Below are 144,179 nucleotides of genomic sequence, written 5' to 3' on the forward strand. Positions count from 1 at the left end.
AATCAGCTGGAAAGCAGCACTGATCCTGGTGCTTCCGCTGAGCCCTGACAGCCCTGCAGCTCCAGCCATCTCTCATTCAGGCTTGTGCGGTGCTACCACCAATTCAGCTCATTTCCCTCCCCCGCTACCACTTTTCTAGAATGGTCGCGTACTACCAGCCAGGTGCCAATGTACCACCGGTGGTACCCGTACCACTGGTTGAAAAGCCCTGCTATAAAATACTTCTAGTGTCATAAAATGTCTCACAGTCACGCACACCTGCAATCCCATGACTGCATTTGGGCACTTGATAATTGGCTTTGCATTTGCAACCGTCCCACAGCCTGCAATTTTGATGCATTTTGCCAGTTTTCATTTTAAAAAGTGCCCATTTGGAAGAATGGATTTGTATGACTGCATGATTCACTTAACAAATGATTTATAACCACAACAATTTATGACCAAAATTCTGGTCCCAATTGTGGTTGTAAGTTGAGAACTACCTGTATTTTGTTCTCCTTCTTCTGGAAGTGTGAATGTATATGTATGTATATAAATATACATATAAACCCACCTACTTTCTTGCCTTAGTCAATGTATCTTAAATCTTAAACCACACATTAAAAACAATAGTCTATTAAAGCAGATATTTTTAAGCCTGGATTGAATAAATAATATTGAAGAATCATTGCAGAGTAAAGGATAAAAAGAAGCTTGTTAAAACATTATTTCATTTTTAATTCCACTGAAAATAAATGTAAAATGTGTAATTTATTTTTATTCTTTCATTCGATTTATATAACCATTCATCTCACCTTACAACAATTTAAAACACACACACACACACCCAAACAAGTTGAAAACAAATATACAATTGCATAAAAGCATTGAAAAACCCACATTAAAACAAAAATTAACCATAATCAACAGCAAAATCCATTACTAGGTCACATTCAATGCAATTGTTATATAAACTATCCATTACTACCAGACTCATCAGCCTGATAGCAAAGTCATGTCTTCAGGCCTTTCCTGAAGGTCAGGAGGGCTGAGGCAAATCTAAGATCCAGGAGAATGTTTCAAAGAATGGGTGCCAAGGCAGAAAGGCTCTCTCATTCCCACCAGATGCTACTCTTTTGTAGGTGGGACTGGTAATGTGCCTCACGGCCCCAGCTACTACCTGCTGTTTGAGCAGGATTCATAAGTCTAGGAGAACCCCCATGTTGGACATTGCACATGGGTCTGTTTGGGCAATGCCATCCAGAACCAAGGATAATAAGTCCCTGGAACTTGTAGGCCTTCAAACCCAGAGCTGTTCAGTCTTGCTAGGCTTGATCTGAAACCTGTTGTTCTCAGTCCAAACCCCTACAGCCTGCAGAAATCAGAACAATTGATTTGTTGTTGTAGTATTGCTTAGTTCGGTTGGGACACTGCTTAGCTCATCCAGCAATTTCATGTAGATGTTAAACAGGAGTGGAGAAGTACCAGAGTCTGGAAGATCAGAGAGGGGCCAAGGGCAGGATTCCTCTTCCCAATCAACACCAACTTGAAGTGACTCTGGTGGAAGGACAAAAACTGGGCAGCACAGGGCCGCCCACCCCCAACCCCTGGAATTGGTCCAAAAGAATACCATGGTATTGAATTTCCTTCATTTGTCTTTTGAGACATTAAATTACTAGGATTTGTGATAAACAGAGTTAGATGTTGTTTTGTCCAATTCTATTCTTTTTCAACAAATCACTGTAACCAATATGATCACCTCATGCAAAAATATTTCAAAGAAGCTGTCTAAAGCTAGCATAGTAATTTAGTACGGTATTTTTTAGGTGGCATTGTCAAGTAACAACTAAACAAGTAAAAGGGCATACACTCATGTTCAAATGCACAATGATTTGAATATCATTATAACCTTGAAAAAGGCCAAAATAAATTATTCTTCAAAATTATCTGAACTTTCCTATCACTACTATAAGGCAACCGCTGGACTACAAGAAATAACATATGATTCAAACAATATTTGGTAGTAGTAGCTTTATTGAAAGCCTGGGTGGATGATATTTGGAAGCTGAGGATTATCATTTGCTTTGTGGTTTTTTCTTCTTCTTTTTTTAGTGGCAGGATAAAGTCATATTGGAAAAGTGGTAGTTGCCACTTCATATTCATCTTTTTCTAAGAATTTGAAAGGAAAACCTATTTTAGGGTTTTCACTAGTCCTTCTCCATGTGCACATGATATTAAACAGATGATTGACCCAGATCATTAAAATGAGATAGAAAAACAGAAAAGGGACTTTTTTTAAGAGTAAAAAGTTTATACAGGAGAGGAAAAATGAAGCCTCCCTTCCAGCCATTTGCCTTTCCAATTATGCCTTCGTCTCAAATTGTCTTCTGCCCACCATGATTGCCTCCAGTGCTGTGAGTTCATCAGAGTTCATCCATGGAACTTTGAGACAAAGCTCAGGTTGCCTTAGTTATACAATATATTATATGTGATTTTATTCACACATATATATCAGAGGTGGCAGAAATTTAATTAGCAACTTCTAGTATCTTAAGAGATGATTTGCACATTTTGTTTTCTTTAACCCATAACTGAAATTGAATATTACTTTGTAAAAAAAACCAAGATATATAGTTTTAAGAAAATAAAACAAATTTAGAAAGATTTCTGAATCCTTACTAGGGACAGCTAACATCTTCTAGAGACAACCAACCACAGGGGAAATGTATCATCCTAGACATCACTGCTTTAAAGAACAGCAGACAAAACATCTTTATGAACTAAATTCAAAAGTGCTGAGCATACTACATTTTTAAAAAATAATTAAACTTCTTATAGCCTTAAAAAAATATCTTATAGCCTACTAAATTTGGACAAGATACTGTAGATAGGAGCAGACTGTTCATTATGACCTCGAATACAATGAATTTCAGAAAGGAAAAGTACCAAAGCAAAGATTTTAAAGAAATGGCTTAGCGCAGTCCATAAACCAAAATATCCATAGGCCTAAGACAGTGCTGTGGGAGTTATTCAGCAGAGTGATGGCATGGGGAAAAAACTAACTTTGTGTCTAGTTGTTTTGGCATGCAATGCCCTGTAGTGCCATCATGAGGGAACAAGTTGAAATACTTTATGTCCAGGGCGTGAGGGGTCTGAGATATTTACTTAGCCCTTTTTCTGGTCCGTGAAGTATACATGTTCTCAATGGAAGGCAGGCTGGTTGCAATTGTTTTTTCTGCAGTCCTAACAATCCATTGAAGTCTGTATCTGTCCTGTTTGGTTGCTGTGCCAATTCTTATTATAAGATTACAGTAAAAGATTACAGTATAATAATTTTGCTACTCCCTTCCTCACTTTCTTTTCATGTGAACTAGGGAGGGACAAGTCTGAGATGCTTTCTCAAATTACACTTCTGCCCCAGACATTTCATTTATCTGATGGTTGTCTTGGTCCTGAGTCTTCCTCCTGGTGATTCCACTCTGCCCCTTAACATCACCTGCTAAAAACAGCAGAAGCAGGTGAGAGAGGCCAGGGTTACTAGCAACCACCCAATCTAGTGACCTTGCTGCTGCTACATTCACTTCTCAGTTTTGAGGAGGAACTTCTACTTGGGCCCAGGCCTAGTCATGTTTTTCTCCTCCTTGTTAATCATGCAACAGACATGGCAAAGACACTTTCTCTCCTTCCTTCATCAGGCATTTTCTCTGCCTGTTCAACTTTCAACCCTGTGGCCACTCCAAGAATTTTAATTCTCTCCCTCAGATTTGCTTATGACCCTTCATAGAGTTGTGCTCCAAAGATGGGATATCCTGCATTGTAGCTCACATAACATTTCTTTTGATCCATAAATTCACGAGAAACAACCCTGAGGCTATGAACAAGTAGCATAGAATAGAGATAGTTTTTCTCAGAAACAGACAGAATTGCAGCTAACATTACAATAATAAGCTGAAGAAGTACGATGACCCACATTTATCATACAAATATATTCCATGTCATCTGTGAATAATTGTATAAGGATTCAGTTTGCACAATCTCTTCTTCATTTTGACTATTTTGTAGCCTGCTGGGCTGTAAAGAGACCAGTTGTAAATCAGGAAATCTCGTTGGTTATATTTTTTCATAATGTCATAAATCAGATTTCAGATTTCTTCTAGAGTGGAATTTCTCAACCTTGGCAACTTTAAGACTTCAATTCCCAGAATTCCCCAGCTAATATAATGATCTTCATATCTTAAAGTTGCTAAATTTTAGAAACAGCGCTATAGACAGAAAGCTGAAAAGGAACAGGCAAACACCATGCCTCAGTGAACCAGTCTGAGAGTTAAATTCCATTTCACAGTCCAAGGACAATTGTCAAGTTTCAAGAGAGAGTAGGCTCTAGTTTGGGCTCAGGAATGTATGCAAAGCTTCAAAGTAACCATTACAGAACTTGCCTCAGCAGAGAACTTGTCTCAGCAGAGGCCCTATTGTCCCTACCCTGATGCAGGTGAACCTGAGCAATTTGGATTTAATAGGATCAGATTTTGTCTTCTCTTGCAGCAGGCACCCCATCACACAATACCTGAGGTCTGGGGGGCATCAGTGGAGAGGAATGTCAGGGCAAAATCTTCTATATTCAAGTTTGAAGCAATCAAGCTTTCATCTATCCTGCTTTCACTGACCCAAGGTTGCATTTCTTGGTTTCTGAGTGTTTATTAGCTTGTTCTAAGTAAGAGGATATGCCCAACAAAGGTCTGATTTTTCTGTCTCTGTACCTGGTCCATGAAATGTTTCTGAAGATGTCTGCACAATTATTTACAATTGCATGAAAGATGTAACTCATTCAGAAAATAATATGCATGAAGCAATGATTCCTAATAAACTAGTGAATTTTCAACTTCAGACTTCCATGCACTTCCACTGCATTTTCTTGCATTTATTGACATTCCTACATATACAAGGATGTAATAATAAAACTATTTCAGTTATTTCTGCAAAAGTAGGCATGTTGATAGCTCTGCAATCTTTCCAAGCATTGCAGAGAGTTTGTGATCCATACCCTAATAATATATCTTTTTGACACAGCATACCTGTAAAGCTGCTTTAAAAAACACCATAAAACTGATATGTTATACCAATGTACTGCACTTGGGAGAAAGTTTCACAGAAAATGATATAACAAGTATTAGTTTCATACAAATAAAACACCTTCTGAATAATCGACAAGAAAACTTTGTTATTATTATGGGTTGTATTGGCAGTTCTTTATAAAAGCAGATTGTTCTTTCATGAGAAATAGAACAGGCAGAAAAAGATTACGAGGCCCGGCCCATTAGATCCTGTTGGTGTCTGTGAATATGCCTCTGTGTGGCAAATCACAGAATTGCAGATAGCCCTTTCATGCTGGCTCAGGAATTCTGGGAATTGAAGTCCACAAGCTATAAAGGGGCCATAGTTCCACGCCTCTGCTCTAGAACATAGTTATTAAATATTATGGTGTGCATAATATTACATTATATCATAGGTTACATGCCGTTCCTTCTTTTATTCTGGCCATCATAAAGTAATCAGATTAAAATATTATTAAGGCTTATAGCAGTGGTTCTCAACCTGTGGGTTGGGACCCCATTTGGGGTCGAACGACCATTTCACGGGGGTCGCCAAACAACACAGTCCGCCATTGTTCCCCCTTTTCCTTAGCTGTGCTACTCCCTTTTATTCTATTGGCTTTGAAAGCCAATAGAATAGACTCTCTTGAATAGAGTCTAATTCTATTGGCTTTCAAAAGCCAATAGGAATTGTCCAGGCTGTCTCTGCCCTGCTGAGCCCGCCAAAAGTCCCATTCTGCAAACGGTGCTGCACGTTGTCTGCAGCGAAGGCGAGCTGTCTGGAAGCTTCCACCCCTCCCTGCTGAGCAACTACTAAAAATGTAAGTAAAAGAGGGCCAGGGGTGGGAGGTGGGAGGCCGGCGGGCACAGAGAGGGTTGCTGGTGCACGTGGGGCCCGGCGGGTGCCTTACCTCCCTTGGGCTGGCCCAGCTGGTGGCCCAGCCGGTGGTCGGCCTGTGCCATCTCTGCTGCTTGCCAGCTATGCCTCGGCCGGCGCAGGGGGCAGCACCATGCATGCGTGGCACTCCCAGGCAGGGAAAGTCCTCAATTTACGAACCAGTTGGGTAGTCCTCGACTTACAACCGGTTGGGTAGTCCTTGACTTACGATTGGTTGGGGGTTGCGGCATTAAAAAAGTTGAGAACCACTGGCTTACAGTTCCTAAGAAACTGTAATGTTTACAAGCAAGAGAAAACCACTCAAAAACACAAAGCATTTAATTTTGGCCACATCTACTTTTTGAAAATATACTACTCAGTTCAACACCCAGATGGTAAATCAGCCCTTAGTGTCTCAAAGTTGTATACACTTTCCAAACAGTGTTGGCAGTTCACTGCATCCATGCCCAGGAAAAGGGGTTCTGGCATCATCCCAAAGGTTACTTATTGCTGCAAAAATAAAATATTGCTTCATATAGGGATAGGCAATGGGCAGCCTTTTTGCAATCCTGGGAGCCTGACTCAGACTATTATTGCTGAAAGTTAATATGCAGATTACCCCCTCCCCAGTTTTATTGTAAGCCCTGAAATGGGTTTAACCTACTTTTGAAAGCAAAGCGTTCCCCTCCCCAATTCTGCCTCACACACCCCCGCCAAAAAAAGAGGAAAATAAGATGCAACCTATGCTTATGCTTATGCCCCAATTTTCTCATCCTTGGTCCACCAAATCATGTTAAGTATTACTTGCAGCTATCGAAATTCTGTCCATCCCTGCCCTTGTAGTTTTAAGATTTATGGCAGGAAGAGGAAGTTTAGATCAAAGTATGTGTATCACTTTTTATCTGATTCTTGACAAATGCAAAACAAATGTTGAACCACTTGTTTCTTTTTAGATTAATGGCCATCTGGTAGGCGAAGGGTCTCTATTTGTCTTCTGTCCATGTGTTGTCTGGCTTTTATGATGCTAATTTAGTTTGTTGTTTTTAATGGGGAGAAATCTCCTTTTTTAATTTGCTATTTTAGGATAGTTTTATTTGTCCTTTTAATTTTTTTCCACCCCAATAAATTTACAACTTTTATAAATGCATTTTAATACTGCAATTTTAAACAGGAAGAGACATGTTTGAAAATCAGATTCCTCTAAGAATGAATTTAATTTCCATTTCCATTCAGCAGGTGGTGCTATGTCATTGCTGATTTAAAGGCCGCCCCCCCCCCTTTTTCAGTAGGATTATAAAATGTTAGATTATCTGCTCTAGATCTTTACAAAAACCTACTGAAAAATAGCAAAATTGTATTTTTATCATTTGTAAAAATGTGTTTCTCCCTTATGTTTTAATGTTTAATGTTCTAAACTGCAATGAATTAATTTCTCTGATCTATGCCCCTCTCAAAGGTTGTAGGAAAAGGTCCTGCTGTATTGCAACCAAATCAACCACAATTCGCTGCTCGTATATCATGGCTTAAAATCAAAAAGTTGCAGTTACAAAAATTTCTAAATATAATGTATTTTTGTTTATTGTACTATGCAAAACCAGTAAGAGTGGCAGAAAATATTATTTTACGGTTTAGAAATATTTAATGTTAATATATTTTTCCACTTAAATAACAAGCTTTCTATATCTTGATAACTCCATAAAATATTGTTTGAAAATTAATCTGACAGACAGACTGGTATAGTGTAATCCCAGTGAGAAGACCTGAAAAATTTATTAGCAGAATAATCTTCTTTTCTAACAATTGGACATTCTAGTTCATTTTGCCTAAAAGAACCAGATCAGAAGTTTAGGATGATTCCTGATCAGGCTTTTTTTTTGCAGAATTATTATACTTCATAAATACAATTATGAAGTTGGCAGACATAAACCTCTTCCCGGTGTGTTTTCTTATCAACACACATCAAGAAGGCACTTTGACAAATTTTAGATTATGGACAGAATACCAGATATTATTAAAAACATTAACTGTGGAATTTGTTGCATGGAAATAGCATTTGTAATTTTCTTAAAATCGTTTTAGGGATGCAGAGCTTGAACGTAGCCAGATCAATTGTTGTGTATATGTGAAATAAACAGATATCAGTTTTCTAAGCTGCACATAAGTTGGACAGTGGTTGCTATAATGCAAAGCTGACCTTTTTGTGTTCTACTTCACACTTGTAAATACAGTAGTGAACAGAGAAGTAGGAAACATGGATTATATTATATGGATTGTTTGTTTATTGCAAATACTTCAATCATGCAACTCTGAGCACCTTTATTCATTACATACAGGTTTTACCAAATAAGGTTTGTGGAAATCTACAGTTCCACAAGAAATTGAATGGGTTCTGCAGGACAGATGAAAAATTACACCTGCATGAGATAAAGAGGAAAAAACATCTTTGCAGGTGACTGAAGAAGGAAAAAAATTAAGCATATTCATCCAACTACTCCACTTCAAGTCTGCTTTACAAAGGCTTCCATTGCCATTTTTCTATATAGTGAAAAGATTTATCAGCTAATATTCAGAAGCCCAAACACCTTTTCATGCAAGCTCCAGGATTTTTTTTTTATGAACTTTGCAGCCTGAAAAAGTTTGACAGCAATAATGTTTCTCTAAAATAAATCAAAAATTGTCAATATTATCAAATCAATCAAACAGGAACCATAATTATCATAAATTCAATATAGACTTGTTTTATAAAACCATAACAGCTTATTAATCTCCTTCTTTGGCATCTTATTACTGTTATAACCACATTCCTCCCAACTCAGTTTCTTCCACATTCTTTCCTTAGTCCCAGGTACCACAGTACAATCCACATGTTTAAAAACTTCCTGAAACCTTGGAGTAGGAATGCAATTCTTATGTCTGGTGTCTGGTCTACATCTCCTGAAGAGAATGTTTGCTCCCAAAGATCCTGTCACTGCACTTCTCAAAGCTTTCAGTTGAAATGGTCAGCATTGTGCCTTGGATATGGACATTATAAAGGGAGAACCTGACCTCGAAGATAGACAGGCCTCAAAACACTTAAGATTTTAAAGGCGATATGTTCCCACACATTTTGGCCAAAGGGAAAAAAGGAACCTTTTTTTATCTAATGCCAAATTTTAGATTACATTTATAATTTGCTATTGGTTTTTTTTATCATAAATAAAGCATATTTATTTTTAGGAAGTTACAATGTGCACGGCAACACTGGGAAAAATAGAGAAAGAGTGTTGAATATAAGTTAACATGTTTAAATATATTTCATTACAGATAAGTATTAGGACTGAAATGTTAAATTAACATTCTGGGAAATGTGGCATTAATTTTTGCCACAAAAACTAAATTACTTGGGTAAGATGAACATATTGCCTACTATTCTGACAATGAGAAGGACAAAATTTAGATGGGAGAAAAAAAACAAACTGTCAAAATAAGGTTTATTAATAGAAGATAATGTGGCTGAAGATTGAACTGTGGAGACTTTAGTGATGTCTGAAATACCTAGTTGAGTAATAAAACATTTGCAAGAAAACAACCAAGCTCAGTTTGTTTATTGCTGTGCTTGTTTTGATATAGCTATTTCTGAGAGAATGTAATTTTAATGGCAAATTAGTATTGGATGGATGAAAATGTGGAGAAAGATCTGGAACAAAGATCTTGACAGCAGCATAATTTTGTTTTTTTCAAAATGAAAAGGTGAAGATAACCATTTATCAAATAAAATCACCACAAATTGAAAATAGAAATTGTACGTATTTGTAGGAAAAGCCCTTAAGGAATCAAAACCCAATTTTCTTGCTGGGATAAAATTAATAAATATCAGACATTGAACGAAAAGCCTCTTAGGGAAGAAGAATAATGTGGTGTGTTTTTTAGGAATCACAAAAAGCCAGTTATTCTCAGTAAAGCTGTTTATTAAAGTCCTAATGAAAAGCTCAATTCTTGTTATTTGTTGTAGTAACTTGGACTCCATACAATGACAGATGGTCACAAGAGCAACCTATAAAAGCTGACTTTGGCTTCTGATAAAGCTGTATAGTAGCTGGTTATTAGAATGTGTAAAACAATATCAAAAGGAGTGCAAAGAATCTATCTAGTCTTATTAATCCTGCAATCCAGACTGTTTCAGATTGCAGCCAATCATATTTACATTTTAAAATACTGAATATAGACATCATGATTTCACCTATTTCCTATTTGCAGATTAGAATATTTACACCAACATTTATTATAATTTACACACATTAATTCTATCTCTCTCTGACTATAGGGATTCCTCTATTGAGAGGGTATTTCTGATCTTATTTCTTTCCTTTCTGTTCCTTTTTATTGTTTCCTTTTCCATCATGTAACCGAACCATTTCTTGTTCTTCCACATCTAAATTCAGCATAATCAAGGAACAAGTATGAAAATAGCTGTGGCAGATGAAACCACCTTACTTTAATAAGTACATAGCATTTCCATAAATCAACTAGCACATTTGTAGATAAATGTGTGCTATTAAGTGTTTTCCTTAAAAAGGCATTAGACTGGAATCTGATAGTACTTTGCACTAATACAGAAGAAAAATTTCTATTAAGCATGTGGTGTGTTTTGCTCATTATTTTCTTCTTTCTTCTGGTAGACCAAACAATGACTTCATCCAAGTCCAAAGGATATCATTAGAGAAAGATGCTTTTCTGCTATTCTGTTTGCTTCCCATGCATTTAGTCCATATATACAGAAGACCTGGAGTAAAATAATAAAAATCTAACTACAAGTGGTTAAAGAAAGCTCTCTGTATCCTAATCTCTTTGACAAGCTAGACTTTCCTTAGCTGCCTTTGTCTAACCAGAAGCAGGTTAGATAGAAGCATCTATCCATGTGGAAGAAAGTGCAGTGCAAATATGGCAAGGTATATGGGCAGCAAATAAATTTAATAAATAAAATGAACATTCTAAACTTGCAAGATCTAGATGGTACAAGAGGCTGTGGTAGCAGTAACATTGAGTGATAATGGAGACATTAATGTGAACACAATGAAATCCAAACCTGTAACAAAGCACAGTGCACATTTATAACAGACCATAAAGATAGTACAGCAGTCACAATAGGAACAACAGATTGTCTGAATATTTTTGCAAAGATATGCTGTTGAGGTATGCTTTTTAGCTTATTGATTCCTAAAGTTGGATGTTAATCTAAAAGCAGCATGTATCTCTGCTTTAAAACCTAGAAACCCCAAATCCTGAGTATTTTGAGCATATGGAAAACCTGGAAAAGCCCAAATTGTCTCAGTGGTTGCATTCCTACTCAAGGAAGGAAAACATCTATGAATACTGTTCTAGTTCTCACTCTTGTTTCCAACTATACAATGCATATGTTTAATCAGCATAACACTAATAATATTCTGAAGGCAATGGACAGGTTAAATATGCAGTCAAACACTGAAAGTTTCTGGTTTTATGTACATCACATCATGCTATTCCTGTTTAGATGTGAATCTAGCCAAGCAGTACTCATTCTGGATCTATGAACAATCTGATCAAATTACTGAAGGATCAAAAGGCAAACACTCTATTTTTATGGTGCCTCTCTTAAAATTAATTTTAAAAGCAGATTTTCATACATGAATTTGTTACGTCTGAGGATGAGGTTAACTCCAAAAAGAAATATTCATTGTTTACAACTGATAGAGAAGTATAGATTTTTAAATTTAAGAAATATCTTCTTTTTAACCTCACTCTTCATTTATCATTTTTTGTAAAATTACAAAATTATTTTTATTACTGCATGTTTTGGGTAAACAAAAATGTTAGGGAAAGCCCTGTGTTTTCAGATACACACTTTTTTGTATACTATAAAGATGTTTATTTGAAACTTTTTGACATATATGCTTGAAGCACAGCATTCATATCCATGCTATATTAGCAAAGGTTACTACTCTGAATTTGGACTAAAAAACAATTTGACAGTACAGTTCATATGATAAGGGACTCCAATAAGAAAATGAATTCTGTCCTTCAAGTGACTAAGTTTCTTAACAACTTTAATAACAACATTTAGCTTAACAAATTCAGCAGAAATTATTTTAAATGCCTCATTTGCTCACTTTTTTTAAAAAAAGAAAGAAGTGATAGGGAAACAAATTATCCCAAGAAGCAAATGAATTTCTCAAACCTTCTCATGACCCAAATAACCTCATGAATCAAAAGTATGGGGAAAGGAATTTCAACTTACTTCCATTTTTTTTCTTTAATGTTAATAGCAATTGTTCACATAGCAAAAATTCAAAACTTATCAATAACATGAAATGTATTTAACTCACTATAGTTATTACCTTTTTCATAATTTACATTCAACAGAATTTTTTTAGTCAAAAAAAGCTCTACTTATTTTAGCCCATCTGACTATAAATCACTGAAACGTGAAGATGTACAATTTCAAATATTTCATTTCTATTATTTAAATTGTTTGGAAACAAATGTATTTCAGATGAACAAGATATGGAATACAATTCCTAACAGAACTGCAAGACAATCATATTACTGCTCCTGAAAGACAAGAAACAAGTCAAACAAAGGAACAGTTATTTTAAGTAACCATAAGCAACACTCTTGTGCCAACAAACGGAGATAGGATATGAACAGATAAAGATTAGCAAACAGCAATACATTTGCTTTATATAATGTAATCCGGCTTATTGCTGTAACTATTTATGAAACAAATGTGAAAGATAAAGGTACAGAATTAATAACCAAGGATGCACAAATGCTTTTCATGTATATATTATGGTAAAAATAGTTTTGTTTTTTCATTTAAAAATGCTGCCTTAGAAGAGCACACATAAACTTTATTTACTTAAGGAGCAAATATTCTGAAACACAGGCTGCCAGGGATTAAAGAAAGCATTCTTCTTCTTCTTCTTGTGCTATATCCATTATCGGACGTTGGCGATCATGTTGGCGATCCTGTTTTTATCAGCAGCTGCACGAAAAAGTGCTGCTCAGTTTTGTCCAAACCAGTCCTTTAGATTTTGAAGCCACGATGTTCTTCTTCTGCCTGGACCTCGTTTGCCTTCAATCTTTCCCTGGAGGATTAAATGGAGTATGCCGTATTTTTCTGGGTGTCGCATCACATGTCTGAAATATTCTAATTTTTATTTTTTAATAAAAATTTTTTAATTGTTTTGATGATTTCCCTTGGCTTTCCCGGGCAGCTTATCACCTCCTCATTTCTGATCTTGTCAACCCAGCTTATACAGCCGCCTGTAAATCCACATTTCAAATGCTTCTAGTCTCTTCAGATGGCCTTCTGTCTCAGAGTCCAACTCTCTACTCCATTGAGCAGGATAAAAAAAATATAGCATCTGACAAGCCTGATTTTCAGTCTTAGGCTTATGTTGTGACTGCAGAAGACCTTTTTCATTTTGGAGAATGCTATTCAAGCTTTCTCTATCCTTGTCTTTACTTCAGTGGTCATGTCCAGATTTCATGTAATTAGAACCGAGTTGCGTGATCCTTTCAACTTTTTCTAGTGGTATTTCTTCTGAATTTATTGGTGGTAAATTAATGGGTTGTTTGCTGACGACCATGATCTTGGTTTTTGAGGTGTTAAGCTTCAAGCTGTATTTATCAGATATTTCTGTGACTCTGTTGATGAGGAGCTGAAGGTCTTCATGCTTACTGGCAAGCAGAACTGTATCATCAGCAAATCTTAAGTTGTTGAGCCAAACACCATTTACTTTGATGCCAGGATCGATGTTCTCCAGTGCCTCGTAGAAGATTGACTCAGAGTAGATATTGAACAACAGTGGAGACAGAATACATCCCTGTCTGACCCCTCTTCTTATTTCTGCATCAGCTGAGTATTTTTGGCCTAGTCTCACATTGATGATGCCTGATGTCAATACAGATTCTTTATGATTTAGATGTCTTTGTCATCTAGTCCCCCTTGTTTCAGGATTTCTAATAGTTTGCTGTATCTTATTTTTTCAAAAGCTTTTTCAAAATCAATGAAGCACATGTAAACACTGTGAATGACATCTCTACAACGCTGTACAAGAACTTGAATAATGAATAGTGCATCTCATGTACCAAGATTGTTTCTGAAACCAAATTGTGTGTTACCTAGACACTCTTCAATTTTGTTGTATATTCTTATGTGAATTATTCTCAGGAATATTTTCAGGGCATGACTCATTAAGCTTATTGTTCTGTATTCAGTACACTTCTTTGCATTATAGAAGAATTGTTATAAAAGATATTAGACATAACTGTGATGTTAACTTTCATTTCAAATAATTTCAAAGGGGTTCTAAAGAATAATCTGCAAAGACACATCTGGAATAAGTTTAGTTAAAATCAAGAAGACATAAATAAGTATATGATGCCACAAAACTGATCATAAATAGTACTGATACAAGTGTGCTACTGTCATATGAAGATACATCTTTTTTTTCTGTACGCCATTAGATTGACCCAGACACAAAAGACACAAAAGCCCTTGACCCAGACAGGTGGTTTTTTTGTATCTCCTATAAGGATTGAGGAGATATTTTATTTTGTAAGAAAACAAAACAAAACAAAAAAAACAGAACTGAATATGGAATTGAAATCCATGCATCTTAAAGTTGCTGAGGTTGAGAAACATTGCTCTGTTACTTTTTTTTCTGTTGAATCTTATTCAGTTTTCGGCTTTTGTTAATCTTCGTGCACCACCTACACCACTTACCCATTTCTATGAGATGGGTAACTATATAAATGCTATATAAATGAAATGAAAAATATCAATATTAATAGCTATTATGGCTTTTCCAAAATAGATAATAAAATCATATCTTAACTGTGTTCCTTAAACTCAGAAGAATATGTTTCTTTTCAGTTTTGTAGAATCATTCTCTTTACTGTGACTCAGATTCAATAGAACCAAAGCTCTTTTCATGAGACATCAATATCCATGTTTTAAGAAAGTAGTTCAAACATCCACCTCTTGAATTGGATCCAGAAACAAACTGGTAACTAATGCAGCTCACACAACAGAGGTGTAACATATGCACTATCAGAGACAAACTTATTTGCTCTCATCAATGCATTTTGAAACCACAGAAGTTTCTGAATATTGTTCAAGGGCAGCCTCATATTGAGCACATTGCAATAGTCCTATTGGGAAGTGGCCAGGGCATGACCTACTTATGTAGGGCCCCTTGATCCAGGAATAGGTGTAACTGCCACACAACATGAGGTTATGCAAAGGTCCTCCTAGCCACAATTGCCACGTGCTCTTTGAGCAGGAATTGTGAGTCCACAACAACCCTCAGATTATGCAAAGGGCCTGTTTGGGCAGTGCAACCCCAGTATCTCAAAACCCAAAGCTGCTCAATCTTGCCAGGGTTCAGTTGAAGCCTGTTGTTCTCCATTCAGACCCTCACAGCCCATAATATTGGAATAAAATGTACACAGCATCGCTTAATTCACCAGGGATAGTGGTGATACACATACTGATGATACCTCAAACCTTGGTGACAGATATGCAGCACCCCACATAGCAGAGCGTCAATGGCAAGATCTATCCTCCCCAACTGGTCCCATAGAAAAAAGGTGAACCAGCCCAAAATGATGCCACCTATCCCCAATCCTTTGTCAGTCCAGAAGGATACCATGGTTGATGGTATTGAAAGCCACTTAGAGGTCATGTAAGGCAGGAGTCCCCAACCTGTGGGCCATAGCCCATTACTGGGCCTTCCAACCATAATGGGCAGGTTTCATTATGAGGATTACCTGTATCTAGTTTTAGGACTTGTGTAAAGAAGAACTTGTGTGATTACCTGTATCTAGTTTTAGGACTTGTGTGTGAAGAATTAGATCCTATTAATGCAGAAGTACTGAAAATTCAAAAGGCTTCACAAACTCTTAAGCACAATTGTATCTCATTAAAACTTCAACATAAATCTGCCAACTTATTTTTCTAAAAAAAAAAAAGTCATTTGAATTAACCTGTCTCATCAGTCTAGCTGCAGCTTGTTTTATTAGTAATACACTTTTACTGTCAAAAGCTAATCGTGTTTTCTTTCTCAGCAATTGGTAAAGTTCAAATGTCTATAATAAATTATATGAAATGAGTTACATCTCTGAGCATCTGTGACTTAAAATGCCTTAATTAAAAAATCCCAACAGGGCATGGTGGGGGGGCAGCAAAACAGGTCAAGATAGCAGCTGTGACTGCTGAACAAAGCCAACTTTTTTGTTTTAATTTGGGGGCTTTGTAAAAAGCAGAGCGCTGATCACACAATCATAGCCACAAAAATCTGTTATTTTAAAAACACACACAAACCCTGCTGACACCTTTGAATCTCAGTCCTTTTCAAAGCTAGTGTAATTATATTGATCTGTAACAGATTTTCAGTCTGTAGAAAATGTTAGGCTCCTCCCACACTAATAGGTCTTTACACTGTTATCCAACATACTGATGTTCTTCTGTCTCTCTTAAGACTTCTTATGGTGAAAAACTGTATCATAATTGGAAAACAACTGCTCTGCATAACATTATTGAGATGAAGAACGAATGCACACCACTGTAACAGCTTTGTCTAGAAGTGCCCCAATTACACCACATTAAAAGACGGTTTCCAATACTGCTCATAGGTTAGTAGCTGATATTGCTTCAAACTGAATAGTTTTTTTATTATTTGAAAGGTATACGGAAGAACCTTCTTCAGGATCATTGCTGGACAGCCTCGGGTTGTAAGTGATTATTCAATCGTTAAGCAGGACAACGCTGGTAGTTATAACCTGCCTGTCAGAAGGAAGGGGAGGAGTTGTTTTATTAAATAGATCATTTAAAATGCTGGAATCCATTCTATTCTACAGACTAATTTTAGATGAAAACAAGTTGCCCTGGAAGACACTGCTCAACAAACTTCGAGAGGGCTGTCGAACCAGACGTTAAGAAGCAAGAGTCTATCGCTCACCCTCACTCAATGGAAATAAGGATTTACAACTCCGCGTAAGGCGAAGCTGCTCGGGTGGACTAACACAGGCAGCATTTTGCGCATGAAAAGTTTTAACACTGCTGCTATTAGGAACAAAACTTGCACTAGAAACTTCCCGGAATCCCGGTTTCTCTCAGAATCGCCGGCTTCCTTCCCTGCACTCTCCTTTTAAAGCAATTCCAAGTTCCCTTCTCAGCCCGCCGGTCCTGACCTCCACCCACCCCTGGCAGCGGGAGGTCAGGGCTGACGGCTCCCAGAGGAAGGGGGCGCTGTTGGTCGTTGGCGAGATCCGCCAAACTGAAGCTACGAAAGTAGGAGCTGCCTCCGCTGCGCCGGGAGAGTCGGAGTTGCTTCTCAGCAACAGCTGCTGCCGCCACGACCGCCTCCCGCTCGTCTCTCTCTCTCTCTCTCCCCCCTCTCCTCTCCTCGGGTCTCCGGCGGCCGCCATGTTAGGTCGGAATGATGAACTGGGGCTGCATTGAAGGGGACCCAACGCCTCGTCGCCCGCCTCCTGGTGCGTGTGGAAAGGCGAGCATCCCGGCTCCTCCCTCTCCTCTCGGCCTGGGCTTGCGGTACGGCCTCTGGAAGCGACGGTTGGGCTCGCCGTTTCCCTGGGAGTCCCTGGCCGGAGGCTATGGGGCGGTTGTGGCAGGGCTGAGCACGTCGGACTGTACCTGAGCGGAGGAGGAGTAGCAGCGACGCGGGTCTCCCCAGCAGCGAGACTGCCGCCGGACCAGCTTCTCTCGTCCTGAAGCGGAAGCGAGAGCGCCCTCTCCCCTGCAAAGAGGAGGCAGGGGGGCTTGGCGGTTTCCCCCGGAGTGGCCCACGGGCAGCAGGTGAGGAGAGTTTCGTGTTCTTCCTCTTCCTCCTCCTCCCCTTATCCACTCTTGTGGCGCGGAGGCGGTGGCGCCTGGAGAGCGCTAGGCCCCGCAAGATCCTGCCACTTCCAGGAGCGGGGGAAGCTTCTTGGTCCGCTTCGTAGCAGCCCCGCGCCTGCAAATAGCAGGTTTGGGAGGCTATTTCTCCCGTCCGTTCCCCAAAAAAGTTTTTACTGGAAGTTCCTCCTCCTTGATACTCGGTAGGGTGCTTTTCGAGACGCGATTGCGTGTGCCGGCCTCGCGCGGTGTGAAAAGACTTCAAAGGGTCCCTTTCAGTGGTTCGTCCTAAAAAGCCCTGGAATCCTCTTTCTTCCCCCTTTCCCTTCCGGCAGCCCGTTTGTTTTCTGTTTGCTTAGCTTGTTCCTGCCAGTCTGATGCCAACTGGAAAGGAGGGGGGGGGGGTCGTTATGATCGATTTCCACAGCAAGTTGTTGCACTCGGGTTCCCCTCCCCCCCTTTTTTGTTTTCTTTGTAAAGGAAGAGGAGGAAATGGGATACGGGGAACTTCAGGTATCCATTTCAAACTGTTCATTGCTCTCCTTCATTTTCAGTTTCCTTAATACAGGAAAAGTTCATACCCGCAAGTGTACATAGAGAGTCTCAAATGTGTCTTTGCTGCTGAGAATACAAAGGTCGTTCCTTGTAGCATAAATCGTTTTAAGTAGAGTATGGCTGCAACAAAAGTAGCAAAGTAGTGTTGCAATCGAGATAACTGAGCATTGATTTCTTAATTTCGATGCCAATGTAGATGTAGCTTATTTGCCAACCTATTAAGTGAGAAATTTGAGCCAGGTTTTAAGAATCATTAAATTTTCATATGATTTAAAAAAAAAAAAGTTTGGTCCTTCAAGTCCTGGCCTTTTTTCTTCTGTTGTGGTAAAATGGTTTATATTGTATGATAATACAAAGAAAATAGTAAAATAGACAATTAGGAAAATACTGTACTTTAAGTTGGAAAGACAATCTACAATACAACATATACAGGATTTTCATAGATTTCTGTTAATTTCTAAGTATTTCTAATTGTACATTTTAATCAATTTCACCTAATTACAATTAAATCAATTTTGACAAACTTTATATTTTATTTAGAAAAAAGTAATAAACATTTGTCTACCTAGGAAAGTGAATGAACATCCCATTCCATATCATATGTATATTTAGATTTTAATTTATGGGATTTGGCTTTAGCCTCATTACAGTTAATATATGTATTGGGAATTCATGTATATTTTGTAAGAGAATCCCATTGCATATCTTAAAAGGCAGAACTTTTTGTTGGCATTACTTCCAAGTTATATCAAATAAGGCATACTATCTAATAAAATATTACAAGTTAAATTATTAGTTAAAGTAACTTGGAATGAATAGAATCAAAACACATTACGCTTTGTAAAGCAGTAGAGAAAATGATTCATTAATGTGATATAGAGCAGTCCTAAAATAAATTCAAGGAGGAGAGTTCTTTGTGCCTAACAAAACCATCAGTATTTTAGAAGCTCAAATTTGTTTAGAATATATGTATTCCTAAGACAGTGTTTTGCTACCTTGCTAGAGTTCACATTTGCATACACACAAAGTCCAGACCCTGGAGATGTTTCTGCTTGGTGTAGGAAATACTGAAATATAGAGGGTCCTTTTCTCTGACTTGATGTAAGGGGATTTCAAATTAAACCTGTAAACCTTTAACATTGTAAAGACATGTTAAAATATGTCTTTTAGTCCCACAGTTAACACAATAATCTGAAAAATCACTATTTAATATGCATTTGCATGTTTCTAAATGTTTCTAAAGAAAAAAAAGTCTAATCTACTGCCAAAATGCAACACAGGATCCTTTTTAAAATAGGTATGTATAAAAAAGATAGAATTGTTTACCAAGTGCTATAAATCATGCCATTTTTATAAATTCTTTCACAATTTAAAACTTTCTAATCAATTGTGAAGTTGGGTGTGATATTTTAAGCTGATTAAGCACTATACACATACTTCTGATTATAATAATCTTGTGAAATATCTAGTTAAAATTTCTTCAGTTAATGCATTGATTTGGACATACAGTATGAATTATTGAGAATTTCAGCCTGTTGAAGAACAAGAAAATCTTACACCTGCATTGCTACCAATGATAGCAGCTAACAAGCAAAATTTCCACTCTTAGCTTGTTTTGTGTTAAGGTTTGAATCAGAACTTCTGATTCTCCTTGAAAATCAGAATCATAAGCCAAGAATATGATTACTTGTTGTTGCTAAACCAGAATATAACTTACTGCAACAACCAATCCAGACCAGTTCTGTTATATAAATAAACTGAAAGTCAGAGAATCTACAAAGTATGTATTACGCCGCTTAGCATGATGTCAGGAAAACATGATCTAAAGGCAGGAGCAATTTGGCCTAAAACTAGTTCTGTTTTGGGCCACATTGAATTCCATTAAGATTCATTGTTTGGGATGCTAACCACTTTTCCAGTTCATGTGACCTGCTTACCTCCAGTGTGTGTCATGTGAACAAGGCCAGTGTGTTCCCAGTTGTTATAATAATTACAATTTTATATTGATAAAAGAACATCGTAATAAGAACAATGAATTTTAAGTATTCATTTCTTGCATAAATTCCAAACTTTTAGACATTTTGGGAAGTTTTCATTTTTTTATGTTCTATAATGACATAACACTTTAACAAAGTATGTTCATTTAAAAGCAAGGCAGAAGAAACAAACAGTACTTATGAAATTTGGTAAGCATCCTAGGCTGAGTTATTGCTTAAGAATCACTGACACAGCAGAATAATTTTAATACTGTTATAGATTGGAGAATCTATACTGACTAAGTGCATGTATTTAAAAGCATTTCCATTTATTTTAATGCAATATCTAATAAACTTCCCACCATAAAAAGATTAAATATCAGATTTTGTCTATTCATTTCTTTCATTTGTGCCTAAATCCATGCAAAATTTAACAATTTCATTGTTTTGTTTTAATGTAGGGGGTCTTTCGTTTAATCTGAGAAATATACTGTATTGACTAAAGTGCTTCAACCTTGCTGCATATTTCTGGCAATATGTTGTCTTGGAAACACAGCTCCTACCTACTCTCACTTTATCTGAGAATTTAGATGATTTGATACTTGCATTGATAATTCTAGATATGCAGTGACAAATATGCTCTGTTATGTTCCAAGCTAGCAACATTTAGTTAGCTACATTTAAATAATCTATATTTGAATCATCTACATATAAATCATCTATTGTCACCTGTAATTCATTCTCCATCCAATATTTGCCTTGGAGAATTATATTTTCCTTCTTCCTTTGGGCATTCCTATAGATTCTGAGATAGGACTACCACAATTTCTCCTACAGGTGAATCCATAATCAGAAATAGGTATCCTAGAAATATGCCTAATTTGTCAGTGTCTTAATAGTGTCAGTAGCCTGTTCTACTGTCAGGTTGCTTTTCAGCTTCTGGTTTATAACCGTAAAATACGTCTTGTAATGGGTGATTAATGGGTGATTAATTGATACGACAAAACAGAGTGTTTACTCATCTCAGTACTGGTGATAACTATGATATATTCATTTGATAAATAACTTGAAATTGCTCCATCATTATGATAGAATCTGCTACATTCTAATAATTTGCATGGCAGGAGTCCAGTTAAATACAAAGAATTTGTTCTTATTTCCTTTTTTCACTTGGAGGATCTTAGTTTGGTAGAGGAATTGGGCTCAGAGAAGACCATCTTTTCTTCAGCTAATTCTAAATAGTTAAAGAGCAATTCCCTTTCCCTTAAAAAATACTTTGTGAGAGAAATCAGCTTTGGAGTATGGATGATAGCATAATTTTTAGGCTTCGTTTTCTCTTTCTCAGAAGCTATGCTGACTTCCAAATCCAATCACGAAAACTTCACAGCTGTGCACTCTTCTTTGCTGCCAGTGTCCAAACAATGTAACAGTATCATTTAAGTCCAAGACAAGGAAATGGAAAAACCAAAGAACAGAACACTTCCGAAAAGCTAGAAATCTCCCAATAAGTATGGATTAGTCTTCTATGCTTCTGTCCGTATTTGGGAGCCCAACATGTCCCCATGTTTACATATAGAATTATATAATATATTTTTAATGGAGTTATTTATTTGTTTTTAATTACAGAATAAATTGTTTTATTGTATTACTTACCAAAATCAACTTTAAGAGCAATGAAATATTATTTCTTATCTAAAATAAATCACTTTAAGAAAATTACTTATTCTTGCATCATTCCAAAGACAAGCAGAAGGAGCATATTCCAAACCCCTTCTGACCCTGTACCAAGTGTTGTACAATATCTATTATCCTCTGCCAGCATAAGCTTCAATACACCTGGAGAATACGAGATTGTGAATGGTAGTACAGGTAATGCCCGACTTATAACCATTCAGTGACTGTTCGAAGTTACAACGCTGCTGAATGAAGTGACAATTGGTCCCCTAACTTAATTGCTCTTCCAGCACCCCTTTTTATGCTCGACTGAAGCTCAAGTGCTTCTTGCAGTTCCAGAATCCAAATATGCCAAGAAGCCTATTTGTGTTTCCTGCAGTCTGGCAGCTTTGCATCATATTGCACTGACGGGCAGCTGAGATTTCCAGGGGCACTGCATTACAGCTCAGAGGTTTCTTGAAGTCTTGGGGCTGTGGCACACCCTGAAGCCCTTGAGCCACAGCATATTCTTTTCCTGGCCTGAGCTTACACACATGCATGCACATACTTCACACCTTCTTTCTCTAGCCTCCCTGAGGTCGCACCAAATTGCAGCACCCTCAGAAATCAGGCACATCTTGTGCCAAGTTTCCCAGGGTCTCCCCCATTCCCCACAGCACACTTGCACTTCTTATCTGGGATTCCCTCCACTGCCCACTTAAGAACCCATGTGTCTGGAGTTAAGAGTGGCAACCAGAATTGCATCAATTATGTGGTTATGTGATACCATACTATACAACTACATCACTTAGTAATGAAAATTCTGGTTCCAATTGTGCTAATAAACCAAGAACTACCTGTTATCTTGATAGATGAAATTTCTGAAGATAGAATTATTTCACCTGAATTAAAAATACATAATCACTCCCCAATTAACAGGTCAAAGCAATAGACTAATAAATCTAATTAGTAATCCAATATGTCTGCCATACTGTGAGTCATAGCCAACATAAAAGCTGTTGCATAATTAAGTTTTAAGAAGAAAGTATAGCACAAGGTATAGAAGGCAATATTTATAATAGATAGAGCCATGGCAACAGTGCTGATCCTCTTAAGTCATAGTATGGCAAGTTAATAACACCCATGTCAGTTAAACATAGATTAAATCCATTGTGTGTAGTGGCAGGAAAAGATCTCATTCAGTTTTTTGCTTCACTGATGCATACAATAGTATCCTCTCTTGTATAGTATATCTTTTCATGGTACATAATAAAATCATCAAAGGGGGCAGTAATTTTTGCGCACAAATTTAAATCCTCTTATATTACTACACCCTACAACTTCTCATTTTATTTTATTTTTTACCTACACAGTGTAAAAGGGACAGGTACTCAGAGAACAGATAGGCTCCATCAGGAAATTAGTTGAGGAGAATAGGAACCTTCTGCTAACCAGTAACTCAGCAACTAGAGGAAACAATAAAGAAATAATAACTGCCCTTGCAGTTAGGTGGTAACTCCTATTAGCTCATAATACAAGTTTAGTGATCATGGAACAAGTCCCAAATCATTTTTGCATACCTGGCCAACTACAATTATGGCAGAATCAAAAGAGAGGGAATTGTTGGCAAAAGTCAAGCCTGTAGTATGGGGAGGCTCCCTATCTATTCACCCAAGTGGAAAAATGTCACTGGGCTTTTACTGTCCTTCTCATCATCACTGAAAATTCCCCACAATTTAATAGCAGGACCATTATTATACCTGTTAATTAAGATGCCCTGTCCTATGCAACAAAAGAGGACTTACATGCAGAAAAATATTATGCCAATTAGAGAGGTGAATCAACCACACAAACTCTCTAAAGAGATGATGTTCCAATCAACCAATAAGATGTTTATGGGATAACCTGTTTCCATAAAACTTAATGTAATTCCATCTCTGTGTTCTCTGACCATACCAGTGGTTTGAGAATTCAGAGTCCTGATAACAGAAGAGTTCATCAGAATTAAATTTAAGCCATCTAAAACCCAAATAGATTTTACTAAACTATATTACTGTGTTTCCCCGAAAATAAGACAGTGGGAAAATAAGCCCTAGCATAATTTTTCAGGACACTTGTAATATAAGCTCTACCAGCAAAATAAGCCCCAGTTAAGGTCATCAGCCAGACGGACACAATTAGTACCATATTTCCCTGAATATAAGCCCTAACCAGAAAATAAGCCCTAATGCGTCTTTTGGAGGAAAAATTAGTATAAAACCTGGTCTTATTTTGAGGGAAACACGGTAGAAATAGAAAATAAAAGCAGTATGCTCTTTGCCTGCACATTACTGTCATGAAATATCAAATGAAATACAGTGCCCCGTAGTTTGATGCTCCTATGTCATTGATTATTACAATTAACTCTGATGGAAAATATACATTGAAAGCCTCGTTGAAGAAACAGTTAAAAATGTTCTGGTTACTATTGCTGGTTATACAATGGACTTTGTGATTTACATGAAAAAAAAATTTGAGGAAAGTTGTAAGGACAGGATTAAGAGTGGTTTTGCTTAGTGCTCTTTTATACCTTAGGCCTTATGCAGCGATTGCCTCTTTTCCTCCAAAAAGTTGTCGTTTTTATGTGTATACATAGTGCAATGTTCTCAAATTGTGCCCATGCAAGAGAGATTAGATAATAATTATTCAGCCAGCTATAGAACAGATGGACTGAATTTCTTGGCATTTTCCTTTATTTTTCTGTTCCACATGACGCCCAGAATAACATTGTCAAGTAGCCATTCAAATGTTCATCTGGTCGTTTCACCTTCAGATCAGAAAGGTCTCACCCTTTTCCATCTCTATATAGAAGCATTTAAAATGCCAATCTCTTTTCAGGATTTTGCCAGTATAGGATTTTGAACTGATGAATATTCTAGAATCTAGGTACAATATGGCCTCTCACCTGGGTCAATTTGTTGAGTGCGTGTCTCAGAAATTATAAGCAGGACATTATTCTGGATCAGGAATAGGATGTGCATTCATTAGCTCCTGCTGAACAGAGATGATCCACCATGTCCTTGTTAAAAATGTTGCTCATGCGGTTACATTTTTTAAATATTTGCCAAATGTTTCTGTGAACCAATCCAGTGAATTTGCCCCACATGATCCACATTTCTTATCAATTAATAGCAACTTAGCCTTTCTTGAGCTTCAGTTTATTGGCACTACATATTCTAGAATATTTGTAATATCTCTCAATTTATTGAGAAGATTGGATGTCAATCTGTAGATTCATTATTAAATGTAAACTAACTAATGTTTTTGTATAATCTTAAAAGGTTTTTAGAATGTAGTAGTCATGTTAGCTGCAGCAAAAATAAAGAAATAAAACCCCACAAGAATTCTGGGGGAGTTTCAAAGTTTTATACATTTACTATTATATATGAATTTTGGTTTTCTGACTCTTTCATCAAAGATAACCTCAATGATAGAATGTAGTATCCTTCTCCTCTCATCATGATGTATAAATAGATATTCATGGTAATTCTTCATACAGTTAAAAAAAAGTTGCAGATCATACAAGAAATGTGATTAAGTTTAACTATCCCAGAAATGTATCTGTGGGCAAAACAGCAAATCTATTCCACTACAGGAAAAACTACAAGGCTGTTGTTTGGTGTTTAAAGCAGTACAAGACTATGTTGATTGAGCAACGTATGTTGTCTGAACCCTTTAGAAACTCAAATTAGTGATATAAGACATAAAAATGTCTAATATTGCTGTTTTCTTGAATCAGTGTATCAGTAAAAAGGCAAGCAAACAACCAAAGTTTAATTTACATGGTGCTACTGCTGCTGATATTATACATTCCGTTGGTCCGACACTTAGTGATTCTATGGGACAAGTCTCTCCGCATCTTCTCATCTTGCACTATTTCTTTGAGTTTTTCTATGCTCTATCTGTTTTCAGCTTTGATAGTGTCCAGCCACCTTGTTCTTTCGTGGCCTGGTTTCCTTTTACCACAAATTCTTCTAAACATAATTGTTTTCTTCAGTTGAATTCCCCTGCATGACATGGCCAAATTAAGTGAGATACAATTTCATGATTTTGCCTTCTGATGTTATGCGCTCCAGTACTTGCTAGTTAGTCACCTTTGCTATCCAATTTGGTAGGGATTATTAATACAAAAGATGCTACTTATTTAGTCATTACATTTATATCTCACTTTTTCTTTGGGAGCTCAAAGCAGTTTATGTGAGGATTGTTTTTCAATTTTTTATCATTGCAACAATCCAGTGAGTTATGTTTGGCTGAGAAAAAATATCAAAAATACCTGTGTTATGATATTTAAAATTGTTAGGGCAATTAAAATTCATTATGTTAGTCACTTTCCGTTCTAAAATTTGATTGAAAACCACATTAAAATGACTTAGTTCAGTGCAAGAGCATGTAATCATCTACACGTGTACTTGGCTTTTGAGTAAGTTATCAGGGATTACACTCTAATAACTAGGAATAGGACAAAAATTAAATTATTTAATTCAGTGTAGATTTATAATTAAAATTAATTCAAATAAAGCACTTAATAGGTTATTCCATGGAATAGTTTTCTATCACACTATATATAATTTGTCAGCAATTGTACAACTCAGGTCTCAATAAAATCAGTTTAATTCAGGGTTGACTGCAATGTAGAGTAACTTCTGTTAAACTCGTTATTCAGTAGGGGCAATACATTCTTACTCAATAATCACCAAGTTCTTTTGGATTGAAGATGTCTTTCCCAGAAATGGATATGCAAATAGTTCTTTCAATATATTAGATATATTTGCATAGTGCATATGGTGCCTGTGTGAAATGAAATGATTAATAAAGAGCTATCTAATTTGCCTGTATCTTATATAATACCTTGTGTGTGTTTATTTAATGTTGCATATTTCTGCAACACTGCACATGGTGATTAAATCATAAATTCTATAGGAATTAATCTATTTACATTGTGAGTAGCCCCATTTAATTCTGTGGGATTTATTTCTGAGTTGATGGGCATTGCACTATTGCTGAAGTATTTGAATCTTAACAATCCAAAAGTTTGTTTGTAAAGAGTTCTTTATAATTGGTAATATACAAAATATGTTTCATTTTTTTAAAAAAACAGGCAAAAGGGTAAGTGAAAATACAGTATTTAATTAGTATATACCTTTTTAATGAAATATACACACGTTTGGTTTTGCTTTCAAATATGGCTTAAGCCATAAGGCCACCGAACCTTTAATCTCTTCCGGAAACATTCTTTATTTGTATCTTATTCAGTTAGCTTCATTTAAATAGAGCCCAACTGTGTTTTTTAGAAAATCTTGCTGCAACTTCTTTGTGACTGAAGCACATTGTCAGTCGACTCAGTATTCCCCATGCCAACTAACAGTCCTTAATAGAGCAATTCAGTTCAGTGAATAGTTCTTAGACTTTATGGACACAATTGGTTAGCAGAAAGAGTGCCAAATTGATTTAACTTTGCATGAGTGTGAAAGAAGTTGTAAAAAGACACTGTCAGCTAGTGTTGGCATAATTTTGGGTTGTTCTAAATTGATAAATACCGCTATTCAACCAAATATGACTAGAATAATTTCATTATATTATGTTTACATCTTTTAAAATAGTGTTTTTTCTGTTTTTTTTTTAAAAATGTAATTTAATCCATTCTCCTTCAGAAACCATTTCTGCATTTAAGCCACTACATGCGTCTCACCAGTTGTTCATATGCAGAAAATGAATAGTACTGGGATGTGATTAGACATGGTAAATGAGCTAAACATTGAAGCTCTCCTGTCTTGCCTGCCCTTGCTTTGTCAAAAAGTAGTGCTGCTTTTTAATAGCATTAAAATAACAGACCATTACTAGAATTTTTTTTTATTACACCAAGCCAAGTGTAGCAGAGAAAGGATAATGTTTTATTAGACTGATGTAATTGTCTATACTGAACCCTAATTGTCTATACTGAACCCAGAATGGAAGGGAAAAAAACCACAAATCCAAGTCTGCATGTAATTGTCAATCAAAGATGAAAACATGATGTTTTGCTTTTCTTAATATGCATGAAGGAGTTTCTTTTACCTGCTTTTTAGCTGGGAAAGGGAAGTACAAACCATTAAAGGAAACTGCCTGTGTTCCTGTATATAAGTTACTGTGGTTTTTATTTGCTTTCCCACTACATGGGAGATAATGAAACAAGAGAAAAGGTCGAAATGCTGACATGCAGAAGGGAAGAATGAATGTACAGGATAGGAAGTGGGAATGTTATAAATGGAAGCATCCTTTTTTCTTTTTATGTTTCCTGTTCACATTCTTTGTAAATTCCCATTGCTTGTATTCTAATACTAATCCTTAAAATTAGTGAGCTTATTGTATTGTTTTCAGAAAAGTCATTTTCAAGGACAAAAGCAAAAAACAGTTCATTTTATACAATTTGGGCAAAAGTAAGCATTTGTGATTGAAAGCTTTTGCATTCACAGTATATTAATTCCCATTTAATTCAGTAGAATTTGCCTCCAAGGAAAAGTGCAGAAGGGTTACTTTATATTTCCATGAACTTTTAGTGAGAGGATTAAGCATGTGCTTTGTAACAAACAGTTCTTATACTAATATGATTCATGTCACTAACCTGTATCTACTTTCCAAATTGTTACTATGTACATTTTCAAAATGATTGCTGAAGGTTTATAGGGAGAAGTAACACTTGTGGTAGAAATGTTTAAACTATGGACTGAACTATGATTCAGAACAATTTTACATGTTTTAAAATAGTTGTGATTCACGATTTTTTTTCTTATTCGCATTCTTCCTAGTCAATTTTAAGTTTTAAAACATATTCTAAAAATAAATATGAATAAAATATTTTATGTGCCATGCAATTATGTACCTTTTCAATATTTAAAGACATCTTCATCTTTGTCTTGCTATTGCACTTATTGTCAAATAAAGTATTACATTATAACATGTCAATTTCTTCCAGAGAAAGAATAAGAATGTTGCCCAAAAAGTGTTGCCCAAAAAGATTTGGAAAAACTTAAAACAGAAAATAGCTAAACGTTCAAATCAATGTAATGTTGTGCAAATGTGGCTGAAATATTTGTTTGTACAGTTTTGATGATATCATAGATTAAATCCTTCTGCCAAATTCTAAAGTTCCTCAGGCTGACCAGTTCTGATTACAGAATTGTGTTGTATCTCTTGATAATTGTATTTATACTGCATAGCAACAGGCTATTATAAACAAAGGAGATACTTAACAATGTAATTGATACAGTTCTCTTTTGGGCTAAATAATTGTACTTGGATATCATAGATTGCTCATAATTAGATCAGAAAAAATTGAATGTCATGGCTGTTTTTAACAGAGGCCGCCTTTTGGATGGCCAAATAATCTGCTGAGTGGCTGACATTTATCGAGGCGTAAACAGGGTTATGTGGATATCTGAATTGTGTAGTGATTTAAAAGTGAAATGGCAGAGCTGAAGCACATGGTAATGGGGTACCACATTTGGTTGAGGAATATCTGGTAGCACTGCAGTGGTGATGGCTACAGAGCTGGTTGTGATGCTCACTCAGGTCTAATTTTCAATCTCCACTTGAACAGTGATGGTGATGGTGACCCAGGAGACAGTGCTTAGTGGGAGCAGGAGTGAATTGGCTGGAGGAGGGCTGGCTGCATTTAGCAGCTGTCATGAGACTTGCACCCTACAGTTAGATTCAGAGGAATCGCAGTGTGTGCTGTTGGTGTAAAATGAAATTAGAGATGACCTTGGGAAAGGTCTGAAAGAACAGTTAAGGAGTGATTTACAGCAATATTACACAGAGATTGAAGCAAATTTGAGAAAGAAACTCAAAATAACTCTGCCTTAATTTTATTTGATATAAGAGGGGACAGAGAGAAATGGGCAGGATTTCAGGGCAGTGTTTAATGCATCCTTGAGGGAATGGCGGTTTCTGTGGCTTTTTCAAGCAATGATCTATCCCCTCAAGAAATCATCCCTCAATTCAATAATGCTGGATTATGTTCATACAGCCCCCAACTTTTCTTTTAGGGAAAGCGATTGAGAAGATGGTTGCTTTGCTGATCCAGAAGATTCTGGAGAAAACATTAACTGGACCCTAGTACATGGATGGCATTGGTTATACTTGTAGATTGCATTTGTTGCAACTGGAAGGGAGTGATGCATCCATTCTGATCTTTCTTAATTGCTCAATAGGTTTTAATACCATCAATCATGGTATCATTTTTGATTGGCTTCTGAGTTAGGTGTGAAATATTTCTCTATCCTTTTGTGTTGGTTCCAGTTAGTGTAGAGGGGGAGAGAGGTGTCAAGCCATAGATCCCTCCTTCATGAATCTCCTTAAGAGTCCTACATCCTCTCCTTTTATGTTTAACATCTACACGAAGCCACTAGGTTAGGTCATTACCTTGGGATTAAAAATCATTAATTCACTGTTGATACTTAGAAATGCATCTCTATCCTGGGCCAACCAAGCTGTTAAGACAATTTCTCGGTGTCTGGAGGCTATAGTGGTTTGGATAGAGAGAAAAAACTTTTGGTTTAACCCTGTCAAGACTGAGTGGCTGAGGGATTTGGAGGTTCCTTGATCTGAAGATGTCCATCTTGACTTCTGCATTGGTTGCACTCCCCAGATAGAACTGGTATGCAGTTTGAGAAGTCCTCTTAAACTCTGTGCTGTTTAAAACCAGGTGGCAGTGGCGGCCAAGAGAGTTTGTACAAATCCATAGTGTGTACCAGTTGTGAATATTCTTGGATCAGGAAGACCTGTTCACACCCACTAATTTCTTGTAATATCCTGCTTGGACTATAGGTAGTTCTTGACTTATAACTATTCATTTAGAGACTTTTTAAAGTTACAACGGAGAAAAAATTTAGTTATGACCAGTTTTCACACTTACAATTATTGCAGAATCCTCATGGTCATGTGATCAAAATTCAAGCATTTGGCAACAGGCATATATTTACAACAGTTGCATTGTGCCAGAGTCATGGGATCACCATTTGCAATCTTCCCATTGCCTTCCAACAAGCATACAAGGCCAGGGAGGCTACAGTTATACACATGATAGACGTTTTGGCAGCCGACAGTCGCTAGTCCATTTGTTGCACCCCTGCACTACAAGAAGGCGAAGTAGCTTCATACCAATTGGCCTGCAGATTTCTCAGAGGAACGTGACTTATCCGGGGCTTTTCTCTACCACTCCTCGCTAATCGCATCTGGACAGATCCAGCGCCAAGTTGTAAGAATGCAGCCAGCAGTTTCTCACCATTGAAATGGCGTATCTATCTATCTATCTATCTATCTATCTATCTATCTATCTATCTATCTATCTATCTATCTGCAAATAAGGATTTTGAATTGCTAGGTGGGCAAGAGCTAAGGACAAGTGATGGGAGCTTACCTACCTCAGGGAGCTGGACTCAAACCACCAGAGTTCTGGCAATTGCTCAGCACATCCAGCATCATTAAGCCTCTGTACTGTGTCCCTTTGTACAAGCAAAGTCAATAGGGGAAGCCAGATTCACCTAATGACCACACGATTCATTAACAACTGCAGTGTGGTTGCCACTTAACTGTTGTAAAATAATATCATAAAATGGGCAAAACTCACTTAACAACTGTTTTACTTAGCAGTGGCAATTTTGGTCGCAATTGTGGTTGTAAGTAAGGACTACCTGTATTGCAATGGCCCTATATGAGTTGCCCTCGAAGACTACTTGAAGTTACACTTAGTCCAGATGCAGTATTATGTACCGTTATGAGTATACTACACTATCAACACCATTACTCTGCAAGCTGCACTGGCTCATTATAGGCCTTCGGGTACAATTCGGGGTGCTGATTACCATTGTATAGCTCTTCATTACATTAAGCAGAGTTATTTGCAGGACTACTCATTTCTTATCGTTCCTGCCTGTTTCTCGAGATACAACAGAGTGGTCATATGTCAAGTCTACTCTATGAATCAGGGTCATTGAGTGATGTACAGGAGACCTATCATTTTGATTTCAGCACCTACCCTTTGGAACAGTATGCCTCCTGTGGTTTAGTTTTATTCAATATTGTGGTTTTGTGGTTTTTATGTTCTTCAAAGGGTTTTTCAATGTTTTTAATCTTACGTTAGCTATCAGTCACAATTTATAAGTTGATGATCATGCAAATTGCACAAATGTACATACATCTGTATATATAAATTGTCCATATAGTTTGGGAGGGTTGAAGGCAACATTTCTTCTACTAAAAACTTTCAGTCTTTGATAGAATTCTAATGTGTATGTATCCCTTTGTTTTCTAAGAAAACTTACTTCTGATATATTCTTGTATTGAAAAGAAACATGTGTGGGAGTAAGAAACTTCCCCTTCTAAGGATTTGCATAGTGTATAAATTGTATTTGTTTTTAAAATTTTAAAATAATGAGAAAAATTCATAGGTGCTTAACAGAGTTCTAGCTGCTAAATAAAGATAACTCTTATAGGTTATCTTCTTGGAAATGCAGTGCTTTTAAAATATTATGTGTCTATTTATCTGTTGTATGTCAGTATACATATTGGTGATAATCCACAAAGGTATCCTTTTGTCAGTTTTTCTGCAAGCTATTTTTTTTTTAATTTTTATATATGAAATGTTTCGCCCATTGAAAAAAAAAACTATCGAATTATAAGAACTTGACTCAGAAATGCTAATTGGATTATAAGCATATAATTCTAATTTAGCATATAATTCATATGCTAAATTAGAATTAGCATATGAATTCAGTTTAATTACCATCAGGCATGTCATTTTCAGCATTAGTCTAGTGGGCCTGTGGCATTATCAAACCATATATCATTTCGTTGTTTAGAGAGCAAAAAGAAAAAAGAGGTCACCAAAAGTATTCTGATTTCAATTGATTAAAATATCAAATGGACTTTTGCAGCAAGGACAAAGTACAAGGATGTAATATACAGTAGAGAGAATTCCATTAAACAGGTTCATACCTTTAAATTCTTGGGGGTGGTTTTCAGTCCCAAGGGAATCTGGAGGGCCTACTAGGATCAAAATCTTCAACAGCTATAAAGCAGTTATTATTTATTATTATTAAAGGAACCATCTAGTATTGGAAGACTTATTTTTCCCCCAAACTGAAACCTTGCCCCAAGTATTGTGCAGAATTAAGGTGGGTCTCTATGTTGGGAAGAATTTTTTGAAATAGTGCAGACCAAATTTCTAAGATCCTTACTCGTTAGACCCAGAGTAACAGCTAATGCTTTTCTTTGATTAGAAGCATGAATGCCTAAAATTGAAAGTAAGGCATGGAGGCTGATGTTAAACTAAAAAAGCTTCAGTTTTTTTCTCTCAGGTTTACTTCTAATAATAATGGATGATGATTTTCCATTAGACTGGAATAATATTACTGTGTAGAACAAACTCTAATGGCATGTGGATTATCTAATTGTAGACAGAGATGTTTAAAATCTTTGTTTTAAAGAGTAAATATCTCTCAATCTAATATGTCTCCAAATTATTCTAAATATTTAGTGAACAGTTTCAATAATAATGAAATATTCACATGCAATACCATCCTTTGTTTTCTCTACAGAAAATACCATGGGGTGCATTAAGAGCAAGGAAGATAAAAGTCCTAGCATGAAATATAGAACTGAGAATACTCCGGAGACAATTACCTCCCCTGCCAGCAATTATGGATCTGATTCAACCCAAGCTAATCAGTCACCTGCAGTAAAAGGACCATCAGTTAATTTTAATAGCCATTCCATGACTCCTTTTGGTGGGTCATCTGGTATGACACCTTTCGGAGGAGCATCTTCTTCATTTTCTCCAGTGCCATGTCCATATCCTAGTAGTCTAACAGGTAAGCATAGTCTTAAAATTACCACTAGATCACAAAAAAAAAACCTTCAGTAGTACTGAAACAAGAGTTGTATGTGATTTAGTCTAAAATGTGTTATGTTATTAAAAAAAAACTATTGTAAGTTTGTACAAAAGTCAAGCAGTATTAGAGAAAAGCTTGATTTTGCTGCAAACAGGAATGAGTATCCTGTGCTCCAAGCAATGTGCAAATGATGATTAAAAAATAAATATATAAATTGTACAAAACAACTTTCTGCACCAACAGTAGTACTAATGGTTGACTTCTCTTTAGTACATTTATCAGCTACCCAGGTTTTATGTAAGACTGATGCTGATTAGTTACTTACATGAAACAGATTCTTCAGAATCATCCATGAATTCATACATACAGGTTTTACATTGGTGCAAACTTGAAAAGTCATAGAATTTTTTCAGTAGAACCATGTCCTTTGTGAATATCATGCATGTCTGGGTGTAGATTCCATTAATGATAATCTCCACTAAGATGAAACCAATGATTCCTTTAATCATAAGGAAAAAACAAGGTCACTTGACCATCTAAAGAACCTCAGTTATGAATAATTTTTATGATGTTCTATGTGATTCAAAGTGACGGTTGGCTAGCATCACTTGTTACGTTGTTATCTTGAGCAGGGGATGATATTCATGCAGTGACATAAGAAAGGATCACTCTACTACACGGGTGTCAAACTCACCACGTCATGTGACATGTTGCGACATATCGCAACTCTTTTTACATTGCCGGCAATGGGGTGGGTACAGCTTCAGTATGATGAAACCGGCCCATGGGCCGGCAGTTTGACACCCCTGCTCTACTAAATGTTGCAGCTTTCCGAGCCCAAAGGTAAAGGATAGCATTGAATAAAATATGTAGTGTTGGGCAATTTTTCAACAAACCTTTGGCATAGAAGGATTGTGATGAGAGACTGCCAATTTTGCCATCACTCACTGTTATATCCAGTAGGTATTGCATTTTTAATCAGTTTTTTTTTTTTACAAAATGCTATAGGAATCGACTTTATTCACAGAAGTTCCACACGTTTGGATGGAAAAGTCAAAAACAAGTGTTCAGACCTTTAAAATACCTCAGGTTTTTCTTTGTAAATAAAAGCCTAGTGTATTTTATCATTTTATTTTGTCAACAACATAATTTTCAGTAATATAGATACTGAAATTCATTTATTTCATCTTAAAATCATCAAAAGTCATTTAAAAAATATTAACAATAATCTTAAAATTTCCCTATTTTGAGTTGCATTCTTTCATTTAGTCTGCTGCTAATTTATTTTATACAAATGTATGTAAGAAATAATTTTTTTCTGAAAATGTATGAATACTGATAGACTTGACTATTTCTAGATCAGAGGCCCCCAACCTTTTGGGCACCAGGGACCGGTTCTGTGGAGAAAGATTTTTCCACGGACCAGAGGGGGAGTGGTTTCGTGTGCTGCCTGTATCCAGCGGATGGGGCTTCACTTGTTTGTGCGGCCCAGTAGCTGCTATGCCACGGCCTGATTGTACAAAAAAAAAAAAAAAATGCGTGGATTAAACATGCTAGTTACTGAGGAAAAAAATCTGAAAATGAAACATTTTGGTACCTAATAATCATGATTTATGTCATAATGAAGCTAGCATGCAGTAAACTAATCTCAAGCATGGAACAGAATGCAGGGAGCTCAGTGTTCTAGATCTCTTCAGACTTGAATTTGTAACAGCCTGAATATGCATTTGTGCTCAAGGAATTTCCTCATAATTTGAGAAACCTCTATCAGCCTCTAATTAATCTTTTTACTAAACTGCAAAGCTTCCAAAAGCTTTTCTGTAGCAAACTTCCCAACATCACAACTATTCTGCACACACACCAAACAACACACACACATACTCTCACACATTATATTTGGACCCTACGTTAGCTGGTTTGGAATTGTGCTATGGTAGCAGTAATAAGAAGTCCGTTTACAGAAATGATCATCTATAATCGACGTAAGTGTTTAGAAAAAAATACATATGGTGAAATGTTTTGTTTTTTGCAAACCCAAGCACTAAAAAATGCTTTAAGGAAAAGTCAGATTAGATAATTAACTCTTTCCATATGAATGTCTTGGTCTAAGTGCAGCCAAAAAGATTCCTAAATGGGAATGTTTGTAGTGTACATTGAATTTATAATAATTCAGAATCCAGTTTTCCATCAGGCCTTAGGGATGGAAATGCTATGAGCTATTCCATCTCTTTCAATTAGTGGAAGTACACTCCCTCAGGTCCTGCTTTGCTGCATAGGAAGTTCCTGGGTGGGGTGAATGAAGGATGCCATGCTTGTACACCAAGCATAAATTCTCCTAGCAAGGTCATCCTCAGCATGAAGATCATCCCAGCAACCTAACTAAAGCAAACAGGCACCTATATTGGACAGCAGCAATACAGTATAGGAAAATGCCTGAGGTAGATGATCATTTTAGTATCAAGAGCAAAAGCATCAATTCATATTATATTGAGGAAGCAGTAGTAAGCTGTTCCTTTTATTTTTCCAAGTAAGTCAGAAGGGTGGACAAGATAAAGTGATTATTGATTATAGTACCAGAAGATGGGTCTCTCAAGCATGCTACTGAGGAAGAATTGAGAATTTTTCATAGTACTAATGTCTAAAATATGCCAAATTCTTTAGGACATCTAGTTGCTAAGACCCAGTGTGGTGGAGTGGTTAACATGCTGACCTAGAAACCAAGAGACTTTAAATTCTAGTCCTGCATTAGGCTGGGTGACTTTGGGCCAGTTACACATTCTCAGCCCAACCCACCTCACAGAGTTGTTGTGGTGAAATTAAGAGGAAGAAGGAGCATTATGTATGTTCACTGCTTTGAGTTTATAAAGTAATTCAAAGTGATTTCCAACGTTCATCACAAGTATAAACACATGTTCTATTCTCTTCAAGGCAACAGCTAATTATCTCTTCATTCCCGTATCCCTTCCTTTATCTGTAAGCAAATCCATAAAACATCTTTTTAGTCCTGGTGTTAGCAGAAATCCACAAAGGATTGCCAGAAGTAACAACAGGCCTTTTTTAACATTGATAAAATAAACCAACTTAGATTCCTTAGTTTTACCAACAATTTTAATCTTCATTCACGTATTGTCATAGGATTTGATTTCTCTTCCATTTCTTCTTCATCCTTTCACACAGAGTTCTTCTTTAGCCAATATTTTTTTCTAAATTCAATCAGCAAAAATACCTAGGTGACTTTCCAAAAGATTCTAATAGCTTAAAAGTAGTTAATAAGCAATTTCCAAAAGTCACTAGAAAGGAAGAGGCTGAACATGGTTGCAAGCAAAATGGCTATTCCTGCCATTTCCAATACCCACACCTGCAGGAGACCATTGCCCTTTGATCTTCTAGCAAGGAACAGCATATGTGGGCAATCTCCTGTCCTCTCCTTATCTGGAGAGATTCCATGGAACCAGTCTACTTGTTCCTTGTGGTCAGGTCCACTTTTTCAGAGACAACCTCAGTCAAACCTGGACACTGAAGTTATTGAGTTTATACAATACAAATGTTGGGTATACTTTATAAATCAATAAAATCCAAGTTTATAAATTAGTTAATTTAAACATTTGTAGACTTTCTTTACTTTGAAAAATGCTTACACAATCAATAGTGTAAAATGTGTGCGAGGAATTAATGAACAGTAATGTATATTAATATATTATACATAGTATAGTAATACATTAGCATGTTGTTAGAAGCACATAATACTGTAATTATTTATTGTCTGCACAGTTTGCAAATTATATGGTTTTTTACAATGTTTTCTTCATGAAAGTATATGAGTTCAGTTGACATGTTAATAATCCATGAACAGGTTAAATCCTGTAGGAACTTCAGATGTGACGTTTACTCTGTTTTGGGTCTAGAATAAAGTCCATATCATATCACATGTATTCTCATGTTGGGTTAATATTCCTATTTGTATTGTTATAGAATAGAATATCTGTATTGCCATTGTGTAACTCACAATGAAATTAAGTTATTAAAAATTAAAATTATGTGAGGTTTTGTGTGTGTGTGTGTGTGCATGCGTTAATCTAAATAATAAATAGCAGTTGCAGCAGAAATATTTATTAATAAAAGATTTGTTAGTAGAAAGAGTACTATTGACCCCAAAATATATTTCAAATGCTTCAGGCTAGTTCATCTTCTCCAATTTATGTTTAGAGCCTCTATTGGCAAAAAACAGAATTAACATTGCAAAATATATCAAAGATGATTACTGCATTCTCCAGTACAGGAGATGGATAATCCACGGATGGGTTTTCTCTGTCTGCCTGCTCTTGAGACCAAGTAGCCAAAGTTTGACACGCCCCCACTTCCTGTGGAGTCCATTCTTAACTTGGTCTCTGCTCGAGAAGACTTGTTTTGGCGTAGCTCTCAGCTTATCAGGTTAGACAAGAAATCCATTGATTGATTATCCCTTGATAATTGGCTTCCCCTTCCCAAAAAATTGCCACCTATAGGAATTTAACCACAAAATTTTCTGGGGATCAGTCCTGATCTCAAACCTAAAATTAAAAAGGGATTGGTGGGGAGGGAAACTTCCCCACAGATATCAGCCAGCCCCAGGGCTCTGGGGGGTGGAAAGGGGGGGAAGAAGGCATCAGCAGAGACTACTTGCTGAACCTTTTCCCCAACCACTAAGTTTTCCTTGGGATCATCCCTGATCCTATATTAAAATTGAAAAAGGGGGTGTGGGGGGGGGAACTCCCCACGGATCCCAGCCAGCCCCAGGGCTCTGGAGGTGGAAAAGGGGGGGGGGAAGGCATCAGCAGAGACCACTTGCTGAGCTTTTCTCCCCAACCTTCCAAGGGATTTTTTCCTCAAATTGGGGGAAAAAATAACAATCTCCAGGTCCGGATTCAAACTTGAATTCGGATCATCGGAGATTCCCTAGCAGCCCAGGGCAACCGCGGGTGCCATTTTAGTTGCCGTTTTCAGGCAACAAAGGCAATCCCTGACTGGGATTCCCTTAAAACGTCACCAGCGCGCCAAATTTAAATCCCCGGGCACAAGCAGCTTCTAGGAGGCTGCGGAGCTTATTTTCAGAGGGAAACGAGCCGCGGCCACCCTCCTTTTTAAAAAGCCGAAGCACAGGAAGGGAGTAAGCCCCAACCAAGAAACGGAGGCTAGAGAACCCTCCTGGGATCCGCAAAGCCCGTTTTCAGGGAAAAACGAGCTGCGGCTGCCATCTCTTGCCAGAGGAAGGCAAACCGAGCTTAAGGAAGCTCCACATCATATCTGGAAGTACGGATAGAGGCGGAATAGGAGCGCACAGCCAGCGCTCCACCCCCGATACACACATATAATAATAGGACAAAATATAATGTAATAAACATAAATAAATAAATTTTAATAATAATAATAATAATAATTAAAAAAAAATTTTTTTTGAAGCTAAAAATTAAGCGACTGCAGGGCCAACAGGCCTAAAGGCAGAACACACAATATTATCATCATCACCATTATTGTTGTTGTTGTTATTATTATTATTATTTTATTATTATTGTTGTTCCTATTATTAGTATAATAGTAATAATATTAATAAGAATAAATTCCGCTCTAGGTGACCACCATTTGATACCTTGTTGTGTATTAAGTCAGGCCTACAGACCCTTTTGAGGTCGCCACTGATATTTTTTGCCTCCCTTTTCCTTTTTCTACTGGTGCACGTTGCCTGGTCACCTAAGGCCTCCGGGCGGAACCCAAAGAGTGGTTCCAAACGTGCCTTCGGTACCTCCCTCAGCTACCGTGACCTTAGCCCAGAGAGAATATTTTTGTTGTGGTCGGGTGATCAGGGGAACAGTCCTGGTACTTGTTCCAATTTCGCTCCCGCCAATACTTGCCTGCCTGAGCGTCTTCTCAGTTTTTCTGGGACTGCTCAAGCGGAATGGAGGGACCCTCGTTGCCTCAATCCATGAGCACGACCCCTCCATCTCCCAATTACGGCTGCAACACACCTTCTGACCAGAAGGCGGCAGGCAAGTGCAAAGCGAAGACAAAACACTCGCTCAAGAGGCCCTCCAAGTTGGCGGAAAAGCAAGCCAGCCGTAGGCACCAGGCCCTGGAGAAGGAGTTCTCCAGAGCGCAGAGGCAGGCCCAATTGGAATTGGTTCAAATAGCGGCCACCGAGATGGAATTACCATTGGGTCCATCCACATCAACCCAGAGCGCGTGGTCCATTCCAGGAACACCGCAACCACTGGATCCGCCATCTACATCAGCCCAACAAACAACCACGGCGGCAGGCACAACCACTGAGTCCACCTCTCCACCTGCGGTCACCACACCCAAAGGTAATGACATAGGGGACATCTGGGCAGATGGACGGCTAGAGGCCCTATTAACCAAAGTGGTGGACCGAGCCCTAGCACAGCGCTCCGCCCACCACGACCAGGGGCCCTCCATCTCAGCCATGCCACACTCGGAACTCCCCTCAGAGTCCTCAGGCATTCAGGAACCCGTCTCCCCGGCCCAGTCCTCCATGAGTGGTTATTCTTCACCACAAGAGGAGGATCAACCTGGGATCTCTATGTCAGAGGATGAGGAACTTCCCCCTGAGCCCCCCTCAGGGGGATTATTTAATCACAACCGCTTCCTCACGATACTACGCAAGGCCACAGCCATTGCGGACATGGGGACGGATCAGTTTTCTCAGCCGCAAGCGACACCGGCCACCACATCCAGACCCGTATTCGTAGAAAAGGTGACAACGCAACACCATATACCTTGCCCCGCCATTTTCCTGAAAGGGATCAAGAAGCCATGGGACTCTCCCGCTTCCTTCCCATCAGTGAGTGGTACGGACAAAAAATTATACAGCACTGCCACAGACCTCAATGAGGCCTTAGAAATTCCTAAAGTAGATGAAGCCTGGACCCCCTTGGTCTCCCAGACAGCCATGGCTGGGGACCTAGTGGAGGCCCTTAAGGCAGATGACAAAAAGTGGGAACAAACCTTTCGCAAAACCCACCAGACAGCGGCATGGGCCATCAAAGCAGCCACCTCGGCCTCCTTTTTTGTCCGGGCCACCCTCATCTGGTTGCAACAACTACAAACCATAGTTCCTATGGAGGACATACGAACACACCAGGACCTGGCTAAGATGGTAGCAGCCACGGAATACGCTGCAGACGCAACGTTCCAATCGGCCATTTTTTCATCCAGATCCATAGCATCCAACATAATTGCCAGGAGAATGCTATGGCTAAAACACTGGCAAGCTGACACCAAGGCTAAGTGGCGGCTAGCGACCGCCCCTTACTCAAGCAACGGTCTGTTTGGGGAGGCCTTGGACCCCTATCTTGTAGAGAACAAAGACAAGCGGAAGGTCATGGCACACTTGAACAAAAGGTCAGACAAACGTACCACACCTTACTTTCGTAGGCAGTCCTTTCGTCAACCGACAACCACGCCTATCAGTCAGGCACCCAAGCCATTCACTCCCAGGCAGAACAAACCGTACGGCCGCCCCTACGACAGACCGGGGTTCCAGCCCAGACAACAAAACCAGTCGAGACGACCCTTTCGTGGAAAGGGTCGTCCGTACCGGAAGACAAAATGACTCCTACATAGACCTACCCATTGGAGGAAGACTAGCTCACTTCTTCCACCAGTGGGAGCAGACCTCCACGGACAACTGGGTACTACAAACCATCCAGTCCGGGCTGTCCCTGGAGTTCCTGGTCACACCCCCAGACCGACTCATCAACTGCTCGGTCTCCAGGAACCCCACCAAACGCAAACTCATGCAGGAGGCCATCCAACACCTGTTGGACATTCAAGCCATAGAACCGGTCCCAGCGGAATACAGAGGCAGAGGATTTTACTCCATCCTCTTCGTGGTTCCAAAGACTTCAGGAGGATGGAGGGCAATCCTGGACCTAAAAAACCTCAACCGCTACATCACATACAAAAAATTCAAGATGCAATCCCTTCAGTCCATCCTGGGAAGCATCAGAGAAGGAGACTTCCTGGCATCGATAGACCTCACGGAAGCCTACCTTCACATCCCCATCCACCCAAACCACCGCCGGTTCCTACGTTTCTGTTACGGGGGAAAACACTTCCAATACAGAGCTCTCCCCTTCGGTCTATCTTCGGCACCCAGGGTATTTACCAAGATACTAGCAGCGGTAGCCGCCAAACTGAAAAATCCCAATACGCGTCCAATGTTACCTAGACGACATACTAATCCAAGCAACATCCCTACAGACAGCTCAGGCGGACGTAAGGACCGTCATTCGCGTCCTCCAATTACACGGATTCTCAGTAAACTTTCAGAAGAGCCAGACAGTTCCCTCGTCCAGGCTGCTGCATCTGGGGGCCACGATAGACACAACCAACTGTATGGTCTATCTCTCCCAAGACCGGGTGGCCGGCATCAGGGAACTGGCTCGCTGGGTTCACAGGCAACGCTCAGTTCTGATACTAACACTTTCCCAATTCTTGGGCAAGATGGTATCGGCCATAGCCATTGTACCCTGGGCCAGGCTCCACCTACGGGAACTACAGTGGTTTCTGCTCCCTTACCAACGGCAGAACACCAGCGCATCCAACCACCTAGTCAGGGTCACGGCACAAATCCGCAGGGCGCTACGCTGGTGGTGCTCTCGGGCCGTGACCAAGGGGTCACCCTTCAAGGAACCAGTCAGAGTTACCATCACTACAGACGCCAGTCTGTATGGTTGGGGAGCCCATCTGGACTCCCAGTTTGTACAGGGACGTTGGTCCGCCACGGATCTGAGAAACAACATCAACTGGCTAGAACTCAGGGCTATCCACCTAGCCTTGCAACAATTCAAAGACAGAATCAGAGGCCACCACGTTCTAGTCCTAACAGACAACGTAGCAGCCAAGGCGCACATCAATCGGCAGGGGGGGACCAGATCAAAAACCCTGATGACAGAGTCACGACTCCTATTCAGCTGGGTAGAGCCCAATCTGAAGTCACTAAAAGCGGAACACATATCGGGGGTCAACAACCAGCAAGCGGACTTCCTAAGCCGCACCACAGTGGACCCTTCGGAGTGGGGGCTACACCCGAACTTGTTCCTAGACATCTCCCGCAAGTTCGGGTACCCGATCCTCGATCTGTTCGCATCATCAGACAATGCCCAGCTCCCCAGATTTTACTCTCGTTACTTCAACCCGTGAGCAGAGGGGACGGACGCTCTGAGAACTCAGTGGCCTCAGGGTCTGCTTTATGCCTTTCCCCCACTATCACTCATACTGGCGGTCATCCACAAGCTGATTAAGGAGCGGGCAGAAGTGATCCTAGTAGCACCATATTGGCCACAGAGACCATGGTTCGCCGACCTGATGAACCTGTCTCAGTCGCCCCCATGGAACATTCCCCCTCATCAAGTGTCCCTACACCAGGGAACCATCAGTCACCCGGAACCCCAATGGTTACAACTGACCGCCTGGCACTTGAGCGCCAGATAATGGCACAGGAACTATTCTCTCCCGGGGCCATTACCATAATTCAAGCTTCACGCCGTCCGGCAACAAACCGCATTTATGACTCCACTTGGAAAAATTTTTGCCTTTGGTGCAGGGAACGGCAGTTTGACTTACACAAACTCTACATCCCTCAGATAGTAGATTACCTCTTGGAGGGACTAGACAGAGGCCTCGCCCCCGCGACCATCCGCAGGCAAGTGGCGGCCTTGTCCACCCTCCTCACCTGCACGGATTCGGTTCCCTTAGCTCACCACCCCAGGATCCGCGCCTTTATCAAGGGCGCCTATAACACCAGACCTCCAGTAATTCACAGGTACCCGTCCTGGGAACTACCGCGAGTCCTTCACGCACTCACTCGGTCACCATTTGAACCATTGGCGACCTTTTCCTTGCGACACCTGTCGCTAAAGGTGGCGTTCCTGATTGCCATCACATCGGCCAGACGAATTTCGGAACTGGCCGCACTGTCAGTCAGAAACGACCTATGCATTTTCCACAAGGACCGGGTGGTCCTTAGGTTAGATCCTGCCTTCATACCGAAGGTGAATTCACTCTTTCACAGGACACAGGAAGTAATTCTCCCAAACTTCTGTCCAAATCCAACACATGACCGGGAGTGGCAGTGGCATACATTGGACGTCCGCAGAGCCTTGCGGCGTTATATAAAGCTTACAGAACCCTTCCGCAAATCGGAGGCCCTATTTGTGTCCTTCCAAGCGGGCACCTTGGGGCGGAAAGTTTCCGCGGGCACCATTGGAAGGTGGATCCAAAGCTGTATCGCAGAAGCTTACAATTTATCATCCCTGCCGCCCCCAAGTCATCTCACGGCCCATTCCACCCGAAGCGCTGCAACTTCGGCGGCATGGGCTACCCAGGCGTCAATCGAGGAAGTTTGCAGGGCCGCGACATGGTCCTCGCCTTCCCCGTTTATACGACACTACAAGATAGACCGCTTTGCATCGGCGGACGCCTCCTTTGGTAGGAGGGTCCTCCAGCAAGTTGTCTCAGAGATCAATCTACCGGCCTTATCTGTTTCCCACCCCTTGGGACAGTGAGGCTTTGGTACGTCCCATCCGTGGATTATCCATCTCCTGTACTGGAGAAGGGGCTTTGGTCTTACCTGAACGCCTTTTCTCAGTACGGAGATGGATAATCCACACCCACCCCAAGGCCAGCAGGCCGCTAGTAGGGAGCTGAGAGCCAATACCTCGTCAATCATCAGCCACTTCGCCCTCGTTAAGAATGGACTCCACAGGAAGTGGGGGCGTGTCAAGCTTTGGCTACTTGGTCTCAAGAGCAGGCAGACAGAGAAAACCCATCTGTGGATTATCCATCTCCGTACTGAGAAAAGGCGTTCAGGTAAGACCAATGCCCCTTCCTACAAGTTTATGTTGCTATTTTCTCCCAGATGCTTGAAAGGCATTTTAGTATTTGAATATAAAATATTATTTTTAATAGAGATTTGTTTATTAGATTTTTAGACATAAAATCTATCAACATATAATTGTCATGGGCTAGCTTTGAAAAATAATCCATTATACAAATATCAATATTTATGGAAAAAGTACTGAAAAGGTGTACATGGAGATAAAATAGAAACCATGGATTTTATACTGGCTTTGATCCTCCATTCTTAACCACAACAAGAAAGATTTGCAGAATTTGATGGCAACTTTATGCATTGGTATTGAAGCACAATAAACTAGAATTTGCAGTCCCATTGAGGATTGTAGCTATGTTTAATACAGTGGTTCTCAACCTGTGGGTCGGGACCCCATTTGGGGTCAAACAACCATTTCATGGGGGTCACCAAACAATGCAGTCCGCCATTTTTTCCCCCTTTTCCTTAGCTGTGCTATTCCCTTTTATTCTATTGGCTTTTGAAAGCCAATAGAATAGACTCTCTTGAATAGAGTCTAATTCTATTGGCTTTCAAAAGCCAATAGGAATTGTCCAGGCTGTCTCTGCCCTGCTGAGCACGCCAAAAGTCCCATTCTGACCGGTTGGGTAATCCTTGATTTACGACCGGTTGGGGGTCGCGGCATTAAAAAGGTTGAGAACCACTGGTTTAATACCTGATATACCTTCACTTCAGACCAGTGTTTTTTCAAACTTTGGCAATTTTTGTATGTGTAGATTTCAACTCCCAGAATACTGGCTGGAGAATTTTGGAAATTGAAGTCCGCACATCTTAAAATTATTAAATTTGAAAAACACTGCTATACATCTTTCTGGTTAGCGTATAGTAGTTGGGGAGGGTCTATGATAAGAATGTGAACATATCCCAATATCTTATTCATATGTTTTCTACAAACTTACAGAGAAAGGCAGTCTGAAAACTTTAACATGAAAAGCAACTTTTGTAGTTTGAAATTGTTTTAACCATGAAAATATTAAATAAGTTTTTGTAGTAATATTAATGTATTTAATCAAATGAATAAATTGCCTTGACTGCTGTTGCAGACTTAGGCCATTATGAAATCAATGAATGAGTTCAGGTAATGTTTTTACTTATAACTATAAACATTGCTCATTTTTTATTAAGAATATCTATTTTCTTCAAAATAAAATTGGTGAAATGCTTTTGTATAGTACATGTGTAATCTGATTTGTATGTATTTCCTTTGTCTAGGAAAAAGTATTAATGCCATATTTTTGGGTTTTCCTAAGGGGGTGTTACTGTTTTTGTGGCTTTGTACGATTATGAAGCAAGAACTAGAGATGATCTTTCATTCAAGAAGGGGGAACGCTTTCAGATAATCAATAATACGTAAGTATTTAGTCAACTTATGGACTTAATTACACACTGTTAGCCATTCATATTCCTCTACCTATGTTAATAGTATTATTGCTGATAGGGAAAAGACTTCAGTCGTAAGAAAATAAAAGAGTAAGAAAAATGAACCCATAAGGAGGAAGAGGAGAAGGAAGAGATACAACACGATTGGACTTGCAAGATTCTATTATTATAGCCAATCTCAATAAAATAGTTCTAGCCTTTCAGTGGAGGTTTTTTTTTAAATCTCATATACCTAGTATGGCTGATATCAATCTTACAAGTCTTATTGTGTTGTATCTGTTCTATCTTCTTATAATTCAGTGAATTAGAGAAGTGTCTATATGAGCTACTGTCTCGACATTCTGGTCTTTAAAAATGTTTTACTCTTGTTGCTTTTGCTTTAGCAAGAATTTGAATATCTCTATCAAAGTCATCTTTATTTTCTACAGAACAGATCAGTATAGAAGCTATAATGATAAGTTGGATTATACTACATGCTTTTAATGTAATGTTTTTATCTTTATTTCTAAGACAAGTATATACAGGTTGATCTGGACTTATGATCATAATTGACCCCAAAATTGACAGCTGTTAAGTGAATTTTGCCCCATTTTATAACCTTTCTTGCCACAATTGTTAAGTGAATTGCTGCAGTTGTTACGTTAATAACAGAGCTGTTAAGTGAATTTGGCTTTCTCATTGACTTTGCTTGCCAGAAGATTGCAAAAAAAGGTGATCACATGATCCCGGGATGTCATCATAAATACATGACAGTTGTCAAATGTCCAAATTTTGATCACATGACCATGGGGATGTTGCAATGATCATATGTGAAAAACTGTTGTAAGTCCCTTTTTTCAGTGCTGTTGTAACTTCAAACTAAACAAATGACATGCAACCAAATACATGCAATCATAAATGTACTTTTTATATGGCAATTTGCAATAAGGCACTTTCAGAAGTAGATTTAATTAATTAATACCAATTAATTCTAATTTTAGTAGCAGAGATTCCAGTATATTAAAGATGGAACTGTATTCTCTGAATATGATCATTTTCATCTCCTCATTAAGAGAATGTTATTTTTTCAGTTATTCTTCTGTAAAATGTACATTTTTACTGACAATAGTGAGATTTGAAGAAGATTAGAAGTTTTGAGGTTTTTTTTTAAATCCCTGTTTATTTTGGTCACCATGGTATAAAAAACATGTTGAAACTCTAGAAAGAGTGCAAAGAAGAGCAACAAAAATGATTAGGGTACTGGAGGCTAAAACAAATGAAGAACAGTTGCAGGAATTGGATATGTCTAGTCTAGTGAAAAGAAGGACTAGAGGTGACATAATAGCAATGTTCCAATATTTGGGGGGCTGCCACAAAGAAGAGGGGGTAAATTATTCTCCAAAGCACTTTTAGGCAGAACTAGAAGCAACGGATGGAAACTAATCGAGGAGAAAACCAACCTAGAACTAAGGAGAAATCTCCTGACAGTTAGAACAATTAATGATTGGAACGACTTGCCTCCAGAAGTTGTAGGATCTCCAAGATCCCTTCCAACTCTGTCATTCTGTTTTTTATTTATCACATATTTATTAGAGGAAAAAACAAATGTTTCTTCCTACTGCATAGTATTTCCCTATATAGGAAAAAACATCATTTATAGTAAGGTCTAGCTGGTGTGCTATTTCATAGATGTAAATAGACATCTCAGCTAAGATGATGATGTATCCGTTCACAGTATTTCATAATTGAAAATGATTTTATTATTGTTGTTCATATATATTCACTTTAATTACATTTTTCCCTGTCCTCCCTAGGGAAGGAGATTGGTGGGAAGCAAGATCTATTGCAACAGGAAAGAGTGGCTACATTCCTAGCAATTATGTGGCTCCTGCAGATTCCATACAAGCAGAAGAGTAAGACTTTATAATGTCCTTAATCATTTTTATCTGTAATAATTCAGTGGCATTCAGTAGAATTTAATCACTCAGAAAACTTATTAGATACAAGTGGTCTTCCATTACAGCATTTGCATGAATTAAAATTAATCTCTTAAATATGTTTTGTATAGAGGAGACTGACTTTCTTAAAAAGTATTTTTAGATTATTTTTAGAATAAATGGTTCAATTTCACATGTGTTAATATGAGTTGATACAGGTACAATTATTGACACTTCACAATCTTTTCTTTTTTTAAAAAAATATGTTACATTTTATCAATGGGAATAAAATACAAAACATAAAAAATTAGGAAAAAAACATAGTACATCCAACAGTGACAATAACAAAAAAAAGTGTGTACAAAAAAGAAAAAAAAACATCCAACATTAAACATAAAAGAATTCCACCCTAGCTGAATGCTGAAAAAAAAAAACCTGATAAATTCTCCTCCCCTTACATAATAGGTCTGCAAATAGTTATCAACTTTCTCATTCTTATTTAACAAGAAAAAGATATAGATCCATATTTCAGATGATGAGGTCTCACCTCCTCATCATAGAGACTTCACAGTCTATTCTGATGGAACCGATTTCTGTTGAAAACATTCCAAATCTGTATTGTGTGTGTATGGTGTGTGTAAGATGGACAACCATCTTGGTTGGTATACTTTTTGCAAAGATGTAAGTATAATCTATGAACATCAGCATACTGGCTAGTTAAGTCCTTATGTTGAAACAAGCTCATCTGCTTCCTTAAATCTTCTGGCTAGTTTCTGAGCTTAGAAATACATGGAATTTCTAAGCATATTGTTAAAGTTCCCTTGACCCAGAATTGCTGATAAACTTTGCAAGTTTCTTTCTCCCTTGTCCTGGCATGCAGGAAAACCTAAAGTGGGAGTATTATCCTCGTGGGAATAATGGTTATAGTTATTTTTGGAATCCAGATGTCACCCACCTAGGATCCCTCAGAGCTTCAGCTCCAATGCATTATTAGCCAATACAATAGGAAACAAAAGAAAGTGGGGGAGGGATACACTTCTATTTTCTCTGCAGAGGAAGAAAAAGAATCACTTAACACCTAAGCCTGTTTTAAGTTTGTTTATAGTTCCATATAACAACAACAGAGAGAGAGAGGAGGAGGAAAGAGAAAAGAGTCACTTTGGTCTAGTGCAGAAGTCCCCAACATTTTGGGCACCAGGAACCGGTTCCGTGGAGTAAGGTTTTTCTGCAGACTGGAGAGTGCGTGGTTTCGTGTGCTGCCTGCATTCCCTGGCATGCCACAGCCCAGTACCGATCCACAGATCAGGAATTGGGGACCCCTAGTCTAGTGGTTGTGGTACCAATCTAGAAAGCAAGAGATCATGAGTTCAAATCCTTCCTTAGCTATGAAAGCTAGCTCGGCAACCTTGGGATAATCACTCTTTCTCAGCTCAACCCACACCACAGGGTTGTTGTTGTGGGGAAAATAGGAGGAGGAAGGTATATTTGTTGCCTTGAATTATTTGTAAAAATAATAAAGGCAGGAACTAGATAGACAGACAGATAAACCTCCTTTGTAAATCAGCAGGTTCGGCTATGCAGCTTTTTTTTATTGCTTGCTTATATGGGATTATTGTCACTGAAAAGTGATTTAGTACCTCCCTCTGAAACAATGCTTAACATGTTTGGTAATTTAAAAAAATTAACAAAACCACATTTAAAACAGAAAGCATACAGGAACAACAAAGTGACAAACAGTATTTTCTGGTTTCACCTGTACTGGTAATTGCTTTAGTCCAACTGACTTGTCTTGTTTTTTTTTTTCAAAAGTTTAAACTAGTATTCTGGAATATTTGCTTTTGAAACTCTCCATGTATTTAAAATTAGTTTGTTACTGAATATTGAATGGAAGAGATGAAACGTGGTTTTGTTTTGTTTTTTTGGATAAAAGTTCTAGATCATATTCTTGGCTTATATATTTGTGATCATATCACATTTAGAAACAACTTTGATTTCTAATCAGAGATGAAATTATACGGAAAGCCCCTGTTATAATGAATATTTTGCAGTCTCATCTTTGTAATGTAACATTGTTCCATTGCTATGTTAATCCAATATTACAACTAAATCTTTACTTGAACATATTTCTCTTTGAACTTTTTAGATGGTATTTTGGTAAAATGGGCAGGAAAGATGCAGAAAGATTACTTTTAAATCCTGGGAATCAGCGTGGTATCTTTTTAGTCAGAGAGAGTGAAACTACAAAAGGTATCTGTCTTTAACTTTATAACTGAATAAAATTAAATTATAATGAATTTGTAATTGTTTATAAGTGTGTTTACAGAAGCAAATATTAAATTGTTTTTTCTAGGTGCTTATTCCCTTTCTATACGTGACTGGGATGAGATTAGAGGTGATAATGTGAAACACTATAAAATTAGAAAACTTGACAATGGTGGATATTATATAACAACAAGAGCACAATTTGAATCTTTACAAAAGCTGGTCAAACACTATACAGGTAGGTTCTAAATGCTACAGCTGATTCTAGAAGTAAATCATAGCCTTATCAATATATTTCTGAAATATATGACTGCATACATGACTGCATAAGAAATATTTCTCTGATTGCTAGATCATGCTGATGGCCTGTGCCATAAATTAACAACTGTGTGTCCAACTGTGAAACCTCAGACACAGGGTTTAGCAAAGGACGCCTGGGAAATCCCTAGAGAATCCTTGCGGCTAGAAGTTAAGTTGGGCCAAGGATGCTTTGGTGAAGTTTGGATGGGTAAGTGTTACATGAGGAGAACCATAACTCTTATCATTAAATCTAAGGGTTATGTGCATAATAGGTTAGTTCCAGAACTTATTATCTCCCAATTTTAAAAAAGGATCTTAGATTGTTGAAATGGAAAACATCTTTATAATACTTAGAGAATCACTTTAAATCATTATATACAATACTGGACTTTTCAGACTTATTTCATAGACTAAAGGCACTGAAAAATTGTTTTTAACTTCTGTTCAACATTTTTTAAAATTGGTTATTTTACACATACCTGATCCTGCTGCAATATTTATATTACACTGAAAATCTTTGTATTGTAACTGATAGTATATTGCATTTATTACACAGGTACATGGAACGGAACAACAAAAGTTGCAATCAAAACTCTAAAACCTGGTACAATGATGCCAGAAGCTTTCTTACAAGAAGCTCAGATCATGAAGAAATTAAGGCATGATAAACTTGTTCCACTTTATGCTGTAGTGTCTGAGGAGCCTATCTACATTGTCACTGAATTCATGACAAAAGGTACATTTTACCTCTATATTGAAATCAAATAGGAAAGCAAGAGTATTATATGAATTTTGTTGTTGTTAATTGCGAAGTCGTGTCCGACCCATCGCGACCCCATGGACAATGTTCCTCCAGGTCTTCCTGTCCTCTACCATCTTCTGGAGTCCATTTAAGTTCACACCTACTGCTTCAGTGACTCCATCCAGCCATCTCATTCTCTGTCGTCCCCTTCTTCTATTGCCCTCAATCTTTCCCAGCATGAGGCCCTTCTCCAGTGAGTCCTTCCTTCTCATTAGGTGGCCAAAGTATTTGAGTTTCAACTTCAGGATCTGGCCTTCTAAAGAGTAGTCGGGGTTGATCTCTTCTAGGACTGACCGGTTTGAACGCCTTGCAGTCCAAGGGATTCGCAGGAGTCTTCTCCAGCACCATAGTTCAAAGCCTCAATTCTTTGGCGCTCAGCCTTTCTTATGGTCCAACTTTCACAGCCATACATTGCAACTGGGAAAACCATGGCCTGGACTATACGCACTTTTGTTGGCAGGGTGATGTCTCTGCTTTTTAGTATGCTGTCTAGATTTGCCATAGCTTTCCTCCCCAGGAGCAAGCGTCTTTAATTTCTTGGCTGCAGTCCCCATCTGAGGTGATCTTGGAGCCCAGGAAAATAAAATCTGTCACTACCTCCATTTCTTCCCCATCTATTTGCCAGGAATTGAGAGGCCGGATGCCATGATTTTGGTTTTCTTAATGTTGAGTTTCAAGCCAACTTTTGCACTCTCCTTCTTCATCCACATCAAGAGGCTCTTTAGTTCCTCTTCACTTTCTGCCATTAGCGTAGTATCATCTGCATATCTTAGGTTGTTGATATTTCTCCCGGCAATCTTAATTCCAACTTTTGATTCATCTAGCCCTGTCTTTCTCATGATGTGCTCTGCATATAAGTTAAATAGGCAGGGCGACAGTATACAGCCTTGCCGGACTCCTTTTCCAATTTTGAACCAATCAGTGGTTCCGTGTCCAGTTCTCACTGTTGCTTCTTGACCGCATATAGGTTTCTCAAGAGACAAATGAGATGGTCTGGTACTCCCATCTCCTTAAGAACTTGCCACAATTTGTTGTGATCCACACAATCAAAGGCTTTTGCATAGTCAATGAAGCAGAAGTAGGTGTTTTTCTGGAACTCCCTAGCTTTCTGCATGATCCAGCGTATGTTGGCAATTTGATCTCTAGGTCCTCTGCCTCTTCGAAATCCTGCCTGTACTTCTGGTAGTTCTCGATCCCCATACTGCTGGAGTCTAGCTTGTAGGATTTTAAGCATAACTTTACTAGCATGTGAAATGAGTGCAATGGTGCGATAGTTTGAACATTCTTTGGCATTGCCTTTCTTTGGAATTGGAATGTAAACTGACCTTTTCCAATCCTGTGGCCACTGTTGAGTTTTCCAAATTTGCTTGCAAATTGAGTGTAGCACTTTTACTGCATCGTCTTTTAAGATTTTGAATAGCTCAGCTGGAATACTGTCACCTCCACTAGCTTTGTTGTTGCTCAGATTTTCTAAGGCCCAGTTCACTTCACATTCTAGGATGTCTGGTTCGAGGTCAATGACCATCTCATTGTGGTTATCTGGGATGTTAAGCTCATTCTTGTATATTTCTTCTGTGTAGTTTTGCCATCTCTTCTTAATCTCTTCTGCCTCTGTTAGGTCTCTGCCATTTTGGTCCTTTATCATGCCCATCTTTGCATGAAACGTTCCCTTAATATCTCCAATTTTCTTGAAGAGATCTCTGGTCCTCCCTATTCTGTTGTTTTCTTCTATTTCTTTGCACTGTTCATTTAAGAAGGCATTTTTATATCTTCTAGCTATTCTCTGGAATTCTGCATTCAATTGGGTGCATCTTTCTCTTTCTCCTTTGCCTTTCGCTTCCCTTCTTTCTTCAGCTATTTGCAAAGCTTCCTCAGACAGTCATTTTGCTTTCTTGCATTTCTTTTTCTTTGGGATGGTTTTAGTTGCTATCTCTTGTACAATGTTGCGAACTTCCATCCATAGTTCTTCAGGCACTCTGTCTATCAGATCTAATTCCTTAAATCTACTTGTCACCTCTACTGTATATTCATTAGGAATATGATTTAGTTCATACCTGAGTGGCCTAGTGCTTTTCCCTACTTTTTTCAATTTAAGCCTAAATTTTGCAACGAGAATTTACTATGAATTTACTATGGAATTATTAGGGCAGAATAGACAGAAAAGTATTTTATCATGATAGATTCCTAGAAGTGTCTGCCAGGGCTTTCATTGCAGATTTTGGTTCTTCCCCACTGAAACAGGTAAGTTAGAGTTAGAAAACTGTGTGTGGACTGCATCAAGGAAGTTTAGTTATGGCACCAGGTTTCTTTCTTACTGTTTTTATTGGGGAGGGGGTTGTTTCATTTTTGTATAATATTGGTTTTATATAATTGTTGTGAGACACCCAGAATTATGGTTCTAAGATGGGTGGCAATCAGATTTTTTAATTAAATAAGTAAATAAATAAATTTGCCCCCTTAAAAAAAAGACAAAACTATCATTTCATATTATTTTTTTCTTAATAACGTTGCTGGCAGTCAGCAAGAAACATATTCAGGAAGCACTTGCCTGGTGTCAAGCACTCCAGGCTCGACATGAATAGGTGGGGGGGAGGATGAGGACGGCGCACAGGGAATCCAACCATTTCCGCAACCAAAGATGGCAGCAATCCAATCATTTCCAGCCAGCCAGAGCCTCAGCTGTGAACCAGCTGGCATGTGGGCACATGCCTGTCGTCCCCAGCGGCGTTTCCCAGCCCACAGAACAGCTGATGGGTTGCTGGGACGCCAGGCGGCCGGAGAACCAATTCTGGAGTCGCGCCAGCTCGCCGACGACCCACAGGACATCCGATAGTCGTGGACTCACCGGGGAAGCAGTCAAGGTGGTAGTGAGGAGTTTGTGGCTGGCTGGGACGAAGTGAACTGGGACGCGGCTGGGGCGTGGTCACAGACAACTGAGGCAAGAGGTTGATGGGTATTGCTGTCGGCCATTTAACACCTTCCGGCTGGATGCTGATTATTTGGGTGGGGGGTGGGGTTTGATGTGAGAGAGTGTAAATATAACACTGGGAGGTTACACCTGGTGTATATAAAAGACATTAATATTTGCAAGAATCAGATAGTTACATGAATTAATTATTAAATTAAAATTATGTGAAATAAAAATATTTGCTTAATTTTATTTTTTCTTAGTATTATTCTCATATTAAGAGTAATATAAGAATATTATTTCTCAGTATTTCTAATGAAGATCAGAATGTTTTGTGTGAGATTGTAGGATTTCTTATATGAATAAAAGGATATATAGCTCTGTGGATAAGGATTTTGCTTCTATAAAGAAAGGAGCTGTTTGTGGAAACAGCCATATGAAAGATTATTTCCTCTGTCCCAAAAAGAAAACTGATGTTTTTTTAAAGTATCTCAGATCAGATACCTAAATTATGCCCATGAACAAATGTAACACTATACTGTATTCTGAGCACTTCAGCAGTCACAATGGGAAACTGGAAATGTTTGCTTTTTGTTTTCAACTACCTGGAGTTTGTTATTGTCCAGGTAATAAACTATAGATGTTATGAAGCATTATTTAAGCAATTGCTGCATTATAACCTGTTTGAACAAAGTTCAATATAGTTAATATTACTTATAGTTCTCAGTTGTATTTTTATTATGTGAAAATGAAAGCAAATGCTTTTAGTCATCTTTTGTGGTAAACAAAAGAGAAGAGGAAAGAAACCACAAAAGCTCAATGATTCTGTGAGTCATTGGTTTTCAACCAGTGATACACATAGCACAAATATAATTCAGAAGTTACCTAGATGGCACTCAGAGTAAGTCATTGGAATTTTATTTATCATATCTTCAAAATTTATTCTAAACAAGAACTGTAAGAAATGAATGTCTGTTGACATATAAATGAAAAAGAGGGGTTTTTTGCCACGATAAGATCTAGGGTCTTTGACAGATTAATTGATGGGACTTAAGGTATGAAAGACTAAAAACACAGGTAATCCTCAATTTACAACAGTTTGTTTAGTGACTGTTCAAATCTATAATGGCACTGAAAAAAGTGACTTATTACCATTTTTCATACTTAATGATGGTTACAGCATCCCCTCGGCCACATTATCAAAATCCAGACACTTGGCAACTGATCGTGTTTATGACAGCTGCAGTGTCCCAGAGTCATGTGATACCCTTTTGTGACCTTCTAAGAAGTAAAATCAGTGGGGAAGCCAAGATTCGCTTAACAACCGTGACACTAATTTAACCACTATAGTTATTCACTTAACACCTGTAGATTGTAAAATGGAACAAAACTCAGTTAACACATGTCTCATTTAACAATAAACATTTTTGGCTGTAATTCAGGTTGTAAGTCAAGGACAACCCGCATTATTAAAAGCAATGCTGTAGTTGATATTTTGTAGATGTGAGCATATCCAATATTATTTAACTTTATGGAGCTTTTTACATTTGAATTATAAAGAAGTCAGTTTTATTGTATTTGGGAGAATGAAATTCCAGCTAGGAACATACATCATACCAAGTCATTTTGATTTAAGTTCACAATCATTGTGGTTTGCAAACTATGGTTTATAATTAGGTATATATGATTGCAGAGCCCTTTTATATAATTCCTAGACCCATTCAGTTAACAAATTAGAGGCACACTTTCCTGATACTTTGAAACAGCAAATATGTAAAACCATAGTGTAACCTCCAAAATATATTCCATAATATTTGTTCTTCTCCAAATCCAGGAAAATCAATCTAGTTGACATGACATTATCTAGTTCTTCATCATTCTAACTTTTCGAATCCTACACCAGTTAGAGAGGGCACTGTGAAGCAGTATATAAGTCTAAGTGCTATTGCTATCTTTTAAAAAATGTTAAGTGAAGCTTCTGGGCACCAAAAGTTTGCCTATTTTGATATTAACTGTGATAAAAATGCCATTGGTCTGTCTTTGCTCCAGTTCTTGCAGCATTAAGTGCTCTTACATATACAACAGATAACAAAGAATTATTGCCATTTTTTGCAGTTTCAGGAAATTGGTAGACATATATTTTAGTAAATCCAGACATCTTTTGCATTTGCTTATCCTTTCAAAGTTCTGACCTACAATGTTTCATGACTGGGGGAAAAACACTCAGAGGTAAAGCAGCAACACCTTCTAACTTCAGGCTTCCTTGAAGAGTCATTTAATTGAAATAATTAGGCAAGAAGCTAGAAAACAGCAAAGTCGGTCTCTAATGTTACCTTTGTTTACAAGGATGCTTCTGAGCTTTATATAGGCCCCAAAATTCTTAATAAAATAAAACAATGGGTATCTGCTGCCAGAAATAAAAAGAAAAGTGGGGCTGAAAACAGTATCCTGTCAGTGAGAAAGTAAAACAGAGACCATTCTCATCAGTTTTTTGTCACTGGCTAATTCCTTCCACTGCAGACTTATTGTGAATAGGCGATGCTCCTATGGCAGCCTTGTTGTGAAGACTGCTTACACATTCAGACAAATCTTAATATCCCCCTCCCAAGCCCTGAATAGATGTTTATCTCTAATCCAGGTACTATTTTATATGTCTTGAAGCAACATTACTTGACTTCTGCCCATGACATAGAAAATAAATCCAATATTGAATTCATATTTATTTGCATAGGTCACTTTTGAATAAATAAATGTGGGGTATAAATCAATAAATACAAACAAATAAACCATACAAATTATAATAAACTCCTAGCTCACAAAACTGCATATTTGCTTTTGGGGGATGGGGGGGCTCACGTATACAGCCATTAATATTTAAATTGTTGCAAATGTCTGTTAAAACTATGATATATCCAAAGGATTTGATTAAATATGTTTTATTTTATACATGCCCAAAATTACTACTCATTCCAAAATACTACATAGTAAGCTTTATCTGTTAGTTTTATATTGATATTAATAGAATTTTATTTTTAACTATGCCTGAAGTATATATAGAGTTTGAGACTAAAATGTAACTAAAGTATTGTAATACCATTACTACAATTGGATTAAAGGAAACTGCTGTTTTTGTATCTTTCTGTAGGAAGCTTACTAGATTTTCTCAAGGAAGGAGAAGGGAAATATTTAAAGCTTCCCCAACTGGTGGATATGGCTGCCCAGGTACTTATTAAAATATATTGTTTGATTATTAAAACATTCCAATATTACAGCCATTGAATATTATAGAAAACGCTAAAAGTAGTTGCCCATTCTGTCAACAGTCTGATAATAAATATAGATCTTCAGGCAGTCTCTGCATAGGTTTGTGCCTATATAGTAAGGCATTCTGGAACATTCTCAAGTTCAGTTTTTTGGGTGAGAAGATTCTCTAAAGCAGGAATTTCTAAACTTTTTGTCATTACACTTCCCCTTTAATATAAGTTTAACGTACACAACTTCCCTAAAAATCCAAACAGCAACATAAATACAAATGAAAAACTACAATGGAACTTTGGGAAAGGATAATTTATTCTAACAATATAACTAGAAAGTTCTTCACACCTCACCTGGACTTAGTCTGCACCTCCCCAAGAGAGCTACACCTTGGAAAAGCCTTTTCTAAAGTATCTGCCCACTGAACCTCTCAGACTGCTAGTATACTCAAAGAAAGTATCCTGCAGAGGGTAACATGGTGAATCAACATGACAGGTGACATGTAAGCAATCTTTTGTTATAATTTGTGGGTTTTTATGGATTATATCTGTTGGGCCTTTTTCAGAAACACTTATAAGTAGTGGCATAAGCAGAGAGCATTCAAGAATGTAGGTTTCCAATTAGTGTCTACTGCAAACCTAATAACGCCAATATGAACGAATTCCAGTGTCTACTATGTGTCAAATGCAAACCCTATTTATAGTGAAATCAACATTCAAAGTTTTGTGTCTTGTGTCCACATGTGCACAGTGCAATGGCCCTAAAATTCTCTCTTTTGGGCAAATAACATAGTTTCTAGTTATTCCTTATTATGATAATATAATAATCGCATTCATTTCATGCTATTTACTTCTAAACTTGTCAGAACTTACTATGAACAAAATATATGGGAGAAAAGCTATCTTATCACATCAAAATGGGGGAAATAATAGCAGGTTCAAAACTGATATCTGCTATAATTTAGGCTTCGCAAATGCAGATGGTATAGACATAACTGAGGTCCTAAATATGTGATTCAGACATTGCAGTAACTGCCCTGGGGGAATTGCCCACAAACAACAGATGGCACAGGCAGATGTTGTAGTTTGTCAAACAAAATCATTTCAATAGTGGGAAAATTTTTGTTAGGTAGCAAATGAAGAAAGTTTGAATCAAATGAAATGATTTCATGCTGTCAAGGTAAAAGACAAAACTCCTTTTCATATCGAAATGGTTATTTCAGTGTGGTTGGTAGGATAAGGGAAGAAAGTTGAAAAAAAATGATCGTTCCTAAACCATGAAAAATTCAGTCAAAGAAACAGGATAGCAATTTGAAGTCCTGTGCCACAGTCCAAATATAGCTGAGAATATCTGCTACAATAATTCATTTTTATTATTTATTAAATTATTAAATGTGAATTATTAAAAATGTGATTTGAAATATACCAGTGCTAGGGTAGGATGCACTCACGGAGTTTCTCTGGGCTAGGTTGGAATGCAACAGTAGATCCTTTGTGTTTATAGATCTGTGAAGGTTATAAATGTGAAGAATGATCATAAAGTTGCTTTTACCATCACTTTCATAACTGCAAAAGTCTCCAAATGAGGCAGTTGTTAAACAAAGACTACCTGTATATTTCTTATTCTATTCCTTTTAATTACAAACTGCCCAGAGTTGCTGAGGGATTCAGCTGTTTCAAAATCAAATAAATGAAATACAATATTCAAGTTTGACTAGTCAATAAGAAACATGGCAAGTTCCATGAATTAATGCACTTGATTGAATGCAAATAACCTCCAACTTGATTGAACCCAGGCTCACCCATCTATACCACACTATTTGCATCAGACAAAGGCAAGATTTTCCCTCAAAGACAAAAAGATTTAGATAGGTTGAAGTGGTGTGTGAGGTCACTTTACAAAGAATTGGCCAAGTAGAATTGAGCTCTATGTGCTATTCAGGCAGAAGGCTCAACATCTCTCTAAATAATTACTACAGGTAGTCCTCATTCAATGAGTATTCATTTCAGATTGAAGTAACATCTGGAAGAATATATTGCACTCTCCCAATCTCTAAAGAAGAAATGCAGATAAATAAGTTTCATATTCTGAGATGGAAGCCAGTGATGCAACATACATACACTTTTTAAAAGAGAATGAAGCTGAAGCATATGGATGACATCTACTTAAATGCCAAAGAAAGTTCCGGTTATCCAATAGGAGACTGTGGAGACCGAAATAAAAAGTAGAGCAGCAGAAGATGGGATAAATTTAGGGTGCAATTCTCTTTCACTTTGTTGTCTTCCCAAGTTTACTTCACTTTCTTATCTTCACCAAGATCAAGTGGCCTGGTGTCAAAATACATAGCTCTTAATTTCAAAATAGACATAGGAAAATCTGGTCTTAGAACTCAGAGAATCAAAGCCAGAGCAGGTATTAAAAAACAGTAGAGACTGACTGTAAATTTTGTCCTATGCACAGACTTTCATAGAAGGCAGATATTTACTCTCTGCATTTGGTTCATTTACAACACCTAGTCTCGGGAAAATCATCAAATAAGATGCATCTGTAGAATAAAACAGTGATGGCATATGGCAAGTAGTCCCTCGAACTAAAAACAAACATTTGGAATTAACTGCTAGTATTAGAATTTTATTTCTGAAACCAATGGTTTTCTTTAAGAAGGCCAAGGGACCATACATTAAGAAGTCAAGTCTTGGTAAAAAAAAACACTAAGCAAAAAGACCAAAAATAGAAAAGACAAAAGAAAAAATTAAAAGGGAAAATGTGAAAAATAGTGTAGGGAAAGTCTTAAACAGAAATTTTGGGTGGTTGCCTCTTTGATAGCCAGAAATAGAATTCTGGGCAATTCATTGTGAGCAGACACTTTAAGCATGAGCCTCCACCCAAAAAAGTCAGCTAGAGAATGTTCTAGAAAATTGCTTTGCACAAGTACAATGTCTTATGTAATACTCAGAGTACAAAAAGAATATAGACTTTTCTAATTTAAGATTATTTAATTCTGTTGCAAAATAATATTGCTACATATTATGGAATCTAAACATTGTAAATCTGCTATTGTGTTTGTAACATGTACCCGGTGAATCATTTTCATGATTTGTGTTAAGTATTTCATTGATTGAATACTGCTTGATAATAGGATACATTTTTTTTTATAAGATTGCTGATGGCATGGCATACATTGAAAGAATGAATTACATTCATAGAGATCTTCGAGCAGCTAATATCCTTGTAGGGGATAATCTGGTGTGCAAAATTGCTGATTTTGGATTAGCAAGATTAATAGAAGACAATGAGTACACTGCTAGACAAGGTATTTACAATATTCTTTATGTACTGTCTAATATGGTAAATATTGTTTTATTAATATGTATAATGTGTTATTGAATTCTTGATCAGTTCAAGTTAGTTTATGTCTGAAATATAGGGGTCTCCTGCTTAAGCAGGGGATTAGACTAGAACAGAGGTCCCCAACCTTTTGGGCACCAGGGACCGGTTCCGTGGAGAGAGGTTTTTCTGCGGATCATAGGGTGCATGGTTTTCTGCGCTGCATCTCGCGGATGGGTCTTTGCTTGTTTGTGCAGACCGATTACTGGCATGCCGCAGCCCGGTACTGGTCCACAGATCGGGGGTTGGGGACCCCTGGACTAGAAGACCTCAAGGTCTCCTCCAACCCTATGATTATATCTTCTGTGTTCTAGTTTGACTAAGTGCTTTACTAATATTTTAATACTTTCTGAGATAGAATGCATATTCTTTATTTTTTTCCCATTTACTATAGTCATTAGCAATAGAAACTGGACATTCTCTAAAGTGGATTGTTCAATATACTTCTATCTTTTCTAAAACAGTTTTCTGAATTTGTTGAATTATTTATCAACAATATAAATTGCCAAAATAAATCCTTATCTCTCCAAAAGTAAAATTGTTCTTGAATAGGGATTTGTTTTATTATTAAACTTTGCAACATACCATGATTCATATTCAAGGTTATTTGCCAAACAGTTTATAAAGGAACAGTACCATCTGAACTTCAGATTATAGTCAGGTTCTGAAAGCTGCAGTTGTTATGTACATGTTATGTATACCATGCAAGTCATTTGTATAATAGAAAGAATAATTATGTGCTAGTTTTCCACATACACAGATTTGGCAACTTTTTTACAGTAGTTACCAAACTGCATTCTAAAATGCATAGATTTTCTCCATTATCTGTGTAGAACAACCTCAGCCTTGACAGGAGTACCATTAACCATATGTTAATTTGACAGTATTACTCACTTTGTTGTCACCCACGTTCTACTCCCACATGTATTCTCAATTAGACTTTTCTCTTTGAGTACAAGAAAGATACCTTTGCAGTTCTTTTCCAGCAGAAAGAGATCCAATCTCTAGATTAGTTCTTATGTTTAATAGAATGGATGCTATTATAACAATAGAAGACATTATCAAATTATCCTTTCCCATAAGAATCATATATGTATATTGTACCACCAAAATAATTTTTAAAATAATTATAAATTATAATATTAAAAGGCATTATTTTCTATGTTTAGGGGCCAAATTCCCAATTAAATGGACAGCACCTGAGGCTGCACTATATGGTCGGTTTACAATTAAATCTGATGTCTGGTCATTTGGAATTTTGTTGACAGAGCTTGTAACAAAGGGACGTGTGCCATATCCAGGTAAAAGAAGAAATTATCATTACTAATGTGTTATATCATTGCATCATCTGTTATTTATGTTAGGGGTTTTTTTTATAATCAGCTATTCTAATGAAATAAATTGTGTTAGCTAGTACCATACTTGAGAAAATACTACAGTAAATGCAAACTAGCTATGATACGGAAGCTGCAATTCAATGTTTAAAAAATGTAGAGCCACACTATTTTAGAACATCAAATTCACTGTGTTCATAAATAACATACAGTATAGTATGCCAGATCATTTTTACCATAGGTTTTTAAAGAAGCCAAAGCTAACCTTTGATGAGCAAAATAATTGTGTTATTTATACAACCAGTTTCTTCCTAGTTTTTTTCTTTTCTTTTTTTTCTTTTTCTTTTTTTCTACTGTTCTCTTACATCTCTTTGGAGTGTCCCAGAGGCAGAAAAATACATTGGGGATAAACTGGGAAACAACATATGGACATATTACATTAAGCCACTATTGTGTTCAATAATCCAAATATAAACTCTAGTTTCAGGCCAGAGTTGGACTTTCCCCAAACAAGCTATAGTTTGGAATAGTTCAAAATTTAAAAAGTATTTAATGGTGTGAATACGATCTATAAATACCCATTCCAAGTAAACAGTGACAGATTTTTGAAACCCTCTTCCGACTTGATAAAATATAAATATTAAAACTATTCTTTTAATTTTAGGAATGGTCAATCGGGAAGTTTTAGAACAAGTGGAACGTGGATATAGAATGCCTTGTCCTCAGGGATGCCCAGAATCTCTTCATGAATTAATGAAACTCTGTTGGAAGAAAGATCCCGATGAAAGGCCAACATTTGAATATATTCAGTCTTTCTTAGAAGATTATTTTACTGCTACGGAACCACAGTACCAGCCTGGAGACAATTTATAAATTGATGGCTTACATCCCATGCACAAATATGCCAAATGTAGAGTACTTTTTTTTTAAAATTTCTTGCTAATTGGAAGAACTCAAAAGAAAGCAAATTGCAATTTGCATGCTCTTTTTAGCTGGCAAACTGGAATTCTGAAATATGGTTGCACAAAACCACTTTTTAAAGTGTTATACCTGTATATAAATGTATCAATGACACATTTTTCTCCCATATTATATCAGGGTCCAAAAAAAAAAATACACTGAAAAAATGGGTGGTAAAATTAGCATTGCTATAACAGTGGAGCTGCTGTTTCTTTTTCTTCTAACTTTTAGGTCATTATTAAAGGCAACATCAGCTATTTAAATAAACCTGTAAATGAAAATGGTCAAAGGATAACAAAATAGTTTATGGGACCAACAATTCTATGTTAGTATTAAGAGGGCTTTAAATACAAGGTTTTCTTCTAGGCGCAGGGGTCCTCAACCTTGGCGACTTTACAAGTCCACAAGCCTTAAAGTCGCCAAGGTTGAGGACCCCTGCGTCTAGAGGCTCATTTCCTATTGATCTAGCTAGGGTAGCTCTCAGCAGATGGTAGCACTTGACCAACCTTCTCTGAATTCAGAAGGTAGACGTGGTTAGTTCTTGGAAAAGTTTCAGGAACACTGTAGCTATAGACTAGGTTGGAAAACGGGAAAAATATGGATGAAGGAAATGGAAAGGAAAAAAAATTAACTCTGTATTGTTCCCCAAAAAACTACATGTATGCGAAGTCACCAGGAGTCAACTTCAAAGAAAATTTAATTTTAAAGCAAGTAATTTATGATACACTTGATTAAATACTAGACCTCAATAATGGAACTGAAAAGCATGTTGCACTGTGCTGAAACTTTATATTAATAAATCATAACTGGAAAGTAGCATATTTTATTTCCTACATAGTACAATTAAGAATGAAGTTAACTTCATAAACCATTAACTCATTTTGTAATTAAGTTACTAGAGTACAATGTTAAACCTGAAACTGCAGAATGCAATAGAGGTTAAAGATAACATCTTAACCTTCAAGATGTAGTGTTTCAAAGTTCCAATTTCCAGTGAAACATATCCCAGTTTTTTATATATATTTAGAAGACACATCTGAAAAAGGAAGTAAAGTGGCAAATGCTTATGAAGACTCATCAATTAAAATGTTCAGGGATTCACTAGATTGCACAGCTTCTCTGTCAAAGCATTTATGAAAAACACTGTTTAAGATCTGAGAGCCCATCAATGGATCAGATCTAGATATGAACCTCAATGAATGAAATGAACTTCTATGTGGGGAGACATAGCCCCTCATACTATTCTGGAACATCTTCCAACCCCCACAGCATACTTTGACAGAGGTAAAGAATGGAGGGATTGATGTGAATTGTTTTCCCATTTCTGCAGTTCACAGAGTTGTCAGAATTCTGGATTTAGCCCAACATTGTAAGTGTTGGGATAATGATACTGGACAGTAGCCCAACTTTCTAATAATACAGAGTGATTCCCAGTCAACTAGACAATAAATGGTTGCATAACGATTCCTAAAACTCTTTACAAAACCATCAGATCAAAAATAAGAGTGGGCTGAATCCATCTTCTTGTGAAGAGTTAGATTTTTCGTAACCATTATGTATAGCTTTAAGCTATACCAATAGACTGAGCACCTAAGCCAAATTCAACTAATGATATTAAAACTGCACATATACACTACTTGCAAGTATACTGGGGAGTAGGAGCTATCATAACCTCTTATCATATCAAGCAATAAAATCCTCTTGGCATTTTAGAATTTTCCACTCGAAACAAATGTTGCACTTCAAAGCTTTTCTGTGAAAATGATAATTACTGCTATCAAAAAAACCGCCCAGATTTTATATAAACTTATAAAATTGTGCAATCAAGTGGCATTTTCTTTTCTCGTTTATACATCCCAAAACTATGAAATTTTGAAAGGGCTATGTAGCAAATAATACAGGATTGTAATTTCTTTTATATTCTGAAATGGGTAGTGCAGTTGTGTTTATTTAATAATGCATATGCCAGAAAACTAGTCTGGTGTTATTTGGATTTTAATTAAAATGCAACAAATCATTGTAACAAATGTATAATACTGAAATTAAAAAACAGAAATTTAATGAGTTTATTGAAGAAAAATATGTATTTTAAGCGTTATACCTTCCATGTTTGTTTTTCCTTATTTTATAGTGTATTACCTCAAGATTTTAATGTGAGCAAATAATTCAACAAACACTTTTCTATATATAGTAATACATGTAAAAGTGTGATTATTTTTATAAAATATGATGTTGAATTTGTTTCACAAGATTGCTTTTAAAGTTCTAATTACAAAATTATTTTTTAAGAAAATAACCTGATAAGTTCCAAGTTGCTTTGAAATGAAACAATCCTATCTATACTACGTTTAATTGACTAAATGTAATTAATTCAGTGAGGCTTACAAGTTGACATGCATAGCACTGCTCTATTTCTTTTTATATTTCTTGATCTTTATAGAATAATCTGAAGTATGTTATTTTATTTGTATTTGTTAGTAGATTTCAACAGAATACATCATCTTGAAGAGCCATGATTCACTTATAAGATTTTTTTTCTTGCCCTAAAAATATTAGAATTTTTTTTAGTCCTTTCTCTGGATAGGTTTGCATATCAAAATAAGCCAAAGCAAGCATACATTATTATTAAATGATACTTATGCTTCTTCTGTGAGTATAAGCTAAGCAAATCAAGAAACTTCTATTATTGATACAAGCGCGGGATCCCAAATCAAGAAATTGAACTCAGACATTATTCCTGATTTGCATTTTTAAATTTTAATTTTTCTTGATTTGTTTAACTGGTATCTAATAGCAGAAGGAGCTAAGCCAGACAGTGTGCACGAGCACACTTGTTCTTTCACAGGAAGTCTCTTTCCACTGTATGAAACTGGAATGCTACTTCTTTAAAATGCACTGTCATCTTCCATTAAATATTGGAAAACACTAACCATTACATGTGCATAAGGCACTTTCTTATATTTGCTAACATTGTAAATGTGTGCATAAGGCACTTTGTTACTTTATAAACACAATAGATATGCATACATCTCATGGTCTCTGGGATGAAGTATCTCTGTTTAGAAATTTTGGTGGATACTGTACGATGGGCCCTCATAAAAAAAATCATGAAGTATGTTTCCACAATCTTGAAGACAAGTGAAGGCTAGGGATGGGAAGGAGCTACTTATAACAATGTAAAGATCTTGGAATTTCTTCTTCCTGCGCTATGTGATTTGGTGGTTAACTGTTAAGAAAGTACTGTATCCCCTTTTGTCTAAGTGGTAACTTTCCTACTAAATTAATTGTCCTTCGTTGGACAGGGAGCAATAAGCACAATTTCTACACATTTTCAGTTAGAAACAAAGGGTGCCACGATTTTCTGATAGGGCTCCTAGTTTCATTGGATCTTTCAATGGGAAAGTCCAGTATAACCTCAAACTATTTTTTGTGAATTTTATTCCATGCCTCCTGCACAATCTTATTCTTTTGTCAATACTGTACAGCATGACCCAGCATCTCCAGTAACACTATTTTTAAAAAAGTAGAATTACTAGAACAATTTTCAGAATAACAAATGCAAATTTATTACATTTTCAATTCCTATGTTTATTGCATTTTCAGCACTTCCTGTACTGTAATCATTGTTAATCAGTTAAGAATGATTTTTATATTGTATTGAAAACTATTGTATAACATTTCTGATAGAAACTGTATTGCAAGCCTTGTGTATCAGTTTTGTTGAAGCTACCTTGTGTGGTAACCTTTTATTTTGTTTGGTTTTCCTATCATACTATATTGACAAGCTTAAATATTTTTAATATTTTATTACTTTTGCATAATTAAACTTCCCAAAGCTTAATTAGTGCATCTTCTGTTACTAAAGTAGAAAAATGGATTAATATTGTATGGAAATTTAAACAGATTAACTTTTCTTAAGCGACTCTTTTTGTGTAAGTGCATCCCCAACATTGTTTTTAGCATGATACATGTTAAAATTCTAACATTCCTCTAAATTTGTTATGGAGCACAAAATAGTATTTATCGCAGTGGTTCTCAACCTTTTTAATGTTGCGACCCCCAACCAGTTGTAAGTCGAGGACTACTCAACCGGTCGTAAGTCGAGGACTACTCAACTGGTGCAGCACCGTTTGCAGAATGGGACTTTTGGCGGCTCAGCAGGGCAGAGACAGCCTGGACAATTCCTATTGGCTTTTGAAAGCCAATAGAATTAGACTCTATTCAAGAGAGTCTATTCTATTGGCTTTCAAAAGCCAATAGAATAAAAGGGAGTAGCACAGCTAAGGAAAAGGAAGAAAAAAAATGGCAGACTGCATTGTTTGGCGAACCCCGTGAAATGGTCGTTCGACCCCAAATGGGGTCCCGACCCACAGGTTGAGAACCACTGATTTATCGGCTGTGGAATAGAAACTGGTATTGGGGACACTTGCCTTTCTACAAGTTTCAAAATTTAAAATTCTAAAATATAATTTACAACATTAATTGATAGAGTGATTATGCTAGCATGTATACTATTATTATGCAATAAAATTAAGCCTAAATTTGACCTAACTGAATAGACCAGGGGTGTCAAACTACCGGCCCACAGGCCGGTTTCATCACCCCGAAGCAGCGCCCAAACCATTGCCGGCAATGGAAAAAGAGTCGCGATACGTCACACGAGGTGGCAAGTTTGACATCCGTGGCATAGACAAAGTTAAGTCATATATAACTTATGAATTGAACCAGTTCTACAGTAACATTTTTAATTGACAAGAGTGGTCGTATGCCACTATGCATACTATTGTTATGCAATAAAATTAAACCAAAAACTAACTTAGAGTTAACATCCTGTAAGTTTGTATCAGCAAAATCCTCAGAAAAAGGATTAATAACAGTAAGAACCTCTTTGGCGATGCCCTTTCTAATAAACCCATGATGGATCTTATAAGGAGGGGAGGGGAAAGGAGAGGGGGTTGGGAATGGTTTGACGTTCTGGACGTCACTTTAAAGCTTTTTTTAGATGCGTGGATGGCGAACTACATCTAGGATCTGTATTCTTAACGACGTTATCTAAACTTGAAAAAGCTAAGCAGGATTGGATGTGGCTAGGGCAGGGGTAGGCAACCTTGGCTCTTTTATGACTCGTGGACTTCAACTCCCAGAATTCCTGAGCCAGCTTGGCTCAGGAATTCTGGGAGTTGAAGTCCACGAGTCATAAAAGAGCCAAGGTTGCCTACCCCTGAGCTAGGGCTTGGATGACACGCCATCCGGAAATCCGGAAATTGAAAAATAATCTGGAAAATACTTTTTTTAAAAAACCAACCCACTTTTGAATTGCTGCCAAACGCCTCCCCTTCCCCAAAACACCGGACGTATTTACTCGGCTACTGAAAGACGTAAGCAGCTCTACACCTCTTTAAAGGATTAGGGTTGCCCATTTATAAAGTTTTCCTAGACCACATACACACACACACGCTTTTGACCTGACAACCAACTGCAGAGGTTGGGAACAAAAGCTCAACTTCTGTTTGACAGAGAAGGGGAAGAACACGACGCGCAGTAAACAAGCCGGTTGCCCCTTCCTCCAGCTCCCTCCCCTCTCCAGGGCCGCCACGCCCTTCCTGCACGCCAATCGGCGTCTAAGAGGAATTCTCAAGCGCGAGAGTCGCTGTCTTGCTTCCTTGAGTGGCGAGCGCTGCTTGCGGGATGGGGAGAGGGAGGATCAGGGGTCTGGCTGTGAGCGATGTCCGCTTCCCCACGTCTCTGGCTCACCACGGCTCAGATGCCATGGTAAGCGCAGCGGTGCTCGGCAGAGCGAGGGCGGGGACGGCGGGAGGGCAAGCAGCACCGGCCTCAGGTGCGAGGGTGCCGAAAAGTTCTTTGACCCAGTTCTACCGCAACTTGCAAGAGCGTTACTCCGCGCTGTTCCTTCTCGTCCAGGGAGGCTTTTGCAGGGGTTCTTAACCTTGGCAACTTTAAGACTTGTGGACTTCAACTCCCAGAAAGAAAAAAAAAAGCTGGCTGAGGAATTCTGGGAATTGAAGTCCACAAGTCTTAAAGTTGCCAAGGTTGAGAACCCCTGCTTTAGGGGCTCTTTCTCCAAGTTAAACAGAGCTCCGTCTGCCTTTTCTCAAGATTGAGGCCTGCTTGCCTGGAACTTAATGTGAGGCAAGTTCCGTTTGTTGGACTCCCGCGATCTCGATTTAAGGCAATTTGGATTATAGACGCCACGCCAATTTTCGGTTGTGTCCCGTGTAAGTCAGCATTGTTCGTGTGGCGCTGCTTTCCCAGGTTTCTTTATTTTTCTATTTAGCATCCAGATCCAGACTATTCCGCAGCCTACGTTGTAATAGAAACGGATGCTCCCGATGGCTTGAAAGGTTGTGGCTTTACATTTACGCTGGGAAAAGGCACAGAAGTGGGTAAGTTCTTGTGCTATTCCCAGGGTTGGCTTCCCAAACCACAAGAATTTTTCAATAAATAACACCTTGCTTCCTTTTGGAAAATATCCTCTTCAGGACAGACTTTTCTTACATGTTGCTATTTCAACTTCAAAGACTGGTTTAATCACAACACATGTCACAATTTATTTAAGGAACCTAAATTAACAGTACGATAATCCCATTTTGGTTTGTCAATAAATATCATAACTCATGTTCTGACTTGTGTAAGTGATCAATATTTGTAGATGTGTGCTTTAAAAATGTAATAGTTGAGTTTACCTTGCTCTGCTTGTTGCTTACCTTCTCTCCATTACAACATACCTACAAGCTGCCTCCTTTTTTTTGTCGACATCTGAAGTTTATTGGAATTGAATTGTGTGTGCCTAGAAAAACATTCCTAGACCTCACTATGTCAGTACTGGAATTTCTATTTTTATAGAAAGAGAGACAGATTCTGGGACCTATCTTGTGTGTCTACGTGTGTTACTTTAATATACCCAATAACAAAAGTTTCTTAGATAACAATTACAATTAGATTGTTTTTTTCTATATTTAGGGGGTTTTTTCCACTGTTCACCATATTCTAAATGAATAGATATGGTAATACTGTATTTGTAGTAACCTCTAGATGGTGATTATTTTTTTCAGTTATCAGTGCAGTCCATGCACTGTCAATTCACATAATTAATAAAGATTTGGATGACATAATCAGTGATTTTCGAGGATTCTACAGGCAGCTCACCAGTGATGGGCAGCTTCGATGGGTAAGATAACTTACAGTATTTTCAACAAGGCTAATATATGGGTGTAAGTGTTCTTTAAGAACATAATAAAAGAAAATAATTTGATTTTATATAGTTGCTTTATTCAAAATGCTACATAAAATAGGACTTTCAAAGAAAATGGTGCATTACTATGACCTAAAATAGAAATATTATTTGAATTCTTGTATTTTTGTCACCTGACCTTTTACTTATTCATTTACATTTTTAAGTCATAGAATTTTGTGACTTTCCTTACCTCCAGCTTTGGCAGTTTTGAATTCCCTTCCTATTTTCCTATCTGCTTCTGAGCATATATGAAAAATATTAACATCAAGGTCAAAATTCAAAGAAAATCCCATTAATCTGAAAGGGATTGGTCTGCATATTGTAATGAAAACCTAAATTTGATCAGTAATCCTTTATTCTTGAGACATTCCTACTCCTAAAATCCCAATATGGCACCATTTCTTCCTAAAAGCCTAAAAGAAGGCATTGATAACATGGTAGGTGTTTGAAAAGAAGAGGAATTACTAGAAACAAATGTTTATAAGGACTCTCCATCCCCATCACCCCAATTTTCATACGTGATAATTCCAATGAATTCTATAAGAGTAAAATTCCCATTATGTGGAAATGGAGTACATATATAGCATCCTATTGAAATATTGATTGGATAACACATAAACAGTGCTGATCACCTTGAACATTTGAGGAAAGGCTAAACATTTTGTAAATTTGCCTTGGATTAGGGGATAAATTAGGAGTTCCTCTGAGTAATCCTCATTGGGCAAACATAGTATTAAACACTGATATATTTTGGCCAAACCAGAAAGAGAATGGGGACCAAAGCTCATTTTAAGCTTCATTTTTCCATTAGTAGCAGGAGTCCCTCAATGGAAATAGTGAAGTTGAGCAGTCAGTTCTGAACTGTCCTCTCCTTGCAAACTTTTGTTTAAGAGAATCTTCTTTGAGGTATCTGAGGTTGGGTGCCCTTAACAGGCTTCAGATCAGTAGCATGATCTTGCTATGGGCATAGGCCTGCTAAGATATTGTGTTGTAGTTACTGCTCTGCAGTGGCTGTGATACTTTTTAGGACCTGAGCTTTGCTTTTCCAGGACTCTGCCTTAGACATTCTTGCATCCATGAACTACATCTGTTGAGTTAGCTTTCAGAACCTGGAAGACTCAATAGCCATGTCACCTGGGTGAAGATCAAACACAGGAGCTAAATATACCAATGCCACTGTCTGAACTGGTTTGAATACCCAGCTCCAGAAGAAACTTGGCTTTTGGAAGACAAAGAATGCACTGAGATCACCCAGACAACAGGCATTGGTAAATAGCTGTTGATGCAGACTTCCATCTTTTTTCCGTTCCTTCTGTGAACTTCTGAAGAATTAGAACCAGTTCTTGAGAACCAAGAACAAACAGCCTAAAGTTACAGTTGGTCATCCATGCCATTTCCCTTTCTTTCTGGTTCTTTTTCCAACCCAATGTATTTATTACATATAAACTGGCTTTTCAGTCACTCTTTCCCTCCTTCTATTCAATTCCTTACTCCCAAAACAAAGGTGCATATAGGAAGAACCTCCTTATCCAAAACTCACTCACTCTAAGACGCATCAGTTTGTGCAGACACATTTTGGGCTTGTTCACTTTTGCAAAAAATACACTGTACATGATGTCCATTGTCAGAAAACTTCAGAGTCTAGACCAGATAGTCATCAAAAGTCAATATTGACTCAAAGGCACCAAAACAAAAATTCTGTACAGTTATAGACTACCACTGTGAATAGTATAGTATTTAATTTATTTAAATCTCACTGAGCACTTTCTTAATGAATAAACGTTTGCAACATGTCTCCTAAACAAGGATGACAGACTTACAGAGCTGTGAGTAATCTTTTAATTATGTAAAGCTAGATCTTGTGTAGCTAATGTGTGCCTAGCAGTTTTAAAATCAAACTTTTTCTTGAAAGTGTCCAGTTCAGTAATCCACAAATGATAGCAAAGATAGAAACCTTACATATACTTGTGCTTGGCTGTCATAATAATTTAATAACATAGGTTTCTTTTTTTTCTTTTTTCTTTCTTTTTCTTTTTTCTTTTTCTTTTTGCTAATAGATTGGTCCTGAGAAAGGAGCTGTACATTTGGCCACAGCTGCCATTTTGAATGCTATCTGGGACCTCTGGGCCAAACAAGAAGGAAAGGTAAAGATTTAGAACAAGTAAACAAAAATATCACTCTTTATCCCTGAACAAACACTGTTCTCTTCCATCCTCTCCTGCAGTGTCTCTGTTTTTCATGGATAAACATGAAAAAGTGTTTTAAGTATTTTGTATGTTGGGGATTTAAATTGTTTATATATTCTGCTTTTCTGTGGTTTTGAACCAATATTTTCGTAAATTGTAAAAATTACATATTGCTCAATTATTACAAATAGTGTAGGAATGTAGTCTGAGTCATTCAGGTCTTCTCTTCACAATCCTATTTTTACATTGTCACCTCTGTATCAAACTTCAAGGTTTTAGAATTTTTGTATATTGTTTTGCTTCTATCTTGGTGCTTCAAATCATAGAAGGCAAGAATGCCTTGGAACATATACTCAACCTGGAATAAAAATCCAACTCTTCCTCCCTTCTAAACTATCTTTCATTTATCATTTAGTTTTGCTGTTTTAAGTTTTTTTTTTTTAAATAGATTATAAAAAACTCTCTTTCATTTATCAGCCTAGTAAAAATGTGATGGCTGGTTGAATAGATAGAACTCCTATAATTTCCAGAACATTGTGAAGATCTAGAAGCCTCCTCACAATATCACTGTAGAACATTATCATATTTTGTAGGTTACTTAATTGATTAGACCAGGGACAAGGAACAGAGCACTCTTAAGAGACTCTCTTTGAATTGCAAGTCCTGGCATTTGTCTCTTGACTTGTGGAGGCAGAAATAATAGTTCAGCAATTTTTGGCAAGCCACAAGTTGCCCTCCTCCCATATATTGGGCAGGATTTCATCATATGCTAATATGATGAAGTAAAAACAAACAAAATAGAATTCCAAGTAGCAACCCTCAAACAATATGCTAAATGAGTGGATCACACCATACTTACTCATCACCCCAAATTTATAAACATGTGTGCCAAGTCTATAGAAGTAAAACGTTTCTTCCAGAAATGAAATGGTGTCAGAGGGATAGCTCTTTCTACCTGCCAAATATTTGCAGGCAAGGAAACATGTACAGGAATGTTACAGGATAAACTTAAAATAAATGTATATGAAGCAGATACTCTTGATTTCAAAGCATTTGTCCTTTGTAGTTCAAAGCTGGCGCCTTGTATGATGTAGTGGATGCTTTATCAGGCACAGTTTACTATGCAAGCCCTAGAGATTGGATCAACAATGTATCCATAGCTGGCTTGTGGATTGGCCTGCTTTATGTCTAATAAGGTGAATATCTTCCCTTGAAGTCCAATATTGAAGAAATATTGGCTGGAGAATTTTGCTCTTTGTTTGTTGACTCTAAAAGGAACAAATACATTCCAGATTATGGGCTTAAATATTCCAGGACTCAAAAAATAATGAGAACCCAGACTTCTAGATGTAATAATTAATCAGACAGTGCATTAGAATTTTGATTTTATTTTGGTTGTGTTTGCTTGATTTCTTTCAAAGCTGCTTTCTTGTCAGGATTAGTTCCTATTTTGGATAAGCCTCTCCATTTCTTTTACATTTGCTTTTGAATCCTAATAGTTTTTTCCTCGAACCCTAATACTCGTTGTTTCCTTTGGAGTGTTCCAAGTGAATAAAACAATATTTTAAACAGACATGTTAGATGACATCTTGTGATTTTTATAATCTAGTTACATGTCTCAGAAAATCTCCCCATATTGGGTCCCAGATAGTGGCTTACAGTATCCTGGTATTTTTCAAGTAAAAGAAATGGAAGCCTTTTTCATTTTCCATTCTTGCTGCTATAATCCTGACTAGATAAAAAAAAGTAGTAGGAGCAAGTCCCAGTGAAAGATGATAACTGCTTACCCTCAGCTTTCCTGGTTGGATAGACAGCCTAGTGATAGAAAGAGCCTTACAGGATCTAGAGACGCTCCTTGGAATCTACTGAGATATTGCCCATGTAATGTATGGCAGCTGCCTAGCCAGTGGTTTGAAAATTCTGACAGAAATTCAGAGACACTGCTACATAATGTGCCTAAGACAATGGTGGCGAACCTATGGCACGGGTGCCAGAGGTGGCACTCAGAGCCCTCTCTGTGGCCACGCACGCTGTAACCCCAGTCCTAGGCCTTCAGCTGAGTTTTATAAAACCTTTCTGCTTTAGGCCTCCGCTGCCGTGTGCAAAAAAAAAAAAAGGTTCAGTCAGTCAATTTCAACTTCTTGCGGGGGAAAAAAAAAGATCTTGCAAAGTTGGAATTGATTGATTGATTGAACTTTTTAATCCCACCAAGTCTGCCGTTATCACTGCAGCCATGCCCACCCAATGGGCCACACCCCCAATTGGCCACACCCAGCCAATGGGCCACACCACCCAGTACCCGTCGATTTATAAGTGGGTTTTGGGTTGCAGTTTGGACACTCGGTCTCTAAAAGGTTTGCCATCACTGGCCTAAGAGGTTGCTGGGTATTTCCAGATCATGAATAATTGTGACTAGACTAACCTACACTCACAAAGAGTCAGTACTGGCTTTCCCACATTTAGTTTTTGGGAACGCAGGAAGTGCATAGTCTTTTATTACTGTGATCATCTTTGAAGTAGTTCATAAATCCCAACATGTGCATTTAACAGTCTGGATCGTTGCAGGGAGGATACTGTAATCTGCAGCAATGTGTGTGTGTGTGTGTAATGATTTTTGTGTTCTAAAATGTTATTTCTATGTTTAAGAATTTCAGAATGTTTCTTTCTCTCTCCCCTGCCCTCTTTTTTTAAAAGCCTCTCTGGAAACTGCTGGTTGACATGGTAAGAAAAAAAAATAAAAAATCAAGCCATTATTTATATTTATATTTATATCTATATCTATCTATCTATCTATCTATCTATCTATCTATCTATCTATCTATCTATCTATATATATATATATGTTTTCTGAGGTTTTCGCGGGTGTTTGTATGTAGGTCTTTGGTTGTTCGGGTTTTCTCCCACGTAAAATTGGAAGTGTCTTGGCGACGTTTTGATGAAGTCCCATTCGTCATCTTCAGGCTGGTGCTTTCAGCTTCGTGCTTTGAGGAGCAATGTGCGGTCTTAGCTGTTTCTTCCTTTTAACTTCCAGTGGGGGTATGAACTGATTGGGTGGGAGCTTGGCTGTGTTCTGATTGGGTGGAGGTGTGTTCTGATTGCTTAGGGGCTTGGCTGTGATCTGATTGGCTGGGGGGTTGGCTGTGCTCTGATTGGCTGGGGGAGTGTTCTGTTTGGTTGTGCTCAGGTTAGTCTGAGTTGCAGGGGGGTTTAAGATTTTGGGCTGTCTTGCTATTTTTTGGCTTCGCGTTCGTGGTCGTGCCTCATCTTCATGAAGGGTGTCAGTTTGCTTCATGTATGGATTGGAGGGGTTTAAAGTGGCTAATGATGCAGCTGTGGTCTGGCTTCTGGTTTGTGGTCGTGCCTCATCATCGGTGTGGCTTTGGGTTTGCTTTTTGCGTGGATGTGGGGGGGTGACATCCTGTGTGGTTTTTGTGAGTGTGGGTCTGGTATCATTTTTTTGTGTTAGGGAGTCGTTTGTCAATAAGGGCGGGTTTCCAAATGGCTGATAGGCGGGAGGTATCATCTCGCTTGTTCATGCTGTGTGGGCGTTTTTCTATCTCGATGGCTTTTCTGATTATTCTGTTATTAAATCTTCACTTTTGGCAATGGTTCTGATATTTTTAAAGTCAATTTCATGTCCTGTGGCTTTAAGGTGTTGGACCAGAGAGGATGTTGGTTGCTCTTTTTTGACTGAGTTCTTATCTTCTTCAACAGAAGAATAAGTGCACGCATTGAAGAACATAAGAACTCAGTCAAAAAAGAGGAACCAACATCTTCCCTGGTCCAAAAAATAGCAAGGCAGCCCAAAATCTTAAACCCCCCTGCAACTCAGACTAACCTGAGCACAACCAAACAGAACACTCCCCCAGCCAATCAGAGCACAGCCAACCCCCCAGCCAATCAGAGCACAGCCAACCCCCAGCCAATCAGAGCACAGCCAAGCCCCTAACCAATCAGAACACACCTCCACCCAATCAGAACACAGCCAAGCTCCCACCTAATCAGTTCATACCCCCACTGGCAGTTAAAAGGAAGAAACAGCTAAGACCACACATTGCTGCTCAAAGCACGAAGCTGAAAGCACCAGCCTGAAGATGACGAATGGGACTTCGTCGAAACGTCGCCAAGACACTTCCAATTTTACGTGGGAGAAACCCGAACAACCAAAGACCTACACACACACACACACACACACACACACACACACACACACATATATATATACTGACTTAGTATGTTTAAATATATTGAGAACACTCAGACTAGACATCATAACTAACTAAACTGTTAATATTGTAGATTTTAAAAAAATGTTTAAATTTAGATTTGAAGGTAGATAATCTTGTGCACTCATTTATTTTTGGGTTTATCTTCAAAACTTTTTTCTGCCTGAAACAATCATCCATGAAATTTTATATTTCTGACTTATTTATTTATTTTCTGATCTTGGAATCTCAAAGTGATTAATTTAATGCTTTTGGGATGCAATTTTGAAAATAATTGTAACTAGATAACTCATGACCTGTTGGGTCTTTGTTTCAGTTGTGTCACCATTTCAGAGATATTTATTTACCTAAACAAATTAACAGAATGACTTTTGGCAAATAAAAAAGCATGAGAGTAGGAGCGATTTCTGACTTGCTGCCAGCTTCGCCATTGATTTTGCTTGTGGGAAGTTACAGGGAGAAAGTCAATGGGCAAGCTGGCAGGGAAGGTACAAGTTGCTCAGGTAAGTCTCCCCCATCTACATACCTTTCCCTATTCCCTCTGTGCTCATGCCATGTCAGATACCTGTGAACCCTTGCACACTGTCTTCAACCTGCACTCTCCATGACCTGCACTTCATATTTGCGCATCCTCCCTGACCCTCCTTGTACCACTCAGGCAGCCTCATACACCTTCCATGTTCTGTACCATGTCAATCGCACATCCCCAACTCTCAGCACTTTCTTAGTCATTCACTTACTACCTCCTTCACCTGGCAACAGCCACCTACCTTCCTACTGGCCTTCAATTTGCAGCTGCTTGATAGCTTTCCCACTGATTTTACTTGTGGAAAGCTGGCAGGGGCCATCAGCAGTCATGACTGAGTTTAAATTTCATGCCAGTTCCCCCATCAACTTCTGGAAAGCTGGCAGGGAATCTTGGAAATGAAGATGACTTGATTCTAACTGACCATGGTAACGTGGCAGCACTTGAAGCAGCCGCAACTTTGTGAAATTTCAATCCCACAGAAGTGATGGTTCTTAGATTTTGGATGTATTCTGTTTATTAGCCCATTTGAGATGCCTTGGCTCAAACATTTTGTCTTGTTGTTATAAAATGAATGAGTCAAACTCACTCAAGATAAAGTTTAATAATAGTTCTTTTATTCTTGTGTTATTCGAACAGAAAACAAGGCAGGTGCTCAATCACAGTTGACTAATACATGTTACTTGTTCGTTATCTTATACAGTTTGTCACAATAGCATAGTTACCCAGCTAGGTTAAACAATATTACTTTTTGCCTGATTAGGCTAAACCAAGACTCAATAAGCAACTGCCCAGCTAGGCTACCCAAGTTTCTGTCAAAGATTCTGCCCAACTAGGCTAATCAAATAACTGCACCCAACAAATAACTGTGCCCAACAAGGCTATTCAAATAACTGTGCCCAAAAAGGCTACTCAGGTTGCTGTAAGTATTGCTGCCCAACAAGGCTACTCATTCACACATTCAATACTTACAAACACTTAACAGCATTTGGCCAGGCTGTGTTAGAGTGGGTTGGGAATTAGACTTCAGGGCATCCCCATGGAGATCTCACGCTTCCGAAGTCTATTGCATTTTATTTCTCCTTTTATATCCAACTTGTTTATTCCAAGTCTAAATTCATGACACGTCAGAAATGTTACAGATGATTTGTGTACATCCACTCCTTGTTTTGTTACTTCTTGAAAAGTGCAGCATAAGCGTGTTACATTCTGTACACCACTTGATGTGCCAGCTGTTATCTGTTGCTCACACGCACACACATACATACCCATCCACTCTATACCTTGTCATACCATGCATTCCAGCAATGTGAGTTTTCTGATGGGTTCATGAATAGGATAAACATGGCTGTTCTTTAGTTATATTATAGACATGACTTTATATATTTAATAAGTATGCTTTTGTATACTAAATACTATATTCTAGAAAGTATTTATCTAGAGATGGATAGGTAGGTAGGTAGATATTGAGAGGGAGAGAGAGAGAGAGAGAGAGAGAGAGAGAGAGAGAGAGAGAGAGAGAATTCATTATTATGATGCATCATTTCACCCAATTGAACATTACAAGCATAGGGTTAGGGTTAGGTCTCCATGAATTCAGACTGCATAATGGACATCGCCAATGAACCCGGGTCGTAGGGGTATACTTAGGAGGGCACTGACCTTTTCTCCCTGCTTTATCTATATTTCCTTGTAAAATACGTGGGAAAATCCCCTTGAGGAAAAACCCCAATAGGGTTATGGTTAGGTCTACATGAATTCAGACTGCATAATGGACATCGCCAATGAATTCGGGGCTCAGGGGTATGGTTAGGAGGGCACTGACCTTTTCTCCCTGCGTTATCTATATTTCCTTATAAAATACGTGGGATAATCCCCTTGGGGAAAAACCCACATAGCGTTAGGGTTAGGTCTCCGTGAACTCAGACTGCATAATGGACATCGCCAATGAATTCGGGGCGTAGGGATATGCTTAGTAGGGCACTGACCTTTTCTCCCTGCGTTATCTATATTTCCTTGTAAAATACGTGGGAAAATCCCATTGTGGAAAAACCCACATAGGGTTAGGGTTAGCTCTACATGAATTCAGACTGCATAATGGACATCGCCAATGAATTCGGGGCACAGGGGTATGCTTAGGAGGGCACTGACCTTTTCTCCCTGCGTTATCTTTAATTCCTTATAAAATACGTGGGAAAATCACCTTGGGGAAAAACCCACATAGGGTTAGGGTTAGGTCTCCATGAATTCAGACTGCAAAATGGACATCGCCAATGAATCTGGGGCACATGGGTATGCTTAAGAGGGCACTGACCTTTCCTCCCTGTGTTATCTATATTTCCTTGTAAAATACGTGGGAAAATCACCTTGGGGAAAAACCCACATAGGGTTAGGGTTAGCTCTACATGAATTCAGACTGCATAATGGACATCGCCAATGAATTCGGGGCACAGGGGTATGCTTAGGAGGGCACTGACCTTTTCTCCCTGCGTTATCTTTAATTCCTTATAAAATACGTGGGATAATCCCCTTGGGGAAAAACCCACATAGCGTTATGGTCTCCATGAATTCAGACTGCATAATGGACATCGCCAATGAATTCGGGGCGCAGGGGTATGCTTAGGAGGGCACTGACCTTTTCTCCCTGTGTTATCTATATTTTCTGGTAAAATACATTGTAAAATCCCATTGGAGAAACAACCACTTAGGGTTAGGTCTCCATGAATTCAGATTGCAAAATGGACATCGCCAATGAATTCGGGGAGCAGGGGTATGCTTAGGAGGGCACTGACCTTTTCGCCCTGCGTTATCTATATTTTCTGGTAAAATACATTGGTAAATCCCATTGGGGAAGAACCCACTTAGGGTTAGGGTTAGGTCTCCGTGCATTCGGACTACAAAATGGACATCACCAATGAACCCGGGGCGTAGGGGTATGCTTAGGAGGGAACAGACGTTTTCTGCCTGCGTTATCTATATTGCCTTGTAAAATACATGGGAAATCCCATTGGGGAAAAATCCACTTAGGGTTAGGGTTAGGTCTCCGTGAATTCGGACAGCAAAATGGACATCACCAATGAATTCGGGGCGCAGGGGTATGGTTAGGAGGGCACTGACTTTTTCTCCCTGCTTTATCTATGTTTCTTTGTAAAATACATGGGAAAATCCCCTTGGGGAAAAACCACGTAGGGTTAGGGTTAGTTCCCCATGATTTCAGATTGCATAATGAACATCGACAATGAATTCGGGGTGCAGCGGTATGGTTAGGAGGGCACTGACTTTTTCTCCCCGCGTTATCTATATTTCCTTGTAAACTACATGGGAAAATCCCCTTGGGGAAAAACCACTTAGGGTTAGGGTTAGGTCTCCATGAATTCAGACTGCATAATGGACATCGCCAATGAATTCGGGGTGCAGGGGTATACTTAGGAAGGTGCAGACTTTTTCTCCCTGCGTTATCTATATTTCCTTATAAAATAGGTGGGATAATCCCCTTGGGGAAAAACCCACATAGGGTTAGGGTTAGGTCTCCATGAATTCAGACTGCATAATGGACATCGCCAATGAACCCGGGTCGTAGGGGTATACTTAGGAGGGCACTGACCTTTTCTCCCTGCTTTATCTATATTTCCTTGTAAAATACGTGGGAAAATCCCCTTGAGGAAAAACCCCAATAGGGTTATGGTTAGGTCTCCATGAATTCAGACTGCATAATGGACATCGCCAATGAATTCGGGGCGCAGGGGTATGCTTAGGAGGGCACTGACCTTTTCTCCCTGCATTATCTATATTTTCTGGTAAAATACATTGAAAAATTACATTGGGGAAAAAACCACTTAGGGTTAGGGTTAGGTCTCCGTTTATTCGGACTGCAAAATGGACATCGTCAATGAACCCGGGGCGCAGGGGTATGCTTAGGAGGGCACTGACCTTTCCTCCCTGCGTTATCTATATTTCCTTATAAAATACATGGGATAATCCCCTTGGGGAAAAACCCACATAGGGTTAGGGTTAGGTCTGCATGAATTCAGACTGCATAATGGACATTGCCAATGAATTCGGGTCGCAGGGGTATGGTTAGGACGGCACTAACCTTTTCTCCTTGCGTTATCTATATTTACTTGTAAAATACGTGGGAAAATCACCTTGGGGAAAAACCCACTTAGGTTGAGGTGTCCGTGAATTCGGACTGCAAAATGGACATCAACAATGAACCCGGCGCGTAGGGGTATGCTTAGGTGGGCACTGACCTTTCCTCCCTGCGTTATCTATATTTCCTTGTAAAATACGTGGGAAAATCCCCTTGGGGAAAAACCACATAGGGTTATGGTTAGGTCTCCATGAATTCAGACTGCAGTATGGACATCGCCAATGAATTCGGGGCGCAGGGGTATGGTTAGGAGGGCACTGACCTTTTCTCCCTACATTATCTATATTTTCTGGTAAAATACATTGGAAAATTCCAGTGGGGAAAAAGCAACTTAGGGTTAGGGTTAGGTCTGCATGAATTCAGACTGCACAATGGACATCACCAATGAACCCAGGGCGCAGGGGTATGCTTAGGAGGGGACAGACCTTTTCTCCCTGCGTTATCTATATTTCCTTGAAAAATACATGGGAAAATCCCCTTGGGAAAAAACCCACATAGGGTTAGGGTTAGGTCTCCATGAATCAGACTGCATAATGGACATCTCCAATGAATTCGGGGAGCAGGGGTATGCTTAGGAGGGCACTGACCTTTTCTCCCTGCGTTATCTATAGTTTCTGGTAAAATACATTGGAACATCCATTTGGGGAAAAAACCACTTAGAGTTAGAGTTAGGTCTCCGAGAATTCAGACAGCAAAATGGACATCACCAATGAACCCGGGGTGTAGGGGTATGCTTAGGAGGGTACCGACTTTTTCTGCCTGCGTTATCTATATTGCCTTGTAAAATACATTGGAAAATCCCATTGGGGAAAAATCCACTTAGGGTTAGGGTTAGGTCTCCGTAAATTCGGACAGCAAAATGGACATCACCAATGAACCCGGGGCATAGGGGTATGCTTAGGAGGGCACTGAACTTTTCTTGCTGCCTTATATATATTTTTTCATAAAATACATTGGAAAAATCCCTTTGGGGGAAAAAACCACTTAGGGTTAGGTCTCCATGAATTCAGACTGCAAAATGGACATTGCCAATGAATTCGGGGAGCAGGGGTATGCTTGGGAAGGTGCAGACTTTTTCTCCCTGCGTTATCTATATTTCCTTATAAAATAGGTGGGATAATCCCCTTGGGGAAAAACCCACATAGGGTTAGGGTTAGGTCTGCATGAATTCAGACTGCATAATGGACATCGCCAATGAATTCGGGGTGCAGTGGTATGGTTAGGAGGGCACTGACTTTTTCTCCCCGCATTATCTATATTTCCTTGTAAACTACATGGGAAAATCCCCTTGGGGAAAAACCACTTAGGGTTAGGGTTAGGTCTCCATGAATTCAGACTGCATAATGGACATCGCCAATGAATTCGGGGTGCAGGGGTATGCTTAGGAAGGTGCAGACTTTTTCTCCCTGCGTTATCTATATTTCCTTATAAAATAGGTGGGATAATCCCCTTGGGGAAAAACCCACATAGGGTTAGGGTTAGGTCTGCATGAATTCAGACTGCATAATGGACATCGCCAATGAACCCAGGGCACAGGAGTATGCTTAGGAGGGTACAGACTTTTTCTCCCTGCGTTATCTTTAATTCCTTATAAAATACGTGGGAAAATCCCCTTGGGGAAAAACCCACATAGGATTAGGGTTAGGTCTACATGAATTCAGACTGCATAATGGACATCTCCAATGAATTCGGGGCGCAGGGGTATGCTGAGGAGGGCACTGACCTTTTCTCCATGCGTTATCTATATTTTCTGGTAAAATACATTGGAAAATTCCATTGGGGAAAAACCCACTTAGGGTTAGGGTTAGGTCTCCGTGAACTCGGACTGCAAAATGGACATCGTCAATGACCCCGGGGCGCAGGGGTATGCTTAGGAGGGCACTGACCTTTCCTCCCTGCGTTATCTATATTTCCTTATAAAATACATGGGATAATCCCCTTGGGGAAAAACCCACATAGGGTTAGGGTTAGGTCTGCATGAATTCAGACTGGGGTATGGTTAGGACGGCACTAACCTTTTCTCCTTGCGTTATCTATATTTCCTTGTAAAATACGTGGGAAAATCACCTTGGGGAAAAACCCACTTAGGTTGAGGTGTCCGTGAATTCGGACTGCAAAATGGACATCAACAATGAACCCGGCGCGTAGGGGTATGCTTAGGTGGGCACTGACCTTTCCTCCCTGCGTTATCTATATTTCCTTGTAAAATACGTGGGAAAATCCCCTTGGGGAAAAACCACATAGGGTTATGGTTAGGTCTCCATGAATTCAGACTGCATTATGGACATCGCCAATGAATTCGGGGCGCAGGGGTATGGTTAGGAGGGCACTGACCTTTTCTCCCTACATTATCTATATTTTCTGGTAAAATACATTGGAAAATTCCATTGGGGAAAAAGCAACTTAGGGTTAGGGTTAGGTCTGCATGAATTCAGACTGCATAATGGACATCACCAATGAACCCAGGGCGCAGGGGTATGCTTAGGAGGGTACAGACCTTTTCTCCCTGCGTTATCTATATTTCCTTGAAAAATACATGGGAAAATCCCCTTGGGAAAAAACCCACATAGGGTTAGGGTTAGGTCTCCATGAATTCAGACTGCATAATGGACATCGCCAATGAATTCGGGGAGCAGGGGTATGCTTAGGAGGGCACTGACCTTTTCTCCCTGCGTTATCTATACTTTCTGGTAAAATACATTGGAACATCCATTTGGGGAAAAAACCACTTAGGGTTAGGGTTAGGTCTCCGAGAATTCAGACAGCACAATGGACATCACCAATGAACCCGGGGCGTAGGGGTATGCTTAGGAGGGTACCGACTTTTTCTGCCTGCGTTATCTATATTGCCTTGTAAAATACATTGGAAAATCCCATTGGGGAAAAATCCACTTAGGGTTAGGGTTAGGTCTCCGTAAATTCGGACAGCAAAATGGACATCACCAATGAACCCGGGGCATAGGGGTATGCTTAGGAGGGCACTGAACTTTTCTTGCTGCCTTATCTATATTTCTTCATAAAATACATTGGAAAATCCCTTTGTGGGAAAAAACCACTTAGGGTTAGGTCTCCATGAATTCAGACTGCAAAATGGACATTGCCAATGAATTCGGGGAGCAGGGGTATGCTTAGGAAGGTGCAGACTTTTTCTCCCTGCGTTATCTTTAATTCCTTATAAAATACGTGGGAAAATCCCCTTGGGGAAAAACCCACATAGGATTAGGGTTAGGTCTACATGAATTCAGACTGCATAATGGACATTGCCAATGAATTCGGGGCGCAGGGGTATGCTGAGGAGGGCACTGACCTTTTCTCCCTGCGTTATCTATATTTTCTGGTAAAATACATTGGAAAATTCCATTGTGGAAAAACCCACTTAGGGTTAGGGTTAGGTCTCCGTGAACTCGGAATGCAAAATGGACATCGTCAATGACCCCGGGGCGCAGGGGTATGCTTAGGAGGGCACTGACCTTTCCTCCCTGCGTTATCTATATTTCCTTATAAAATTCATGGGATAATCCCTTAGGGAAAAACCCACATAGGGTTAGGTTTAGGTCTGCATGAATTCAGACTGGGGTATGGTTAGGACGGCACCAACCTTTTCTCCTTGGTTATCTTATTTCCTTGTAAAATACGTGGGAAAATCACCTTGGGGAAAAACCCACTTAGGTTGAGGTGTCCGTGAATTCGGACTGCAAAATGGACATCAACAATGACCCCGGCGCGTAGGGGTATGCTTAGGTGGGCACTGACCTTTCCTCCCTGCGTTATCTATATTTCCTTGTAAAATACGTGGGAAAATCCCCTTGGGGAAAAACCACATAGGGTTATGGTTAGGTCTCCATGAATTCAGACTGCATATGGACATCGCCAATGAATCGGGGCGCAGGGGTATGGTTAGGAGGGCACTGACCTTTTCTCCCTACATTATCTATATTTTCTGGTAAAATACATTGGAAAATTCCATTGGGGAAAAAGCAACTTAGGGTTAGGGTTAGGTCTGCATGAATTCAGACTGCATAATGGACATCACCAATGAACCCAGGGCGCAGGGGTATGCTTAGGAGGGTACAGACCTTTTCTCCCTGCGTTATCTATATTTCCTTGAAAAATACATGGGAAAATCCCCTTGGGAAAAAACCCACATAGGGTTAGGGTTAGGTCTCCATGAATTCAGACTGCATAATGGACATCGCCAATGAATTCGGGGAGCAGGGGTATGCTTAGGAGGGCACTGACCTTTTCTCCCTGCGTTATCTATACTTTCTGGTAAAATACATTGGAACATCCATTTGGGGAAAAAACCACTTAGGGTTAGGGTTAGGTCTCCGAGAATTCAGACAGCAAAATGGACATCACCAATGAACCCGGGGCGTAGGGGTATGCTTAGGAGGGTACCGACTTTTTCTGCCTGCGTTATCTATATTGCCTTGTAAAATACATTGGAAAATCCCATTGGGGAAAAATCCACTTAGGGTTAGGGTTAGGTCTCCGTAAATTCGGACAGCAAAATGGACATCACCAATGAACCCGGGGCATAGGGGTATGCTTAGGAGGGCACTGAACTTTTCTTGCTGCCTTATCTATATTTCTTCATAAAATACATTGGAAAATCCCTTTGTGGGAAAAAACCACTTAGGGTTAGGTCTCCATGAATTCAGACTGCAAAATGGACATTGCCAATGAATTCGGGGAGCAGGGGTATGCTTAGGAAGGTGCAGACTTTTTCTCCCTGCGTTATCTATATTTCCTTATAAAATAGGTGGGATAATCCCCTTGGGGAAAAACCCACATAGGGTTAGGGTTAGGTCTGCATGAATTCAGACTGCATAATGGACATCGCCAATGAATTCGGGGCGCAGGGGTATGGTTAGGAGGGCACTGACTTTTTCTCCCTGCTTTATCTATGTTTCTTTGTAAAATACATGAGAAAATCCCCTTGGGGAAAAACCACGTAGGGTTACGGTTAGTTCCCCATGATTTCAGATTGCATAATGAACATCGCCAATGAATTCGGGGTGCAGCGGTATGGTTAGGAGGGCACTGACTTTTTCTCCCCGCGTTATCTATATTTCCTTGTAAACTACATGGGAAAATCCCCTTGGGGAAAAACCAGTTAGGGTTAGGGTTAGGTCTCCATAAATTCAGACTGCAAAATGGACATCACCAATGAACCCAGGGCGCAGGGGTATGCTTAGGAGGGTACAGACTTTTTCTCCCTGCGTTATCTATATTTTCTCGTAAAATACATTGGAAAATCCCTTTGGGGAAACAACCACTTAGGGTTAGGGTTAGGTCTCCGTGAATTTGGACTGCAAAATGGATATCACCAATGAACCCGGGGCGTAGGGGTATGCTTAGGAGGGCACTGACCTTTTCTCCCTGCGTTATCTATATTTCCTTGTAAAATACGTGGGAATATCCCATTGGGGAAAAATCCACATAGGGTTAGGGTTAGGTCTCCATGAATTCAGACTGCAAAATGGACATCGCCAATGAACCCAGGGCACAGGAGTATGCTTAGGAGGGTACAGACTTTTTCTCCCTGCGTTATCTTTAATCCCTTATAAAATACGTGGGAAAATCCCCTTGGGGAAAAACCCACATAGGATTAGGGTTAGGTCTACATGAATTCAGACTGCATAATGGACATTGCCAATGAATTCGGGGCGCAGGGGTATGCTGAGGAGGGCACTGACCTTTTCTCCCTGCGTTATCTATATTTTCTGGTAAAATACATTGGAAAATTCCATTGTGGAAAAACCCACTTAGGGTTAGGGTTAGGTCTCCGTGAACTCGGAATGCAAAATGGACATCGTCAATGAACCCGGGGCGCAGGGGTATGCTTAGGAGGGCACTGACCTTTCCTCCCTGCGTTATCTATATTTCCTTATAAAATACATGGGATAATCCCCTTAGGGAAAAACCCACATAGGGTTAGGGTTAGGTCTGCATGAATTCAGACTGGGGTATGGTTAGGACGGCACTAACCTTTTCTCCTTGCGTTATCTATATTTCCTTGTAAAATACGTGGGAAAATCACCTTGGGGAAAAACCCACTTAGGTTGAGGTGTCCGTGAATTCGGACTGCAAAATGGACATCAACAATGAACCCGGCGCGTAGGGGTATGCTTAGGTGGGCACTGACCTTTCCTCCCTGCGTTATCTATATTTCCTTGTAAAATACGTGGGAAAATCCCCTTGGGGAAAAACCACATAGGGTTATGGTTAGGTCTCCATGAATTCAGACTGCATTATGGACATCGCCAATGAATTCGGGGCGCAGGGGTATGGTTAGGAGGGCACTGACCTTTTCTCCCTACATTATCTATATTTTCTGGTAAAATACATTGGAAAATTCCATTGGGGAAAAAGCAACTTAGGGTTAGGGTTAGGTCTCCATGAATTCAGACTGCATAATGGACATCGCCAATGAATTCGGGGAGCAGGGGTATGCTTAGGAGGGCACTGACCTTTTCCCTCGCCCTGCAAAAAAAAAACCTCCACCCCCCTTTCGTGTTCGAACCAATCTAGTGTTCAAAAAGAAAGACCCCTGCGTTATCTATATTTCCTTGTAAAATACATGGGAAAATCCCCTTGGGGAAAAACCCACATAGGGTTAGGGTTAGGTCTCCATGAATTCAGACTGCATAATGGACATCGCCAATGAATTCGGGGAGCAGGGGTATGCTTAGGAGGGCACTGACCTTTTCTCCCTGCGTTATCTATAGTTTCTGGTAAAATACATTGGAACATCCATTTGGGGAAAAAACCACTTAGGGTTAGGGTTAGGTCTCCGAGAATTCAGACAGCAAAATGGACATCACCATTGAACCCGGGGCGTAGGGGTATGCTTAGGAGGGTACCGACTTTTTCTGCCTGCGTTATCTATATTTCCTTCTAAAATACATTGGAAAATCCCATTGGGGAAAAATCCACTTAGGGTTAGGGTTAGGTCTCCGTAAATTCGGACAGCAAAATGGACATCACCAATGAACCCGGGGCAGAGGGGTATGCTTAGGAGGGCACTGAACTTTTCTTGCTGCCTTATCTATATTTTTTCATAAAATACATTGGAAAATCCCTTTGGGGGAAAAAACCACTTAGGGTCCATGAATTCAGACTGCAAAATGGACATCGCCAATGAATTCGGGGAGCAGGGGTATGCTTAGGAGGGTACAGACCTTTTCTCCCTGCGTTATCTATATTTCCTTGAAAAATACATGGGAAAATCCCCTTGGGGAAAAATCCGTTTAGGGTTAGGGTTAGATCTCCGTGAATTCGAACAGCAAAACGGACATCAACAATGAACCCAGGGCGCAGGGGTATGCTTAGGAGGGTACAGCCTTTTTCTCCCTGCGTTATCTTTAATTCCTTATAAAATACGTGGGAAAATCCCCTTGGGGAAAAATCCACATAAGGTTAGAGTTAGGTCTACATGAATTCGGACTGCAAAATGGACATCGCCAATGAACCCAGGGCGCAGGGGTATGCTTAGGAGGGTACAGACCTTTTCTCCCTGCGTTATCTGTATTTCCTTGAAAAATACATGGGAAAATCCCCTTGGGGAAAAAGCAACTTAGGGTTAGGGTTAGGTCTGCATGAATTCAGACTGCATAATGGACATCACCAATAAATTTAGAGCGCATGAGTATGCTTAGGAGGGCACTGACCTTTTCTCCCTGTGTTATCTATATTTTCTGGTAAAATACATTAGAAAATCCCATTGGGGAAAAATCCATTTAAGGTTAGGGTTAGATCTCCGTGAATTCGAACAACAAAATGGACATCAACAATGAACCCGGAGCGTAGGGGTATGCTTAGGAGGGCACTGACCTTTTCTCCCTGCGTTATCTATATTTTCTCGTAAAATACATTGGAAAATCCCTTTGGGGAAAAAACCACTTAGGGTTAGGGTTAGGACTCCGTGAATTCGGACTGCAAAATGGACATCACCAATGAACCCGGGTCGTATGGGTATGCTTAGGAGGGCAATGACCTTTTCTCCCTGCGTTATCTATATTTCCTTGTAAAATACGTGGGAAAATCCCCTTTGGGAAAAACCCACATAGGGTTATGGTTAGGTCTCCATGAATTCAGACTGCATAATGGACATCGCCAATGAATTCGGGGCGCAGGGCTATGCTTTGGAGGGCACTGACCTTTTCTCCCTGCATTATCTATATTTTCTGGTAAAATAGATTGGAAAATTCCATTGGGCAAAAAACCACTTAGGGTAAGGTTTAGTTCTCCGTGTATACGGACTGCATAATGGACATCGCCAATGAATTCGGGGCGTAGGGATATGCTTAGTAGGGCACTGACCTTTTCTCCCTGCGTTATCTATATTTCCTTGTAAAATACGTGGCAAAATCCCCTTTGGGAAAAACCCACATAGGGTTAGGGTTAGGTCTCCATGAATTCAGACTGCATAATGGACATCGCCAATGAATTCGGGGCGCAGGGGTATGCTTTGGAGGGCACAGACCTTTTCTCCCTGCATTATCTATATTTTCTGGTAAAATACATTGGAAAATTCCATTGGGCAAAAAACCACTTAGGTTAAGGTTTAGGTCTCCGTGTATTCGGACTGCATAATGGACATCGCCAATGAATTTGGGGCGCATGGGTATGCTTAGGTGGGTACTGACGTTTTCTCCCTGCGTTATCTTTAATTCCTTATAAAATACGTGGGAAAATCCCCTTGGGGAAAAACCAACATAGAGTTAGGTCTCCATGAATTCAGACTTCATAATGGACATCGCCAATGAATTCGGGGCGCAGGGGTATCCTTAGGAATGCACTGACCTTTTCTCCCTGCGTTATCTATATTTTCTGGTAAAATCCATTGGAAAATTCCATTGGGGAAACAACCACTTAGAGTTAGGTCTCCATGAATTCAAACTGCAAAATGGACATCGCCAATGAATTTGGGGCGCATGGGTATGCTTAGGAGGGCACTGACCTTTTCTCCCTTCGTTATCTATATTTCCTTGAAAAATACATGGGAAAATCCTCTTGGGGGAAAAACCCACTTAGTGTTAGGGTTAGGTCTCCCTGAATTCGGACTGCAAAATGGAAATCGCCAATGAACCCGGGGCGCAGGGGTATGCTTAGGAGGGTACTGACCTTTTCTACCTGCGTTATCTATATTTCCTTGTAAAATATATGGGAAAATCCCATTGGGGAAAAACCCACATAGGGTTAGGGTTAGGTCTCCATGAATTCAGACTGCATAATGGACATCGCCAATGAATTCGGGCTGCAGGGGTATGCTTAGGGCACTGACCTTTTCTCCCTGCGTTATCTATAGTTTCTGGTAAAATACATTGGAACATCCATTTGGGGAAAAAACCACTTAGGGTTAGGGTTAGGTCTCCGAGAATTCAGACAGCAAAATGGACATCACCAATGAACCCGGGGCGTAGGGGTATGCATAGGAGTGTACCGACTTTTTCTGCCTGCGTTATCTATATTGCCTTGTAAAATACATTGGAAAATTCCATTGGGGAAAAACCCACTTAGGGTTAGGGTTAGGTCTCCGTAAACGCGGACTGCAAAATGGACATCGTCAATGAACCCGGGGCGCAGGGGTATGCTTAGGAGGGCACTGACCTTTCCTCCCTGCGTTATCTATATTTCCTTGAAAAATACATGGGAAAATCCCCTTGGGGAAAAACCCACATAGGGTTAGGGTTAGGTCTACATGAATTCAGACTGCATAATGGACATCGCCAATGAATTCGGGTGCAGGGGTATGCTTAGGGCACTGACCTTTTCTCCCTGCGTTATCTATACTTTCTGGTAAGATACATTGGAACATCCATTTGGGGAAAAACCCACATAGAGTTAGGGTTAGGTCTGCATGAATTCAGACTGCATAATGGACATTGCCAATGAATTCGGGTCGCAGGGGTATGGTTAGGACGGCACTAACCTTTTCTCCTTGCGTTATCTATATTTCCTTGTAAAATACGTGGGAAAATCACCTTGGGGAAAAACCCACATAGGGTTAGGGTTAGGTCTCCATGAATTCAGACTGCATAATGGACATCGCCAATGAATTCGGGGAGCAAGGGTATGCTTAGGAGGGCACTGACCTTTTCTCCCTGCGTTATCTATAGTTTCTGGTAAAATACATTGGAACATCCATTTGGGGAAAAAACCACTTAGGGTTAGGGTTAGGTCTCTGAGAATTCAGACAGCAAAATAGACATCACCAATGAACCCGGGGCGCAGGGGTATGCTTAGGAGGGTACAGACCTTTGCTCCCTGCATTATCTATATTTCCTTGAAAAATACATGGGAAAATCCTCTTGGGGAAAAACCCACTTAGGGTTAGGGTTAGGTCTCCGTGAATTCGGACTGCAAAATGGATATCACCAATGAACCCAGGGCGTAGGGGTATGCTTAGGAGGGTACAGACTTTTTCTGCCTGCGTTATCTATATTGCCTTGTAAAATACATGGAAATTCCCATTGTTGAAAAATCCACTTAGGGTTAGGGTTAGGTCTCCATGAATTCAGACTGCATAATTGACATCACCAACTAATTTGGGGCTCATGGGTATGCTTAGGAGGGCATTGACCTTTTCTCCCTGCGTTATCTATATTCTCTGGTAAAATACATTGGAAAATCCCATTGGGGAAAAATGAACTTAGGGTTAGGGTTAGGTCTCCGTGAATTCGAACTACAAAATAGACATCGCCAATGAACCCGGGGCGCAGGGGTATGCTTAGGAGGATACAGACCTTTTCTCCCTGCATTATCTATATTTCCTTGAAAAATACATGGGAAAATCCTCTTGGGGAAAAACCCACTTAGGTTGAGGTGTCCGTGAATTCGGACTGCAAAATGGACATCAACAATGAACCCGGCGCGTAGGGGTATGCTTAGGTGGGCACTGACCTTTCCTCCCTGCGTTATCTATATTTCCTTGTAAAATACGTGGGAAAATCCCCTTGGGGAAAAACCACATAGGGTTATGGTTAGGTCTCCATGAATTCAGACTGCATTATGGACATCGCCAATGAATTCGGGGCGCAGGGGTATGGTTAGGAGGGCACTGACCTTTTCTCCCTACATTATCTATATTGTCTGGTAAAATACATTGGAAAATTCCATTGGGGAAAAAGCAACTTAGGGTTAGGGTTAGGTCTGCATGAATTCAGACTGCACAATGGACATCACCAATGAACCCAGGGCGCAGGGGTATGCTTAGGAGGGTACAGACCTTTTCTCCCTGCGTTATCTATATTTCCTTGAAAAATACATGGGAAAATCCCCTTGGGAAAAAACCCACATAGGGTTAGGGTTAGGTCTCCATGAATTCAGACTGCATAATGGTCATCGCCAATGAATTCGGGGAGCAGGGGTATGCTTAGGAGGGCACTGACCTTTTCTCCCTGCGTTATCTATACTTTCTGGTAAAATACATTGGAACATCCATTTGGGGAAAAAACCACTTAGGGTTAGGGTTAGGTCTCCGAGAATTCAGACAGCAAAATGGACATCACCAATGAACCCGGGGCGTAGGGGTCTGCTTAGGAGGGTACCGACTTTTTCTGCCTGCGTTATCTATATTGCCTTGTAAAATACATTGGAAAATCCCATTGGGGAAAAATCCACTTAGGGTTAGGGTTAGGTCTCCGTAAATTCGGACAGCAAAATGGACATCACCAATGAACCCGGGGCATAGGGGTATGCTTAGGAGGGCACTGAACTTTTCTTGCTGCCTTATCTATATTTCTTCATAAAATACATTGGAAAATCCCTTTGGGGGAAAAAACCACTTAGGGTTAGGTCTCCATGAATTCAGACTGCAAAATGGACATTGCCAATGAATTCGGGGAGCAGGGGTATGCTTAGGAAGGTGCAGACTTTTTCTCCCTGCGTTATCTATATTTCCTTATAAAATAGGTGGGATAATCCCCTTGGGGAAAAACCCACATAGGGTTAGGGTTAGGTCTGCATGAATTCAGACTGCATAATGGACATCGCCAATGAATTCGGGGCGCAGGGGTATGCTTAGGAGGGCACTGACTTTTTCTCCCTGCTTTATCTATGTTTCTTTGTAAAATACATTGGAAAATCCCTTTGGGGAAACAACCACTTAGGGTTAGGGTTAGGTCTCCGTGAATTTGGACTGCAAAATGGATATCACCAATGAACCCGGGGCGTAGGGGTATGCTTAGGAGGGCACTGACCTTTTCTCCCTGCGTTATCTATATTTCCTTGTAAAATACGTGGGAATATCCCATTGGGGAAAAATCCACATAGGGTTAGGGTTAGGTCTCCATGAATTCAGACTGCAAAATGGACATCGCCAATGAACCCAGGGCACAGGAGTATGCTTAGGAGGGTACAGACTTTTTCTCCCTGCGTTATCTTTAATTCCTTATAAAATACGTGGGAAAATCCCCTTGGGGAAAAACCCACATAGGATTAGGGTTAGGTCTACATGAATTCAGACTGCATAATGGACATTGCCAATGAATTCGGGGCGCAGGGGTATGCTGAGGAGGGCACTGACCTTTTCTCCCTGCGTTATCTATATTTTCTGGTAAAATACATTGGAAAATTCCATTGTGGAAAAACCCACTTAGGGTTAGGGTTAGGTCTCCGTGAACTCGGAATGCAAAATGGACATCGTCAATGAACCCGGGGCGCAGGGGTATGCTTAGGAGGGCACTGACCTTTCCTCCCTGCGTTATCTATATTTCCTTATAAAATACATGGGATAATCCCCTTGGGGAAAAACCCACATAGGGGTAGGGTTAGGTCTGCATGAATTCAGACTGGGGTATGGTTAGGACGGCACTAACCTTTTCTCCTTGCGTTATCTATATTTCCTTGTAAAATACGTGGGAAAATCACCTTGGGGAGAAACCCACTTAGGTTGAGGTGTCCGTGAATTCGGACTGCAAAATGGACATCAACAATGAACCCGGCGCGTAGGGGTATGCTTAGGTGGGCACTGACCTTTCCTCCCTGCGTTATCTATATTTCCTTGTAAAATACGTGGGAGAATCCCCTTGGGGAAAAACCACATAGGGTTATGGTTAGGTCTCCATGAATTCAGACTGCATTATGGACATCGCCAATGAATTCGGGGCGCAGGGGTATGGTTAGGAGGGCACTGACCTTTTCTCCCTACATTATCTATATTTTCTGGTAAAATACATTGGAAAGTTCCATTGGGGAAAAAGCAACTTAGGGTTAGGGTTAGGTCTGCATGAATTCAGACTGCATAATGGACATCACCAATGAACCCAGGGCGCAGGGGTATGCTTAGGAGGGTACAGACCTTTTCTCCCTGCGTTATCTATATTTCCTTGAAAAATACATGGGAAAATCCCCTTGGGAAAAAACCCACATAGGGTTAGGGTTAGGTCTCCATGAATTCAGACTGCATAATGGACATCGCCAATGAATTCGCGGAGCAGGGGTATGCTTAGGAGGGCACTGACCTTTTCTCCCTGCGTTATTATACTTATGGTAAAATACATTTGAACATCCATTGGGGAAAAAAACCACTAGGGTAGGTTTAGGTCTCCGAGAATTCAAGGACAGCAAAGGCGACATCACCAATGAAACCCGGGGCGTAGGGGTTGCTTAGGAGGGTTTTACCGACTTTTTCTGCCTGCGTATTCTATATGCCTGGTAAAATACATTGGAAAAGACATTGGGGAAAAAATCCACTTAGGGTTAGGGTTAGGTCTCGTAAATTGCGAGACAGGCAAAACGGACATCACCAATGAACCCGGGGCTTAGGGGTATGCTTAGGAGGGCACTGAACTTTTCTTGCTGCCTTATCTATATTTCTTCATAAAATACATTGGAAAATCCCTTTGTGGGAAAAAACCACTTAGGGTTAGGTCTCCATGAATTCAGACTGCAAAATGGACATTGCCAATGAATTCGGGGAGCAGGGGTATGCTTAGGAAGGTGCAGACTTTTTCTCCCTGCGTTATCTTTAATTCCTTATAAAATACGTGGGAAAATCCCCTTGGGGAAAAACCCACATAGGATTAGGGTTAGGTCTACATGAATTCAGACTGCATAATGGACATTGCCAATGAATTCGGGGCGCAGGGGTATGCTGAGGAGGGCACTGACCTTTTCTCCCTGCGTTATCTATATTTTCTGGTAAAATACATTGGAAAATTCCATTGTGGAAAAACCCACTTAGGGTTAGGGTTAGGTCTCCGTGAACTCGGAATGCAAAATGGACATCGTCAATGAACCCGGGGCGCAGGGGTATGCTTAGGAGGGCACTGACCTTTCCTCCCTGCGTTATCTATATTTCCTTATAAAATACATGGGATAATCCCCTTGGGGAAAAACCCACATAGGGTTAGGGTTAGGTCTGCATGAATTCAGACTGGGGTATGGTTAGGACGGCACTAACCTTTTCTCCTTGCGTTATCTATATTTCCTTGTAAAATACGTGGGAAAATCACCTTGGGGAAAAACCCACTTAGGTTGAGGTGTCCGTGAATTCGGACTGCAAAATGGACATCAACAATGAACCCGGCGCGTAGGGGTATGCTTAGGTGGGCACTGACCTTTCCTCCCTGCGTTATCTATATTTCCTTGTAAAATACGTGGGAAAATCCTCTTGGGGAAAAACCCACATAGGGTTATGGTTAGGTCTCCATGAATTCAGACTGCATTATGGACATCGCCAATGAATTCGGGGCGCAGGGGTATGGTTAGGAGGGCACTGACCTTTTCTCCCTACATTATCTATATTTTCTGGTAAAATACATTGGAAAATTCCATTGGGGAAAAAGCAACTTAGGGTTAGGGTTAGGTCTGCATGAATTCAGACTGCATAATGGACATCACCAATGAACCCAGGGCGCAGGGGTATGCTTAGGAGGGTACAGACCTTTTCTCCCTGCGTTATCTATATTTCCTTGAAAAATACATGGGAAAATCCCCTTGGGAAAAAACCCACATAGGGTTAGGGTTAGGTCTCCATGAATTCAGACTGCATAATGGACATCGCCAATGAATTCGGGGAGCAGGGGTATGCTTAGGAGGGCACTGACCTTTTCTCCCTGCGTTATCTATACTTTCTGGTAAAATACATTGGAACATCCATTTGGGGAAAAAACCACTTAGGGTTACGGTTAGGTCTCCGAGAATTCAGACAGCAAAATGGACATCACCAATGAACCCGGGGCGTAGGGGTATGCTTAGGAGGGTACCGACTTTTTCTGCCTGTGTTATCTATATTGCCTTCTAAAATACATTGGAAAATCCCATTGGGGAAAAATCCACTTAGGGTTAGGGTTAGGTCTCCGTAAATTCGGACAGCAAAATGGACATCACCAATGAACCCGGGGCATAGGGGTATGCTTAGGAGGGCACTGAACTTTTCTTGCTGCCTTATCTATATTTCTTCATAAAATACATTGGAAAATCCCTTTGTGGGAAAAAACCACTTAGGGTTAGGTCTCCATGAATTCAGACTGCAAAATGGACATTGCCAATGAATTCGGGGAGCAGGGGTATGCTTAGGAAGGTGCAGACTTTTTCTCCCTGCGTTATCTATATTTCCTTATAAAATAGGTGGGATAATCCCCTTGGGGAAAAACCCACATAGGGTTAGGGTTAGGTCTGCATGAATTCAGACTGCATAATGGACATCGCCAATGAATTCGGGGCGCAGGGGTATGGTTAGGAGGGCACTGACTTTTTCTCCCTGCTTTATCTATGTTTCTTTGTAAAATACATGAGAAAATCCCCTTGGGGAAAAACCACGTAGGGTTACGGTTAGTTCCCCATGATTTCAGATTGCATAATGAACATCGCCAATGAATTCGGGGTGCAGCGGTATGGTTAGGAGGGCACTGACTTTTTCTCCCCGCGTTATCTATATTTCCTTGTAAACTACATGGGAAAATCCCCTTGGGGAAAAACCCACATAGGGTTAGGGTTAGGTCTGCATGAATTCAGACTGCATAATGGACATCGCCAATGAATTCGGGGCGCAGGGGTATGCTTAGGAGGGCACTGACTTTTTCTCCCTGCTTTATCTATGTTTCTTTGTAAAATACATTGGAAAATCCCTTTGGGGAAACAACCACTTAGGGTTAGGGTTAGGTCTCCGTGAATTTGGACTGCAAAATGGATATCACCAATGAACCCGGGGCGTAGGGGTATGCTTAGGAGGGCACTGACCTTTTCTCCCTGCGTTATCTATATTTCCTTGTAAAATACGTGGGAATATCCCATTGGGGAAAAATCCACATAGGGTTAGGGTTAGGTCTCCATGAATTCAGACTGCAAAATGGACATCGCCAATGAACCCAGGGCACAGGAGTATGCTTAGGAGGGTACAGACTTTTTCTCCCTGCGTTATCTTTAATTCCTTATAAAATACGTGGGAAAATCCCCTTGGGGAAAAACCCACATAGGATTAGGGTTAGGTCTACATGAATTCAGACTGCATAATGGACATTGCCAATGAATTCGGGGCGCAGGGGTATGCTGAGGAGGGCACTGACCTTTTCTCCCTGCGTTATCTATATTTTCTGGTAAAATACATTGGAAAATTCCATTGGGGAAAAACCCACTTAGGGTTAGGGTTAGGTCTCCGTGAACTCGGACTGCAAAATGGACATCGTCAATGAACCCGGGGCGCAGGGGTATGCTTAGGAGGGCACTGACCTTTCCTCCCTGCGTTATCTATATTTCCTTATAAAATACATGGGATAATCCCCTTGGGGAAAAACCCACATAGGGTTAGGGTTAGGTCTGCATGAATTCAGACTGGGGTATGGTTAGGACGGCACTAACCTTTTCTCCTTGCGTTATCTATATTTCCTTGTAAAATACGTGGGAAAATCACCTTGGGGAAAAACCCACTTAGGTTGAGGTGTCCGTGAATTCGGACTGCAAAATGGACATCAACAATGAACCCGGCGCGTAGGGGTATGCTTAGGTGGGCACTGACCTTTCCTCCCTGCGTTATCTATATTTCCTTGTAAAATACGTGGGAAAATCCCCTTGGGGAAAAACCACATAGGGTTATGGTTAGGTCTCCATGAATTCAGACTGCATTATGGACATCGCCAATGAATTCGGGGCGCAGGGGTATGGTTAGGAGGGCACTGACCTTTTCTCCCTACATTATCTATATTTTCTGGTAAAATACATTGGAAAATTCCATTGGGGAAAAAGCAACTTAGGGTTAGGGTTAGGTCTGCATGAATTCAGACTGCATAATGGACATCACCAATGAACCCAGGGCGCAGGGGTATGCTTAGGAGGGTACAGACCTTTTCTCCCTGCGTTATCTATATTTCCTTGAAAAATACATGGGAAAATCCCCTTGGGAAAAAACCCACATAGGGTTAGGGTTAGGTCTCCATGAATTCAGACTGCATAATGGACATCGCCAATGAATTCGGGGAGCAGGGGTATGCTTAGGAGGGCACTGACCTTTTCTCCCTGCGTTATCTATAGTTTCTGGTAAAATACATTGGAACATCCATTTGGGGAAAAAACCACTTAGGGTTAGGGTTAGGTCTCCGAGAATTCAGACAGCAAAATGGACATCACCAATGAACCCGGGGCGTAGGGGTATGCTTAGGAGGGTACCGACTTTTTCTGCCTGCGTTATCTATATTGCCTTGTAAAATACATTGGAAAATCCCATTGGGGAAAAATCCACTTAGGGTTAGGGTTAGGTCTCCGTAAATTCGGACAGCAAAATGGACATCACCAATGAACCCGGGGCAGAGGGGTATGCTTAGGAGGGCACTGAACTTTTCTTGCTGCCTTATCTATATTTTTTCATAAAATACATTGGAAAATCCCTTTGGGGGAAAAAACCACTTAGGGTCCATGAATTCAGACTGCAAAATGGACATCGCCAATGAATTCGGGGAGCAGGGGTATGCTTAGGAGGGTACAGACCTTTTCTCCCTGCGTTATCTATATTTCCTTGAAAAATACATGGGAAAATCCCCTTGGGGAAAAATCCGTTTAGGGTTAGGGTTAGATCTCCGTGAATTCGAACAGCAAAACGGACATCAACAATGAACCCAGGGCGCAGGGGTATGCTTAGGAGGGTACAGCCTTTTTCTCCCTGCGTTATCTTTAATTCCTTATAAAATACGTGGGAAAATCCCCTTGGGGAAAAACCCACATAAGGTTAGAGTTAGGTCTACATGAATTCGGACTGCAAAATGGACATCGCCAATGAACCCAGGGTGCAGGGGTATGCTTAGGAGGTACAGACCTTTTCTCCCTGCGTTATCTATATTTCCTTGAAAAATACATGGGAAAATCCCCTTGGGGAAAAAGCAACTTAGGGTTAGGGTTAGGTCTGAATGAATTCAGACTGCATAATGGACATCACCAATAAATTTAGAGCGCATGAGTATGCTTAGGAGGGCACTGACCTTTTCTCCCTGTGTTATCTATATTTTCTGGTAAAATACATTAGAAAATCCCATTGGGGAAAAATCCTTTTAGGGTTAGGGTTAGATCTCCGTGAATTCGAACAGCAAAACGGACATCAACAATGAACCCGGGGCGTAGGGGTATGCTTAGGAGGGCACTGACCTTTTCTCCCTGCGTTATCTATATTTTCTCGTAAAATACATTGGAAAATCCCTTTGGGGGAAAAAACCACTTAGGGTTAGGGTTAGGACTCCGTGAATTCGGACTGCAAAATGGACATCACCAATGAACCCGGGTCGTATGGGTATGCTTAGGAGGGCAATGACCTTTTCTCCCTGCGTTATCTATATTTCCTTGTAAAATACGTGGGAAAATCCCCTTTGGGAAAAACCCACATAGGGTTATGGTTAGGTCTCCATGAATTCAGACTGCATAATGGACATCGCCAATGAATTCGGGGCGCAGGGCTATGCTTTGGAGGGCACTGACCTTTTCTCCCTGCATTATCTATATTTTCTGGTAAAATAGATTGGAAAATTCCATTGGGCAAAAAACCACTTAGGGTAAGGTTTAGTTCTCCGTGTATACGGACTGCATAATGGACATCGCCAATGAATTCGGGGCGTAGGGATATGCTTAGTAGGGCACTGACCTTTTCTCCCTGCGTTATCTATATTTCCTTGTAAAATACGTGGCAAAATCCCCTTTGGGAAAAACCCACATAGGGTTAGGGTTAGGTCTCCATGAATTCAGACTGCATAATGGACATCGCCAATGAATTCGGGGCGCAGGGGTATGCTTTGGAGGGCACAGACCTTTTCTCCCTGCATTATCTATATTTTCTGGTAAAATACATTGGAAAATTCCATTGGGCAAAAAACCACTTAGGTTAAGGTTTAGGTCTCCGTGTATTCGGACTGCATAATGGACATCGCCAATGAATTTGGGGCGCATGGGTATGCTTAGGTGGGTACTGACGTTTTCTCCCTGCGTTATCTTTAATTCCTTATAAAATACGTGGGAAAATCCCCTTGGGGAAAAACCAACATAGAGTTAGGTCTCCATGAATTCAGACTTCATAATGGACATCGCCAATGAATTCGGGGCGCAGGGGTATCCTTAGGAATGCACTGACCTTTTCTCCCTGCGTTATCTATATTTTCTGGTAAAATCCATTGGAAAATTCCATTGGGGAAACAACCACTTAGAGTTAGGTCTCCATGAATTCAAACTGCAAAATGGACATCGCCAATGAATTTGGGGCGCATGGGTATGCTTAGGAGGGCACTGACCTTTTCTCCCTTCGTTATCTATATTTCCTTGAAAAATACATGGGAAAATCCTCTTGGGGGAAAAACCCACTTAGTGTTAGGGTTAGGTCTCCCTGAATTCGGACTGCAAAATGGAAATCGCCAATGAACCCGGGGCGCAGGGGTATGCTTAGGAGGGTACAGACCTTTTCTCCCTGCGTTATCTATATTTCCTTGTAAAATATATGGGAAAATCCCATTGGGGAAAACCCACATAGGGTTAGGGTTAGGTCTCCATGAATTCAGACTGCATAATGGACATCGCCAATGAATTCGGGCTGCAGGGGTATGCTTAGGGCACTGACCTTTTCTCCCTGCGTTATCTATAGTTTCTGGTAAAATACATTGGAACATCCATTTGGGGAAAAAACCACTTAGGGTTAGGGTTAGGTCTCCGAGAATTCAGACAGCAAAATGGACATCACCAATGAACCCGGGGCGTAGGGGTATGCATAGGAGTGTACCGACTTTTTCTGCCTGCGTTATCTATATTGCCTTGTAAAATACATTGGAAAATTCCATTGGGGAAAAACCCACTTAGGGTTAGGGTTAGGTCTCCGTAAACGCGGACTGCAAAATGGACATCGTCAATGAACCCGGGGCGCAGGGGTATGCTTAGGAGGGCACTGACCTTTCCTCCCTGCGTTATCTATATTTCCTTGAAAAATACATGGGAAAATCCCCTTGGGGAAAAACCCACATAGGGTTAGGGTTAGGTCTACATGAATTCAGACTGCATAATGGACATCGCCAATGAATTCGGGTGCAGGGGTATGCTTAGGGCACTGACCTTTTCTCCCTGCGTTATCTATACTTTCTGGTAAGATACATTGGAACATCCATTTGGGGAAAAACCCACATAGAGTTAGGGTTAGGTCTGCATGAATTCAGACTGCATAATGGACATTGCCAATGAATTCGGGTCGCAGGGGTATGGTTAGGACGGCACTAACCTTTTCTCCTTGCGTTATCTATATTTCCTTGTAAAATACGTGGGAAAATCACCTTGGGGAAAAACCCACATAGGGTTAGGGTTAGGTCTCCATGAATTCAGACTGCATAATGGACATCGCCAATGAATTCGGGGAGCAGGGGCAGGGGTGATTAGGGTAGGGCCACTTTTCTCTTTTCTCCCAAGTTTCTGGGTTACTTGTTAACAGGAACATTTTGGGGAAAAAACCACTTAGGGTTAGGGTTAGGTCTCTGAGAATTCAGACAGCAAAATAGACATCACCAATGAACCCGGGGCGCAGGGGTATGCTTAGGAGGGTACAGACCTTTGCTCCCTGCATTATCTATATTTCCTTGAAAAATACATGGGAAAATCCTCTTGGGGAAAAACCCACTTAGGGTTAGGGTTAGGTCTCCGTGAATTCGGACTGCAAAATGGATATCACCAATGAACCCAGGGCGTAGGGGTATGCTTAGGAGGGTACAGACTTTTTCTGCCTGCGTTATCTATATTGCCTTGTAAAATACATGGAAATTCCCATTGTTGAAAAATCCACTTAGGGTTAGGGTTAGGTCTCCATGAATTCAGACTGCATAATTGACATCACCAACTAATTTGGGGCTCATGGGTATGCTTAGGAGGGCATTGACCTTTTCTCCCTGCGTTATCTATATTCTCTGGTAAAATACATTGGAAAATCCCATTGGGGAAAAATGAACTTAGGGTTAGGGTTAGGTCTCCGTGAATTCGAACTACAAAATAGACATCGCCAATGAACCCGGGGCGCAGGGGTATGCTTAGGAGGATACAGACCTTTTCTCCCTGCATTATCTATATTTCCTTGAAAAATACATGGGAAAATCCTCTTGGGGAAAAACCCACTTAGGTTGAGGTGTCCGTGAATTCGGACTGCAAAATGGACATCAACAATGAACCCGGCGCGTAGGGGTATGCTTAGGTGGGCACTGACCTTTCCTCCCTGCGTTATCTATATTTCCTTGTAAAATACGTGGGAAAATCCCCTTGGGGAAAAACCACATAGGGTTATGGTTAGGTCTCCATGAATTCAGACTGCATTATGGACATCGCCAATGAATTCGGGGCGCAGGGGTATGGTTAGGAGGGCACTGACCTTTTCTCCCTACATTATCTATATTGTCTGGTAAAATACATTGGAAAATTCCATTGGGGAAAAAGCAACTTAGGGTTAGGGTTAGGTCTGCATGAATTCAGACTGCACAATGGACATCACCAATGAACCCAGGGCGCAGGGGTATGCTTAGGAGGGTACAGACCTTTTCTCCCTGCGTTATCTATATTTCCTTGAAAAATACATGGGAAAATCCCCTTGGGAAAAAACCCACATAGGGTTAGGGTTAGGTCTCCATGAATTCAGACTGCATAATGGTCATCGCCAATGAATTCGGGGAGCAGGGGTATGCTTAGGAGGGCACTGACCTTTTCTCCCTGCGTTATCTATAGTTTCTGGTAAAATGCATTGGAACATCCATTTGGGGAAAAAACCACTTAGGGTTAGGGTTAGGTCTCCGAGAATTCAGACAGCAAAATGGACATCACCAATGACCCCGGGGCGTAGGGGTATGCTTAGGAGGGTACCGACTTTTTCTGCCTGCGTTATCTATATTGCCTTGTAAAATACATTGGAAAATCCCATTGGGGAAAAATCCACTTAGGGTTAGGGTTAGGTCTCCGTAAATTCGGATAGCAAAATGGACATCACCAATGAACCCGGGGCATAGGGGTATGCTTAGGAGGGCACTGAACTTTTCTTGCTGCCTTATCTATATTTTTTCATAAAATACATTGGAAAAATCCCTTTGGGGGAAAAAACCACTTAGGGTTAGGTCTCCATGAATTCAGACTGCAAAATGGACATTGCCAATGAATTCGGGGAGCAGGGGTATGCTTGGGAAGGTGCAGACTTTTTCTCCCTGCGTTATCTATATTTCCTTATAAAATAGGTGGGATAATCCCCTTGGGGAAAAACCCACATAGGGTTAGGGTTAGGTCTGCATGAATTCAGACTGCATAATGGACATCGCCAATGAATTCGGGGTGCAGTGGTATGGTTAGGAGGGCACTGACTTTTTCTCCCCGCATTATCTATATTTCCTTGTAAACTACATGGGAAAATCCCCTTGGGGAAAAACCACTTAGGGTTAGGGTTAGGTCTCCATGAATTCAGACTGCATAATGGACATCGCCAATGAATTCGGGGTGCAGGGGTATGCTTAGGAAGGTGCAGACTTTTTCTCCCTGCGTTATCTATATTTCCTTATAAAATAGGTGGGATAATCCCCTTGGGGAAAAACCCACATAGGGTTAGGGTTAGGTCTGCATGAATTCAGACTGCATAATGGACATCGCCAATGAACCCAGGGCACAGGAGTATGCTTAGGAGGGTACTGACTTTTTCTCCCTGCGTTATCTATATTTCCTTATAAAATACATGGGATAATCCCCTTGGGGAAAAACCCACATAGGGTTAGGGTTAGGTCTGCATGAATTCAGACTGGGGTATGGTTAGGACGGCACTAACCTTTTCTCCTTGCGTTATCTATATTTCCTTGTAAAATACGTGGGAAAATCACCTTGGGGAAAAACCCACTTAGGTTGAGGTGTCCGTGAATTCGGACTGCAAAATGGACATCAACAATGAACCCGGCGCGTAGGGGTATGCTTAGGTGGGCACTGACCTTTCCTCCCTGCGTTATCTATATTTCCTTGTAAAATACGTGGGAAAATCCCCTTGGGGAAAAACCACATAGGGTTATGGTTAGGTCTCCATGAATTCAGACTGCATTATGGACATCGCCAATGAATTCGGGGCGCAGGGGTATGGTTAGGAGGGCACTGACCTTTTCTCCCTACATTATCTATATTTTCTGGTAAAATACATTGGAAAATTCCATTGGGGAAAAAGCAACTTAGGGTTAGGGTTAGGTCTGCATGAATTCAGACTGCATAATGGACATCACCAATGAACCCAGGGCGCAGGGGTATGCTTAGGAGGGTACAGACCTTTTCTCCCTGCGTTATCTATATTTCCTTGAAAAATACATGGGAAAATCCCCTTGGGAAAAAACCCACATAGGGTTAGGGTTAGGTCTCCATGAATTCAGACTGCATAATGGACATCGCCAATGAATTCGGGGAGCAGGGGTATGCTTAGGAGGGCACTGACCTTTTCTCCCTGCGTTATCTATACTTTCTGGTAAAATACATTGGAACATCCATTTGGGGAAAAAACCACTTAGGGTTAGGGTTAGGTCTCCGAGAATTCAGACAGCAAAATGGACATCACCAATGAACCCGGGGCGTAGGGGTCTGCTTAGGAGGGTACCGACTTTTTCTGCCTGCGTTATCTATATTGCCTTGTAAAATACATTGGAAAATCCCATTGGGGAAAAATCCACTTAGGGTTAGGGTTAGGTCTCCGTAAATTCGGACAGCAAAATGGACATCACCAATGAACCCGGGGCATAAGGGTATGCTTAGGAGGGCACTGAACTTTTCTTGCTGCCTTATCTATATTTCTTCATAAAATACATTGGAAAATCCCTTTGGGGGAAAAAACCACTTAGGGTTAGGTCTCCATGAATTCAGACTGCAAAATGGACATTGCCAATGAATTCGGGGAGCAGGGGTATGCTTAGGAAGGTGCAGACTTTTTCTCCCTGCGTTATCTATATTTCCTTATAAAATAGGTGGGATAATCCCCTTGGGGAAAAACCCACATAGGGTTAGGGTTAGGTCTGCATGAATTCAGACTGCATAATGGACATCGCCAATGAATTCGGGGCGCAGGGGTATGGTTAGGAGGGCACTGACTTTTTCTCCCTGCTTTATCTATGTTTCTTTGTAAAATACATGGGAAAATCCCCTTGGGGAAAAACCACGTAGGGTTAGGGTTAGTTCCCCATGATTTCAGATTGCATAATGAACATCGCCAATGAATTCGGGGTGCAGCGGTATGGTTAGGAGGGCACTGACTTTTTCTCCCCGCGTTATCTATATTTCCTTGTAAACTACATGGGAAAATCCCCTTGGGGAAAAACCACTTAGGGTTAGGGTTAGGTCTCCATGAATTCAGACTGCATAATGGACATCGCCAATGAATTCAGGGTGCAGGGGTATGCTTAGGAAGGTGCAGACTTTTTCTCCCTGCGTTATCTATATTTCCTTATAAAATAGGTGGGATAATCCCCTTGGGGAAAAACCCACATAGGGTTAGGGTTAGGTCTGCATGAATTCAGACTGCATAATGGACATCGCCAATGAATTCGGGGCGCAGGGGTATGGTTAGGAGGGCACTGACTTTTTCTCCCCGCGTTATCTATATTTCCTTGTAAACTACATGGGAAAATCCCCTTGGGGAAAAACCAGTTAGGGTTAGGGTTAGGTCTCCATAAATTCAGACTGCAAAATGGACATCACCAATGAACCCAGGGCGCAGGGGTATGCTTAGGAGGGTACAGACTTTTTCTCCCTGCGTTATCTATATTTTCTCGTAAAATACATTGGAAAATCCCTTTGGGGAAACAACCACTTAGGGTTAGGGTTAGGTCTCCGTGAATTTGGACTGCAAAATGGATATCACCAATGAACCCGGGGCGTAGGGGTATGCTTAGGAGGGCACTGACCTTTTCTCCCTGCATTATCTATATTTCCTTGTAAAATACGTGGGAAAATCCCATTGGGGAAAAATCCACATAGGGTTAGGGTTAGGTCTCCATGAATTCAGACTGCAAAATGGACATCGCCAATGAACCCAGGGCACAGGAGTATGCTTAGGAGGGTACAGACTTTTTCTCCCTGCGTTATCTTTAATCCCTTATAAAATACGTGGGAAAATCCCCTTGGGGAAAAACCCACATAGGATTAGGGTTAGGTCTACATGAATTCAGACTGCATAATGGACATTGCCAATGAATTCGGGGCGCAGGGGTATGCTGAGGAGGGCACTGACCTTTTCTCCCTGCGTTATCTATATTTTCTGGTAAAATACATTGGAAAATTCCATTGGGGAAAAACCCACTTAGGGTTAGGGTTAGGTCTCCGTGAACTCGGACTGCAAAATGGACATCGTCAATGAACCCGGGGCGCAGGGGTATGCTTAGGAGGGCACTGACCTTTCCTCCCTGCGTTATCTATATTTCCTTATAAAATACATGGGATAATCCCCTTGGGGAAAAACCCACATAGGGTTAGGGTTAGGTCTGCATGAATTCAGACTGGGGTATGGTTAGGACGGCACTAACCTTTTCTCCTTGCGTTATCTATATTTCCTTGTAAAATACGTGGGAAAATCACCTTGGGGAAAAACCCACTTAGGTTGAGGTGTCCGTGAATTCGGACTGCAAAATGGACATCAACAATGAACCCGGCGCGTAGGGGTATGCTTAGGTGGGCACTGAACTTTTCTTGCTGCGTTATCTATATTTTTTCATAAAATACATTGGAAAATCCCTTTGGGGGAAAAAACTACTTAGGGTTAGGTCTCCATGAATTCAGCCTGCAAAATGGACATCGCCAATGAATTCGGGGAGCAGGGGTATCCTTAGGAGGGCACTGACCTTTTCTCGCTGCATTATCTATATTTTCTGGTAAAATACATTGGAAAATTCCATTGGGGAAAAATCCACTTAGGGTTAGGGTTATGTCTCCATAAATTCAGACTGCAAAATGGACATCGCCAATGAACCCAGGGCGCAGGGGTATGCTTAGGAGGGTACAGCCTTTTTCTCCCTGCGTTATCTTTAATTCCTTATAAAATACGTGGGAAAATCCCCTTGGGGAAAAACCCACATAAGGTTAGAGTTAGGTCTACATGAATTCGGACTGCAAAATGGACATCGCCAATGAACCCAGGGCGCAGGGGTATGCTTAGGAGGGTACAGACCTTTTCTCCCTGCGTTATCTATATTTCCTTGAAAAAGACATGGGAAAATCCCCTTGGGGAAAAAGCAACTTAGGGTTAGGGTTAGGTCTGTATGAATTCAGACTGCATAATGGACATCACCAATAAATTTAGAGCGCATGAGTATGCTTAGGCGGACACTGACCTTTTCTCCCTGTGTTATCTATATTTTCTGGTAAAATACATTAGAAAATCCCATTGGGGAAAAATCCATTTAGGGTTAGGGTTAGATCTCCATGAATTCAGACTGCATAATGGACATCGCCAATGAATTCGGGGCGCAGGGCTATGCTTTGGAGGGCACTGACCTTTTCTCCCTGCATTATCTATATTTTCTGGTAAAATAGGTTGGAAAATTCCATTGGGCAAAAAACCACTTAGGGTAAGGTTTAGGTCTCCATGTATTCGGACTGCATAATGGACATCGCCAATGAATTCGGGGCCTAGGGATATGCTTATTAGGGCACTGACCTTTTCTCCCTGCGTTATCTATATTTCCTTGTAAAATACGTAGGAAAATCCCCTTTGGGAAAACCCACATAGGGTTATGGTTAGGTCTCCATGAATTCAGACTGCATAATGGACATCGCCAATGAATTCGGGGCGCAGGGCTATGCTTTGGAGGGCACTGACCTTTTCTCCCTGCATTATCTATATTTTCTGGTAAAATAGATTGGAAAATTCCATTGGGCAAAAAACCACTTAGGGTAAGGTTTAGGTCTCCGTGTATTCGGACTGCATAATGGACATCGCCAATGAATTCGGGGCGTAGGGTTATGCTTAGTAGGGCACTGACCTTTTCTCCCTGCGTTATCTATATTTCCTTGTAAAATACGTGGGAAAATCCCCTTGGGGAAAAACCCACATAAGGTTAGGGTTAGATCTCCATGAATTCAGACTGCATAATGGACATCACCAATGAATTTGGGGCGCATGGGTATGCTTAGGTGGGTACTGACGTTTTCTCCCTGCGTTATCTTTAATTCCTTATAAAATACGTGGGAAAATCCCCTTGGGGAAAAACCAACATAGAGTTAGGTCTCCATGAATTCAGACTTCATAATGGACATCGCCAATGAATTCGGGGCGCAGGGGTATCCTTAGGAATGCACTGACCTTTTCTCCCTGCGTTATCTATATTTTCTGGTAAAATACATTGGAAAATTCCATTGGGGAAACAACCACTTAGAGTTAGGTCTCCATGAATTCAAACTGCAAAATGGACATCGCCAATGAATTTGGGGCGCATGGGTATGCTTAGGAGGGCACTGACCTTTTCTCCCTGCGTTATCTATATTTCCTTGAAAAATACATGGGAAAATCCTCTTGGGGGAAAAACCCACTTAATGTTAGGGTTAGGTCTCCCTGAATTCGGACTGCAAAATGGAAATCGCCAATGAACCCGGGGCGCAGGGGTATGCTTAGGAGGGTACAGACCTTTTCTCCCTGCGTTATCTATATTTCCTTGTAAAATATATGGGAAAATCCCATTGGGGAAAACCCACATAGGGTTAGGGTTAGGTCTCCATGAATTCAGACTGCATAATGGACATCGCCAATGAATTTGGGCTGCAGGGGTATGCTTAGGGCACTGATCTTTTCTCCCTGCGTTATCTATAGTTTCTGGTAAAATACATTGGAACATCCATTTGGGGAAAAAACCACTTAGGGTTAGGGTTAGGTCTCCGAGAATTCAGACAGCAAAATGGACATCACCAATGAACCCGGGGCATAGGGGTATGCTTAGGAGTTTACCGACTTTTTCTGCCTGCGTTATCTATATTGCCTTGTAAAATACATTGGAAAATTCCATTGGGGAAAAACCCACTTAGGGTTAGGGTTAGGTCTCCGTAAACGCGGACTGCAAAATGGACATCGTCAATGAACCCGGGGCGCAGGGGTATGCTTAGGAGGGCACTGACCTTTCCTCCCTGCGTTATCTATATTTCCTTATAAAATACATGGGATAATCCCCTTGGGGAAAAACCCACATAGGGTTAGGGTTAGGTCTGCATGAATTCAGACTGGGGTATGGTTAGGACGGCACTAACCTTTTCTCCTTGCGTTATCTATATTTCCTTGTAAAATACGTGGGAAAATCACCTTGGGGAAAAACCCACTTAGGTTGAGGTGTCCGTGAATTCGGACTGCAAAATGGACATCAACAATGAACCCGGCGCGTAGGGGTATGCTTAGGTGGGCACTGAACTTTTCTTGCTGCGTTATCTATATTTTTTCATAAAATACATTGGAAAATCCCTTTGGGGGAAAAAACTACTTAGGGTTAGGTCTCCATGAATTTAGACTGCAAAATGGACATCGCCAATGAATTCGGGGAGCAGGGGTATGCTTAGGAGGGCACTGACCTTTTCTCGCTGCATTATCTATATTTTCTGGTAAAATACATTGGAAAATTCCATTGGGGAAAAATCCACTTAGGGTTAGGGTTATGTCTCCATAAATTCAGACTGCAAAATGGACATCGCCAATGAACCCAGGGCGCAGGGGTATGCTTAGGAGGGTACAGCCTTTTTCTCCCTGCGTTATCTTTAATTCCTTATAAAATACGTGGGAAAATCCCCTTGGGGAAAAACCCACATAAGGTTAGAGTTAGGTCTACATGAATTCGGACTGCAAAATGGACATCGCCAATGAACCCAGGGCGCAGGGGTATGCTTAGGAGGGTACAGACCTTTTCTCCCTGCGTTATCTATATTTCCTTGAAAAAGACATGGGAAAATCCCCTTGGGGAAAAAGCAACTTAGGGTTAGGGTTAGGTCTGTATGAATTCAGACTGCATAATGGACATCACCAATAAATTTAGAGCGCATGAGTATGCTTAGGCGGACACTGACCTTTTCTCCCTGTGTTATCTATATTTTCTGGTAAAATACATTAGAAAATCCCATTGGGGAAAAATCCATTTAGGGTTAGGGTTAGATCTCCATGAATTCAGACTGCATAATGGACATCGCCAATGAATTCGGGGCGCAGGGCTATGCTTTGGAGGGCACTGACCTTTTCTCCCTGCATTATCTATATTTTCTGGTAAAATAGGTTGGAAAATTCCATTGGGCAAAAAACCACTTAGGGTAAGGTTTAGGTCTCCATGTATTCGGACTGCATAATGGACATCGCCAATGAATTCGGGGCCTAGGGATATGCTTATTAGGGCACTGACCTTTTCTCCCTGCGTTATCTATATTTCCTTGTAAAATACGTAGGAAAATCCCCTTTGGGAAAACCCACATAGGGTTATGGTTAGGTCTCCATGAATTCAGACTGCATAATGGACATCGCCAATGAATTCGGGGCGCAGGGCTATGCTTTGGAGGGCACTGACCTTTTCTCCCTGCATTATCTATATTTTCTGGTAAAATAGATTGGAAAATTCCATTGGGCAAAAAACCACTTAGGGTAAGGTTTAGGTCTCCGTGTATTCGGACTGCATAATGGACATCGCCAATGAATTCGGGGCGTAGGGTTATGCTTAGTAGGGCACTGACCTTTTCTCCCTGCGTTATCTATATTTCCTTGTAAAATACGTGGGAAAATCCCCTTGGGGAAAAACCCACATAAGGTTAGGGTTAGATCTCCATGAATTCAGACTGCATAATGGACATCACCAATGAATTTGGGGCGCATGGGTATGCTTAGGTGGGTACTGACGTTTTCTCCCTGCGTTATCTTTAATTCCTTATAAAATACGTGGGAAAATCCCCTTGGGGAAAAACCAACATAGAGTTAGGTCTCCATGAATTCAGACTTCATAATGGACATCGCCAATGAATTCGGGGCGCAGGGGTATCCTTAGGAATGCACTGACCTTTTCTCCCTGCGTTATCTATATTTTCTGGTAAAATCCATTGGAAAATTCCATTGGGGAAACAACCACTTAGAGTTAGGTCTCCATGAATTCAAACTGCAAAATGGACATCGCCAATGAATTTGGGGCGCATGGGTATGCTTAGGAGGGCACTGACCTTTTCTCCCTGCGTTATCTATATTTCCTTGAAAAATACATGGGAAAATCCTCTTGGGGGAAAAACCCACTTAATGTTAGGGTTAGGTCTCCCTGAATTCGGACTGCAAAATGGAAATCGCCAATGAACCCGGGGCGCAGGGGTATGCTTAGGAGGGTACAGACCTTTTCTCCCTGCGTTATCTATATTTCCTTGTAAAATATATGGGAAAATCCCATTGGGGAAAACCCACATAGGGTTAGGGTTAGGTCTCCATGAATTCAGACTGCATAATGGACATCGCCAATGAATTTGGGCTGCAGGGGTATGCTTAGGGCACTGATCTTTTCTCCCTGCGTTATCTATAGTTTCTGGTAAAATACATTGGAACATCCATTTGGGGAAAAAACCACTTAGGGTTAGGGTTAGGTCTCCGAGAATTCAGACAGCAAAATGGACATCACCAATGAACCCGGGGCATAGGGGTATGCTTAGGAGTTTACCGACTTTTTCTGCCTGCGTTATCTATATTGCCTTGTAAAATACATTGGAAAATTCCATTGGGGAAAAACCCACTTAGGGTTAGGGTTAGGTCTCCGTAAACGCGGACTGCAAAATGGACATCGTCAATGAACCCGGGGCGCAGGGGTATGCTTAGGAGGGCACTGACCTTTCCTCCCTGCGTTATCTATATTTCCTTATAAAATACATGGGATAATCCCCTTGGGGAAAAACCCACATAGAGTTAGGGTTAGGTCTCCATGAATTCAGACTGCATAATGGACATCGCCAATGAATTCGGGGAGCAGGGGTATGCTTAGGAGGGCACTGACATTTTCTCCCTGCGTTATCTATAGTTTCTGGTAAAATACATTGGAACATCCATTTGGGGAAAAAACCACTTAGGGTTAGGGTTAGGTCTCCGAGAATTCAGACAGCAAAATAGACATCACCAATGAACCCGGGGCGCAGGGGTATGCTTAGGGGGGTACAGACCTTTGCTCCCTGCATTATCTATATTTCCTTGAAAAATACATGGGAAAATCCTCTTGGGGAAAAACCCACTTAGGGTTAGGGTTAGGTCTCCGTGAATTCGGACTGCAAAATGGATATCACCAATGAACCCAGGGCGTAGGGGTATGCTTAGGAGGGTACAGACTTTTTCTGCCTGCGTTATCTATATTGCCTTGTAAAATACATGGAAATTCCCATTGTTGAAAAATCCACTTAGGGTTAGGGTTTGGTCTCCATGAATTCAGACTGCATAATTGACATCACCAACTAATTTGGGGCTCATGGGTATGCTTAGGAGGGCACTGACCTTTTCTCCCTGCGTTATCTATATTCTCTGGTAAAATACATTGGAAAATCCCATTGGGGAAAAATGAACTTAGGGTTAGGGTTAGGTCTCCGTGAATTTGGACTACAAAATAGACATCGCCAATGAACCCGGGGCGCAGGGGTATGCTTAGGAGGATACAGACCTTTTCTCCCTGCATTATCTATATTTCCTTGAAAAATACATGGGAAAATCCCCTTGGGGAAAAAGCAACTTAGGGTTAGGGTTAGGTCTGCATGAATTCAGACTGCATAATGGACATCGCCAATGAATTCGGGGCGCAGGGGTATGGTTAGGAGGGCACTGACCTTTTCTCCCTGCTTTATCTATATTTCCTTGTAAAATACGTGGGAAAATCCCCTTGAGGAAAAACCCCCATAGGGTTATGGTTAGGTCTCCATGAATTCAGACTGCATAATGGACATCGCCAATGAATTCGGGGCGCAGGGGTATGCTTAGGAGGGCACTGACCTTTTCTCCCTGCATTATCTATATTTCCTTGTAAAATACGTGGGAAAATCCCATTGTGGAAAAACCCACATAGGGTTAGGGTTAGCTCTACATGAATTCAGACTGCATAATGGACATTGCCAATGAATTCGGGGCACAGGGGTATGCTTAGGAGGGCACTGACCTTTTCTCCCTGCGTTATCTTTAATTCCTTATAAAATACGTGGGATAATCCCCTTGGGGAAAAACCCACATAGCGTTATGGTCTCCATGAATTCAGACTGCATAATGGACATCGCCTATGAATTCGGGGCTCAGGGGTATGGTTAGGAGGGCACTGACCTTTTCTCCCTGCGTTATCTATATTTCCTTATAAAATACGTGGGATAATCCCCTTGGGGAAAAACCCACATAGCGTTAGGGTTAGGTCTCCATGAATTCAGACTGCATAATGGACATCGCCAATGAATTCGGGGCACAGGGGTATGCTTAGGAGGGCACTGACCTTTTCTCCCTGCGTTATCTTTAATTCCTTATAAAATACGTGGGATAATCCCCTTGGGGAAAAACCCACATAGCGTTATGGTCTCCATGAATTCAGACTGCATAATGGACATCGCCTATGAATTCGGGGCTCAGGGGTATGGTTAGGAGGGCACTGACCTTTTCTCCCTGCGTTATCTATATTTCCTTATAAAATACGTGGGATAATCCCCTTGGGGAAAAACCCATATAGCGTTAGGGTTAGGTCTCCGTGAACTCGGACTGCAAAATGGACATCGTCAATGAACCCGGGGCACAGGGGTATGCTTAGGAGGGCACTGACCTTTCCTCCCTGCGTTATCTATATTTCCTTATAAAATACATGGGATAATCCCCTTGGGGAAAAACCCACATAGGGTTAGGTCTGCATGAATTCAGACTGCATAATGGACATTGCCAATGAATTCGGGTCGCAGGGGTATGGTTAGGACGGCACTAACCTTTTCTCCTTGCGTTATCTATATTTCCTTGTAAAATACGTGGGAAAATCACCTTGGGGAAAAACCCACTTAGGTTGAGGTGTCCGTGAATTAGGACTGCAAAATGGACATCAACAATGAACCCGGCGCGTAGGGGTATGCTTAGGTGGGCACTGACCTTTCCTCCCTGCGTTATCTATATTTCCTTGTAAAATACGTGGGAGAATCCCCTTGGGGAAAAACCACATAGGGTTATGGTTAGGTCTCCATGAATTCAGACTGCATTATGGACATCGCCAATGAATTCGGGGCGCAGGGGTATAGTTAGGAGGGCACTGACCTTTTCTCCCTACATTATCTATATTTTCTGGTAAAATACATTGGAAAGTTCCATTGGGGAAAAAGCAACTTAGGGTTAGGGTTAGGTCTGCATGAATTCAGACTGCATAATGGAAATCACCAATGAACCCAGGGCGCAGGGGTATGCTTAGGAGGGTACAGACCTTTTCTCCCTGCGTTATCTATATTTCCTTGTAAAATACATGGGAAAATCCCCTTGGGGAAAAACCCACAGAGGGTTAGGGTTAGGTCTCCATGAATTCAGACTGCATAATGGACATCGCCAATGAATTCGGGGAGCAGGGGTATGCTTAGGAGGGCACTGACCTTTTCTCCCTGCGTTATCTATAGTTTCTGGTAAAATACATTGGAACATCCATTTGGGGAAAAAACCACTTAGGGTTAGGGTTAGGTCTCCGAGAATTCAGACAGCAAAATGGACATCACCAATGAACCCGGGGTGTAGGGGTATGCTTAGGAGGGTACCGACTTTTTCTGCCTGCGTTATCTATATTGCCTTGTAAAATACATTGGAAAATCCCATTGGGGAAAAATCCACTTAGGGTTAGGGTTAGGTCTCCGTAAATTCGGACAGCAAAATGGACATCACCAATGAACCCGGAGCATAAGGGTATGCTTAGGAGGGCACTGAACTTTTCTTGCTGCCTTATCTATATTTTTTCATAAAATACATTGGAAAAATCCCTTTGGGGGAAAAAACCACTTAGGGTTAGGTCTCCATGAATTCAGACTGCAAAATGGACATTGCCAAAGAATTCGGGGAGCAGGGGTATGCTTAGGAAGGTGCAGACTTTTTCTCCCTGCGTTATCTATATTTCCTTATAAAATAGGTGGGATAATCCCCTTGGGGAAAAACCCACATAGGGTTAGGGTTAGGTCTGCATGAATTCAGACTGCATAATGGACATCGCCAATGAATTCAGGGTGCAGCGGTATGGTTAGGAGGGCACTGACTTTTTCTCCCCGCGTTATCTATATTTCCTTGTAAACTACATGGGAAAATCCCCTTGGGGAAAAACCACTTAGGGTTAGGGTTAGGTCTCCATGAATTCAGACTGCATAATGGACATCGCCAATGAATTCGGGGTGCAGGGGTATGCTTAGGAAGGTGCAGACTTTTTCTCCCTGCGTTATCTATATTTCCTTATAAAATAGGTGGGATAATCCCCTTGGGGAAAAACCCACATAGGGTTAGGGTTAGGTCTGCATGAATTCAGACTGCATAATGGACATCGCCAATGAATTCGGGGCGCAGGGGTATGGTTAGGAGGGCACTGACTTTTTCTCCCCGCGTTATCTATATTTCCTTGTAAACTACATGGGAAAATCCCCTTGGGGAAAAACCAGTTAGGGTTAGGGTTAGGTCTCCATAAATTCAGACTGCAAAATGGACATCACCAATGAACCCAGGGCGCAGGGGTATGCTTAGGAGGGTACAGACTTTTTCTCCCTGCGTTATCTATATTTTCTCGTAAAATACATTGGAAAATCCCTTTGGGGAAACAACCACTTAGGGTTAGGGTTAGGTCTCCGTGAATTTGGACTGCAAAATGGATATCACCAATGAACCCGGGGCGTAGGGGTATGCTTAGGAGGGTACAGACTTTTTCTCCCTGCGTTATCTTTAATTCCTTATAAAATACGTGGGAAAATCCCCTTGGGGAAAAACCCACATAGGATTAGGGTTAGGTCTACATGAATTCAGACTGCATAATGGACATTGCCAATGAATTCGGGGCGCAGGGGTATGCTGAGGAGGGCACTGACCTTTTCTCCCTACGTTATCTATATTTTCTGGTAAAATACATTGGAAAATTCCATTGGGGAAAAACCCACTTAGGGTTAGGGTTAGGTCTCCGTGAACTCGGACTGCAAAATGGACATCGTCAATGAACCCGGGGCGCAGGGGTATGCTTAGGAGGGCACTGACCTTTCCTCCCTGCGTTATCTATATTTCCTTATAAAATACATGGGATAATCCCCTTGGGGAAAAACCCACATAGGGTTAGGGTTAGGTCTGCATGAATTCAGACTGGGGTATGGTTAGGACGGCACTAACCTTTTCTCCTTGCGTTATCTATATTTCCTTGTAAAATACGTGGGAAAATCACCTTGGGGAAAAACCCACTTAGGTTGAGGTGTCCGTGAATTCGGACTGCAAAATGGACATCAACAATGAACCCGGCGCGTAGGGGTATGCTTAGGTGGGCACTGACCTTTCCTCCCTGCGTTATCTATATTTCCTTGTAAAATACGTGGGAAAATCCCCTTGGGGAAAAACCACATAGGGTTATGGTTAGGTCTCCATGAATTCAGACTGCATTATGGACATCGCCAATGAATTCGGGGCGCAGGGGTATGGTTAGGAGGGCACTGACCTTTTCTCCCTACATTATCTATATTTTCTGGTAAAATACATTGGAAAATTCCATTGGGGAAAAAGCAACTTAGGGTTAGGGTTAGGTCTCCATGAATTCAGACTGCATAATGGACATCGCCAATGAATTCGGGGAGCAGGGGTATGCTTAGGAGGGCACTGACCTTTTCTCCCTGCGTTATCTATACTTTCTGGTAAAATACATTGGAACATCCATTTGGGGAAAAAACCACTTAGGGTTAGGGTTAGGTCTCCGAGAATTCAGACAGCAAAATGGACATCACCAATGAACCCGGGGCGTAGGGGTATGCTTAGGAGGGTACCGACTTTTTCTGCCTGCGTTATCTATATTGCCTTCTAAAATACATTGGAAAATCCCATTGGGGAAAAATCCACTTAGGGTTAGGGTTAGGTCTCCGTAAATTCGGACAGCAAAATGGACATCACCAATGACCCCGGGGCATAAGGGTATGCTTAGGAGGGCACTGAACTTTTCTTGCTGCCTTATCTATATTTCTTCATAAAATACATTGGAAAATCCCTTTGGGGGAAAAAACCACTTAGGGTTAGGTCTCCATGAATTCAGACTGCAAAATGGACATTGCCAATGAATTCGGGGAGCAGGGGTATGGTTAGGAGGGCACTGACTTTTTCTCCCTGCTTTATCTATGTTTCTTTGTAAAATACATGGGAAAATCCCCTTGGGGAAAAACCACGTAGGGTTAGGGTTAGTTTCCCATGATTTCAGATTGCATAATGAACATCGCCAATGAATTCGGGGTGCAGCGGTATGGTTAGGAGGGCACTGACTTTTTCTCCCCGCGTTATCTATATTTCCTTGTAAACTACATGGGAAAATCCCCTTGGGGAAAAACCACTTAGGGTTAGGGTTAGGTCTCCATGAATTCAGACTGTATAATGGACATCGCCAATGAATTCAGGGTGCAGGGGTATGCTTAGGAAGGTGCAGACTTTTTCTCCCTGCGTTATCTATATTTCCTTATAAAATAGGTGGGATAATCCCCTTGGGGAAAAACCCACATAGGGTTAGGGTTAGGTCTGCATGAATTCAGACTGCATAATGGACATCGCCAATGAATTCGGGGCGCAGGGGTATGGTTAGGAGGGCACTGACTTTTTCTCCCCGCGTTATCTATATTTCCTTGTAAACTACATGGGAAAATCCCCTTGGGGAAAAACCACTAGGGTTAGGGTTAGGTCTCCATAAATTCAGACTGCAAAATGGACATCACCAATGAACCCAGGGCGCAGGGGTATGCTTAGGAGGGCACTGACCTTTCTCCCTGCGTTATCTATATTTCCTTATAAAATACATGGGATAATCCCCTTGGGGAAAAACCCATATAGGGTTAGGTCTCCGTGAATTTGGACTGCATAATGGACATTGCCAATGAATTCGGGGTGCAGGGGTATGCTGAGGAGGGCACTGACCTTTTCTCCCTGCGTTATCTATATTTTCTGGTAAAATACATTGGAAAATTCCATTGGGGAAAAACCCACTTAGGGTTAGGGTTAGGTCTCCGTGAACTCGGACTGCAAAATGGACATCGTCAATGAACCCGGGGCGCAGGGGTATGCTTAGGAGGGCACTGACCTTTCCTCCCTGCGTTATCTATATTTCCTTATAAAATACATGGGATAATCCCCTTAGGGAAAAACCCACATAGGGTTAGGGTTAGGTCTGCATGAATTCAGACTGGGGTATGGTTAGGACGGCACTAACCTTTTCTCCTTGCGTTATCTATATTTCCTTGTAAAATACGTGGGAAAATCACCTTGGGGAAAAACCCACTTAGGTTGAGGTGTCCGTGAATTCGGACTGCAAAATGGACATCAACAATGAACCCGGCGCGTAGGGGTATGCTTAGGTGGGCACTGACCTTTCCTCCCTGCGTTATCTATATTTCCTTGTAAAATACGTGGGAAAATCCCCTTGGGGAAAAACCACATAGGGTTATGGTTAGGTCTCCATGAATTCAGACTGCATTATGGACATCGCCAATGAATTCGGGGCGCAGGGGTATGGTTAGGAGGGCACTGACCTTTTCTCCCTACATTATCTATATTTTCTGGTAAAATACATTGGAAAATTCCATTGGGGAAAAAGCAACTTAGGGTTAGGGTTAGGTCTGCATGAATTCAGACTGCACAATGGACATCACCAATGAACCCAGGGCGCAGGGGTATGCTTAGGAGGGTACCGACTTTTTCTGCCTGCGTTATCTATATTGCCTTGTAAAATACATTGGAAAATCCCTTTGGGGAAAAATCCACTTAGGGTTAGGGTTAGGTCTCCGTAAATTCGGACAGCAAAATGGACATCACCAATGAACCCGGGGCATAAGGGTATGCTTAGGAGGGCACTGAACTTTTCTTGCTGCCTTATCTATATTTCTTCATAAAATACATTGGAAAATCCCTTTGGGGGGAAAAAACCACTTAGGGTTAGGTCTCCATGAATTCAGACTGCAAAATGGACATTGCCAATGAATTCGGGGAGCAGGGGTATGGTTAGGAGGGCACTGACTTTTTCTCCCTGCTTTATCTATGTTTCTTTGTAAAATACATGGGAAAATCCCCTTGGGGAAAAACCACGTAGGGTTAGGGTTAGTTTCCCATGATTTCAGATTGCATAATGAACATCGCCAATGAATTCGGGGTGCAGCGGTATGGTTAGGAGGGCACTGACTTTTTCTCCCCGCGTTATCTATATTTCCTTGTAAACTACATGGGAAAATCCCCTTGGGGAAAAACCACTTAGGGTTAGGGTTAGGTCTCCATGAATTCAGACTGTATAATGGACATCGCCAATGAATTCAGGGTGCAGGGGTATGCTTAGGAAGGTGCAGACTTTTTCTCCCTGCGTTATCTATATTTCCTTATAAAATAGGTGGGATAATCCCCTTGGGGAAAAACCCACATAGGGTTAGGGTTAGGTCTGCATGAATTCAGACTGCATAATGGACATCGCCAATGAATTCGGGGTGCAGGGGTATGGTTAGGAGGGCACTGACTTTTTCTCCCCGCGTTATCTATATTTCCTTGTAAACTACATGGGAAAATCCCCTTGGGGAAAAACCACTTAGGGTTAGGGTTAGGTCTCCATAAATTCAGACTGCAAAATGGACATCACCAATGAACCCAGGGCGCAGGGGTATGCTTAGGAGGGCACTGACCTTTCCTCCCTGCGTTATCTATATTTCCTTATAAAATACATGGGATAATCCCCTTGGGGAAAAACCCATATAGGGTTAGGTCTCCGTGAATTTGGACTGCATAATGGACATTGCCAATGAATTCGGGGTGCAGGGGTATGCTGAGGAGGGCACTGACCTTTTCTCCCTGCGTTATCTATATTTTCTGGTAAAATACATTGGAAAATTCCATTGGGGAAAAACCCACTTAGGGTTAGGGTTAGGTCTCCGTGAACTCGGACTGCAAAATGGACATCGTCAATGAACCCGGGGCGCAGGGGTATGCTTAGGAGGGCACTGACCTTTCCTCCCTGCGTTATCTATATTTCCTTATAAAATACATGGGATAATCCCCTTGGGGAAAAACCCACATAGGGTTAGGGTTAGGTCTGCATGAATTCAGACTGGGGTATGGTTAGGACGGCACTAACCTTTTCTCCTTGCGTTATCTATATTTCCTTGTAAAATACGTGGGAAAATCACCTTGGGGAGAAACCCACTTAGGTTGAGGTGTCCGTGAATTCGGACTGCAAAATGGACATCAACAATGAACCCGGCGCGTAGGGGTATGCTTAGGTGGGCACTGACCTTTCCTCCCTGCGTTATCTATATTTCCTTGTAAAATACGTGGGAAAATCCCCTTGGGGAAAAACCACATAGGGTTATGATTAGGTCTCCATGAATTCAGACTGCATTATGGACATCGCCAATGAATTCGGGGCGCAGGGGTATGGTTAGGAGGGCACTGACCTTTTCTCCCTACATTATCTATATTTTCTGGTAAAATACATTGGAAAATTCCATTGGGGAAAAAGCAACTTAGGGTTAGGGTTAGGTCTGCATGAATTCAGACTGCACAATGGACATCACCAATGAACCCAGGGCGCAGGGGTATGCTTAGGAGGGTACAGACCTTTTCTCCCTGCGTTATCTATATTTCCTTGAAAAATACATGGGAAAATCCCCTTGGGAAAAAACCCACATAGGGTTAGGGTTAGGTCTCCATGAATTCAGACTGCATAATGGACATCGCCAATGAATTCGGGGAGCAGGGGTATGCTTAGGAGGGCACTGACCTTTTCTCCCTGCGTTATCTATAGTTTCTGGTAAAATACATTGGAACATCCATTTGGGGAAAAAACCACTTAGGGTTAGGGTTAGGTCTCCGAGAATTCAGACAGCAAAATGGACATCACCAATGAACCCGGGGCGTAGGGGTATGCTTAGGAGGGTACCGACTTTTTCTGCCTGCGTTATCTATATTGCCTTGTAAAATACATTGGAAAATCCCATTGGGGAAAAATCCACTTAGGGTTAGGGTTAGGTCTCCGTAAATTCGGACAGCAAAATGGACATCACCAATGAACCCGGGGCATAGGGGTATGCTTAGGAGGGCACTGAACTTTTCTTGCTGCCTTATCTATATTTTTTCATAAAATACATTGGAAAATCCCTTTGGGGGAAAAAACCACTTAGGGTTAGGTCTCCATGAATTCAGACTGCAAAATGGACATCGCCAATGAATTCGAGGAGCAGGGGTATGCTTAGGAGGGTACAGACCTTTTCTCCCTGCGTTATCTATATTTCCTTGAAAAATACATGGGAAAATCCCCTTGGGGAAAAATCCTTTTAGGGTTAGGGTTAGATCTCCGTGAATTCGAACAGCAAAACGGACATCAACAATGAACCCAGGGCGCAGGGGTATGCTTAGGAGGGTACAGCCTTTTTCTCCCTGCGTTATCTTTAATTCCTTATAAAATACGTGGGAAAATCCCCTTGGGGAAAAATCCACATAAGGTTAGAGTTAGGTCTACATGAATTCGGACTGCAAAATGGACATCGCCAATGAACCCAGGGCGCAGGGGTATGCTTAGGAGGGTACAGACCTTTTCTCCCTGCGTTATCTATATTTCCTTGAAAAATACATGGGAAAATCCCCTTGGGGAAAAAGCAACTTAGGGTTAGGGTTAGGTCTGAATGAATTCAGACTGCATAATGGACATCACCAATAAATTTAGAGCGCATGAGTATGCTTAGGAGGGCACTGACCTTTTCTCCCTGTGTTATCTATATTTTCTGGTAAAATACATTAGAAAATCCCATTGGGGAAAAATCCATTTAGGGTTAGGGTTAGATCTCCGTGAATTCGAACAGCAAAACGGACATCAACAATGAACCCGGGGCGTAGGGGTATGCTTAGGAGGGCACTGACCTTTTCTCCCTGCGTTATCTATATTTTCTCGTAAAATACATTGGAAAATCCCTTTGGGGGAAAAAACCACTTAGGGTTAGGGTTAGGTCTGCATGAATTCAGACTGCATAATGGACATCGCCAATGAATTCGGGGTGCAGCGTTATGGTTAGGAGGGCACTGACTTTTTCTCCCCGCGTTATCTATATTTCCTTGTAAACTACATGGGAAAATCCCCTTGGGGAAAAACCACTTAGGGTTAGGGTTAGGTCTCCATGAATTCAGACTGCATAATGGACATCGCCAATGAATTCGGGGTGCAGGGGTATGCTTAGGAAGGTGCAGACCTTTTCTCCCTGCGTTATCTATATTTCCTTGTAAAATACGTGGGAAAATCCCCTTGGGGAAAAACCCACATAAGGTTAGGGTTAGATCTCCATGAATTCAGACTGCATAATGGACATCACCAATGAATTTGGGGCGCATGGGTATGCTTAGGTGGGTACTGACGTTTTCTCCCTGCGTTATCTTTAATTCCTTATAAAATACGTGGGAAAATCCCCTTGGGGAAAAACCAACATAGAGTTAGGTCTCCATGAATTCAGACTTCATAATGGACATCGCCAATGAATTCGGGGCGCAGGGGTATCCTTAGGAATGCACTGACCTTTTCTCCCTGCGTTATCTATATTTTCTGGTAAAATCCATTGGAAAATTCCATTGGGGAAACAACCACTTAGAGTTAGGTCTCCATGAATTCAAACTGCAAAATGGACATCGCCAATGAATTTGGGGCGCATGGGTATGCTTAGGAGGGCACTGACCTTTTCTCCCTTCGTTATCTATATTTCCTTGAAAAATACATGGGAAAATCCTCTTGGGGGAAAAACCCACTTAGTGTTAGGGTTAGGTCTCCCTGAATTCGGACTGCAAAATGGACATCGCCAATGAACCCGGGGCGCAGGGGTATGCTTAGGAGGGTACAGACCTTTTCTCCCTGCGTTATCTATATTTCCTTGAAAAATACATGGGAAAATCCTCTTGGGGAAAAACCCACTTAGGGTTAGGGTTAGGTCTCTGAGAATTCAGACAGCAAAATAGACATCACCAATGAACCCGGGGCGCAGGGGTATGCTTAGGAGGGTACAGACCTTTGCTCCCTGCATTATCTATATTTCCTTGAAAAATACATGGGAAAATCCTCTTGGGGAAAAACCCACTTAGGGTTAGGGTTAGGTCTCCGTGAATTCGGACTGCAAAATGGATATCACCAATGAACCCAGGGCGTAGGGGTATGCTTAGGAGGGTACAGACTTTTTCTGCCTGCGTTATCTATATTGCCTTGTAAAATACATGGAAATTCCCATTGTTGAAAAATCCACTTAGGGTTAGGGTTTGGTCTCCATGAATTCAGACTGCATAATTGACATCACCAACTAATTTGGGGCTCATGGGTATGCTTAGGAGGGCACTGACCTTTTCTCCCTGCGTTATCTATATTCTCTGGTAAAATACATTGGAAAATCCCATTGGGGAAAAATGAACTTAGGGTTAGGGTTAGGTCTCCGTGAATTCGGATTACAAAATAGACATCGCCAATGAACCCGGGGCGCAGGGGTATGCTTAGGAGGATACAGACCTTTTCTCCCTGCATTATCTATATTTCCTTGAAAAATACATGGGAAAATCCTCTTGGGGAAAAACCCACTTAGGGTTAGGGTTCGGTCTCCATGAATTCGGACTGCAAAATGGACATCGCCAATGAACCCGGAGCGCAGGGGTATGGTTAGGAGGGCACTGACCTTTTCTCCCTGCTTTATCTATATTTCCTTGTAAAATACGTGGGGAAATCCCCTTGAGGAAAAACCCCCATAGGGTTATGGTTAGGTCTCCATGAATTCAGACTGCATAATGGACATCGCCAATGAATTCGGGGCGCAGGGGTATGCTTAGGAGGGCACTGACCTTTTCTCCCTGCATTATGTATATTTTCTGGTAAAATACATTGAAAAATTCCATTGGGCAAAAAACCACTTAAGGTTAGGGTTAGGTCTCCGTTTATTCGGACTGCATAATGGACATCGCCAATGAATTCGGGCCGTAGGGATATGCTTAGTAGGGCACTGACCTTTTCTCCCTGCGTTATCTATATTTCCTTGTAAAATACGTGGGAAAATCCCCTTGGGGAAAAACCCCCATAGGGTTATGGTTAGGTCTCCATGAATTCAGACTGCATAATGGACATCGCCAATGAATTCGGGGCGCAGGGGTAGGCTGAGGAGGGCACTGACCTTTTCTCCCTGCGTTATCTATATTTTCTGGTAAAATACATTGGAAAATTCCATTGGGGAAAAACCCACTTAGGGTTAGGGTTAGGTCTCCGTGAACTCGGACTGCAAAATGGACATCGTCAATGAACCCGGGGCGCAGGGGTATGCTTAGGAGGGCACTGACCTTTCCTCCCTGCGTTATCTATATTTCCTTATAAAATACATGGGATAATCCCCTTGGGGAAAAACCCACATAGGGTTAGGCTTAGGTCTGCATGAATTCAGACTGCATAATGGACATTGCCAATGAATTCGGGTCGCAGGGGTATGGTTAGGACGGCACTAACCTTTTCTCCTTGCGTTATCTATATTTCCTTGTAAAATACGTGGGAAAATCACCTTGGGGAAAAACCCACATAGGGTTAGGGTTAGGTCTCCATGAATTCAGACTGCATAATGGACATCGCCAATGAATTCGGGGAGCAGGGGTATGCTTAGGAGGGCACTGACCTTTTCTCCCTGCGTTATCTATAGTTTCTGGTAAAATACATTGGAACATCCATTTGTGGAAAAAACCACTTAGGGTTAGGGTTAGGTCTCCGAGAATTCAGACAGCAAAATGGACATCACCAATGAACCCGGGGCGTAGGGGTATGCTTAGGAGGGTACCGACTTTTTCTGCCTGCGTTATCTATATTGCCTTGTAAAATACATTGGAAAATCCCATTGGGGAAAAATCCACTTAGGGTTAGGGTTAGGTCTCCGTAAATTCGGACAGCAAAATGGACATCACCAATGAACCCGGGGCGTAGGGGTATGCTTAGGAGGGCACTGAACTTTTCTTGCTGCGTTATCTATATTTTTTCATAAAATACATTGGAAAATCCCTTTGGGGGAAAAAACTACTTAGGGTTAGGTCTCCATGAATTCAGCCTGCAAAATGGACATCGCCAATGAATTCGGGGAGCAGGGGTATCCTTAGGAGGGCACTGACCTTTTCTCGCTGCATTATCTATATTTTCTGGTAAAATACATTGGAAAATTCCATTGGGGAAAAATCCACTTAGGGTTAGGGTTATGTCTCCATAAATTCAGACTGCAAAATGGACATCGCCAATGAACCCAGGGCGCAGGGGTATGCTTAGGAGGGTACAGCCTTTTTCTCCCTGCTTTATCTTTAATTCCTTATAAAATACGTGGGAAAATCCCCTTGGAGAAAAACCCACATAAGGTTAGAGTTAGGTCTACATGAATTCGGACTGCAAAATGGACATCAACAATGAACCCGGGGCGTAGGGGTATGCTTAGGAGGGTACAGACCTTTTCTCCCTGCGTTATCTATATTTCCTTGAAAAATACATGGGAAAATCCCCTTGGGGAAAAAGCAACTTAGGGTTAGGGTTAGGTCTGTATGAATTCAGACTGCATAATGGACATCACCAATAAATTTAGAGCGCATGAGTATGCTTACGAGGACACTGACCTTTTCTCCCTGTGTTATCTATATTTTCTGGTAAAATAGATTGGAAAATTCCATTGGGCAAAAAACCACTTAGGGTAAGGTTTAGGTCTCCATGTATTCGGACTGCATAATGGACATCGCCAATGAATTCGGGGCCTAGGGATATGCTTATTAGGGCACTGACGTTTTCTCCCTGCGTTATCTATATTTCCTTGTAAAATACGTGGGAAAATCCCCTTTGGGAAAACCCACATAGGGTTATGGTTAGGTCTCCATGAATTCAGACTGCATAATGTACATCGCCAATGAATTCGGGGCGCAGGGCTATGCTTTGGAGGGCACTGACCTTTTCTCCCTGCATTATCTATATTTTCTGGTAAAATAGATTGGAAAATTCCATTGGGCAAAAAACCACTTAGGGTAAGGTTTAGGTCTCCGTGTATTCGGACTGCATAATGGACATCGCCAATGAATTCGGGGCGTAGGGTTATGCTTAGTAGGGCACTGACCTTTTCTCCCTGCGTTATCTATATTTCCTTGTAAAATACGTGGGAAAATCCCCTTTGGGAAAAACCCACATAGGGTTATGGTTAGGTCTCCATGAATTCAGACTGCATAATGGACATCGCCAATGAATTCGGGGCGCAGGGCTATGCTTTGGAGGGCACTGACCTTTTCTCCCTGCATTATCTATATTTTCTGGTAAAATAGATTGGAAAATTCCATTGGGCAAAAAACCACTTAGGGTAAGGTTTAGGTCTCCGTGTATTCGGACTGCATGATGGACATCGCCAATGAATTCGGGGCGTAGGGTTATGCTTAGTAGGGTACTGACCTTTTCTCCCTGCGTTATCTATATTTCCTTGTAAAATACGTGGGAAAATCCCCTTTGGGAAAAACCCACATAGGGTTAGGGTTAGGTCTCCATGAATTCAGACTGCATAATGGACATCGCCAATGAATTCGGGGCTCAGTGGTATGCTTTGGAGGGCACTGAACTTTTCTCCCTGCATTATCTATATTTTTGGGTAAAATACATTGGAAAATTCCATTGGGCAAAAAACCACTTGGGGTAAGGTTTAGGTCTCCGTGTATTCGGACTGCATAATGGACATCGCCAATGAATTCGGGGCGTAGGGTTATGCTTAGTAGGGCACTGACCTTTTCTCCCTGCGTTATCTATATTTCCTTGTAAAATACGTGGGAAAATCCCCTTGGGGAAAAACCCACATAAGGTTAGGGTTAGGTCTCCATTAATTCAGACTGCATAATGGACATCACCAATGAATTTGGGGCGCATGGGTATGCTTAGGTGGGTACTGACGTTTTCTCCCTGCGTTATCTTTAATTCCTTATAAAATACGTGGGAAAATCCCCTTGGGGAAAAACCAACATAGAGTTAGGTCTCCATGAATTCAGACTTCATAATGGACATCGCCAATGAATTCGGGGCGCAGGGGTATCCTTAGGAATGCACTGACCTTTTCTCCCTGCGTTATCTATATTTTCTGGTAAAATCCATTGGAAAATTCCATTGGGGAAACAACCACTTAGAGTTAGGTCTCCATGAATTCAAACTGCAAAATGGACATCGCCAATGAATTTGGGGCGCATGGGTATGCTTAGGAGGGCACTGACCTTTTCTCCCTGCGTTATCTATATTTCCTTGAAAAATACATGGGAAAATCCTCTTGGGGGAAAAACCCACTTAATGTTAGGGTTAGGTCTCCCTGAATTCGGACTGCAAAATGGAAATCGCCAATGAACCCGGGGCGCAGGGGTATGCTTAGGAGGGTACAGACCGTTTCTCCCTGCGTTATCTATATTTCCTTGTAAAATATATGGGAAAATCCCATTGGGGAAAACCCACATAGGGTTAGGGTTAGGTCTCCATGAATTCAGACTGCATAATGGACATCGCCAATGAATTTGGGCTGCAGGGGTATGCTTAGGGCACTGATCTTTTCTCCCTGCGTTATCTATAGTTTCTGGTAAAATACATTGGAACATCCATTTGGGGAAAAAACCACTTAGGGTTAGGGTTAGGTCTCCGAGAATTCAGACAGCAAAATGGACATCGCCAATGAATTTGGGGCACATGGGTATGCTTAGGAGGGCACTGACCTTTTCTCCCTGTGTTATCTATATTTCCTTGAAAAATACATTGGAAAATCCCCTTGGGGAAAAAGCAACTTAGGGTTAGTGTTAGGTCTGCATGAATTCAGACTGCATAATGGACATCACCAATTAATTTAGGGTGCATGGGTATGCTTAGGAGGGCACTGACCTTTTCTCCCTGTGTTATCTATATTTTCTGGTAAAATACATTAGACAATCCCATTGGGGAAAAATCCATTTAGGGTTAGGGTTAGGTCTCCGTGAATTCGGACAGCAAAATGGACATCACCAATGAACCCAGGGCGTAGGAGTATGCTTAAGAGGGTACAGACTTTTTCTGCCTGCGTTATCTATATTCCCTTGTAAAATACATGGGAAAATCCCCTTGGGGAAAAACTCACATAGGGTTAGGGTTAGGTCTGCATGAATTCAGACTGCATAATGGACATCGCCAATGAATTCAGGGCGCAGGGTTATGCTTAGGAGGGCACTGACCTTTTCTCCCTACGTTATCTATATTTTCTCGTAAAATACATTGGAAAATCCCTTTGGGAAAAAAACCACTTAGGGTTAGGTCTCCATGAATTCGGACTGCAAAATGGACATCACCATTGAACCCGGGGCGTAGGGGTATGCTTAGGAGGGTACAGACTTTTTCTGCCTGCGTTATCTATATTGCCTTGTAAAATACATGGAAATTCCCATTGTTGAAAAATCCACTTAGGGTTAGGGTTAGGTCTCCATGAATTCACACTGCAAAATGGACATCGCCAATGAACCCAGGGCGCAGGGGTATGCTTAGGAGGGTACAGACCTTTTCTCCCTGCGTTATCTATATTTCCTTGAAAAATACATGGGAAAATCCCCTTGGGGAAAAAGCAACTTAGGGTTAGGGTTAGGTCTGAATGAATTCAGACTGCATAATGGACATCACCAATAAATTTAGAGCGCATGAGTATGCTTAGGAGGGCACTGACCTTTTCTCCCTGTGTTATCTATATTTTCTGGTAAAATACATTAGAAAATCCCATTGGGGAAAAATCCTTTTAGGGTTAGGGTTAGATCTCCGTGAATTCGAACAGCAAAACGGACATCAACAATGAACCCGGGGCGTAGGGGTATGCTTAGGAGGGCACTGACCTTTTCTCCCTGCGTTATCTATATTTCCTTGAAAAATACATGGGAAAATCCCCTAGTGGAAAAAGCAACTTAGGGTTAGGGTTAGGTCTGTATGAATTCAGACTGCATAATGGACATCACCAACTAATTTGGGGCTCATGGGTATGCTTAGGAGGGCACTGACCTTTTCTCCCTGCGTTATCTATATTCTCTGGTAAAATACATTGGAAAATCCCATTGGGGAAAAATGAACTTAGGGTTAGGGTTAGGTCTCCGTGAATTCGGACTACAAAATAGACATCGCCAATGAACCCGGGGCGCAGTGGTATGGTTAGGAGGATACAGACCTTTTCTCCCTGCATTATCTATATTTCCTTGAAAAATACATGGGAAAATCCTTTTGGGGAAAAACCCACTTAGGGTTAGGGTTAGGTCTCCATGAATTCGGACTGCAAAATGGACATCGCCAATGAACCCGGGGCGCAGGGGTATGCTTAGGAGGGTATAGACCTTTTCTCCCTGCGTTATCTATATTTCCTTGAAAAATACATGAGAAAATCCCCTTGGGGAAAAAGCAACTTAGGGTTAGGGTTAGGTCTGCATGAATTCAGACTGCATAATGGACATCGCCAATGAATTCGGGGCGCAGGGGTATGGTTAGGAGGGCAATGACTTTTTCTCCCCGCGTTATCTATATTTCCTTGTAAACTATATGGGAAAATCCCCTTGGGGAAAAACCACTTAGGGTTAGAGTTAGGTCTGCATGAATTCAGACTGCATAATGGACATCACCAATTAATTTAGGGTGCATGGGTATGCTTAGGAGGGTACTGACGTATTCTCCCTGCGTTATCTATATTTCCTTGTAAAATACGTGGGAAAATCCCATTGTGGAAAAACCCACATAGGGTTAGGGTTAGCTCTACATGAATTCAGACTGCATAATGGACAACGCCAATGAATTCGGGGCGCAGGGGTATGCTGAGGAGGGCACTGACCTTTTCTCCATGCGTTATCTATATTTTCTGGTAAAATACATTGGAAAATTCCATTGGGGAAAAACCCACTTAGGGTTAGGGTTAGGTCTCCATGAATTTGGACTGCAAAATGGACATCGTCAATGAACCCAGGGCGCAGGGGTATGCTTACGAGGGTACCGACTTCTTCTCCCTGCGTTATCTATATTTCCTTATAAAATAGGTAGGATAATCCCCTTGGGGAAAAACCCACATACGGTTAGGTCTGCATGAATTCAGACTGCATAATGGACATTGCCAATGAATTCGGGTCGCAGGAGTATGGTTAGGACGGCACTGACCTTTTCTCCTTGCGTTATCTATATTTCCTTGTAAAATATGTGGGAAAATCCCATTGGGGAAAATCCCATTTAGGGTTAGGTCTCCATGAATTTGGACCGTGAAATGGATATCGTCAATTAACTTGGGCTGCAGTGGTATGCTTAGAAGCGCATTGACTTTTTCTCCCCGCGTTGTCTATATTTCCTTGTAAAATATGTGGGAAAATCCCATTGGTGAAAATCCCATTTAGGGTTAGGTCTCCATTAATTTGGACCGTGAAATGGATATCGCCAATTAACTTGGGCTGCAGTGGTATGCTTAGAAGCGGATTGACTTTTTCTCCCTGCGTTATCTATATTTCCTTGTAAAATACGTGGGAAAATCCCCTTGGGGCAAAACCCACATAGGGTTATGGTCTCCATGAATTCAGACTGCATAATGGACATCGCCTATTAATTCGGGGCTCAGGGGTATGCTTAGGAGGGCACTGACCTTTTCTCCCTATGTTATCTATATTTCCTTGTAAAATATGTGGGAAAATCCCATTTGGGAAAATCCCATTTAGGGTTAGGTCTCCATGAATTTGGACCGTGAAATGGACATCGCCAATTAACTTGGGCTGCAGTGGTATGCTTAGGAGCGCACTGGCTTTTTCTCCCCGCGTTATCTATATTTCCTTGTAAAATACATGGGAAAATCCCCTTGGGGAAAAACCCACTTAGGTTGAGGTGTCCGTGAATTCGGACTGCAAAATGGACATCAACAATGAACCCTGGGCGTAGGGGTATGCTTAGGTGGGCACTGACCTTTCCTCCCTGCGTTATCTATATTTCCTTGTAAAATACGTGGGAAAATCCCCTTGGGGAAAAACCACATAGGGTTATGGTTAGGTCTCCATGAATTCAGACTGCATTATGGACATCGCCAATGAATTCGGGGCGCAGGGGTATGGTTAGGAGGGCACTGACCTTTTCTCCCTACATTATCTATATTTTCTGGTAAAATACATTGGAAAATTCCATTGGGGAAAAAGCAACTTAGGGTTAGGGTTAGGTCTGCATGAATTCAGACTGCATAATGGACATCACCAATGAACCCGGGGCGCAGGGGTATGCTTAGGAGGGTATAGACCTTTTCTCCCTGCGTTATCTATATTTCCTTGAAAAATACATGAGAAAATCCCCTTGGGGAAAAAGCAACTTAGGGTTAGGGTTAGGTCTGCATGAATTCAGACTGCATAATGGACATCGCCAATGAATTCGGGGCGCAGGGGTATGGTTAGGAGGGCAATGACTTTTTCTCCCCGCGTTATCTATATTTCCTTGTAAACTATATGGGAAAATACCCTTGGGGAAAAACCACTTAGGGTTAGAGTTAGGTCTGCATGAATTCAGACTGCATAATGGACATCACCAATTAATTTAGGGTGCATGGGTATGCTTAGGAGGGTACTGACGTATTCTCCCTGCGTTATCTATATTTCCTTGTAAAATACGTGGGAAAATCCCATTGTGGAAAAACCCACATAGGGTTAGGGTTAGCTCTACATGAATTCAGACTGCATAATGGACAACGCCAATGAATTCGGGCGCAGGGGTATGCTGAGGAGGGCACTGACCTTTTCTCCATGCGTTATCTATATTTTCTGGTAAAATACATTGGAAAATTCCATTGGGGAAAAACCCACTTAGGGTTAGGGTTAGGTCTGCATGAATTCAGACTGCATAATGGACATCGCCAATGAATTCAGGGCGCAGGGTTATGCTTAGGAGGGCACTGACCTTTTCTCCCTACGTTATCTATATTTTCTCGTAAAATACATTGGAAAATCCCTTTGGGAAAAAAACCACTTAGGGTTAGGTCTCCATGAATTCGGACTGCAAAATGGACATCACCATTGAACCCGGGGCGTAGGGGTATGCTTAGGAGGGTACAGACTTTTTCTGCCTGCGTTATCTATATTGCCTTGTAAAATACATGGAAATTCCCATTGTTGAAAAATCCACTTAGGGTTAGGGTTAGGTCTCCATGAATTCACACTGCAAAATGGACATCGCCAATGAACCCAGGGCGCAGGGGTATGCTTAGGAGGGTACAGACCTTTTCTCCCTGCGTTATCTATATTTCCTTGAAAAATACATGGGAAAATCCCCTTGGGGAAAAAGCAACTTAGGGTTAGGGTTAGGTCTGAATGAATTCAGACTGCATAATGGACATCACCAATAAATTTAGAGCGCATGAGTATGCTTAGGAGGGCACTGACCTTTTCTCCCTGTGTTATCTATATTTTCTGGTAAAATACATTAGAAAATCCCATTGGGGAAAAATCCTTTTAGGGTTAGGGTTAGATCTCCGTGAATTCGAACAGCAAAACGGACATCAACAATGAACCCGGGGCGTAGGGGTATGCTTAGGAGGGCACTGACCTTTTCTCCCTGCGTTATCTATATTTCCTTGAAAAATACATGGGAAAATCCCCTAGTGGAAAAAGCAACTTAGGGTTAGGGTTAGGTCTGTATGAATTCAGACTGCATAATGGACATCACCAACTAATTTGGGGCTCATGGGTATGCTTAGGAGGGCACTGACCTTTTCTCCCTGCGTTATCTATATTCTCTGGTAAAATACATTGGAAAATCCCATTGGGGAAAAATGAACTTAGGGTTAGGGTTAGGTCTCCGTGAATTCGGACTACAAAATAGACATCGCCAATGAACCCGGGGCGCAGTGGTATGGTTAGGAGGATACAGACCTTTTCTCCCTGCATTATCTATATTTCCTTGAAAAATACATGGGAAAATCCTTTTGGGGAAAAACCCACTTAGGGTTAGGGTTCGGTCTCCATGAATTCGGACTGCAAAATGGACATCGCCAATGAACCCGGGGCGCAGGGGTATGCTTAGGAGGGTATAGACCTTTTCTCCCTGCGTTATCTATATTTCCTTGAAAAATACATGAGAAAATCCCCTTGGGGAAAAAGCAACTTAGGGTTAGGGTTAGGTCTGCATGAATTCAGACTGCATAATGGACATCGCCAATGAATTCGGGGCGCAGGGGTATGGTTAGGAGGGCAATGACTTTTTCTCCCCGCGTTATCTATATTTCCTTGTAAACTATATGGGAAAATCCCCTTGGGGAAAAACCACTTAGGGTTAGAGTTAGGTCTGCATGAATTCAGACTGCATAATGGACATCACCAATTAATTTAGGGTGCATGGGTATGCTTAGGAGGGTACTGACGTATTCTCCCTGCGTTATCTATATTTCCTTGTAAAATACGTGGGAAAATCCCATTGTGGAAAAACCCACATAGGGTTAGGGTTAGCTCTACATGAATTCAGACTGCATAATGGACAACGCCAATGAATTCGGGGCGCAGGGGTATGCTGAGGAGGGCACTGACCTTTTCTCCATGCGTTATCTATATTTTCTGGTAAAATACATTGGAAAATTCCATTGGGGAAAAACCCACTTAGGGTTAGGGTTAGGTCTCCATGAATTTGGACTGCAAAATGGACATCGTCAATGAACCCAGGGCGCAGGGGTATGCTTACGAGGGTACCGACTTCTTCTCCCTGCGTTATCTATATTTCCTTATAAAATAGGTAGGATAATCCCCTTGGGGAAAAACCCACATACGGTTAGGTCTGCATGAATTCAGACTGCATAATGGACATTGCCAATGAATTCGGGTCGCAGGAGTATGGTTAGGACGGCACTGACCTTTTCTCCTTGCGTTATCTATATTTCCTTGTAAAATATGTGGGAAAATCCCATTGGGGAAAATCCCATTTAGGGTTAGGTCTCCATGAATTTGGACCGTGAAATGGATATCGTCAATTAACTTGGGCTGCAGTGGTATGCTTAGAAGCGCATTGACTTTTTCTCCCCGCGTTGTCTATATTTCCTTGTAAAATATGTGGGAAAATCCCATTGGTGAAAATCCCATTTAGGGTTAGGTCTCCATTAATTTGGACCGTGAAATGGATATCGCCAATTAACTTGGGCTGCAGTGGTATGCTTAGAAGCGGATTGACTTTTTCTCCCTGCGTTATCTATATTTCCTTGTAAAATACGTGGGAAAATCCCCTTGGGGCAAAACCCACATAGGGTTATGGTCTCCATGAATTCAGACTGCATAATGGACATCGCCTATTAATTCGGGGCTCAGGGGTATGCTTAGGAGGGCACTGACCTTTTCTCCCTATGTTATCTATATTTCCTTGTAAAATATGTGGGAAAATCCCATTTGGGAAAATCCCATTTAGGGTTAGGTCTCCATGAATTTGGACCGTGAAATGGACATCGCCAATTAACTTGGGCTGCAGTGGTATGCTTAGGAGCGCACTGGCTTTTTCTCCCCGCGTTATCTATATTTCCTTGTAAAATACATGGGAAAATCCCCTTGGGGAAAAACCCACTTAGGTTGAGGTGTCCGTGAATTCGGACTGCAAAATGGACATCAACAATGAACCCTGGGCGTAGGGGTATGCTTAGGTGGGCACTGACCTTTCCTCCCTGCGTTATCTATATTTCCTTGTAAAATACGTGGGAAAATCCCCTTGGGGAAAAACCCACATAGGGTTATGGTTAGGTCTCCATGAATTCAGACTGCATTATGGACATCGCAATGAATTCGGGGCGCAGGGGTATGGTTAGGAGGGCACTGACCTTTTCTCCCTACATTATCTATATTTTCTGGTAAAATACATTGGAAAATTCCATTGGGGAAAAAGCAACTTAGGGTTAGGGTTAGGTCTGCATGAATTCAGACTGCATAATGGACATCACCAATGAACCCGGGGCGCAGGGGTATGCTTAGGAGGGTATAGACCTTTTCTCCCTGCGTTATCTATATTTCCTTGAAAAATACATGAGAAAATCCCCTTGGGGAAAAAGCAACTTAGGGTTAGGGTTAGGTCTGCATGAATTCAGACTGCATAATGGACATCGCCAATGAATTCGGGGCGCAGGGGTATGGTTAGGAGGGCAATGACTTTTTCTCCCCGCGTTATCTATATTTCCTTGTAAACTATATGGGAAAATCCCCTTGGGGAAAAACCACTTAGGGTTAGAGTTAGGTCTGCATGAATTCAGACTGCATAATGGACATCACCAATTAATTTAGGGTGCATGGGTATGCTTAGGAGGGTACTGACGTATTCTCCCTGCGTTATCTATATTTCCTTGTAAAATACGTGGGAAAATCCCATTGTGGAAAAACCCACATAGGGTTAGGGTTAGCTCTACATGAATTCAGACTGCATAATGGACAACGCCAATGAATTCGGGGCGCAGGGGTATGCTGAGGAGGGCACTGACCTTTTCTCCATGCGTTATCTATATTTTCTGGTAAAATACATTGGAAAATTCCATTGGGGAAAAACCCACTTAGGGTTAGGGTTAGGTCTCCATGAATTTGGACTGCAAAATGGACATCGTCAATGAACCCAGGGCGCAGGGGTATGCTTACGAGGGTACCGACTTCTTCTCCCTGCGTTATCTATATTTCCTTATAAAATAGGTAGGATAATCCCCTTGGGGAAAAACCCACATACGGTTAGGTCTGCATGAATTCAGACTGCATAATGGACATTGCCAATGAATTCGGGTCGCAGGAGTATGGTTAGGACGGCACTGACCTTTTCTCCTTGCGTTATCTATATTTCCTTGTAAAATATGTGGGAAAATCCCATTGGGGAAAATCCCATTTAGGGTTAGGTCTCCATGAATTTGGACCGTGAAATGGATATCGTCAATTAACTTGGGCTGCAGTGGTATGCTTAGAAGCGCATTGACTTTTTCTCCCCGCGTTGTCTATATTTCCTTGTAAAATATGTGGGAAAATCCCATTGGGGAAAATCCCATTTAGGGTTAGGTCTCCATTAATTTGGACCGTGAAATGGATATCGCCAATTAACTTGGGCTGCAGTGGTATGCTTAGAAGCGGATTGACTTTTTCTCCCTGCGTTATCTATATTTCCTTGTAAAATACGTGGGAAAATCCCCTTGGGGCAAAACCCACATAGGGTTATGGTCTCCATGAATTCAGACTGCATAATGGACATCGCCTATTAATTCGGGGCTCAGGGGTATGCTTAGGAGGGCACTGACCTTTTCTCCCTATGTTATCTATATTTCCTTGTAAAATATGTGGGAAAATCCCATTTGGGAAAATCCCATTTAGGGTTAGGTCTCCATGAATTTGGACCGTGAAATGGACATCGCCAATTAACTTGGGCTGCAGTGGTATGCTTAGGAGCGCACTGGCTTTTTCTCCCCGCGTTATCTATATTTCCTTGTAAAATACATGGGAAAATCCCCTTGGGGAAAAACCCACTTAGGTTGAGGTGTCCGTGAATTCGGACTGCAAAATGGACATCAACAATGAACCCTGGGCGTAGGGGTATGCTTAGGTGGGCACTGACCTTTCCTCCCTGCGTTATCTATATTTCCTTGTAAAATACGTGGGAAAATCCCCTTGGGGAAAAACCCACATAGGGTTATGGTTAGGTCTCCATGAATTCAGACTGCATTATGGACATCGCCAATGAATTCGGGGCGCAGGGGTATGGTTAGGAGGGCACTGACCTTTTCTCCCTACATTATCTATATTTTCTGGTAAAATACATTGGAAAATTCCATTGGGGAAAAAGCAACTTAGGGTTAGGGTTAGGTCTGCATGAATTCAGACTGCATAATGGACATCACCAATGAACCCGGGGCGCAGGGGTATGCTTAGGAGGGTATAGACCTTTTCTCCCTGCGTTATCTATATTTCCTTGAAAAATACATGAGAAAATCCCCTTGGGGAAAAAGCAACTTAGGGTTAGGGTTAGGTCTGCATGAATTCAGACTGCATAATGGACATCGCCAATGAATTCGGGGCGCAGGGGTATGGTTAGGAGGGCAATGACTTTTTCTCCCCGCGTTATCTATATTTCCTTGTAAACTATATGGGAAAATCCCCTTGGGGAAAAACCACTTAGGGTTAGAGTTAGGTCTGCATGAATTCAGACTGCATAATGGACATCACCAATTAATTTAGGGTGCATGGGTATGCTTAGGAGGGTACTGACGTATTCTCCCTGCGTTATCTATATTTCCTTGTAAAATACGTGGGAAAATCCCATTGTGGAAAAACCCACATAGGGTTAGGGTTAGCTCTACATGAATTCAGACTGCATAATGGACAACGCCAATGAATTCGGGGCGCAGGGGTATGCTGAGGAGGGCACTGACCTTTTCTCCATGCGTTATCTATATTTTCTGGTAAAATACATTGGAAAATTCCATTGGGGAAAAACCCACTTAGGGTTAGGGTTAGGTCTCCATGAATTTGGACTGCAAAATGGACATCGTCAATGAACCCAGGGCGCAGGGGTATGCTTACGAGGGTACCGACTTCTTCTCCCTGCGTTATCTATATTTCCTTATAAAATAGGTAGGATAATCCCCTTGGGGAAAAACCCACATACGGTTAGGTCTGCATGAATTCAGACTGCATAATGGACATTGCCAATGAATTCGGGTCGCAGGAGTATGGTTAGGACGGCACTGACCTTTTCTCCTTGCGTTATCTATATTTCCTTGTAAAATATGTGGGAAAATCCCATTGGGGAAAATCCCATTTAGGGTTAGGTCTCCATGAATTTGGACCGTGAAATGGATATCGTCAATTAACTTGGGCTGCAGTGGTATGCTTAGAAGCGCATTGACTTTTTCTCCCCGCGTTGTCTATATTTCCTTGTAAAATATGTGGGAAAATCCCATTGGGGAAAATCCCATTTAGGGTTAGGTCTCCATTAATTTGGACCGTGAAATGGATATCGCCAATTAACTTGGGCTGCAGTGGTATGCTTAGAAGCGGATTGACTTTTTCTCCCTGCGTTATCTATATTTCCTTGTAAAATACGTGGGAAAATCCCCTTGGGGCAAAACCCACATAGGGTTATGGTCTCCATGAATTCAGACTGCATAATGGACATCGCCTATTAATTCGGGGCTCAGGGGTATGCTTAGGAGGGCACTGACCTTTTCTCCCTATGTTATCTATATTTCCTTGTAAAATATGTGGGAAAATCCCATTTGGGAAAATCCCATTTAGGGTTAGGTCTCCATGAATTTGGACCGTGAAATGGACATCGCCAATTAACTTGGGCTGCAGTGGTATGCTTAGGAGCGCACTGGCTTTTTCTCCCCGCGTTATCTATATTTCCTTGTAAAATACATGGGAAAATCCCCTTGGGGAAAAACCCACTTAGGTTGAGGTGTCCGTGAATTCGGACTGCAAAATGGACATCAACAATGAACCCTGGGCGTAGGGGTATGCTCAGGTGGGCACTGACCTTTCCTCCCTGCGTTATCTATATTTCCTTGTAAAATACGTGGGAAAATCCCCTTGGGGAAAAACCCACATAGGGTTATGGTTAGGTCTCCATGAATTCAGACTGCATTATGGACATCGCCAATGAATTCGGGGCGCAGGGGTATGGTTAGGAGGGCACTGACCTTTTCTCCCTACATTATCTATATTTTCTGGTAAAATACATTGGAAAATTCCATTGGGGAAAAAGCAACTTAGGGTTAGGGTTAGGTCTGCATGAATTCAGACTGCATAATGGACATCACCAATGAACCCGGGGCGCAGGGGTATGCTTAGGAGGGTATAGACCTTTTCTCCCTGCGTTATCTATATTTCCTTGAAAAATACATGAGAAAATCCCCTTGGGGAAAAAGCAACTTAGGGTTAGGGTTAGGTCTGCATGAATTCAGACTGCATAATGGACATCGCCAATGAATTCGGGGCGCAGGGGTATGGTTAGGAGGGCAATGACTTTTTCTCCCCGCGTTATCTATATTTCCTTGTAAACTATATGGGAAAATCCCCTTGGGGAAAAACCACTTAGGGTTAGAGTTAGGTCTGCATGAATTCAGACTGCATAATGGACATCACCAATTAATTTAGGGTGCATGGGTATGCTTAGGAGGGTACTGACGTATTCTCCCTGCGTTATCTATATTTCCTTGTAAAATACGTGGGAAAATCCCATTGTGGAAAAACCCACATAGGGTTAGGGTTAGCTCTACATGAATTCAGACTGCATAATGGACAACGCCAATGAATTCGGGGCGCAGGGGTATGCTGAGGAGGGCACTGACCTTTTCTCCATGCGTTATCTATATTTTCTGGTAAAATACATTGGAAAATTCCATTGGGGAAAAACCCACTTAGGGTTAGGGTTAGGTCTCCATGAATTTGGACTGCAAAATGGACATCGTCAATGAACCCAGGGCGCAGGGGTATGCTTAGGAGGGTACCGACTTCTTCTCCCTGCGTTATCTATATTTCCTTATAAAATAGGTAGGATAATCCCCTTGGGGAAAAACCCACATACGGTTAGGTCTGCATGAATTCAGACTGCATAATGGACATTGCCAATGAATTCGGGTCGCAGGAGTATGGTTAGGACGGCACTGACCTTTTCTCCTTGCGTTATCTATAGTTTCTGGTAAAATACATTGGAACATCCATTTGGGGAAAAAACCACTTATGGTTAGGGTTAGGTCTCCGAGAATTCAGACAGCAAAATGGACATCACCAATGAACCCGGAGCGTAGGGGTATGCTTAGGAGGGTACCGACTTTTTCTGCCTGCGTTATCTATATTGCCTTCTAAAATACATTGGAAAATCCCATTGGGGAAAAATCCACTTAGGGTTAGGGTTAGGTCTCCGTAAATTTGGACAGCAAAATGGACATCACCAATGAACCCGGGGCGTACTGGTATGCTTAGGAGGGCACTGAACTTTTCTTGCTGCGTTATCTATATTTTTTCATAAAATACATTGGAAAATCCCTTTGGGGGGAAAAAACCACTTATGGTTAGGTCTCCATGAATTCAGACTGCAAAATGGACATCGCCAATGAATTCAGGGAGCAGGGGTATGCTTTGGAGGGCACTGACCTTTTCTCCCTGCATTATCTATATTTTCTGGTAAAATAGATAGGAAAATTCCATTGGGCAAAAAACTACTTAGGGTAAGGTTTAGGTCTCCGTGTATTCGGACTGCATAATGGACATCGCCAATGAATTCGGGGCGTAGGGATATGCTTAGTAGGGCACTGACCTTTTCTCCCTGCGTTATCTATATTTCCTTGTAAAATACTTGGGAAAATCCCCTTTGGGAAAAACCCACATAGGGATAGGGTTAGGTCTCCATGAATTCAGACTGCATAATTGACATCGCCAATGAATTCGGGGCGCAGGGGTATGCTTTGGAGGGCACTGACCTTTTCTCCCTGCATTATCTATATTTTCTGGTAAAATACATTGGAAAATTCCATTGGGCAAAAAACCACTTAGGGTAAGGTTTAGGTCTCCGTGTATTCGGACTGCATAATGGACATCGCCAATGAATTCGGGGCGTAGGGATATGCTTAGTAGGGCACTGACCTTTTCTCCCTGCGTTATCTATATTTCCTTGTAAAATACATGGGAAAATCCCCTTGGGGAAAAAGCAACTTAGGGTTAGGGTTAGGTCTCCATGAATTCAGACTGCATAATGGACATCACCAATGAATTTGGGGCGCATGGGTATGCTTAGGTGGGTACTGACCTTTTCTCCCTGCGTTATCTTTAATTCCTTATAAAATACGTGGGAAAATCCCCTTGGGGAAAAACCAACATCGAGTTAGGTCTCCATGAATTCAGACTGCGTAATGGACATCACCAATGAACCCGGGGCGCAGTGGTATGCTTAGGAGGATACAGACCTTTTCTCCCTGCATTATCTATATTTCCTTGAAAAATACATGGGAAAATCCTTTTGGGGAAAAACCCACTTAGGGTTAGGGTTCGGTCTCCATGAATTCGGACTGCAAAATGGACATCGCCAATGAACCCGGGGCGCAGGGGTATGGTTAGGAGGGCACTGACCTTTTCTCCCTACATTATCTATATTTTCTGGTAAAATACATTGGAAAATTCCATTGGGGAAAAAGCAACTTAGGGTTAGGGTTAGGTCTGCATGAATTCAGACTGCATAATGGACATCACCAATGAACCCAGGACGCAGGGGTATGCTTAGGAGGGTACAGACCTTTTCTCCCTGCGTTATCTATATTTCCTTGAAAAATACATGGGAAAATCCCCTTGGGGAAAAACACACATAGGGTAGGGTTAGGTCTCCATGAATTCAGACTGCATAATGGACATCGCCAATGAATTCGGTGAGCAGGGGTATGCTTAGGAGGGCACTGACCTTTTCTCCCTGCGTTATCTATAGTTTCTGGTAAAATACATTGGAACATCCATTTGGGGAAAAAACCACTTAGGGTTAGGGTTAGGTCTCCGAGAATTCAGACAGCAAAATGGACATCACCAATGAACCCGGGGCGGAGGGGTATGCTTAGGAGGGTACCGACTTTTTCTGCCTGCGTTATCTATATTGCCTTCTAAAATACATTGGAAAATCCCATTGGGGAAAAATCCACTTAGGGTTAGGGTTAGGTCTCCGTAAATTCGGACAGCAAAATGGACAGCACCAATGAACCCGGGGCGTAATGGTATGCTTAGGAGGGCACTGAACTTTTCTTGCTGCGTTATCTATATTTTTTCATAAAATACATTGGAAAATCCCTTTGGGGGGAAAAAACCACTTATGGTTAGGTCTCCATGAATTCAGACTGCAAAATGGACATCGCCAATGAATTCAGGGAGCAGGGGTATGCTTTGGAGGGCACTGACCTTTTCTCCCTGCATTATCTATATTTTCTGGTAAAATAGATAGGAAAATTCCATTGGGCAAAAAACTACTTAGGGTAAGGTTTAGGTCTCCGTGTATTCGGACTGCATAATGGACATCGCCAATGACTTCGGGGCGTAGGGATATGCTTAGTAGGGCACTGACCTTTTCTCCCTGCGTTATCTATATTTCCTTGTAAAATACTTGGGAAAATCCCCTTTGGGAAAAACCCACATAGGGATAGGGTTAGGTCTCCATGAATTCAGACTGCATAATTGACATCGCCAATGAATTCGGGGCGCAGGGGTATGCTTTGGAGGGCACTGACCTTTTCTCCCTGCATTATCTATATTTTCTGGTAAAATACATTGGAAAATTCCATTGGGCAAAAAACCACTTAGGGTAAGGTTTAGGTCTCCGTGTATTCGGACTGCATAATGGACATCGCCAATGAATTCGGGGCGTAGGGATATGCTTAGTAGGGCACTGACCTTTTCTCCCTGCGTTATCTATATTTCCTTGTAAAATACATGGGAAAATCCCCTTGGGGAAAAAGCAACTTAGGGTTAGGGTTAGGTCTCCATGAATTCAGACTGCATAATGGACATCACCAATGAATTTGGGGCGCATGGGTATGCTTAGGTGGGTACTGACCTTTTCTCCCTGCGTTATCTTTAATTCCTTATAAAATAAGTGTGAAAATCCCCTTGGGGAAAAACCAACATAGAGTTAGGTCTCCATGAATTCAGACTGCGTAATGGACATCGCCAATGAATTTGGGGCGCAGGGGTATCCTTAGGAGGGCACAGACCTTTTCTCCCTGCGTTATCTATATTTTCTGGTAAAATCCATTGGAAAATTCCATTGGGGAAACAACCACTTAGAGTTAGGTCTCCATGAATTCAAACTGCAAAATGGACATCGCCAATGAATTTGGGGCGCATGGGTATGCTTAGGAGGGCACTGACCTTTTCTCCCTGCGTTATCTATAT

The 144,179-nt window shown here is 40.8% G+C and overlaps 2 protein-coding genes across 2 annotated transcripts; both read left to right on the forward strand.

The window, feature by feature from the left end:
- Nucleotides 1–17,222: 17,222 nt before the first annotated feature.
- Nucleotides 17,223–67,192, forward strand: YES1 (YES proto-oncogene 1, Src family tyrosine kinase). Its single transcript, XM_039351047.1, has 12 exons — nucleotides 17,223–17,785; nucleotides 33,627–33,899; nucleotides 46,098–46,197; nucleotides 48,021–48,119; nucleotides 50,287–50,390; nucleotides 50,494–50,643; nucleotides 50,758–50,913; nucleotides 51,262–51,441; nucleotides 57,561–57,637; nucleotides 60,830–60,983; nucleotides 62,227–62,358; nucleotides 63,056–67,192. The coding sequence occupies exons 2-12, from the start codon at nucleotides 33,635–33,637 to the stop codon at nucleotides 63,262–63,264; spliced, it is 1,626 nt and encodes a 541-aa protein (XP_039206981.1). The 5' UTR covers nucleotides 17,223–17,785; nucleotides 33,627–33,634; the 3' UTR covers nucleotides 63,265–67,192.
- A 1,730-nt stretch (nucleotides 67,193–68,922) lies between these two features.
- LOC120311501 (mitochondrial enolase superfamily member 1-like) lies at nucleotides 68,923–75,539 on the forward strand (the record flags this gene model as incomplete). Its single annotated transcript, XM_039351060.1, has 5 exons — nucleotides 68,923–69,123; nucleotides 69,647–69,755; nucleotides 70,425–70,540; nucleotides 72,664–72,750; nucleotides 75,487–75,539. Coding segments are annotated over exons 1-5 (449 nt in total), but the record flags the coding sequence as incomplete, so codon positions are not given.
- Between the last annotated feature and the right edge of the window lie 68,640 nt (nucleotides 75,540–144,179).

The sequence above is a fragment of the Crotalus tigris genome, unplaced genomic scaffold, assembly GCF_016545835.1.
Source record: "Crotalus tigris isolate CLP2741 ecotype Arizona unplaced genomic scaffold, ASM1654583v1 scf7180000018368.3068619, whole genome shotgun sequence".
Lineage (NCBI taxonomy): Eukaryota > Metazoa > Chordata > Lepidosauria > Squamata > Viperidae > Crotalus > Crotalus tigris.

Excerpts from the sequence above, each read along its gene's own strand:
- YES1 (XM_039351047.1), top strand. The coding sequence starts at position 33,635 with ATGGGGTGCATTAAGAGCAAGGAAGATAAAAGTCCTAGCATGAAATAT. Across the intron at positions 50,644-50,757 it reads GCTGGTCAAACACTATACAG|ATCATGCTGATGGCCTGTGC; the intron begins GTAGGTTCTAAA and ends TCTGATTGCTAG. Across the intron at positions 60,984-62,226 it reads TGAGTACACTGCTAGACAAG|GGGCCAAATTCCCAATTAAA; the intron begins GTATTTACAATA and ends TTCTATGTTTAG.